The following is a 144179-nucleotide window of genomic DNA, read 5'->3' on the forward strand; positions in this document are numbered from 1 at the left end:
TTCATTTGATTTTTCATTAATTCGTAAACCACTTCGTGGAGAAGAAGGGGGATGTGTCTAGAACAGTAACTATATGCCAGGGATTTTCACATACTTATCTCCAAATCACTATAATGACATTATGAGATGAGCACTATTATTCTAAATTTATAAATAAGGAAAACAAGACTCAAAGTGCTTTAGCAGGCATGTGAGACACTCAAGTGTAAGCTCTTTTCCTCCTCCTCATGCCATATACTCAGGTTTCTGGAGAAACAACTGGAGAAACCCTTGAACCAAGGGGGAGTACAATCTGCCAGAATCAAAGGTCAGAGTTATATCAAACCCTGTATTGAGGAAATCCTGAGGAACACAAATAAACTTGTCAAATTTTATCTGGAGAACCAGGGAAATAACTGCTTCCCACTAGGTTTAGGATTAGGGAACAGAAACATTCCCAGAAGGGATAGAGCCCACATGGTAGTTATAGTTGTGGGGTAAGGAAATAGAGGCTACAGGATTTATAACTGGGAATCAGAAACATTAGAAAATTCGAAATCAGGCGAAACTCACTCTAGTGGGAAACACATTGGAGAGGACACATTTGGATCTTAAGTATAGCATGTGCGTGGCCCTACACGTTCGGTTCAGTTCAGTTACATTAAATGTGCTGGGTACTGTAACAGGTGCTAGGAATACAAAGGAACAAATGGTTCCTGCCTTCAAGACACTGGCATGGGGAAGTCAGTTGATAGAAATAGGAGACAGAGTGCTGGGGAGTCTTTTCTAGAAGGTTTCTGAAAACCTATAGTGATCCCAGAAGTGGCCTAGAAGGGTAATCTATGGGTTATTAAGAGCAGGCAGGCCAAAGTTTCTCTCTTTACCTAAAACTGGGATTGATGATCAGTAGTCTTGTCCACCTAGCACCTACGTATGAGCAGCAGGATATATGTTGCCCCCTGCTTAGGCCCTACTCAAAGAAAAATAATTAACAAAGTAAATTTAAATATGGCTTTAGGTGACTGAATTAGAGGCCTTATTGCTTTTATGTTCAATGCTTAGAACAAGGATTAAAACTTCTACTTCCTTTTCCAGTATTCCAATTGACAGTTATGCATTCATGAAACCTACCAATGGGCCAGTCATTTAGTGAGCATTTAATACATTATTGAACAAATGAACAAAGCAGTTATGAGCCACTGTGTGAAGTGCTATCAAAAATACAAAGATATACTTTGAAGATGTAAACATTTATGAGAAGAAATTAAGACATGAAATAATCAGCAAACAAGCTAAGATGTCTGTGAGTTAGGAAAAAGGGAGATTAGCAAGGGCTAGGGCAGACAGCACCTATCAAGAGACTGAAGAGAAAGAAACAGAGAAGGAAAAGTGTTGATCAAGAGACCTGTATTCTCGTTCTTTCAGAAACTAGCTATGTCACCCTGTATTGAACATTTCCCCCTTGTATTCCTTCCTTTTCTCACTTTTACAATGAGGAAACTTTCAGTGATCTCTGAAGACCTTTCCAACTCTTAATTTTTATGTTTCTATTTCTAGATGGGGGACTCCCTCCTTTTTAAAGGACATACATTTAATTCATGTGGTTAAAAAAAAAAAACAAAAAAAAAAAAAAAAAAACACCACCACCACAATTATCAATTGGTACATTGAAAAGTTCTGCTCCCATCACCGTCCAATGGGCTAACCTTTATGGGTAACCACTTTTATTACAATCTCAGGGATCCTTTGATGGTTTTCAAAATACAAACACATATTTATATCTTCTCCCTTTATTAAAAGGCAGCACACTAAACACACTTTCAGCACTTTCCTTTTTAAACTTAATGATATATTAAGCTGGAGATGTTTCCTTATCAGTACTTATAATTTTTTTCCCCTGTAGATGGACTATACATTGAATGTATTTCTCCAAAATTCATGTTGAAACCTAATCCCCAAATTATAGGCATTTGGAGGAGGGTCCTCTGAGAGGTGTTTAGGTTATGAGGGCAGATTAGCGCCCTTATTGAGGCACTAATATCTAGCATATGTCAGTCTCCTTACCACTCTTCTTTGCCAGGGTTTTCTGGCTATTTTTGCATGTATATTTTTCCCATATGAGCTTTATAATCAGCTTGGATGGCTCCCCTTCTCTCATTTCCTTTGCTCCTCAAGAACCCTTATTAGTATTTTGACATGTTAAATATAGAAACAATATTGTTATGATGTTGAATTTCTTAGCCAAGAACAAAGCATGGTTTCTATTTGTTACTACTCTTGTGACCTAAAAGATAGTGTTAAAATTTAAAGGTAGAATTTGAATTTGTTCATGTTTGCTAGATTTGGAGAGGCAGAAAATTAGAGTGAATACATTTTTTTGGAGGGAGAATAATCTATGAGGCACATACGATTATTGGTAGTTTGGGGGCAGCAAAGAGACTAACTTGGTAAGAGGAGGGAAAAGAAGCTAACAGTGCCTGCTATGTTTCAGGAACAATGCTACGGATTTTTCACATTCTATCATACTTGACTGCAGAGCTGCCCAAACCTAGGGCTGGATGGGGCCAGATCAAGGATGAGCCTAGAGGTCCACCAGATACTCTGTAGGGTAATGCTCAGAGGAGTATCAAGATGAAAGCAGTATTTGAGGACAATTGCAGCGGCAGTGAGACAGAATAGTCTGGGAATGGAAAGGAAAAGTTAAATTCAGAGGGCAGCAAGACTCAGTAATCTGAAAGAAAAGTGACAAAGCCTTACTTAGGGTGAAGTCCTTGCTGTGGAGATAAATGTATAAATACAAAGGAGATTTCTTATCAGGGAGAACAAGCAAGTTCAACTGAAGAATTAAAGTATGGCTTTGCAGATGCCAATGCAGCCCAGACACAGTCAACTCCACTGTGTTCTTTGACACTGCTGTCTATGGTGAGCCCTTGGGCCAGCTCTCCATTGAGCTGTTTGCAGACAAAGTTTCAAAGACAGCATAAAACTTTCATGCTCTGAGCACTGAAGACAAAGGATTTGGTTATAAAGTTTCCTGTTTTCATAGAACTATCCTGGGGCCTATGTGCCAGGGTGGTGACTTCATACACCATAGTGGCCCTGGTGGCAAGTTCACCTGGGAGAAATTTGATGTTTCATCCTGAAGCATATGGATCCTTGCATCTTGTCCATGGTAAATGCTGGACCCAACAAAAACAGTGCCCGGATTTTCATGTATGCTGCCGAGACCAAGTGGCTGGATGGCAAATGTGGTCTTTGGCTAAGTGGGAGGGGGAATGAATATTGTGGATGCCATGGACTGCTTGGGTCCAGGAATGGCAGGACCACCAAGAAGTTCACTATTGCTGTCAACAACACCAACAAATTTGACTTCTGTTTTACCTTGACCTCCAGCTCATTCCTTCTGAGCTCAAGAGAACACCTTGCCACCCTCACCTGGCTCACTATAACCTATAATCTTTGTGCTCTCACTGAAGTTCTTTGGCTCCATATTTTTCTTATTCTCCTCCAAGTCCAGCTGAATTGCAGCATTAGGTTTATGATGATGAAAGGAAAACTAAAGAAAAATGAAGACTGTTTTGAGCCTGGACTATTGGAGAAAAGTGGTACCTTGGTAAAGATAAAGAAGTTGGGGAGAGGAAAGCAAAACAATTTCATCTGAAGAGCTTAAAGGGAAGTGGGATACTCAAGTTCCTTCTAGGTCCTGTATGTAAGCAAAGTGCATGCAGTTGGCAAAAGGACAAACCAGTTTTTAGCACAAAAATCTAAATTTAACCCAAAACTTTGGGTTTCACCATTTTAGTAAATAATATATTACCCCACGTATTGTTGCCTACTGCCAAGGAGAGTTGGGTTAGCAAAGGGGAAAAGGCAACTTTCAGCTTTCCATCTTAATGAAAGCCTTCTCAAAGGGCAGAAGCCATACCAGAAGCATTTTGAAGTTTATGCCCTTAAGTACCCTGTAGGTATTCTCTTGCTCAAACTTAAAGCTCTCTATTTCTCATTTCCTGGGTTTTTTTTTTTTTTCCCTCTTCGGGATCAAGTATTAAACTTGTTTTAATATATAATCAAATGTGATATAACTTCACTAATAATCCTTTTTTGCTTCACCAAAGAATATCTCCAGACAAAAGTGTGGAGTTTGTGCTGTTATTAACTCTTCATTTTATCTTTCCTTGGCCTGGAGATGCAGGAATCCAGGGGCAAGGCAAGTGTACCAAGGAGCTTCAAGTCTATCCCATATGACCCACTCTGCAGTCTAGTCAGTGAGGAATTGTTTTAAGCATAGTTGAGTCTAGACTTACCAAAGTATGGTGCTTCTTATTTGGAGGGAGAGATGGGTGAGGGGGAATAAAAATACCCAATCCCATGTAAGGCCTCAATGAATAGATCCTTTTCTTAGATTCAAGTCTTGCTTTAACCAATAGCGCTTATAAAATCTGGGTGGAGATTTGTGAAGCTCTGCCACACTATACATAAGCATTTTTAAAGTTCCATTGTTATGACCAGCTTAGGAGTAGGGAGAAGTCCCAAGCCTCCTTATATTACAAACGTGGCAGGTCTTTGGGAAGAGAAAGAAAGGACTGGCTGCTCAGTGTTAGTTGGGCGATATTTCTACTTTGCACTTACTCCATTTCCTGAGCTGCACTGGTATGGCTTTTAATTGAGGGGATGTAGTCGACAGAGTAGAGTGGGCTGCAGGAGGAAGGACACGGTTAAGTGTGTCAGGTTAAGTGTGCCCACCCCACCCCTCCACTTTTCTGAGATATAACTGCCATGTAAGATTGTGTAAGTTTAAGGTGTACAATATGGTTTGATATACATACATACTGAGAAATGATTACAATAAGGACAGTTAACAAACACATCCATCATCCTACATTTTTTTTGTGGTGAGAACTTTTAAGATGTACTCTTTTAGTAACTTTTAAGAATACAGTAGTTATAGTCACTATGCTGTATATTAGATCACCAGAACTTGTTCATCTTATAACTAGAAGTTTGTGCCCTTTGACAACCTTCCCCCATTCCCCTGCCTTCTCCCCACCCCAACCCTGGCAACCATAAATCTGTTTCTATACGGTTGATGAAAAAAAAAAAATCTTTTCTTCTTTTAAGTAGGCTCCACACCCAATGTGGGGCTTAAACTCATGACCCTGAGATCAAGAGTCACATGCTCTATTGACTGAGCCATCCAACCGCTCCTGAGGTTGTTTTTTTTAGATTTGATATATGTGAGGTCATACAGTATTTGCTTTTTTCTGAGTTATTTTACTTAGTGTAATATCCTTAAGGTTAGCATAAAGCCATCAAGGTTGAGCTCTTAATTTATGTTCTGAAAGTAAGATGAGAGGACCAGTTCCGTATCTTGAACAGTAACCAACACAAATACACGTAATAATGGTCAAAAGAATTCTTGGAGAACCAAAGCTTGGTGAGTTAGGTCTAGAATTTTATCAATTCAGTTTTCATGGTTTCCTTAAGGTATAGTACACCTTTAACTCTTGTCTTGGGACCGTAGTTGACTTAACAGGAAAGGAGAGGACAACGAGACCTCCAAAATCTTTCACATTTTCACACGTGAGTTTGTTTACCTGTTGTGCCAGACTTTCACTCCTGAAAGAAAAAACAGCATGGAAGAAAGGGTAGTTGGTCATGTCTGAAAAGCAGTATGGCATAGTAGAAATAAAACATGGATCTTGGGAGGCAGACCAACTGGGGGAAAAAAATCTGAATTCTATTTTCTACCTGTGTATCACTTATCTAGAGTCTGTATTTTCTCCTTTGTAAAATGGGGATAGCACCTACTTTTGCAGAGATTAAATGAGGAAATTTACTTGAATACATTTAATAGTTGCTAAATAAATGCGTGGTAAATTTAGTTCAATGTGTACTAATGCCCAGCATTTTCATTTGTACGCTTGGTAAGACATTTAAGTTGAAAATTCTTTGTATGTTAATTTCAGCGGTTATCAGAATCACCCAGAATAGAAGGTAAGAAAATGAAAGCATAATTGTAGTCACTAGTTATACACAATCAAAAATTATTTTAATCTTTTTAGTATAGAACATATAAAGAAAAAAATACATAAAGAACCCTCACATATCCATCATCCAGCTTCTTAATTATCATCCTCTGTTTCCTTGATATTGCCAAAAATTTATACCCTGTTGCCACTCCAGATTATTCTGAAACAAATCCTAGATAAAATATTATTTCCTCTTCAATTTCAACAGCTCTCTAAAAGATTCTTGTTTAGGGGCACCTGGGTGGCTCATTCAGTTGTGTCTGACTTTTGGCTTCACGAGTTCAAGCCCCACATAGAGCTCTCTGCTGTCAGCACAGAGCCCGCTTCAGATTTCAGTCCCAATCTCTCTCTGCCCCTCCCCTGCTCACACTCTCTCTCAAAAATTAACATTAAAACTTTTTAAAAAGAGATTGTTTAAAAAACTTAATCATAACAAAACATCGTAACTCAACAAAAGTAGTAGGATTCCTTGGTACCATCAAATATCCAATCACCAGTGTGCAAGACACATAGCCCATTTAGTTAATGAATTTATAACTGCATTTATATACCTCTTTTTTTTATGTTTATTTATTTTTAGAGAAAGAGAGTGGGAGCACAGGAGAGGCAGAGAGAGAATCCTAAGCAGGCTCCATGCTCAGCACGGAGCCTGATGTGGGGCTTGATCTCACAACCAAGATCATGACCTGAGTAGAAATCAGGAGTCTCAGGCTTAACCAACCACCCATGCACTCCTATAGCTCAATTCAAGAAAGAGAAAGACTCCAAATTCCAAGCCATTCCTGAGATGCAAATTAAAATTTAGGGGTATTAAATTGAAAGACCTCCCAATAGTCACTTGCCATGCGTGAAGATGTAATCATTTCCAAATTGTGCAGGAAACACAAACAATACGTTGGTTGTAAATGTGAAGAAAGACACTATTAATAGTTATGACAACTTGTTTTAATGGACTTTTATGAATCTGTGGAAAACCAGAAATACTTTGTCTTACTCAAGTCGAGCTGCCATAACAAAGTACTCTAGGCTGGGTGGTTTAAACAGCAGAAATTTGTTCCTCACAGTTCTAGAGGCTGGGAAGTCCAAGATCAAGGTGCTGGCTAATTTGGTGAGAGTTCTCTTCCTGGCTTGCAGATGGCTTCCTCATTGTGTCCTCACATGGCCTTTCCTCTTGCCCAAGCTGAGAGATCTCTCTTGCTCTTCTTCCTCTTCTTATAAGGTTACTACTAATCCCATCATGAGAATTCCACTCTCAGGATTGAACTGAACCCTAATTACCTCCCAAAGGCATTATCTCCAAATACTATCACATTAGGGGTTAGAGGTCATGGATTTTGGGGGGACACATTCAGTCCATAACACACCTACACATTTATAAAATGACTACCAAATTTAAGTCAGTAAGCTAGAATGCCACATCTAACTCCTTTTCTCTCCCTAAATTATTCTGGTTCTAAGAAACTGAGATCATCATTCCTGGAAATTTTTCTTTCTGCCCTAATATAATCCCCAGTGCAGGTGGAACCCAGAGCCTAATATCCCTACTTTCTCTCTCCATGTGCCACCTCAGTACCAAGGCAAAATTAAGTAAAAGTCCTTTTTTAGCTCCTATCAGGGGAATTTTTTCATGAAATGAACAATTTTTCCTCTCTTCCTAGGTTCTCTGTAATTCAAACAAAAGCTGAAGGATCTTTTTAAATCCTGCTAAACTTGCAAATTTGCCAAAAAAAAAAAAAAAAAAGTGTAGATGGGGCTGCTTGTAGTCATCCTTGGCCCTTCTCCAGGTTTGCTGGCTGCTATGACTGCATAAGCAACCATGTTTTTACTAGCTGTGGGTGTAGCTGCAGGAGCTGCAGCAAAGAATTTCTGTATCCTAAAGAAATTCTGAAAATCAAACCCCATCTCTCTCAATTTAACCAAATGATTTTGTTGTTGATCCTGAAAATATTAGGTAGGACTTGAAATAATCTGTCCTTCAAAAGTTGGCAGGGAAAAATCCAAAACTTTGCTCCCACTCTAACCTATTGACAATGCTGTGGAGAAACATCCGGTACATGGAGGACAACATGGCTGAACCTATCAAGATTAAAAATACATACATGCCCTTTTGCAGAGCAATTCCTCTGAGAACGGAGATGAGATGTACTTAAATATACAAGAAGGTATGTGTACAAAGATATTCGTCCAAGCATTAATTAGAATATAACAATTTAGAAACTCTATGTCTCTCAATTGGATGATGACTGTTTAAATAATCTGCAGGGGTAAGAAAAATATGTATCTTATGTATTCATATGAAAAAGATGTCTTGAGTGCAAAGTGTAGAAAAATATATATGGCAGCCTCCCTTTTACATAAAAATTGGGAATAATATTCTTTCTTACATGTATAGGCATGAAGAAATTCTGGAAAAATAAAAAAAGTAAGAGCAGAGGTTATTCTGAGGGTGGGAATTGTATGAATGAAAGACAGTGAAGATGTTTAAAAAGTATTCTGCACCAGTGGATGGATTCAAATAATTTTTAAAATCATTTGAAACCATAACCAACAATTATTAAATGCCCACTGCCTTAAAATATAGTGAGAAAATAAGGTTTCCCAAATGTAAAATATATAAAATATAAGGTTGAGTGAAGTGGCTGCTCCTAACCTGTTCCTGGAAATCAAAGTTCTTGGTGCTTCTGGGGAATGCTGAGATCATTGATTTTACCAAAGGATGTCACTTACTTACTGGAGGTCTTGTCTACAACTCAGAAACGGGTTAGATAAAGACAGAAGACCTCATGCTTCTGCAATCAATTTAAAATTCTTCAGTAGTCTGCCAAAAATGCACATTATTCTTCTGTAAATCTAAAAACGTGCAGGGAGAAACCAGTAATTGTATTGTGGTAGAACATCTTTCTCTTACTTTTCTCTAATGTTAAAATGCTACCCTAAGAGTAAATAAGGTTTTAGTAAACCTAGTAGGGGAAAGCCTTCCTTATTGATTATAGATTACTCAATTTTGAGTAGATATTGCTGCTTTCCAAAAGGCATGTGTTCACCACCAGTCTTAATTATCTTTCATTGCAAGTTTTAGTGACCTTGGCTTACAAAGCCATCTTGATCTTTTCCCTAAGAATTTCAGGTGACCAAAATGCACAATACCAGTGAACGCTATTAAATAACATTCCAATGTTTCCCAATGTGAATTACCCATACCACAAGCGATACTCATGGTTCTAGGTAGTATACGAACAAAGCAGCAAACAACGTCATATCATATAGTGAGTTATTATTGTTTCTTGTTCAAGCACTTGGCTGGAAAGAGTGTTTAGCTAGGTCTTAATAATTGACTTTGTTTTCATTATATTAATTTTTAGATATATAATTTCTGTTTTAGAGAGAGGGTGCAAGTGAGCGAGGGCAGAGAGAGAGGAAGAAAGAGAAATGGGGCTCACCCTAAGCAGTGCTCTTGTTCACCTGATGTGGGACTTGAACTCATGAACCATGAGATCATGACCTGAGCTGAAGTCAGATGCTTAACTGACTGAGCCACACAGGTACCCTAGACATTTTTTCTTATTGCCAGAGATCTGGGGCACAAATGATTGTCTGGATTATCCACGCTCATTGAAGCACAACAAACAGAAGTGCAGGTGCTGTTACATAAGTTTCAGGTCACAAATCACAAAAATCCAAATGTCTTTTCTCAGGGCCTAACTTTCCTTGACTCAAATTCACCCCATGGGCTTCTTAAAACACTTAGCTATCCAGGAATTGTATAGTGCACCATATAAACTGGAGTCAAACTGGTTCTCAATGCTACTTATTTTTGCTGTGAGTCCATAGTCAATCTACCAAATAAGGACAAATTGGCTACCTTGGAATCTGAGAGGAATAAATGATAACACACGTAGAGCAAACGGTATGCAGGTTAAATGCTGATTTCCCCTCCTCTTTACTTCTCTTTTTTCTATATTGTCTCCAAATGATCTCATTCACTCCCATAGCTTCAATTACTACCTTGATGTGAATAACTTCTAATTTTCTGCTAGCAATACTGAATTTGTTTTCAGAGTACAAAACCTGAAGTTAGGAGACACGCCCAGGTCACATGCCTAGAGTGGTTAGAGTCTAGGTTAGAAACCAGTTAAGACTTGAACTTGGGGCTCCTCACTCCAACTGCCATGGTCTTTCACCTTCCCATATTGCCTCAAGTTCTGCGGTAGTTTTTGCATCTGTCTCTCTCTCTTTTTTTTTTTTAACCACTGCCTCTCCCATAATTCAGCCCTAACTTATCTTTCACGTTTATAATGTACAGATGAAAAGACTGGCTCAGTCAGTGAAGTGATAGTTGGTAATGTGTATCTCAGAATTGCCCACAAAAGTTTTTTTCCCTACTTGTTAATTCCAACAAAATTAAAAAATTTTTTTTAATGTTTATTTTTGAGAGACAGAGAGGGAGTGTGAGCAGGGGAGGGGCAGAGAGACAGAAAGGGAGACACATCTAAAGCAGGCTCTAGGCTCTGCACGGTCAGCACAGATCCCGATGTGGGACTTGAACTCACTGTTAGATCATGACCTGAGCTGAAGTCAGACGTTCAACCGACTGAACCACCCAAGCACTCCTCCCAACAAATTTTTTAAAACCATGATATATATATATATATATATATATATATATATATATATACACACACACACACATATATATACATATATATATATATATAATACACATACTGAGAAGTCACCAACCCCCGAACCTACAGCACAATGAATCACAAAGTGAATACCCACGTAACCAGCACTTAGGTCAAGAAACCAAATGTTGCCAGCACCCCAGAAGCTCCCTTGTGCCCTCCTCCCAAATATTACTGCCTTACCCAAAGCATACTATTTCCTTTCTTTTTATAGTTTTTACTACCTAAACATAAATCCTTAAATCTAGTTTGGTTTTTGAACTTTCCAAAGTGGCTATATCAATATACATTCCAACTAGCAATGTACAGTTTCAGTTGTTCCAATTCTTGGCCACATTTGGCATTTACTGTAGTGTCTATTGTAGCCATTATTGTGAATGTGCAGCAGTATTTCATTGTGGTTTTAATTTGCATTTCCCTGATTGTAAAAGTTGGGTGCCTTTACATGTTTATTGGCCATTTAGATACCCTCTTTGGTAAATTGTTCAAGTCTTTTACCCCCTTTACTATTGGGTTGTCTTTTTTTTTTTTTTTTTTAAGTATTTATTAATTTTGAGAGAGAGTGAGCACGAGCAGGGGAGAGGGGCAAAGGGAGAGAATCTCAAGCAGGCTCCATGCTGTCAGTGTAGAACCCGATGCAGGCCTCGATCTCACAAACCGTGAGATTCTGACCTGGGCCAAAATCAAGAGTTGGACGCTTAACTGACGGAGCCATCCAGGTGCCCTGGGCTTTTTTTTTATTGATTTGTGGAAAACTATAAATTCTAAATAGGAGCAAAGCAGACACTTTTCTACTGTTGAACACATTTGTCTGGTGGCATTAGAATACCACAAACTCCCCTTATTCTGGCCCAAATTCACTAATGAACTCTCTCGGAGGTAATGTAGTCAACTTCATGTACTATCGCTAAAACAAAACAGAATCATTGTGCTAGGGAATTTGCTAGAGACAATGGTTTTGAAATGAGACCTGTATTGGAATCCTGCCTAACATTTATCAGCTTTGTGACTTTAGGCAAGTTATTTAGACTATTTTGGCCTCTGTTACCTTACTGGAAAAATGGGGTTAATAATACCTTTTTAGTGTTGTTGTGAGGGTTAAATGTGACACAAGACAACATATATAACCGATTTTGCACAGTGGCTGGCAAACAGTAACATTTAATAAGTGGTAGCTATTATAAATTTGGGTTATTTCTTTGTAGCCTTACATTTCTCTATGGAGGGAGAAAATGAGCAGATAGATGTCCATTCCTTTCTTAGCTGCTATAGTTCTCACTATAAAGTTAAAAAAAAAAAGCATTTGTTTTAGGTAATCTGGGAATTTGGTTCTTGTGACTCTGTCTCAGTACCTCTAGAGCAGGGCTTCACAAATTACCTATGGTGCAGTGAAGATTAGGTAACTGTTGCACAACAAACTGAGGGACCATAAGAAGAAAAAATATGGGTAATCAAATTTGTGAATTTATATTAAACCTGGTCAACCAGGAGATGCAGAGGCTGATGGTGATGGCCCTGGAGCATGCTCAGGAGGCAGATGGTGCAGAACGAGAGTCTCCTTATCACCCTGTTCATATAGAAAAATGCCTAACAGTTGAAGTCATTCTGAAAACCCAATGAATCAAAGAGGTCTGCAAACAACAAACAGTACAGTGGGGGAGCATAACTATGTGGACAAGGGCCAAGTGACATGTGATCAAGTCAGTGCGCTTAAATCTGTGATTCAGAAGTGTGAAGATATGAAATAAAAAGAAAGGAGTTGGCTTTCACTGACACCTAGAAAAAAAGGCATTATTTAACAGTAATGTAAGAGAAAAAAAGATGATCTTAATGGCATAGAGGACACACAGTTTGCATATCTGGGGGAAAAAAACAAACCCAAAACCTCTCATCATCAAAAAAAAAAAAAAAAAAAAAAAAAAAAAAAATTTCTCTCTGGTGAAAGATCATAGGTACCTCTATTAAATATGAATTACTAGAAAAAGCTATTTAAACAAAGACATATAAAACAATGCAGATCCACAGACATAAAACTAGTCTTCAATTACTGTAAGTTCCCAAATTCTTATTCACTTTTTGTAAATGCCTTGTCTAGGAACAATAGCAGAGGGTTTGCAGACTGGCATTACCCTGTGGACCATACTTTGGTAGCACTGCTCTGGAGCACTGACAAAAATCAGACTTCTGAATCTGAAGGGCTGAAGTTAGAGCCTGGAAAGTGGGACTGAACTGAAGGGTTGCTCTTGTTCCTGAGTCACCAGCTAGACACCTACTGTTTTGTTTTTTTTTTTTCTTTTTTAAAGTTTGTTTATTTATTTATTTATTTATTTTGAGAGAGACCAAGACAGCACGAGTCAGAGAGGGGCAGAGAGAGGGAGAGAAAATCCCAAGTAGGCTCTGCACTGTAGAGCCTCACGTGGGGCTTAAACCCAGGAAACCCTGAGATCACCACCTGAACCAAAACCAACATTTGGGCGCTTAACTGACTGAGCCACACAGGCGCCCCCTACTGTTTTTTTCTAGCCTTAAGTACAACATTGAGTCACTCTAGCTCAAAAACCGTCTATTATTCCCCTTGTATCTAAGATAAAATCCCTATCCTTTAACATGGCATCCAAGGCCTTCCAGGCTGGTTCCACACAACTTTTTTACTCTGATTTTCCACTAGACTGCACTGTCCAATATAGTAGCTACTAGCCATGTGGCTATTGAGCACTTAAAATGTGACTAATTTAGGAATTAAAATTTTAATCTTTAATTTAAAATTAAATAATGAATGATACATAATTCAAATACTGCAATACTTTTAAGTATGTTCAGAATGACTGGGCATGTTAATCTACTTTTTCAACTGTAAATTTTATGGAATCAAGTATTGAGGTATGTTTAAACATAAAATACACACCAGATTTTGAACACATATTTAGTAATGAGAAAAAGACTGCAAAACATTTAAAAACATTTAATATTTTTAAATATTGATCACATATGAAATGATACTATTTTGACTATACTGGATTAAAATTAAATTAACATTAAAATTAACTGCAATGGTTTCTTTTTTAATGTGTCTGGCTACTATAAACTTACATATGTGGTTTTATATTTATATTGGACAGCGCTAGCCTAGATAATCATGCCCAAACCTAAGAATAACTCTGGATTCTTCCCGTTCCCTCACTCATGTCAACTCATTAGCAATACAGGTCAGGTCTAATCACCAAATATATCTTCAAATTATCCACCTTTTCTCTATTGCTACTAACCATGTTACTCCTTTCCTAAAACCCTTCAATGCCTTCTACTGCGCTTAAACTTACCAAGGCAGCCGACTGCTTCTACCATTCTTGCTTTCTAAACTTGTTACATTGGCCTCCTTGCTATGCACAACAAACTCTTTCTCACCTTAGGATTTTGCTCTGCTATTCCCTTTAGTCTCAAATACTGCCCTTAACTTATTCCCATTTAGGTCTTAGTTCAGAGAATACCTTCTCTTGATCAACCAAGAAGCTACTTCTTGATCAACCTCCAAAATTTTGCCTGTTCACTCCCCTAGAGAAACGCTTTATTCAAATACCCTTTTATTTTCTTAATGGAGCATATTATAAGATACTATCTTTCCTTTTGTAAAACTTATTTATGGTCTGTTCCTTGCACTAGCAACAGGAGCAGGAACCTTGTTGGTTTTGTTGCTGCTTAATCTATTCCAGTATTTACAACAGTGCCAGTTACAAAAGGGTGTTCATGAAACAACTTCAATGAATATCTAATTGCCTGCCAGACATATCTGCTTGGCTGTCTCACAAACACTTCAAATTCAACCAGGTCAAAACAGAACCTTATAACATGTTACTCTTCTTCCCTGTTTCTAATCTCAGTGAAGACAGGACCATCTTTCCAACTGCTTCCCAACACACCTGGGAGTCATCTTTGACATCTCCCTCTGTCATTCCCTTACCTGCTCAACTAAATCACCAAACTCTCAATAACTACTTTGGCCACACTCTTTACACTAGTTGTCACTATCTCAGTCCAAGGCATTACTCTCTCACATATTACTGTTTTTTCCAAACTGTTTTCCATGCCTCTGAGTTTTGCATAAGTCTGATCTGCCTACCATGCAAATCCATTTCTATGACACTTTTACTTAGCAGGTTCCTCTTTGCTCTCAAAAGCTAATCTCTGCACATACCACTCAAGGTCTTCACGATTAAACGTCTTCAAGAACATCTCTAGGCACTCCTAAAACAGCATTATCTTCTTTACTCAACACTCTCTTCAGTTTGTCTCCTAACTTTGCATGCATTGCTTCCTCTGCCTGGAAGACTCTTCCCCAATTCCTTATTAAAGCTAATTTACTCACCTCCCTCCCAGGTGAGTAAAGGATTTCTCCTGTATGGGATTTCGCAGTATTCAGCAGTTTACCCTCATTTACTACTGATGTTTCCTATTTACTTGTCTGCGCTCTATGGCAGATCAAGGAGGGCAAGGATTCCGTAACAATCATTAGTTCAACGTTTACTCAAATCAACTCAATGTTAAAGCATATGATATAAAAAACTTGACAAGTTTTTATCAACTGAAGCCTTGAAAACATTACATCAAAAGAAAACAATGTGGCTCCTATGCCACTTACTTTGCTTCTGTTTTAGGCAAAATGTTTTAATATGTTAAAGACTTACAAGCCTTTACCACGTCAATATCACAAAAGGATAACTGGAGATAAATTACTTATCTGAAGTAATCACAAAATCAAAAAGTAATATGGATTTCATTTAAGCTTGTAAACTCTCCTGGATTGAACTCTTGGCGCTGTCTCAGATATTACCAACTCCTAAATATAGGAAGCCAAAATTTGCACGTTAGCAACTTGGGAAAGCCACGTAGGAAAGTCATTCTTAAACTCATCTGTTAAAAACATACCGGTGTGTTGGATTTCTTAGCAAATCATCACAAGTAAATTAACTTCCAAAGACTTTTACTTTGTAAATTACAACCTCCAAATAAACTTTTGCTACTTTCTTAATAAAATACAACACAACAAAAATCTTGACATTCCAGCCACGGAAACACAGACCTCTACCTGCGAGGTGACAGTAATCCAAGGAAAATTAGCAAGCAATTATTTTAGGGTCTCTTAAGTACGAGACGCCTGTGACACCACCGGTATGTTAAACAAACAAACAAACAAAAAAAGGCTATAGAAATAAGTACGTCTTCGTCATGAACCTGACTGCTCAGTTTATGGAAGTGGAGAAGGACCATCCTTCGTTCCTCCTCTTGTACCTCAACCGCTACTCCTGTCCCAATCTGGCTAGTTGAATCTAGGGCCACTTTAAGTTAAATCCTAGCCTGCTGGCTGCTCTTCCGTCTCCCAGGACTCTGCTGGCGACTCTGGTTAACCTCGGAGTGGGGATTCCCCGTCTCGGCGGTCTTGTCAGAGAGAAAAGAAGGTAGGTACACGCACTTTAGTATCCCAACCGCCAGCCCCCGCAGAAAGAGGCGGGAAGACTCGGCCACCAGCCGGGCTGCTCCACCGCGCACATGGCCGGCCGCAGCTCCCACCCCCGTGCCGCGCAGGCGCCGGGCGAGCCGGGACTTGTGGTCGCCGAGAGCGGATCATTCCGCCGCTTTCTTTGTGTGGCTCGGGCTCCACAAATGGCATATTTCCCTTTCGACCGTTAAAAAGAAATATCAGACCTGTCGTCCCTTTCCTCCTGCTAGAATGGGGTCAGGGAGTGAGTGGGGGAGCGATCTGCGGCCAAAGGCAGGGGCGGAAAGGCTCAGGCGAGGGCTTGACAAGGGCCGGGTCCGGGAGGGATGCTGGGAGCTTTGACTCACTCGCACACCATGTGTCCCTCCGCGCGCAGCACGGGGGACTTTTCGGTGGGGATTTTGGGCGCCGACCAGACGCGGCATTTTCGGAAAATAGCGCCCTGTGCAGCTGAAGCGCTTTGTGTGTAGCGGGGCCGCGTCAGCCCGGCCGGGTACGAGGCGCCTCGGGTCCCCGCACCACCTCCTGCTGCTCCCCCGTCGCCGCTCCCGAAGCTTTTCCAGGTCAGTGCGGGTCTGTGTAGGGCCCTGTTACCACCGGATGTGGAAGTTGATCTCTTCGCTGGTAAAAAATAATTCCACTTCCCCCGGAACCCAGATCATCCCCGCGATTTCCTGTTTATTGCATTAAGGCGCCGGGTTTCCGGGGCTCCTGGCCCCGCTTATTCCGCGGGGGTCGGCGGGGTCGGCCTGGACGCCCGCTCCGCCCGCGCCGCAGCCGCGCTTTGTCCGCTGGGCACCCCGCTTCTGGGAGGGGCGGGCAGACATGGTGGCGGCCGCCGCCCCCTCCTCGGCCCCGGCGCGCCGCGGCCTCACAGCCGGCCGGATCCCGGCCGGCGGCCCCGGGGCGGGGATGGGGTCGAGCCGGGGCGGTGGGGGCTCTGCGGGCGCCGGGAGGCGGGCGGTTGGCGGCAGAGGAAGAGAGGCAGGCTGGCGCGGCCCGGCCGGGCCTCGGCGCCCGCCGCCCCGGGAACTGCCGGCCTCTTTGTCTCGGCCGCCTGGCGGCCCCGCCAGCCTACCCGGAGCGAGGAAGGGGCGGCGGGGGCGGCCGGTCCGGGGCGCCGTGTGCTGCGGGGCCTGCGGGACCGGGAGGCGCTCGGGCCGCCGCGGGAGCGGCCGGCCCGGACAGGGTTAACCAGAGGGCCGGGCCCAGCCCGCGCGGGGACGATCGCGGCTACTGCCACGACCTCGGGGACTCAAGTCCCTGAGGGGACAAAGCCCGCGGTTCTGGATGCTTGAGACTTCTGCTCTTGGGACTTGGCCGCCGGGCGGGTGCACTGCTTCGGAAAAGAAGTTGAGAATTTTGCCAGGTCATTTTTGCCTGGACACAGTGAAATCAGTGTGTATTTAGTGTGCTTCGTTGAAGCTGTGCTGCCGTGTTGAATCAGCGTGCGTAGCCTCAGGGGTGCATCGTGAAAACTGAAACCGAAGGAATTATAGAGGCCTGCTTTGTGTGTGTTTCCCCACTTTAAGCTTGTTTTCTGTACACATACTCTTGTTTTAAACCTGATTGGATTGTGGCGAGCAGACGTCTGCTCAAAGGACGGGTAGCGACCACAGTACTTTTGAAGGGGGCTTGGTAATGTGGAAGTATTTTAAGTACTCTCTCCGAAGACTGATTTGCTGTCTGGATTCAGGCAAGTTACTTTCTGAAGTACATTTTTTCCCCCCTGAAGTATAGTTTTTATCTGGAAAATGTTTTTGATGTAGTCCGTAAATAATCCTTGTAAAGTAATTTTCCATTCCAGAATTAAAGATGCGCTGTAATTATGCAGATGTTAGTAGTCGAAAATTCTTTTTGCAGATACTTTATTTCACTTGTAGGCCCACCCAGCTTGGTTTAAATGTGTTCGCAGTGACCCATAACGTCAGCCTTGACACTTCCACTTTCAGGGTCAGACTTTGAATTTAAGGAAATTAAAGATGGCTTTATGCGTTTTAAAAATTCTGTCTTTTTAAGTATTTCCCCCAAAATAACAGCAATAAAATTCCATTACATGTTAACACAAGTCACATATTGGCAAGAGTTGACATTGTTTTGCATTTCTGCAAGTCTTTTAAATGTCTGCTTTAATACAAGACAGCTAGATTTTTAAATCTGCATTCAGTCTGTTGTGGTATCACACCATGTAACTTCTGAAAACTCCCAGAACCCCACTGTATGCTTATCACTTTTTTTTTTAACTGAGAAATTTGTCATTTTTATTCTGTCACCATACATGTCAAATGAGTATATTAAACAAGATAAGTTTAAAAAATATGGTTAGGAAGATTGATTCCTATACTTTTGTCTTGGGTTCTAAGTTTTTTAATTTGGTATTTAGATATATAAACAGTATCAAGAGTAAAGTTTGCTTAATGTACATATCCTGGAGACTCAGGAAAATATTTTAAGTGACTAACCTTAATTTTTAGTTCCACATCTTAATCTATGGAAGTAAAATATAAATTCCATATTAGATGTACCTGTGAAAACTTGTGTGTAAATGTAATATTTGAAGAAGGGACACTGTCAAAGCACTGCAGGACCTCTCCATTTAAAAGGAATCCTGCAGTGAAACATTTGGTCAAACAATACTTTTGTAATGCAGATACATATATTTAGAGTTAAGTCTCCTAACTTAGAGTTTGAGTTCTCTGTCTCTTTCTCTCAATCGGGGTATTTTAGGTTGGGGGCCAGTTATGCTGTAAATGTGCGAAAATGTAAGGCCATACTTTGGTTTAATGGTTTTGAAATGAAGCTAAATTCATTTCCAGTTGTTTCTGTGAACTCTAGTTTGATTCTGTCAGGCTGTAGTTCTCTACTGTTCCATCAACAGGAAGCATCTGGTCATTCCTGACATAATTGTTTGAAAATGCCAGGTATATTTTTGATGTTTGCCATGCAAATGAAAATAAATATCAGATGGGATCTCCCCCTCACCCAGCATCTCTAAGATGTATTTATAATGGGCCTCATCTGTAGAATGGCCTTTTTTTTTTTTTTCCTTCCTCCTCTTGAGTACCTCATAAGTTAGGGACAGGTAAGGCAAACAAATCACGAATTCAGAATTCATATGAAATTTTGAATCATGAATTTATTTTGAGTGTGTATTTTTGAGGGTGCAGTGTCCCTTTGAAAGTAGCCTAAGTGTGGATGAATTCACTGATGGTCCATCTCCTCTCTGTCTTGTAAATATTAAAAAAAAAAAAAAAAAAAAAAAAGGAAATGAAACATTAAAGTTCAGGGTAACTTAGTTTTCTAGTATTTCTTTGGCCCCAGAGCTTTCCAACTAGTAGTCATTAATTTCTATAGCATTAACGTGTCTATCTTGGTATTAGACTTAACTTTTTTGAAGGTGTTATTCCATCATGCTCTCCAGACGGTCTGTGTACTAGTATTAAGGCCTGTATGTTTTCCCACCTTGTTCATAACAGTGTTTTGCACAGAGTAGATGTGTTGTTGCAATCAGCTGTCAGTTCAGTTGTTGATGGGCTAGTATACTTGAGTTTAGACTAAGTATGTCCATGATGGAAGTGTAGAGGCTAAAGCATGAAATGATTTCTCCACTGAAGGTGAATCCATATGCAGTCATTGATACATTAAGAAATGGGAGTCTAAAACTCTTTGTCCTGGTTCTCTTAATCTTTTAATGGGAATAATTGGAAAGGCTGGCAGTTAGAGCCCAAGGTGCTAGTGCACAAATAGAGAATGTGGAAAAGAGTCGGATCATTTTAACTGTATGTTTACCGTGAGTCAACACTATGGTATAATATTTTTTAAAGTAAATGTCATTTTGGAGTTGGTAGAACAACGTAGAAAGAGCAGGTGTTATCTCTGCTTTACTTGTATTGGTTGTATTATACCTGGGATATTGTGTCAGTTTTTTAGGTAGAATACTGTCACAATACGCGTAACCCTTGCATCAGTTCTCAGACTTCATATTACAATCACCTGGAGAGCAGAAACATGGAAGCCCAAGCTTAAGTAGGATAGGACCTGGGCCACTGTATTTTTTTCAAGTTCCCCAGGTGGTAGACACTCAAGTTTATAAACCAGTGAGCTATACAGCATATCCAGAGGACCTTGATCATGGAGGAAATGGACATGAGGAAAGGAGAAAAGGCTGAAAAATGCCGTTTGGCTCAAAGAAGAAAAAGAAGCTCATCTAAGAAATGATAGCTATCTGTAAATACTTAAAGGTCTATCACACAGAAAGATCAGATTTGATCTGCGTAGAAAGAACTAGGATCAGTGAGTAGTAGGAGGAGGCAGGTTTCAACATTCTTTCAAGAGAAATTTCCATGGAACAGTAAAAATATAATGGGTTGGTTTGGGTGGTAGGCTCTCTGCTTTCACTGATGATGTTCAGTTAGGGATTCTAGGGTGGAGGAATTAATATGCTGAATGAGGATTTGGGCTAGGCGTCCTAAAGTTTCCTACAAAGTTTTAAGTTTTTATGATACAGGTCTAGGTTTGCGGTACAGAAGTAGAAGAGCGAAAACTAATTGAGTGAAACAGCTGTTAAGTGGATCACAGTTTTCACCTTCTTGGATGAAGAGAAAGGAGTATTAAGTGAGAGAGCTATTTGATGAGGGCTTTAAACCCAGCTGTAATTTGGCAGACTCAAAGCCTTAAGAATGGTCATACCTTCTGACATGGGAATTTTCATTTAAGGGAATTTTTCTTGATGTAATAAGAATAAGGGTATGTGCAAAGATTTAGCTCTGAGCATACTAATTGCAGCACTGTTGATAGTAAAAGCTGTGTATTAACATTTGACCCCCCCCGTCCCACATTAATTATACGAAGTAGAAAATACCTTCATTTTTCAGAAGAGAAAACAGGCATAGAGAAGTGAGGTAGCTTGTCTAAAGGAGCAGAGTTAGTATGTGGTAGAGCCAGGACTTGGATCCAAGCAGTTTGATTCCAGAGTCAGTAACTCTTGATCACTGTACTGTAAAATTGTACACAACCTGAATGTTTAACAGTGATTGTTAGGGTACATATTCACAGTGGGGTACTGCCTAGCTATTAAAATATGATGTTAGAAGAAGGTAAAGTCTTGAAGAGATGTCTTGACATATGTTAAGTGAAAAAGTAGGTTTAAAAGCAATTCCATTTTGGTTAAAAAACAAATAATACACTTGATCCTTGAACCGTAGGGCTTTGAACTACTTGGGTCCACTTATACACAGGTTTTTGTTTGTGTTGTACAGTACTGTACTGTATTTTCTCATGATTTTCTTAATATTTTCTTTCCTATAGCTTGCTTTACTGTAAGAATACAGTATATAACATATACAAAATACGTATATTGACTGTTTATGTTATCCATAATTATGCTTCATGTCAGTAGTAGGCTATTAATAGTTTCTGGGGAGAGAAAAGTTATACTCAAGATTTTCAGCTGTGTGTGTGTATGGGGGGGGGGGTGTATGTGTGCCCCTAAGCCCTGCATTGTTCAAGGAAAAATTGTATTGACATCTGGAAGGGTATGTACCAAATTGTAATTGATTTTTTCTGAGTGTAGTTTTAAAAGTGATTATTTTCTTTTTGTTTATTCAGGTTTTCTGATTACTAAAATGAATACATGTTTTTGTGTATTTCTTGTAGTGAAAAGCATATTAAAATGTTGTATTTCAATAAAAAATTGAAGATGATTAGCATAAACTGAGGAGCCTGGGTTTTATACTGTGCAGTTTATGCAATTTGACTTAGGAATTGCACATAAATGGGACTTTGTAGGTTAATGAAGTCTTGTATTTTTTTAAGTTTGATTCTTTACTATTCTAATAGTAATACATTAATTGAATAGAGAAAACAATCACTGAATCCTACCATTCTATCATAATCAGTTCTCTATTTTGTGTTTTCTCCCTCTTACATGTAATATTTTAAATGTACTCATCCCAGTTTAGTCACTCTCTAGCTTTGTGACTTCAGACAATTTACTTAATCTCTTTGTGCCTCAGTTTGCCACTTTGTAAATCAGGGATGATTATAATACGTATGTCATGGTGGTTGGTAGGATTAAATGATTTACTGCATATAAAGTGATCAGAACAGTGTCTGACACATTTAATAGCTCAGCAAATGTTAGCCATTAGTATTATAGGATCATAGCCCACTAAAACCCTTGGGGTCTAATAGGTTTGGGAATTAAAAGAGTTTTTTGGATACAGGCAAGGTAATAATCTTTCAACAGAGTCCAGTCCTCTTCAGACATATTACTATTTCTGTAGCAAGATGTATGAACATTTTTACCAAATGGGGTAAAGGCTATAAATAGCTTCATGTCAGTTCAGGTAAGGTTTTACCATCAAAAGAGTTTTTGTATTTTGGAATTGCAGTTAAGGAACCCGTAGAATATTTATTCAGTTTTGAGTCCTATTTTAATATTAAAACATACACCTTTTCATGTTATTCTATAGCTTTATAATCCATGAATTTAAAAATTAAACAATTAAAAAGAAAACAAAATGTTCACGTTTATTTCCTTTGATGATAAAATATGCTAGATCTCCACCAATATTGTTGATTCTATTACATTGTGTAGAATCTTCTAGAAGAGACTAACCTCTAACCCAGTTACCTTTTTTCTGTTTTATACTTGAGGGATAAGACATTAATTTATTTATTTTTCTATTTTATTTATTTTGCTTTTTAATTCCAGTTAACATACAGTGTTATATTAGTTTCAGGTGTACAATATAGTAATTTAATAGTAACGTACATCACCCTATGTTCATTACATCAAGTGTACTCTTTAATCTCCATCACCTATTTTACCCATCACCCCCCCCCCCCCCCCCCGCGTTAACCATCAGATAGTTCTCTATAATTAAGAGTCTGTTTCTTGCTTTGACTTTCATTTTTCCCCCTTGTTTTGTTTCTTAAATTCCACATGTGAGTGAAATCATATGGTATTTGTCTTTCTCTGACTGATTTTGTTTAGCATTATACTCTCTAGCCATATGTTGTTGTAAATGGCAAGATTTCATTCTTTCTTGTGGCTGAATAATATTTCATCACGCATATATATTTGCATATATATATTTTGCATATATATGTGTGTGTATATATATATGTGTGTGTGTGTGTGTGTGTATATATATATATATATCACATCACATCTTTATCCATTTCATCAATCAGTGGACACTTGGGCTGCTTCCATACTTTGGCTATTGTAAATAATGCTGCTATAAACATAGGGGTGCATGTATTCCTTTGAATTAGTGTTTTTGTTTTCTTTGGGTAAATACCCAGGAGTGTGATTGTTGTAACTTGGTTTACTACAGTAGTAATTCTTTTAAAGGAGGTGAGTAGAGGCCGCTATGGTACTTTTCTTTTAATATGCCCTTCCATTCTGCAGCTGTGGATGGATATTTACCCCCTAAGTCATAATATTATTAATTGTAGAACTGTACACTGGAATTAGGTCATTTCCTCTTATAAAATTGGTTGTCCAGTCTTTGATTCCTGTACTCTTTTGTGTCTACAACACTTACCATGTATCTAAACAGAGGGAAAAAATTTAAACTGTGCCTTAGTCTGAGCTGCTATAATAAACACAGACTTGGTAGCTTATAAACAACAGAACTTTATTTCTCACAGTTCTGAAGACTGGGAGGTCCAAGATCAAGGTGCTAGCATGGTTGGGGTCTGGGGAGGACCCTTTTCCAGTTGCAGACTTGTCCATTGTATTCTCATGTGCTGGAAGGAGCAAGGGAGCTCTCTGGGTGCTTTTTTTAGAAGGACGTAAACTTTACTCATGATCCTTCCTCATGACCTAATCACCTCCCAAACATTCCACCTCCCTAATAGCATCACTTTGGCATATAAATTTGGGGGCGAGGGAGAGACACACAGGCATTCAGACCATAGCAGATGGTATGGTGTTTAAGTGAATGATCTGAAAAATTTCCCTTATACCCTGGCTTGTGTGAAGTCTTACATTTTGCCCCTGTGATTGTTCCACCTGTGTCTTCAGCCATTCCTTTCATACAGACTCTCAATTTCTCTGTCTTAGTTTATTCCTGTATGCATTAGATAATAGCCTGAACTTAACACCAGTCACTTCTTTCATATTTACCTGTTGTTAAATCTTTCCACTATCTCCTCTGTTTTTCTTCACAGTCACAGCATATTTATGGGGGAAGGTGGGTAATGACGATTTCTTGGCCACTGAATTTATGCTAAACAATTCCCAACGGGCCTTTGTTACTTGGCCATTGTTTTATTAATCTCACATTTTTCTGTTTTCTGGTGTGTCTTCTTTCTCTTTTTCAAAAGATAACATTGATTTGATTTCTACTTAATTGAAAAAGTGAATAGAGGGGTGCCTGGGTGGTTCATTTGGTTAGTGTCTGACTCTTGATTTCAGCTCAGGTCATGATCCTAGGGTTGTGGGAACGAGACCCCGCATTGGGCTCTACTGAGCCTGGAGCCTGCTTAAGGGTCTCTCTCTCTTCCCTGCCTCCCCTCCCACCCCATCCCTGCTTGTGCCCTCTCTCAGTCTCTCAAAAAAAAAAAAAAAAAAAATAGAGTACGAGCTTGCACATTTTTTTTTTCATTGTCACCATGATGAATCTATTCTTTCGTCTTATTTTGTGAACTGAATGGAAGTGAATTCTTTTTGCTTTTCTAGGAATCTTGCTTCCACACAACTTTTTGTCTTGGATCACTTTGATTGTTAAGTGCAGTGGTTGGGTAATAAATCTAAAAGTGATGGAAATTGCTCAGTTTTTCTTTGTAAGCTTTATCATCATCATACTTAAGTCTTAAAGTTGTTTATAATACATGTTTCTAATTTATTATTTATACCCATTAGTCAGCACAATTCTTTAGATTACTCTTTACTGGATCTCACTTTGTCCTGAGGCTCTGCTTTGCCTATTATTTCCCTTTCTAGCTTTAGAGTCTGTTCGTCCAATCTATCCTACATACGGCTGCCAGAATAATTTTCCTAAAACTTTTTTTGAACCCACTGCTATTAAACCTAAACAGTGGAGGAGAGAGCATGTGCTATTGGCCTTTGCACTCTGCATTGTGCCAAGCAAAGTGAATTGAACTTGTGCTGAATAAATGTTTGAATGGATCACCGTTTGCTCAAAACATTGAATGACTTCCAATTGTCTGCAGGATAAAGTCCAAACTCTGCTTTCTGGCTTTCAAACCTTTCACGTTGTGCATCTTCAACCTTACTTCAACCTTGTTTCCTCTGTAGTTTACCATGCTCAGGCACAATTCTGCATGTTCTTCCTTTTCCTTTTCCTTGATAGTCTTGTCAGAGCCTATTGACATGTTTGCTTTTAGCTGGGCCCTGTCCTAATCTTTGGTGGTATGGTAATAAAAACAGAAGACAGTCTCTGTTTTCTTGGAGCTGACATTCAGGATGAGAGGGGAGGAAAAGCACAGTAAATAAATTACCAGGTGGTAGTGAGTGGAATGAAAAGGAATAAAACTGGATAAGGGGTGAGAATGGTGGAAGGTGGTTGCTATTTTAGGTGGTCAGGGAAAGATCTCTTTGGGTGTCCTAGAACGAGGGAGTAAACCATGCAGTTATAGAAGTGAAGAGCTTTCTGGGCAGAAGAAACAACGTGTGCAAGACCCTGAGGTGGGAACATGTTTGGCTTGTTTGAATGATGAAGAAGACTTGTGTGCCTAGAGCAGAATGAGTAAGGAGGAGTGATAGATTAGAGAGGTAGTGGGGAGCTAGACTGTGCTCCAAACAAATGTCTTTCATTGAAGAGGCCTTCCTCAACTACATCACTTTGTTGATTTAAAGCTTCTCTGAACCTGTATAGCGACTATGGAAGTTGCTTTCCAATTATTTTTTTATTGTGACCCAGAGTAAAAAATGTATTTTGCATCAATAATCAATACATCAATAAATGTATTTTGCGTACATGTTGTGTGTGTTCTGTGTGCATATTTATGACTGGAACAACAATTTCATGAAACATGGCTTACTTTTACTGTATTTGCTATATGGTGATACTTTTAAAAATGTTGACTTTAACCTGCTAAATGATTTCACAGTCTGCTAAAGGGTCATGACCTACAGCTTGGAAAACAGTGATCTACGGTATAAGCCCACTTAAGAAAAAGAATCACAACCACTCTTATTATAATCCACATATCCTTTCAGGTTATGAAATATCTTCAGTTAAAGAACATGGTTTCAATTATTTTGTGTATGTGTTTTTAGTGTTTGTTGTACTGCTGAATAGAGAGGACTTGTTTAATTTGACAAATAGCTATTGAGTGGGATACTAGAAACTGCTGAATACTAAAATACACATAAGAATGAGATAAACGCTTCCTGACTTCCTAAGGCTTACAGGAGAGGAGAGCTTATAAACAAATCCTTGTAATAGAGTGGAATCCATATATTTATGGAAGTAGGTTCAGGGCACAATGAGAAAATAGAGAAATGATTAATTCTTTTTGCTGAGAAGGGCAACAGGAGCTTGTTGGAGGAGGTAATGTCTGAACTGAGTTTTGAAGAAAGAATATGAATACATGGTGAGTTAATTTGGGGTAAGGAGACTTCTTAGGTAAAATAACATATAAAGGAATGATGTCCCAAGACAGAATAGTATGTAGGGGTAATTATAGGTAACTGTATTATTGGAGTATAAATGCAAGTAGGAAGTGGTGAGTTGACGAAGCCACAGTGATGCACGGGCCAGATGCAGAAAAGTCTGAAATGCTTTGTAGGAAGTTGCTACATGGGAAGTAGAGATATCATCTCTCAGTAAGTCCAATACAGCCAGTTTTTCCCCAAGTGATGAAATATATTGCTGTTTCCTCAATTGTGCCCTAGTGGAAGTTGACCTACATTTATGGGTTATGTTGTACCAAATAAAGTTTTTTAAACATTAAATTTTCACCCATTGCAATGTTAAATTGACTCTATAAGAAGCATTTGAGAACAGAGACCCACTGAGGAGATGGGAGATTCCCATTTCAGGGTAATTCTGGGCTTTATGTTTATGAAGTGGAATGGTAGGTGGCCAACTATTTATTTTTCACTTCAAGTTAAATATACATATAATTAAAGTCTGTATTTGATAGGTGATTGGAATACATGACTGTATGTTTTAGGAAGATATTTTGATAAATTGAGCCAAACCCCAATTTAAGACTTTATGACAATGTCCAAAATACAGAAAGTTCAAATAAACTGGGAAGAATATTTGTAATGTATATAATAAACAAGAAATATATATATATAATGCACTCTTAAAAAGAAACAGTGACATAGAAAAACAAGGAATACAAACTGGCAGTTTCAGACGAAAAGACGTAAGTGGCCAATAAATATTTGGTAAGTTATGCAATCTCATTAGTAATATGAGAGCTACATATTAAAGTTAGGCAAAATTTTAAAAGCTTGCTAATACTAAAATTGACTATATTGTGAGGAAATAGTATTATATAAACTGTTGGGAATATAAGTTGGTTTGGGGATGTAAATTGATGTGGGCAATTTGTTAGTATCTATTAATTTAAAATGGTATTCCCAACAAGTCTATTGCCTGTTGTCTGCACTAGAGGAACACTATTATATGTGCATAAGGAGGCATATACAAGTTTGCTCATTGCAGCAGTTTATAATGATAAAAAATCTGGAAAAATAAAACTGGTCATAATAGTAAAATAACCAAGTAATTGGTATATTCATACTATGGGATAAAATGTCATTTGAAGAAATGAACACGGCATATACTGAGCGATAAGTTGTAGAACAGTATATATACTATGTTATTAAATATACACATAAGGAAAAAAACCAGAACAGTGCTGTATTTTGGAGGGGCGGGTAGGTATATATGCGTGTAAATGTGAAGAATATGGTCTGGTAAGGTAAATCCCGAACTGGTAGTAAAGTGCTTAACTCTTGGGTGATGGATAGAGGATTGGGTTTGGACAGTAGAAATAAGGAGGGAAATTGAAGGGAGTTTTTCAGTAATCTTTGGAACTTAAAAATTAGAATATAGTGTATATTTAAAAAATCATTAAAATAATGATCAGTTGACAATAGGATTGACAATAGTTGGGATGGAAGGAAACCAGTTAAAGGGGTACTTGATTTAACATAGGCATGAGAGGGGCACCTGGGTGGCTTAGTCCGATAAGCCTCTGACTTCGGCTTAGGTCATGATCTCACAGTTTGTTGGTTGGAGCCCCACATCAGGCTCTGTGCTGCCAGCTTAGAGCCTGGAGCCTGCTTTGGATTCTGTGTCTCCCTCTCTCTCTGCCTATCTCCTGCTCATACTCGGTCTCTCAAAAATGAATAAAGGTTAAAAAAATTTTTTTAAAGTAGGCATGAGAATGCAGTGGCAAAGACAGTGGAGAGAAGAGGACTAATTTATAAATGATGTGAAGGTAATTTCACAATGTGTATCAACATTACAATTGTATTTACTTTTGTCTCAATCCTACTTGAGGGAATTTATCCTACAGTTATATGAAATGAAGTGATATATTTACACAGTTCTTAGTTGCAGTGTTGTTTGTAATAGTGATAGTGTCCAGCCATAATAAACTAAGACCTATCCACACAACAGCATACTAAGCATCTGTACAAAAAATGAGGAAGCTGTCTATGGACTAATGGGAAAAGATCTCCTGGATGTGTTAAGTAAAAAAGCCAGTGGAGAACAGTGTATGTAGTAATGCTACCATTTGGTAATAATAGAAATAGTGGAAGGATACTCATGAAACTAGTAAAGGTGATTATTTGTGGCTGTGGGGAAGGGTAATAGTGTAAGTGCTTCCATTGAGACTTTCAATGCATACATTTCTGTGTTTGGATTTTTGAGCTATATAAAACTGTTGCCTATTTGAGAAAAAAGAAATTAAGAGAAAAAGAGATGTGAAGTAGACCCTATAGTCTTTGATGACCAATTGTATGTAGAGACATGAGGGAAGGAGGAAGTTAAGGGTAGCTCTCACATTTCTAATTCAGGGAGGTAAAAAAAGGTCATAGCAACATCAGGGAGTATAGGAGGAAGATTAGGGTTTGGCCTGTGCATGGGAAGTTCTGGACTTAATATCCAGATGAATCCTTACTACTTCTTAGTTTAGTGTTTGTGTATGTATTTGTGTGTGTAATTTATGTGCTTTAGATAAGGAACTTGAGCTTATTTTAAACATGAATATTAAATAATCATCAATAAATATTTTTTATCCTTAGATTACATTTCTGTTTTAGGTTTTATGGAGAACAGCTTTGTAATGACTTCATAATTTTACAGTTAAATAGGGACACTGGGATGCACAGATAGAATGTAGACAGAGAAATAGGGAATGTAGATCTGATAAATACAAAGCTTCTATGGGAATTAGGAATTTAATTTATTAGCATGGTTCTGATTTAATCACATCTTTTGGTATCAGAAATTCAAAGAAATAAACATAGCTTTGTATAAGGATGTGATCTTTAGGGTACCTGAGATTATACTGTAATATTTAAAACAATATTAAAACTGGTTTAGACAAGTTTATAGTAGAGCATGAAAGTTATTTTTTATATAGCATGCTTGGGAGTAAATGTATGTTATGTAAGACAAGGAAGTTTAACCCTAATGGAGAAAGGGAGTCACAACATTCTGGGTACTGCCTAAAACAAGTTCATGCTGTGTAATTTGGTATTTAAAATTTATTTGAATGAGTTATATTTCAGAATCTAATTTTGAGGCCCTAATTTATCCATACACCTTTTACCTGATTTCTGTTTGGCTAGAGTAAAAAAACAAGACAGGAGCACAGGTAAATCACATACATGCCAGGACTTGCAGATGAATGTAGTAAATCTTCTCTAGGTTTATGTTAATAAGGACTTGGGTGTGGAATAGCAGTACAATAGAGCTGCTAAGTAATTCTTACTTGAGATTTAAAAATTTAACCGTTTTATATCTGAAGAAAAGACATCTTTTAAAAATAAATAATGTTCTCTATATAATCCTGTAACACTTGGAGATGGTTTTGCTTTAGTGAGGGTGAAACTGTTCTGTCACCTCCAACCTATGCTTACTCCTTAACCCCTTGCCTTTCTCAGCACCACAGTCCTCTGGAGCTTTAGGAAACACAATTTGAGAAATGCTGGATTGGGGTGGGCTACAGTTTGGGCATGGATGGATTCTTACCTCGTATATGTTTGTTTGTTTGTTTTGTTTTTAGCACACAACACAAAATTTTATTCATAGAGTAAAAGTTAGGAATACATGAATAGATGTAAGATGTTCCTAGATGGTAAGTTTGAAGTTATAAATAAACCAATTCTTTGTACATTAATTCAGTATACATTTTTCTCTTAAGCCTCAAAGATCTCATCCACTCCTTTGGCTTTTAATGCCATTTTATATGCTGATGAGTCCCAAAAGTGTACTTATAGCTCTGACCTCTCTTTAAAAAAAAAAAAAAAAATGTTCATTTATTTTTGAGAGAGACCAAGTGCAAGTGGTGGAGGGGCAGAGAGAGGGCAAGGGCGGGGAGGCACAGAACCCTAAGCAGGCTCCAGGCTCTGAGCTGTCAGCACAGAGCCCAGTGTGGGGCTTGAACTCATTAACCACAAGATCATGACCTGAGCTGAAGTCAGATGTTCAATCACCTGAGCCACCCATGCGCCCCAATGACCATTCTTTTTGTACAGCCAAGTTGTCATTGGACGTTTTCACCCGGACGACTTACAAGCCAAAACTTAACTCTTATTTTTCCACCTAAAGCGGATCCTATTTCTAGAGTACCATCTCTATAAGTGGCACGTCTATCTACTCATTTTTTTAAAAACTTATTTAAATCCAAGTTAGCATATAGTGTAGTATTGGTTTCAGGGGTAGAATTTAGTGGTTCATCACTTAACATATAATACCCAGTGCTCATTCCAACAAGCGCCTTCCTTAATGACCATCACCCGTTAGCCCTCCCCCCCCACCTCCCCCCACCCCCCACAGCAACCCTCAGTTTGTTCTCTGTATTTAAGAGTCTTATGATTTGCCTCCCCGTTTTTATCTTATTTTTCCTTTCTTTCCTCGATGTTCATGTTTTGTTTAACTTCCACATATGAGTGAAATCATATATTTGTCTTTCTCTGACTTATTTCACATAGCATAATACACTCTAGTTCCATCCACGTTGTTGCAAATGCCAAGATTTCATTCTTTTCAATTGCTGAGTAATATTCCAGTGTGTGTATATGCACGTGCGCATACACACACACACACACACACACACACACACACACTAGAATGTTACTTGGCGATCAAAAAGAATGAAATCTTGCCATTTGCAATGCACACACATCTTTATCCATTCATCTGTCAATGGACCTTTGGGCTCTTTAAATAATTTGACTATTGTTGATAGTGATAGTTAAATAATTTGACTATTGTTGACAATGTTATAAACATTGGGGTGCATGTGCCTCTGCACATCAGCATTTTTGTATCCTTTGCATAAATACCTAGTAGTGCAGTTGCTGGGTTGTAGAGTATTTCTATTTTTAATTCTTTTGATGAACCTCCATATTGTTTTCCAGAGTGGCTGCATAAGTTTGCATTCCCACCAACAGTGCATAAGTTCTTTTTCTGCATCCTCACCAACATCTGTTGTTTCCTGAGTTGTTAATTGTAGCCATTCTGACAGGTGTGAGGTGGTATCTCGTTGTGGTTTTGATTCGTATTTCCCGGATGATGAGTGATGATGAGCATCTTTTCATGTCTGTTAGCCCTCTGGATGTCTTCTTTGGAAAAATGTTTATTCATGTCTTATGCCCATTTCTTCACTGGATTATTTGTTTTTTGTATTTTGAGTGTGATGAGTTTTTTATAAATTTTGGATACTCTTTATCCAATATGTTATCTGCAAATATCTTCTCCCATTCCATCCATTGCCTTTTAGTTTTGTTGATTGTTTCCTTTGCTGTGCAGAAGCTTTTCATCTTGCTGAGGTCCCAGTAGTTCCATTTTTGCTTTTATTTCCCTTGCCTCCAGAGACTGGTCTAGTAAGAACTTGCTGTGGCTGAAGTCAAAGAGGTTGCTGCCTGTTTTCTCCTGTAGGATTTTGATGGTTTCCTGTCTCATATTTATAGGTCTTTCATCCATTTTGAATTTATTTTTGTGTGTGGTATAAGAAAGTGGTTCAGTTTCATTCTTCTGCATGTTGGTGTCCAGTTTTCCCAGCACCATTTTCTGAAGAGACTGTCTTTTTTCCATTGGATATTCTTTCCTGCTTTGTTGAAGATTAGTTGGCCATTACATTTGTGGGTCCATTTCTGGGTTCTGTATTTCTCATATAACTTTGATGTGTCCAGTTGAGTGAAAGGATGGTAATATCCCAGTATATAGAAATTAAGCATTAGTGGTTCTCAATCAAGTATATTTTACCTCCAGGGGACATTCAGCAATGTGTAGAGACTTTTTTTTTGATGTCATAAAATGGGGGACAGGGTGGTGTTACTGGCATCTGATGGGTAGAGACCAGGGATGCTGCTAAATGTCATACAATGCATAGAAAAATCTGTGACAAAGTCACAGTATGTCAGTAGTACTGAGAGAAATCCTTGGTTAGTTGAATACCACCTATGTATGTAACACTGTTACACAAAGTACTTATGGGTGCAAATGGCACTAAAAGAAAACCTTGTCTATATCCACAAGAACCTTATAACCTAGCTAAAGCATCTTAAACTTAGTAAGTTTGTGGCCAAACTCTTAAAAATATTTTTTAATGTAAATTTATTTTTGAGAGAGTAAGAGAGAGAGAGACAGAGACAGAGCGCAAGCAGGGGAGGGGAAGAGAGAGAGGGAGACACAGAATCTGAAGTAGGCTCCGGGCTCTGAGCTGTCACACAGAGCCTGACGCAGAGCTCAAACTCAGGATCTGTGAGATCATGACCTGAGCTGAAGACAGACGCTTAACCAACTGAGCCGCTAAGGCGCCCCAGGAAATACTCTTTATCTGTGCTGTCCAGTATTATAGTCTTAAGCCACATAGGGCCATTGAACACTTGAAATGTGGCTAGTGTGATTGAGGTACTGAAGTTTGTTTGTTTGTTTGTTTGTTTGTTTGTTTGTTTGTTTTGAGAGAGAGAGAGGAAATGTGAATGGGGGAGAGGCAGAGGGGGACAGAGGATCCAAATCCGGCTTTGCGCTGACAGCCGCAAGCCCGATGGAGGGCTTGTGCTCATCAACGGTGAGATCATGACCTGAGCTGAAGTCAGAGGCTCAACTGATGGAGCCACCCAGGTTCCCCAGGGTACTGAAGTGTGTGTTTGTTTGTTTGTTTTGAAAGAGAGCATGAGCAGGGGAAGGGCGGAGAGAGAGGGAGAGAGAATCTCAAGCAGGCTCTACGCACTCAGTGCAGAGCTGATGTGGGGCTTGAACTCACAAACTGTGAGGTCATGACCTGAGCCAAAATCAAGAGTTGGACTCAACGTGCTGAGGCACGCAGGCACCCCTGAAGTTTTAATTAAATAGCCATATGCATCATAGTAGTGCAGTTCTATAGGACATACTTGGGCAGAATGAAATTGATACCACATGGCAGGAAAGAAACGTATGAAGGGCTGAAAAGTAAAGTGACACATACTTGGAAAATAAAAATGAATCTTAACTGCATAAAACAGTGAGACCGTCTAATGGATTAAAAGACAAGGCAATAGCAGAAGGGGAATAAAGGGTTCTAGGTTCTGAGGTCTTTGTATTATATAGAAGGAGGGTCAGTTTTAAAAATATCCTTTGTATGGGAAACTTTAAATATGTAAAAGCAAAGGAGAGTATAATGAAACCTCCATGTATTTATGTATTCATTGGCCAATGATGATCAACTCAAGACTAAAATGGTTTCTTACATATTCCTCTTTGTTTTATTTTATTATTTTATTTTATTTTTTTATTTTATTTTGAGAGAGCAAGCTTACTAGTGGGTGGGGGGAGAGAGAGAGAGGAAATCCCAAGCAGGCTCCTCACCATCAGTGTGGAGCCCAATGTGGGGCTTGAACCCACAAACAATGAGACCATGCCCTGAGCAAAAACCAAGAATTGGACGCTTACCTGACTGAGCCACCCGGTTGTCTCCCTCATTATTTTAAAAGTGATCCCAAGTATCACATTATTTAATCTATAAATATATTGTTTTTATCTCTAAAAATATATAAACTTAAACTATAATACAATTATCCAGAAAAATATAAACATAATTCCTTAATATCATTACGTATTTAGGCAGTGTTAACATTTCCTCCATCTCCAAAATGATGTTTTTTCTTTTCTTTTTTAGAGAGAGTGAGCTTGAGTTGGGGGAGGGTAGAAGGAGGGAGGGAGAGAGAGAGAGAAAGAGAGAGAGTATGAATCTCAAGCAGGCTCCACACCCAGTGCAGATCCCAATGATTATGACCTGAGCTAAATCAAGAGTCAGACATTTAGCCAACTAAGCCTCCCAGGCTCCCCACAACTGCTGATGGTTTTGTTTTTTTATTATTTATTTATTTATTTATTTATTTATTTGTTTATTTAACGTTTATTTATTTTGGAGACAGAGAGAGACAGGGCATGAATGGGGGAGGGTCAGAGAGAGGGAGACACAGAATCCGAAACAGGCTCCGGGCTCCGAGCCGTCAGCACAGGGGCCCGATGCGGGGCTCGAACTCACGGACGGCGAGATCGTGACCTGAGCCGAAGTTGGCGCTCAACCGACTGAGCCACCCAGGCGCCCCTGGTTTTGTTTTTTTAATGCAACATTCACATTTATTGAAATATCTTATGGAACAAAAAAGGGGAGTACTGAACATCTAACAACTGGAAACTTTCTCAGGTATTTCTTTATCCAAAATGATTTTTTTTTTTTTTTTACCAACTTAATTTTTTCGGTCATAATAATTTTTTTAGGTCAGTTTTAGGTTCACAGCAAACTTGAGGGGAAAGTATTTTCCATACACCATCTGCCCCCATATATTGCATAACCTCCCCCATTATCAGTATCCCCACCAGAGTGGTACATTTGTTACAATTGATGAACCTACACTGACACATCATTGTCACCCAAAGTCCATAGTTTACATTATGATTCATACTAATGTTGTATGTTCTATGCATTTGGGCAAATGTATAATGACATGTGTTCATCATCATGGTACCATACTGAGTATTTTTACTGCTCCATAAAAAAAAGATTTTAAAAATTTACATTTAGTTTCTTCAAATTGTAATCCAAACAGGGTCCACACATTGCCATTGACTGATGCTTGCTTAGGTCTTTATTTATTTTTTTAATGTTTATTTCTTTAAAAAAATTTTTTTTTAACATTTATTTTTGAGATAGATCTTGAGCAGGGGAGGGGCAGAGAGAGAGAGGAAGTCACAGACTCAGCAGCGGGCTCCAGGTTCTATGCTGTCAGCACAGAGCCCGATGCAGGGCTCGAACTCATGGACTGCAAGATCATGACCTGAGCCGAAGTTGGACGCCCAACTGACTGAGCCACCCAGGCGCCCCTTTAATGTTTTATTACTGAGAGAGTGCAAGCGGGACAGAGGATTAGAAGCAGGCTCCTAGCATACAGCAGAGAGCCTGATGTCGGGCTCAAGTGCAGGAACCGCATGATCTGAGCTGAAGTCAAGAGTCAGACTCTTAACCGACTGAGCCGTTTAGGTGCCCCTGCTTAGGTCTTTTAAAGCAAGATTTTGGTTAACTCTAGACTTTTAATGCATGGTATAATTCTTAGGGAACCACTGCAAGAACAAAAATAGAGGCTGTAACTTCCAAATCAGTAGAAGAAATAGATAAAATGTTAAAAAAGAATCAGTCCAAAAGAAGACAGAGAAAAGAAACTGAACAGGTAACAAATGGAGAGAGCACAAAATTAGATGTTAGATTTAAACCTAGGTATATAATATTAAAGGTAAAAAGTAAATAATTGCACAGGTATCTTCCTAGCCTAAGGCATCATCAGCTGTTGCCTCCAATAATTTCCTACGTAGTATTCCCGCCTCAATTCTTGCCTCCCTCTATGTACTACCCATATAATAACAGGAGTAGTTTTTAAAAAATATAAATCAGCTCTTTTCTGCCATCTTTCTGTGCCACCGTAATGATGCACATAAATGTCTTGGCAGATTCTCTCAAGAGTATTAACAATGCCAAAAAGAGAGGCAAACACCAGGTTCTTATCAGGCCATGCTCCAAAGTCATAGCTGTGATGATGAGGCATGGTTATGCTGGCGATTTTGAAATCATTGATGATCACAGAGCTGGGAAAATTGTTGGGAACTTCATGGGCAGGTTAAACTGTGGAGTGATCAGCCCCAGATTTGATGGGCAACTCAAAGATGTAGAAAAATGGCAGAATAATCTCCTGTCTAGCCAATTTGCTTTCATTGTACTAACCTCAGCTGGCATCATGGACCATGAAGAAGGAAGACGAAACACACCGGAGGGAATATCCTGGGATTTTTTTCTAGGGATATAATACATATGTGCAAATAAAATGCCTCAATGGACCATATATATATACATACATACGCATGCATATAAATCATATCATAACACTCTCCTGTTGAAAACATTCCAACAACTTCCTGGTAAATTCAGTGAAGTCCGTACTTAGTAGTGCCTATAACACCCTACATGATGTGGTCCATTTCTGTCTCTGTGACTGCATATCCTGCTATCATTTTTCACTCAAGCTTAGGGCCCTTAAACTTGCTGTGCCATCTCCCTGGATCACCAGGAGCAGTCAGAATTCTTAGTTCTTAAAAAAAAGCAGCTTAGTTCTAAAAACCAGAAACCACCTCTGGTTAATTGAGCAGAAAAGGAATTTGTCACCGGAAGAAACCACCACTGTCAATGGAATCTGCTTCCATTCTTGCCATAATGGATTCTATATACTTGCTGCTTTTTTATGCATTTATTTCCTAAGTTATAGTCCATCCTGGACGCTTCTTTATTGGAGTGGAGGTCATGTAACTGCATCCTAGCTGCGTGGAAAGCTGGAAAAGCAAATATTTAGCTTCACTAGTAGGTAGAAGTTTCTGGCTTCTTTCAGGACTCATCAGAAGGGAATTCCTTGGACATATGAAGATGTTTTGATGCTGAGCCAAGAGTGACCTGTCCTTTATGATGCTTTTCTCTGGAATCCTTCCTTGCTTTGCTTCCTCCCTTAATTCACATTTCTACTCAAATGTCCTCTCCTCGAAGAGGCCTTTCCTTAGACTTTGTCTAAGATGGTGATTTCCCATCTCTAATCCAGTATTTTCTCTTTTCTTATTCTGCCTTACATTTTCTTCATAGTACCACTGTTACTGATTGATTAATTGCTAGCCTCTTCCCCAGGAACACAAGCTCCATGAGGGTAGGGACTTGTTTTTGTTTACCTTTCTGTTGGCACATATATGCTTAGTAAACATTTGTTTAATGAGTGAAGGGAAAACATAGAGAATGCTATAAATACCTGAGAAAATTTAAAGGGAAGGATTATTGAGGAATTAGCTCATTTAAGGAAGGTTTATTGGAGGGTTGCTTGGGTAGCTCAGTTGGTTGAGCATCTGACTTCGACTTTGGCTCAGGTCATGATCTCGCAGTTTTGAGTTGAGCCCCACATTGGGCTCTGTGCTGACAGTTCGGAGCCTGGAGCCTGCTTCAGATTCTGTGTCTCCCTCTCTCTCTGTCCCTTCCCGGCTCATTCTCCCACCTTCTCTCAAGAATAAATGAACATTAAAAAAATTTTAAAAGAAAGTTTATTGGAGAAGAGAAATTTTTGAAATGGGCTTTGGAAGATTTGGAGAGAAGGAAGGTAGCTATCTAAAATGGGCAAGTAGCATGAGGGAAGGCATTGGGTATGGAGTAAGGTGGACACGTATCGAATAAGAATTGTTTAGAATCTGATGGCTATCAGGGTCCTTTATGAGGTGGGAATTGAGAAAAGTGGACAAGGTGAAGGTGTGAGGTTACAGCAGGTGATAGAGGGCCTTGAACTAATAATAAGGTGGTCTTTTACTTGCTAGAGAGTAAAAGATGACTAGTGTTTTTTTTTTTTTTTAATTAAAAATAAACTGTGGTATTTTCACATAGTATTATGCAGGTGTAAAATAGAATGAGGTAAATGTCTGGAGAATTTTCTGGGAAATATATTAAGTGGAAAAAAAAAGCTAAGTGCAGAACAGTGTATGTAGTATACTCTCTTGGTATATGAAGTGTGTGTGTGCGAGTAAGAATATATATACTAATTTGTTTATGTTTCAAAAAGAAAAACTGAAAAGCCAAACCAGAAATTAATAAAATGGTTACCTTGGGGTGGGGAAGAGGGAGGGAGAGGGAATGATGTGAAGGAAATAGGAATGGAAGTGAGATTCCTGTTTAGTTTTGACTTTTGAATTATGTAAATATTTTACACATTCAAAATTTACAATTAAATGAAAATAAAAACAATCTCTAAAATTGGGCACAAACTTAAAAAAATGAACCTATTGTATATCAAAATAGTTCTTTAAATACATGGAGAAAAACACACTCTCAAGTGACTTTTGAGCTCTATATCAAATGGCATATATGCTAAGGACAAAAAGAACTGCAGAGAAATCTTAAACCTCATTCATTTTATTGCTAGTTGTAATGTTGATGTTTTTATTCTGATACCATTGGATACATGTTTAGGTTAAAGCCAATAAATAAGATTGTATGCTTATATGTTAGAAGTCAGTAGAAATACAAAATCAAAGGAGCTAGGCAAAAAAGGATGTTTATAATGTTGAACTTGAATTATAAATGTCAGTATGAATTCAGGATTTAAAATATGTATATTTCTTTATTTTTAAATTTTTTAAAATGTTTATTCATTTTTGAGAGACATAGAGAGATAGAGCATGAATGGAGGAGAGGCAGAGAGAGAGGGAGACACAGAATCTGAAGGAGGATCCAGGCTGTGAGTTGTCAGCACAGAGTCTGACATGGGGCTCGAACTCACCAACCATGAGATCATGACCTGAGCCAGTCAGACGTTTGACTGAGCCACCCAGGCACCCCAAAATATCCATATTTCTTAATTCCATCCATATGTATATTTCTTTCTTAGATGTGTCCTCTGAAAGGATCTTGAAAGTGCATCACTTTCGTAGATAATAAGTACTTGTATTACCTCAGTTTTGTTCTTTAAATACTTTATTGAAGAAATGACTGGTTCCAGGACTGAGGCAGGGAACGTACATAGTGAACCTAGGACAATTTGTGCCAGAAGCAAGAAACCTTTCAAAGACACAAGAAAAGCCTACCTGAAGAGGCTCTTTTTGGCCAAAATTGAGACAATTTGAACATAAAAAAGAATAAGGAGAATAATTTGAAACAATATATAATAAAAAAAACAAATGGAGATGGCTATTACCTATTCTTTACTCTGAAGATTGGTAATTTAACAATTGAATTGTCTTTTTTGGTAGAAATTTGCATGGTGCCAAAGTAACACTCCACAGAATACTAGTTGGTCTCAAAACAATAAAACTTTACAGTGGAAGGATCAGGCTTATTACCAGCTTTGTTATTAATCTTGGCATCACTAACAATGAGCCAAAAAATATGTGCATCCTGATGTGATTCAATATCAAATAGACTGCATCAACTGAAGTATTTTTTTAATGTTTATTTATTTATTTTGAGAGAGAGAGAGAGCAGTGGAGGGCAGAGAGGGAGAGAGAGGGAGAGGGAGAGAGAGAGAGAGAGAGAGAGAGAGAGAGAGAGAGAGAGAGAGAGAGGGAATCTCAAGCACATTCTGCACTGTCTGCACAGAACCTGACATGGGGCTCGATCCCACTAATCATGAGATCATGAACTCAGCTGAAATCAAGAATTGGATGCTTGACCGGCTAAACCACCCAGGCACACCTGAGGTAATTTTGTAGAACATTTAAAATCTGAATTTAGTCGGACTTTTCAGACTTTCAGTTTATAAGTAATATGGGAGATGAAAGAAATTAAACACCACCTTAGATGAAGCAATGAGAAAAATACAGAATGTCAGATATAGATGAACTGGCCATTTAATGTCATAGGAGAGGAAAACAAGGGTGGGGGGGGGGTGGGGCGGGGAGGAGGAAACTGTCCGAGCATATAATTAATCTAGAGATATAACAACCAAATGCAGTATGTGCCAGCTGTAAAGTACATTTTTTTTAGAAAGGAGTAGGATGAAGCAAGATGGCCAACTTTTAATTTAGAATGTGGGTGATGGGCATATGGGTGTGTGTGTTTGTGTATATACACACATATATTCATTTATATGCATACATATACACTTTTCTATATTTAAAAGATTTCATAATAAAAACTTAAAAATATTTTTCTGTTTATGGACACTTAAGTTGTTTGTAGTTTCTTTTTCTTCAATTACAAATAATGTTTCTGTAAACGTTCCTATACATGCTTCCTTTCCTTGTGTACATGTTAAGGAGATACGGCAACTTTCTAGTAGTGGAATTCTGGATCAGGGTAGACGTACCTTCAACTCTGCTAAATACTGATAATTTGTTCTTCAAATGGTTGTATTGGTGAGGTTTTTAGACAAGAGAATTATGAAATGTATGTCTTCCCTATTAGATGATGAATTCTTTGAGGGTAGGTACCACGTAGAGACTCATATAGAAATGTTTGAGTTGAACGAAATTGTATTTTAGTGGGACGAACTGTATTTTAGCAGGATGAGAAATTAGGATTAGGTCAGCTAAGAGGGTATTGTGATGTTTAAGGTATGAGGCAGTGAGTGTGTAAGACTGGAGGTAGTAGAGAGGAAGGGATGAATATTAGAAATCTTGGAGAGAAAGGATTGAAGTATATGTGCTTTTATTGTCAGGTAGGATATTGATGATTCACTGTTGTGACTTCTAATACCCAGTAGTTTGTTGGCTTCACTTTATAGTAAAACAGGTAAGTTATGCTTCCCTATTAACTCAAAACCATCTACTGACCTAGTTCTAGTAGAGTTCTAGCCTTTTCTTCATCCTCTGCTTGCACTCTTCTTAAGCCTCAGTCTTTTCCTGGGATAAAGATATTGATTTAAAAGAGACTAGTAGTTGAATGGGGTAAAGGGGCAGTGGGTTGCAAAGATGGAAGAATTTATGTAGTAATATGGGTAGAATTTGTGGGTAGCTTCATCCCCAAGTCAGTTTGTGAAGTCTTCCTAGGACAGAGGATATCTTCCTGTAGTTTTTAAGGGGAAAGTTTATCCAGTGTTATAACAGAGGTAATTAATCAGATGTAGTTTTTTCTAAGAGAATGTCCTATATCTTGTTTTAAAATGTTGCAACTTTTTGTAAATTGTAAAGTTGGTGCCTTCAAGAAGTTTTGATTAATGGTTCTAGAATAGCTTTGTCCAACAGAAATATAATGTGAGGAGCATATTTAAAATTTTAGAGCAGCCACATTAAAAAAAATGAAATTAATTTGAATAATATATTACATTTAATCCCATATATCCAAAATATTACCATTTTAACATGTAATTGATATGTTATTAATGAGATATTTTGCATTCTTTTTTGGTACTAAGTCTTCAGAATCTGTTGTGTTATACTTATAGCACAGTTCCATTTGGAGTAGCTACATTTCAGTGCCCACTATAATTATGGCTAGTGGCTACTGTATTGGACAGCTCAGTTCTAGAACATACTCAGTTGAAACGTTTGAACTCAGTTGGGTGCTGATTTGACCCACTGTCATTGAGGGTGGCCATGAGCTGATCTTGCTTCATAGACCTGTTGCTGGTTATTAGATAAGTTCTGGCTTCCTGTCCAAATCTTCCTGTCCAAGAGTGATTTTGAGGGTCCCAGACAAAGCCATTATCCAGATTTACTGATTATATTCACACTTTTCCCTTTTGCCTCGGAAAACCTAGAACTGACCTTGGACTGTTTCGAAACAAATCTGTCAATTTGAGTTGCTGCCAATAAAAAGAATATTCAGGCGGGTTCTAATCTCATTCATTTGTAAGGATTTTAGTTACAAGGCTGACAGGAATTCAGCAAGCATTTTATTGATTGTGGTATTTCTTAGAATTTGTGACACTGTCAGCCTTGTTTGCATTTTTAAAGTCAAACGTTATGACTCTTGGTTATCTGAGGTATTTCTGGAGTTTCTACTGTGTGCTAAATGTTTATTCAATGAATGTTTTTGAGCATTTACCATACTTTAGGCACAGTGACAACTTGTAGCCAAGTAAACAGGCACATTTAGTGTGGTCTGATAAATGCTATGATAGAAACTTCATATGCTAGGAGAAAACAAGGAAGGGCACTTCAGTTAATTTTGGGGCATCAGGAATGGCTTCTCTGAGGAGATAAGCTGAACTCTGAAGGACAGGTAGGAATAAATATGGCAATAGTGGGTGTGGAGAAGAGAAGATTCTTCCTGGCAGAGGGAATATTTTTTATAGATATCCAACAGTGAGAAAAAGAACCAAGTACAACATTTTTCCTGTAATACAGAATTCAGTGTGAGAGGTAGTGAGTAGTGTATATGGGATGGTGGCAACAGATCCCAAATGTGAAAGGCCTGGACTCTTATGGCAGAGTTTGACATTTTGTTGTTGTTGTTGTTGAGAGAGCACTCTTGCGCACACACAAACTGGGGAGGTGCAGAGAGAATCTCAAGCAGGCTCTGAGCTGTCGGCACAGAGCCCAATGTGGACCTCGATCTCACGAATCATGAGATCATGACCGGAGCCAAAACCGAGTCCAATGCTTAACTGACTGAGCCACCTAGGTGCCCCAGAGAGTTTGACTTTAACTGAGTTAACTGAGGAAGAACGTGATTTCATTTAAGGATGACTAAGAAGTTTGGTATTAGAATGGAGAATAAATTAGAGGAAGACAAGACTGAGGCATAGACACTAATTTAGAGGTGTCCTAGGAGAGAAAGGATGGAGATGAGCAAAGATTGAGGCAGAGAGACAAGACTGTCAACATATATTTATTGAAGGCCTACTTTCTAGCATTGGAAAGAGGTAGAAGAATTTAAGAGACATTTAGGAGGTAAAAGTGGCAGGTCTTAATGATTGATTGGAATTGAAATGGGTAGAAGAAAGGGGTCAAGGACGATTCCAAAGTTTCTGATCTACATAACAAGCCACTACTTGGACAGATTGACTTTTTTTTTTTAATTTTTTTTTAAATGTTTTATTTACTTTTGAGAGAGAGAGGGGGAGAGAGAGAATGAGCGGGGGAGGGGCAGGGAGAGAGGGAGAATCCATGAAGCAGGCTCCAGGCTCTGAGCTGTCAGCACAGAGCCCAACATGGGGCTCAAACCTGTGAACCACAAGATCGTGACCGGGGCCGAAGTCAGATACTTAACTGACTGAGCCACCCGGGCACCCCAGCTTGATTTTTAAAGTACCTTCGAATCTATAGGTGGAGGCATCTATCCAGTTGAACATTTGAGTCTAGTGCTTGGACAGAGTCTAGGACTGAAGATAGATTTGGAAGTCATCAGGTAATCTTGGCTAAGAAAGATAAACTTTCTAGAGGAGAGAATGTAGAGAATGAAAAAGAGGGCTGAAAAATGACACACTGAGAAACTGCCAATATTTAAGGGGAAGAGAAAAGGGATCCAGTTGAAAGACACATAAGCTACCATCCTTGCCTCTAAGCATTTTATAATTTAAGTGAGACACATAAAAATGAATCATTTGGTGACCAGTGCAAGTCAGAGTCTAATTTGATGCCAACTTTTATTGTTCCACCTCTTGTATTTTATGTGAAATGAAGTTAAGTGTATAAAGGAAGTGGTTAGTATTTAGGCCAGGGAGTAGCATTGGTAGTGCATGCATTCAGTGGGGACATCTAGCCTGTGGTCACTAGAAGGACTCAGATGATGGTATATTGCATAGTATGTGTATTGCCTGTGTTGTGAATGTGGACTCTGGAGCCATTCAGCCTTGGTTATTCTCCACTAGCAGTATGACCTTGGGCATGTAACTTTCTATGACTCATTTTTCTCAGCAATACAATGATGATGATGATAATTCTGACTTGAAGGTATTGTGAAATTATATGAGTTAGTATGTGTAAATTCTTAGACTGTGTCTGGCACAATCTGTCTTGTTGTTTTCTCTCTCTATATGTACATACACATACATGGATGGCTGTGTTATACTTTACTATGTTACACCCACTATATGTGTATATGTAGTATTATATACATGTTAGGAATTATCATCATTTAATAAATGGCGTGTCTGATGAGGGCTCATGATTTGGACAGGATAGGTAGGCACCAGAGAAGAAATGTTCCCTCTATGAAACTTAATGTAAACATACATGGTTTTTAAACAGGCTTTCACTGGTAAAGTGGGTGAAAAAATGGTATGAGAATCCCCTTTCCTTCTGATTCCCAGTTGGAAGCAAAGAATGCCCTTTTAATAGAAGGCTTTAAAGATGTTAAAGCCTTTGTGTGTAATGTTATCCCTGTGTGGTAGTGGGATTTCCTCAGGCCATATTTTCTCAAGAAAAGTTATTCTGGAAGGAAGTTTTTCATCAGCTTTGTGAGTATGAGTTCACTGGATCCTTGGCTTTAACTTTGGGAAAATCTAGATCTGGAATCAAAGTTCTGGCTTTGGGGATTGGGAACCTTGTGGAGCAGCAGTCATTATTTTATACTGATAGTGGGAGTGTAAATTGGCATAATCTTTTGGTGATAATTTGGTAGTGTCTATCACAATTAAAATGTGAATGTAGGGGCACATGGGTGGCTCAGTTGGTTATGCATCCGATTTCAGCTCAGGTCATGATCTCACATTTCGTGAGTTTGAGCCCTGCGTGGGGCTCTGTGCTAACAGCTTGGGGCCTGGAGCCTGCTTTGGGTTCTGTGTCTCCCGTTCTCTCTGCCCCTTCCCCACTCATGCTCTGTCTCTCTGTCTGTCTGTCTCTCTCTCAAAAATAAAGATTACAATAATTTAAAAAAAAAATTTTTTTTTTTTTTGAATGCTTATTTATTTTTGAGACAGAGAGGGACAGAGCATGAACAGGGGAGGGGCAGAGAGAGAGGGAGACACAGAATCTGAAGCAGGCTCCAGGCTCTGAGCTGTCAGCACAGAGCCCGACACGGGGCTCGAACTCACGGAGTGTGAGATCATGACCTGAGCCGAAGTCGGACGCTTAACTGACTGAGCCACCCAGGCGACCCTACGATAATTTTTTTAATGTGATGTTAAAAATGTAGCAATTATACTTCTTTTGTAAAACATTTTTTAAAGATTATTTTTTTATTTTAGAGAGAGAGAGAGAGAGCATGAGTGGGGGAGAGGGGCAGAGGGAGAGAAAGAGAAAGAGCGAGAATCCCAAGCAGGCTCCATGCTTTGCACTCAGCAAGGTGCCTGATGTGGGGCCCAATCCTATAACTGTGAGATCTTGACCTGAGCTGAAACCAAGAGTTGGACACTCAACCAACTGAGCCACCCACGCGGTCCTGGCAAAATTATGCTTTCTAGAATAGTTTTCATAAAAGTGCTAACCCAAGTGTATGGGTTTGTTACAGCACTATTTGTAAAGATGAAAAATGAAAATGGATTGAATAATTAATGTATTCATATTCCATATATTTGTTTCTTATTTCTGTAGTGTAATAGTTTCCTATTTCCTGTAACAAATTACCATAAACTTAGTGCCTTAAAACGACACAAATTTATTATTTTACAGTTATGGAAGTCTGAAGACTCAGAATTAAGATTTTAGCAGGGTTGTGTTCCTTCTGGAGGCTCCAGGGGAGAATCTGTTTTCTTTCCTTTTCTAGTTTTTAAAGACTGCCTGCATTTCTTGGCTGGTGCAGCACCCCCCTCCCACCATCTTCAAGGCTAGTACCTATAGCAGCCTCAAATCTCTGTCTCTCTTCTCTCTCTTCTCTGCAACCTTCTCTTTGATCCTGACCCTCCAACCTTCCTCGTATAAGGACTCTTCTGATTGCATTAGGCCCATCTAGATAATCCAGGATCTTCCTATATCAAGATCTTTAATTTAATCATACCCGGAAAGTCCTTTTTGCCATGTAAGCTAACAGCTAACATTCACAGATTCTGGGAATTAAGATCTAGACATCTTTGTGGGGAGCATTATTCAGCCTACCACCCTTCGTAAAACTGTGCAGCCAGTAAAAAGAATGTTTTTATCTGTGTGCACTTAGATGTCACTGATAAAACAAGAGGATCCCTGTTAAGTGGAAAGAAGCAAGTTGCAAAACCATGTAGTATGATCCCTTTTTATGTTTTTTGTTTGTTTAAAAAGAAGTCTTGTGCCTATGTGTGTTTCTGTAGGCATAGAAAAGATCTGGAAGGCTACACACTAAACATTTAAATTGTTGTAACTTTTGGGGAATAAGACCACAGGGAAGTGTGGGGATGACTTTGAATTTGAATGTTACATTTTTAATATACAGTGAAAATGTATTTATTACAATTTTTATGAAAGTATACATGTACATAGTTGAAAAAGTAAAAAATACAAGGTTTTATAGTGAAAACAAAAAACCACACACAAACAGAAAACAATAACCCTGAGTCCCTTGTGTTATTCCTTCTCACCCCAGAACCCTCCTTCCCAGAGGTATCCATTCTTTCTTTTCGCTTTTTCCCCCTAGTATTTCCCTCCATATTTCTAAATAACAAGCTTATGCTATTAATTGATTTTTCTGTTTTAGGTATCTTTGACTTCCTACTTATGAAGATGAAGCTTTGGCTATCTTAAACCAAACCACCTCTAAGCATATTTTTCCTCACTCTTCATCTTCTTAATAGAAGTGCACCAAAAATTTTCCTGGATTAGTGTTCAATGGTTATTATAATCCTGGAACTACCATTTTTTACTAACCCATGCCATATTGGGATTACATTTTCTTTCTTCTATAGGTTTTTGTTTTCTTCCCTCTGAAAAACAAATTGTGTAGTTTTTTCTTTTGCCTTACTTTTCTTGTATCCGTCATTAACCCATCTCAAATTCCCCACAGGAAATCTCATTCTTTTCCTGGCAGTCTTACTAGCTTATCTTTTCCTTGAAGACCTTCTTCTGGAACCTCTGTCCTCTGGCTCCAGTCTGGATTTACTTTCCGGGTCTCTGGTCCAGCACATCTTGGGGTCTCCTTTACCATTATCTTGAGGATCCTCTTCACCCTATTTATGTTAGATCCCTTATTTCCTTGATTCTTGTTTCTGGTTTACTCCTGGTCTTGGAGGACTATGTCTTCTAGTGGCTTTCTGAAATAAGGGTCTGTGGGAGATGATTTTTCTTTAGATGTTTTATGTTTGAAAGTGTCATTTTATTTTTAAGTTAAAAAAAAAGTAAAAAAAAACACAAAACACTCTACAAAATGGGAAAGGGAGAAAAATCCAAATATACCAGAGTTCATATGATTAGTTTTCTTCAAAGGAATTCCACAGAGAAAGACTTAAAGGGCATGTTCTTTTATATCCCAGCAGATTCCCAGTGTTCTCTAATTTAGAACGCAAGAGTTAAGAAATACGGGTCTTCTCTTTAGACTAAAACTAGTGCTCTTTGGTAAATCCTTTAACTTTTTGTTTGTCTCCTTTGCAAAATGGAGACCATGACTATTGTGGTAAGGCTATTTAGTTACCTGAGACAATGTAGATAAAGATTTAGCAAGATGCCAGGTGCTACTTTTATCATCAGTATTATTTTCTTATGAGAATGTAGGGAACTAAATTCTCATGCCCAAGGATATTTTCCTACATATAGTTATACACATGACTGTAATTACTTAATTTTACTTAGAGTCACATTTTACATGCTTTAACTGTTGCATATTATTTATAAGTAATAGTCTTAAATGACTATAGTACTGTGTTAAGAGGTGTCTTTATTTTTTAGACATACATACTGAAATATTACAGATAAAATGGTATGATGTCTGACATTTGCTCCAAAATAATATGTGTGCGTGGGAAATAGGCTGGCCATAAATTGATAATATTGAAGCTAGTTGATGGCTATTCATTATACTATTGTGTCTATTCTTGTATTTGCTCAAAATTTCCCATAATAAAAAGTAAAAAAAATAAACGCTTGCAATATTCCATTATGATCTATCTTAATTTCTTTAACTATTGATTGTAGTAAGGCATTCCAGTTTTTATCTATTTTAAATAACATTATTATTAATATATTTATGTTTCAGATAGTTTCCTTGTGTTAGGTTCATGAGTGGGATTATTTGGTCAAAGAGTATGATCATTTTCATACACAGTACTAAATTGCTTGGACGAAAAACTTTAGAAAAATTTTATTGGATTTATAATTGTTTTCATTGGGCATAGGTGTGATATTGTAAATTTACTCTGAAGTTTTTAATTAGGCAGTCAAGGTTTATTATTAAGTATATTGTGATGGGATTTTATTTTCTAAGTGCTTTCATATTCTTTTTTAATGCTAGTAACAGTTCACATGGAGCTATTACTTTACAGTTTCATAGAGTTTTCACATCCAGTAGATGTTTTAATCCTCAAAATATCTCTATGAGCTATGAATTACAGAAATTTAAAACAAAATAGACTTTAAGCTTTAACAATGGAGTTAGTAATTCCTATTACCACTAGATGGCTCTCTCAGCATGTAGTTTTGAGCAAAAAGTAACTAGTAGACATTTTGAAGTTCTTTTATAGATCTTATTAAAATTCATATTATTAAAGTTAAAAAAAATTATGGTTTGTATTGGATTGTGATCAACTTTTTCAGAAGTAGTAAAAAAAACTAAGGATGGAATTTATTGCAATGGGTTTTTAGATTACGTTTCTTTTTGAGAGGAAAGGGGTATTAACCTGGATGGCATTCAGTACCATACATACAGTGTATTTTCAGAAAGTATATTTAACATTAATTAAAATTTACTGAATTGAATTATGCTTCTTTATTTGCTTGGGGGAAAGTTATTTGCCATACCAAAAAAGCAGCATTTGTTGCTAGGTCCTTAAATGATTTTATGTAAATTTAACACTCTATCTGTGGGGATTTAATAGATAAATAATGAACAAAGTAAATTGAGGGGGCTCTCTGGAGCTATGGCCCCTCAGTCAGTTTGTTGTCTTAATGTATTTGAGATCCTCTGAAGGTTAGAATTACTCTGTGATGTGTGTGTTTCACCTCAGGTGAGAATCAGAAATGAAATTGCTACATTTTGGTATTGTCATTGTTTTAAGTTTTACTAATTGTCTACAAAAAAATTAAGAGTGCCTTTGAGTTTGGTCTTACTTGATCTCCTATGTATTTTCTTCCAATGATTTTCCAATCTTATTTAGATCCATTGCTGTCTTTCTATAAAAAAATGTTTTGTATTGTGCCTTTTGCTAACTTGAAGTGAAAATTATGGTTAATATTACATATCTACATAATTTCAACAGGTCATTATAATACCTAATTATAATGAAGAAATGGAAGGAAAGCAATTTATAATAAAATGTATATTTCAGTATGTAAATACTCAGGCAGACTACTCTAGATGAGACAAGAAGTTGTCAAATGCTTGCCCCATAGAGTCATTTGTAGAGTCACTATGAATGATAGCTGTGAAAGCTGATTGATAGTGTTTTATATTGGTGATTCCAGATAACCAAGTGGCATTGACATGGGTGATGTGATTTTCCAAAATAGTGAACAATTCTTAGTAAAGTTCTGAACAAAACAGATTTATTGTATGGTTGCCTTCTGAGAAATTTGGGATACATTAACAACTATGGAAAAATACATTTTGTTTACATATTAAGTTCTAGTCTTAGGTATATTCATTGGAGCCTTTGGAAGCCACCCAGAACATGTGACAATTCTTTGCCATACTGAATTGTTTCCTGCATTGCTAGACTTCTAATATCCCTGACACTTGCCCATTAAATGGTAGTAGAGCTTTCACCTTACTGTGTCCTGCATCAGTCCCCAAAATGCCTTCACATATATCCAAAGGGCCCTCTAGGTGGCAGTGCTGCTACCATTTTGAGACCTAATGGTTTTAGAGTATCCAGCTACATATATCTACTATATGGCTATGTTGCTCATGGAATTTTATTTTATTAAAAAATTTTTAACGTTTATTTATTTCTGAAAGAGAGCGAGAAAGAGAGAGAGAATGCGAGTGGGGGAGAGCAGCAGAGCAAGGGAGACACAGAATTTGAAGCAGGCTCCAGGCTCCGAGATGTTAGCACAGAGCCAGATGTGAGGCTTGAACTTACGAACTGTGAGATCATGACCTGAACCGAAGTCGGGGGCTTAACCAACTGAGCCACCCAGGTGCCCCAGTCGTGGGATCTTAAAACTACAATAACTTAAGTATCCTGAGTCCTTAAATATGTCATGTTTTGAATAACTAAGACAACTACAGAATTATGAATTATGGGAGAAGTTGATTCATTCAAACGCATCACTGTTTCATTGTAATTCTTGTAAGCAGATCGGTAAGTTTACTACTTTAAGTACCCAATACCAGCATTTTTATTTTTTCCACTTTTCCTGTTTAGTAAGTCAGTAGTATATAACTTTCTTTAATGTCCGCATTTAGTTAGTTGATAGTCATACAATGTAATTTGTCCCTTAAAGAAATCTTTTTATTTTTTTTAATGTTTATTTATTTTGAGAGAGAGAACACCATGCATGTGTGAGTAGAGGAGGAGGAGGAAAGAGGGAGGGAGGGAGAGAGAGAGAGAAAGAAAGAGAGAGAGAATCCCAGGCAGGTTCTGTGCTGTCAGTGCAGAGCCTGATGCTGGGCTGGATCTCATGAACCCATGAGATCATGACCTGAGCCAAAATCAAGAGTCTGATGCTCAACTGACTGAGTCACTGAGGCATCACAAAAAACCCACTTTTGATTTAGGAAGATAATATAGTAACATTATAGAAACTTTGTAAAATAAAAGCAAAATTTCCCGTAAGCGTATCACTGACATATTCTCCAGTGTTTTGTTCTCTGTGTGTATATTTTGACATTCAAAAATTAGTTTTGTATCTTTTAACTTAATGTGGCATAACTTTTTAATGTTATTATGTAACTTCCAACTATATTTTAAGCTACTGCATATTCTCAGATTCCACAATTTTCCTACTTTGTTCACATGATAAAAATGTAATAATATGTATGTAGATCTATTTGTATATATGTGTATTGATAGATCTGTTTCAGTATATTATTTTTTCTCAGAAGTAGGATCATTTATTAAGTCATTAAACTTGAACATTTTGGTAACTTTTATGTATTGCCAAATTGACATTCTAAAAAAGCTGATCCTGGGGCACCTGGGTGGCTCAGTCAATTAAATGTCTGACTTCGGCTCAGGTCATGATCTCGCAGTTCAAGAGTTCAAGCCCCACATTGGGCTCTGTGCTGACAGCTCAGAGCCTGGAGCCTGCTTCGGATTGTGTGTCTCCCTCTCTCTCTGCCCCTCCCCCTCTTGCGCTCTGTCTCTGTCTCTCAAAAATAAATAAACATTAAAAAAATTTTAAATCTGATCCCTTTATACTGCTATCAACATTATGTCACTATATATGGAAGTGAGAGTCTCAACTCATTCTTGACTGCATCAGAAATTACTTTTATTTACATTTATTTGACTGTTATGACACTGAACATTTTTTATGCTTATGAATTATTTGTTTTCTCTTTTGGAAAATATATGGTCATGTCCTTTGATTGTTGTTATGTTGGGTTCATGGTGTTTTTTTTTTTTTCCCCTTTTCATTTTGAATCAGACCAAAATTTTGTGTAATTAAAACATTGATGTTTCTTACATTCATTTTTATGGCAAACTTTCCTTTGCTGTATTTTATTTTATTTTATTTTATTTTATTTTATTTTATTTTATTTTATTTTATTTTATTTTATTATTTTATTTTATTTTAATTTTTTAGTACATTGAGGTTTCATTATCTACCCATAGAAAATAATATGTGATATCAAAGAAAGGGGTGGAGAGTCAAGAAATCAGGTTCTGGAGGGAGATATTTATAATATTGTATCTGACAAAGAACTCATATTCAGAATGTATGTTATGAATGCTTACAAACATTAAGAAAAAGGCAGACAACCCAGCTTCCAAAAATGAGAAAAATCCCTATACCCAGATGTCTAAGTCATCTGGAAGTGTGCATGCTGAATGAATTCAAACTGATTTTATATTACCTGTGTAGACATACTCAAAAGGGTATATTTTGGGTGAAGATTTATTTCATTATAAAACCACATTTATATTAAGTTTTGGTGATACAAGTGGAGTCACTGTGTTAGTGTGGCCAGTTTAGATTTTACTGTAGTTTTTTGGAAGAGAGGTCAGTTTCTTTTTGCCTTACCCTGCCTTTTGTAGGAAATGATTGCAGGTTCTTTGCTTATTGAGTGTAATGTAAATTTTTACTATCCACCTGCTACATATTTCCTGGGAAGAATCCTTCATAAGAGATCAGTAATCTCTTTAGATCATAGTGTCTTTAACAGGATTAATTTGTATCTTGGGTTCCAGTGACTCCATTGAGGTATGAGAGAATGGGAAGAAAACAGAAAGGAAATCAGAAATTCAGGGGTGAAACTGTAACACACAAAAAAGCATGCAAAAACCCCCACATCAAACACATAAATTCATGTGATTGTTTTTCTTCTTCACCATGGAATATATTCTAAATTATTTTTATCCTTATAAATTGAATAATTATAAGAAGTTCTTTCCTGCCTTGTGACAAATACCTGTTTTGGACATGTTCATCTCACTTAATCATTGTGCAAGCCTCCCAGCATTAGTACCTGTTTCTGCTTACTCCTTCTGTGTTTGGTTATTCTCATGTTGTAGAATCTACTAAAAAATACAGTAATGTAAGCATAAATCTGTTCTTTCAAGGGACGTCTTTTAATCAATCTTTTTACATTCCCTAACATCTCTTCTAATTATGTAATGAAGTCTGTCCTTCCTGGTATAAATAACCTCTCTAAGCTCTGTCAACTCCCTTCTCGCGTAAGTATGTACATATGTACGTACATACATATATACATACATACATAGTCCTCTACCCTCCTTCTTGAATAATACCTCTTCATACAAGATTAGAATACACTAATCAACCTGACATCCCCTTCTTAGAACTTCTTTCCCCTTGACTACTGAATTCTCAAAGGGTATTCACTTATTGAGGCAAATTCATAACACGGGCACATTTTTCCCCGTGGAAATCTCAGGGATTCAGTATCTTCCCTTCCTCCCAGGCCTCAAACCCTACCTGTTTGCCTTTCCTCAAGGATACTATATAATATCATTGAATAGCTTTCCAGTTGAATAGTCTTTCTGAATTTGGGACCTTTTTTCTCCTCAAAACTATCATCTCTTGAATTTGAGCATCTCTGATACATTCAAATCTTTCTTCACTTGTGTACCCTTTCATGATCGTTCCCTAACATATATTTCAGTATTTCTTATTCAAGAAGATACACTCCCCACTTACCTCCACACCCCCACTCCCACACACTTTTACAACTCTGGCCTGTGACATTAGTGTTTTCAGGTATCTTGAATACAAGATATGAAGTATACTTAACTTTCTAGGTTCTTAGTGAGACATGTAGTCTTTTGATAATACTGTTCAACTTTCTTTTCAGCATTTTCTTTGAATGTGAATTGTGTCCTTTTCTGGAAGAACTTGAATGTATATTGACTGTGCAATCATTCAAAGTATTATTTTTACGTTCTGAGTACATCTACTGATTTACCATTGCAAAAAGCTGTTATGATATATTTATTTTAATTTTCATCAACTACAGAGGACAGTATCTTGTACCTTATTTCTGTTTACTTTTATGAAAAACTATTGCTGCAACTACTCCAGTGAAAACAGTTTCTTTTCACTCCTAAATATTAGACAAGCCTTCTCTGCTGCTTACCTCATCTGTGTTTACTAGCTATATTTGGAGAATTCAAACTAATTTTATTATGCTAGGTAAAAACTTAATGAAAAAGGGAATATCTGTTCCAAAAATTCAAATATAAATTGCTTTTGTGTGATCTGTAGTTGCAGATTAACCATTTCACAAACTTTTAGAGGGATATTTGAGAATTGGTATTAACAAAGATACAAGAAAAATAATCATGTCATAATGTATGAAGAGAGATGTTAAATTCATCTTTGTTTTGTTTAGATGTCCCTGGTAGATTTGGGGAAGAAGCTTTTAGAAGCGGCTCGAGCAGGTCAAGATGATGAAGTTCGTATTTTGATGGCAAATGGAGCTCCTTTTACTACAGACTGGGTAAAGAATGATTTTAATGTTGTACTCTTTTTTTTTTTCTTTCTTCTTCTGTTTAGTTTTTTCAGATAAAGTCAGTATTGTATTTATATACAACAAAAATTTTTTTTTGCAAATTTGTAGTTTTAGAATTATAGCTGACTTTTAAAGGAAATGATTTGTATCTTTATGTCATGTATATATGACAACCTTATCTAGATATTCTGTCTACAAAAGGGTTTTTCTTTTAAACCATGGAGTTCAATATTTTAGGGTGAATATAAAATGCAGCGCTTGGAATTTAATTTAAAGCTGATAAATGGCACAGGTAGAATTTATAATTCAGAAAATAACAGATAAAGATTGAGGTTAAGGTGATAATTGCTCCTAAAAAGGAAATATATTCATATTTCAATTGATACTTGTAAAACTATTGCAAACATGATCAAAGAGGAAGAAAGGAATGGGAACATGTTCCTAGTAACTACAGAAGGCAATTGTGAGGAAGATAAAAACCATAATTGTACTTAATTCCTGGGGTAAGTCAAAAGAGATGGTCTTGGGAGTGTGAAGGGTTAGGAATCTGGATTAACCTGCCTAACTGGGAACAACTAAAAATTCTAGATTTTTGATTTTGTTGTTTCTGGTATACTTGTCCTATGCTCTTTTTTGTTTTTCATTAAAAACAAAAAATTTTTTATTATGGAATATTTCAAGTATCTATCAACCCTGCATACCCTTCAGCCAGCTTCAAAAATTACCAAATATACCAAAAAATGATGAATCTTGTTTCCTCTATAACTTCATCCACTTTTTGTTCTGTATTATTTTAAAGCAAATTCTATGAAATATTTTATTTCATCCATAAATATTTCAGCATTTGTCTTTCTAAAAGATAAAGCGTTTTTTGATTAACTGTTTAAAAAAATCTTCTTTACTGCACTAATGAGTTAGAAAGAAAATAAGGAATTATTAACTTGCAAAACTAAGCAAACAACCAGAATCCAGAGAATTTTGACCCTAAGAATATTTGCTGAACTCAGTGAATTTGCCTGTTGTTTGCCCACCTCACTGGCATGGGTTACTGGAGACAGAGACCTGAGACTGCTCATAGAAGCCTCCTAAGAAATCCTCTCCTCATAATTCTGGAATCCCAAAGAGATGCACCTTCTGTGTAAGAGTAAACCAGAAATGCCCTTTCCCTCTTCCTACCTACTTCTGTCCCTGCCCTTGCTTGCCCTGTTGTTAGGGCACTACAAGGAAAATGAACTGACTTGAAACAAGTCACCAAATGGAAAGAAAAAAAATTATTGATGAGGATTTGGAGTCACAAGCCATCCCTGGACACATTTGTCACCTGAACTCATAAATTCTTGTGCATTCTGAAAAACTGTACACTGAAAAATGAATTTAAAATAGTCTTTGGATTGAGGTTACCCCAGGTTCCTGGAAGAAGCAAATTAATATTCTTCCCGGGGGACCTGCCTTCATCACAGTACCCACAAATGAAATTTCAAGGAAAATGAACAGTCAAAAATGACTAAATGCACAAGGACACAAAGCAACTTGGAAAATAACTCACTGGAACAACTAGCACCAGAGCAGATTGACAAGGATTTTAAGTTTATTTATTTATTTATTTTGAGAGAGAGAGAGAGAGAGAGAGAGAGAGAGAGCGAGCATGCACCCATGTGAGCAGGAGGGGGGCAGAGAGAGAGAGGAAGAGAAAGAATCCCAAGCAGGCTCTGTGCTGTTAGCTTGGAGCCTGATGCAGGGCTCTATCTCACGAACTGTGAGATCATGACCTGAGCTTTATTTGTTTCTTTATTTTTATTTAAAATAATTTTTTAATGTTTATTTTGAGAGAGAGAGAGAGAGACAGAGAGACAGAGAGAGAGACAGAGTAGGAGTGAAGGAGAGGCAGAGAGAGAGGAAGACACAGAATCTGAAACAGGCTTCAAGCTCCAAGCTGTCAGCACAGAGCCTGACGTGGGGCTTGAACCGACAAACCGTGAGATCATGATCTGAGTTGAAGTCAGGTAGTTAACCAACTGAGCCACCCAGGTGCCCCTCTAGATAAGATTTTAATAGATTAGGAACAGCTAAAGAGAAAGTTAATAAACTGAAAGGTATGAAAAAAAATCCAGAATACAGAAAAATAGAAAATTTAAGATCTCAGAAGTCATGAAGGCTGGTATGCGAAAGTCTAATGTATCTAATAAAAAATCCACAAGGATAGTGAGAAGAGCGATGAAATAATTTTAAGAGATAATGGGTGGGATTTTTTCCAGAACTGGTGAAAGAGAGCAGCTCAGATTCAAGTAGCCCAGCTAATCTATAGGAGGAACAATTAAAAAATCTATATCTAAACATATCATAGTGATACTATAGTGTATCAAGACAAAAGGATCTTAGAAAAAAAATTTTTTAATGTTTATTTTTGAGGGAGATAGAGTGGGTGCATGCATGGGAGTAGGGGAGGAGCAGAGAGAAAGGGAGAGAGAATACCAAGCAAGCTCCACACTGTCAGCGTGGAGCCTGATGTGGGACTCGAACCCACGAACTGTCAGATCATGACCTGAGCTGAAATCAAGAGTCAGATTCAACCAACTGAGGCACCCAGGCACCCCCAGACAAAAGGATCTTAACAAGGGTTAGTATCAATAACACATAATGAATTCCCATGACAGCAATAAAAAAGACACACAAGGCAAAGAAGACTGGGCAAATGACTTGTTATGGTCAAATGAAAGAGAAAGTTCAAATGACCAATAAATGTGAAAAGATGCTCAACTACATTAATAATTGGGCAAATGCAAAGTAAAATCATGAAATGCTATTGCATATCTACCAGATTTGCCAAAAAAAGCTTAGCAGTCTCAGACATTGGTGAGGATATGTGTAAATTGCTATAAACATTGTGGAGGAGTTTGGCAGTTCCTAGTAAATTTGAACATGTACATGATCTATGAGGCAACAATTGAACTTACAAGAATACTTCCCAAATTGGGGTACCCGGGTGACTCAGTCAGTTGAGCGCCTGACTCTTGATTTCAGCTCAAGTCATGATCCCAGGATTGAGGGATTGAGCCCCACGTCTGGATTCACACTGAATCCTGCTTGGGATTCTCTTTCCCTCTCTGCCCCTGTACCCACTCGTGTGCATGCTCTCTCTCTCTTTCTAAAAATAAAAATAAAAAAAGAATGTTCCCCAAAGAAACTCTTGAATAGTGCTTGCCATGGAAAGTGCTTTAACAGAAATCTTACTTGCTATCATTATAGTAGTGATCTTAACAAATTTCATGTTCTAGTGAACTATCTTGGTTCTTTGGAACATCAGTGCCTTTGGTAATCAGAGTTAATAGGGACTTTCTATGCCTCTAAATGTGTGTAACTTAATTCTGACTTTCACCTATTAAAGTATATGCCTCTGATAAGGTTCTTCCTAACTTACATTTTACTACTTCCCCTGCATACTGTGAATTTAATGTTATTATAGTGGCTATACCACATGCAAGAGTTTCAGGAGAACTGGGCTCTGTTTTGGGTCTGTCCTGACTCACCTTTGGCAAGTATACCTCAGCAGGTTTTTCCCTTGAAAAATGATTATATGAACTTCTTTAAAAAGATCACTGAGTTGCTTTAATAAATTTATTTTTTTAAGTGCTTCAAAAACAATTTAATGCAAAATCTACACTATTATATTTATTTGATATGAATTTCATAGATGAAAATTAGTTTTGTGTGACTGATATGGGGAAAACATTCCAGTACTTAGAAAAATTTCTCAAACCCTAATTATCTCTAATTTATGATGCAATTAATTTTGTTCATGCTATTTATCTGTTAAATAAAAAAGCAAGTTTGAATTAAATAAAATACTGACTTTTCTTCCTCATTGAGAAATGTATGGGAATTCCTCTAGGACTAATATGTGGTAAGCATAAATTATTTTCTTGAGTTTTGAGTTACTCTGTAAACAGATAATATAATCTGTTTGCTATGTAAACAGAAAATATAAACTAGAAGGTAGTAATAGAAGTGTGTTAAAAAACGGTTATAGGGGAGCCTGGGTGGCTCGGTCAGTTAAGTGCCTGACTTTGGCTCAGGTCATGATCTTGTGGTCCGTGAGTTCGAGCCCTGTGTTGGGCTCTGTGCTGGCAGCTCAGAGCCTGGAGCCTGCTTCGGATTCTGTGTTTCCCTCTCTCTTTGCCCCTCCCCTGCTCACACTCTCTCTCTCTCTCTCTCTCACTTGCTCTCTCTCAAAAATAAATATAAAAAAAAAAAAAAACAAACCACAATTATAAATGTGGATTTTTTTTTCTTGCGGTATAGCTGGGAACCTCTCCACTTCATCTGGCAGCACAGTATGGGCATTACTCCACCACAGAAGTACTACTCCGAGCTGGTGTAAGTAGGGATGCGAGAACCAAAGTGGACCGAACGCCATTACATATGGCAGCTTCTGAGGGCCATGCCAGCATAGTAGAGGTTTTACTTAAGGTATGTGTTTTCTTTTTGCACTTTGCTTTTGAAAGTCAGCCTTCAAAGGATTTATGGTTTTGTAAGAGGGAGAAGGGAACTAGTTTTATTAAATATCTACTTTTTTTTTTCTATGTTACCTCATTTTTTTTGTATGTAATTCCATCAAATGAAAATTATCTTAAAGCTTTCTTTGTGGGAGAAGAAGAACTTCCTCTAGGTATGTTCTTAGTTAAGTCAGACAGTTGATTTCTGAGACCTTGGTTTCCATTATGATGAGGGACTATGGCTTTGTCTTACTTGACACAGTTAAAATATGGAAGGAAACATAAGGCTTGGATGATTAACAAATAAATAATACAAATAAGGATTTTTATTATAGCCTTTAGATCAACTTACCCAAAAGACATACAATGTGTAAGCCACAAATGTGAACACATGTAATTCTAGATTTTCTATTACCTACATTAAAAAAGTAAAAACTAATTTTAATATTATATTTTATTCAACCTCATATATATAAATATTGTCATTTCAACATGAAGTCAATGTAAAAATTGTTAATGAGATATTTTACATCCTTTTTTTTTGGTGTTAAGTCTTTGAATTCCAGTGTGTGTTTACATACTTAGTACATTTCGATTGGGACTAGCCATATTTCATATGCTTAACCACATGTGTGTAGTGGCTGCCACATTGGACAGTACATCCCTGATAGCTCCTTTTTTATTTATATAAAGGATATATTTTATTTTATTTATATATAAATATATATATTTTATATTTATATATTATATATATATTTTATACATATATTATATATATTTTATTTATATAAAAGGATAGCTCCTTTTATTATTTATATTATACTGGTTTTGAAAGCAGAGGCTATCTCTGTATAAATAAGGGAGTAGAATTAAAGAGGGTTTTGGAGGAGTGCTCATAGCAGTCCTTCACTTCTTATGCCATTTTATGTCATGATGCTCACCTCCGGGTGAGTGAAAAAATCATTGCTGCACTCTTAAGAAATTAGAAGGAAAACAGTTGGCAAAGTTAGCATGATAGAAAACTGATTAAGTGACAGATGTGTGGAGATTTGTGGAACATACAGATTATTCAACACAAAAAATAGCCGATCATGTTAGTAGCACATTATTGCTTTAAAGCATAGTGGCTAGTATTTTCCTATTTGAAATTCTTTATATTTCATATTGTAGAAATATCTTATTTTGCAATATATTTATAGCATGGTGCTGATGTTAATGCAAAGGACATGTTGAAGATGACAGCTCTGCACTGGGCCACAGAACACAATCATCAAGAGGTGGTGGAACTTTTAATCAAATATGGTGCTGATGTACACACGCAAAGTAAATTTTGTAAAACTGCGTTTGATATTTCAATAGACAACGGGAATGAAGATTTGGCAGAGATATTACAGGTAACCTTTGGCTTTAATTTGAGAAAATAAAAGGATCTCTGTCTTGGGGTGATTTGAGCTATTTAGCTTCTAGCTTTTCATTTTGGATTTCGTTATTTTGGACAGTCCTTTCCTCTTTCACTTACTCTTTGTTCATTGCTATTCATTTTTCTGAGACCATAGTCTTTACATGTAACATTAGAAGATTAAATAAGGTGATTACTTTCTGTGTTTTTAAGTTCCTGAATTCCCCTTCTAGACATTTTATTATATTAATTATTTTTGTTGCATATTTGGATACAATGTGGTTTTTCAAAATATGTTAAACTTCCACTAAAAATTTCCTTTAGCAACTATAACATTGCCCTCTGAGTAATTGATGCAGTCTTTATAATTTTGATTGGTTTCTTTTATTTTTCATCATCCTCAAAAAAAAATCTGTTTATGAGCCTAGTTACTTATGGCTTTTGGGCAAGGTTTTTTTTTTTTTTTTTCATGTTTATTTTTGAAAGAGAGATTGAGAGAGAGAGAGAGAGAGAGACCAAGCACAAATGGGGGAGGAGCAGAGAGAAGGAGACACAGAATCTGAAGCAGGCTTCAGGCTCTGAGCTGTCAGCACAGAACCCGACGTGGGGCTCGAACTCAACTTTTGAGAGCACAACCAGAGCTAAAGTTGGGTGCTTACCCGACTGAGCCACCCAGGCGCCCTGAGACAGGTTTTTTAAATAACCAGTATTGCCTCTCTTTTTTTTAGCTACACAACATTGATGTAAATTATCTTTACTCACAACCTCTTGCCTATCTTCTTGTTCTCCTTCCCAGTAGAACTTTTCTTTAAGACACTTCTGACTCTACTGAAAAGATGTTATATGTTCAGGAAGATGGATTTTGTGGTGCCTCTTGGAATTCTTTTACTCCTAGGAGTGCAATTTGGGGGCCAGGGTTGAAGATAGAAAAGAATTAATTGGGGAGGACATGCTTTATTTATTTATTTTTTTCCCTTCAAATTTTTAGTTAAATTATATTTAGTTAACATCCAGTGCAATATTGGTTTCAGGAGTAGAATTCAATGATTCATTCACTTACGTAAAACACCCAGTGCACATCATAACAAGTGCCCTGCAAAGGACATGCTTTGTATGTATAGTGTTATATATTGCTGAATATAGTAGAGGAAATAATTTAAGTAATATAATTTCTATAGCCACAGGGCAGCAAAATATCCAACTGTGTTCTATGAAAGCCTTTCAGATATTCTTTTCTCATGGGATTTTACTGCTTTACCTAATAGGGAATTAGGATGTAAATTCCTGTCTCTGATTTACCACTACGCTCTCAGTAGACTGTATACAAAGATTTTCATTTGTATTATAGGATTCTTCTTAAATTTTAGAATTTCCTTTGTGTTTGTACTGCATTGAGAATCTGTGCCCTATGTTCTGGTTGTAATTCTGAAAACACTGTGTTGATTTGGCCCCTAGATTGCTATGCAGAACCAAATCAACACAAACCCTGAGAGTCCTGACACTGTGACGATACATGCTGCCACACCACAGTTTATCATCGGACCTGGAGGGGTGGTGAACCTAACAGGTCTGGTATCTTCAGAAAATTCATCCAAGGCAACAGGTATTGAGATGCATATAGGATAGCTGTTGGGATTTTATGCTTTAGTAGGTGTTCCTCCTTTTATGAAAGGACTGTTGGAGAATGAGGGTAAGATTATATCAGTCACTTGGTTTTCTTTTGTATTGGCAAAAAAAGATTTTTATGAGACAATATCAAGAAAGATGATATTGCAAAATGAGCTACAATATTATCTTTCAAAAACTAATGCTATCAAAGCTTGTTTTTCACAAAACTATTATCCAAGCTTCATTTAAGAATTGAATAAAGCAAAATAGAATATCAGAAAAATGCAGAATTAAGCTCCTTTAAAATTAAAAAAATTTTAAATCTATTTTCTCTTTTCTCGTAGATGAAACAGGTGTATCAGCTGTTCAGTTTGGAAACTCCTCCACATCAGTATTAGCTACGTTAGCTGCCTTAGCTGAAGCATCTGCTCCATTGTCCAATTCTTCAGAAACTCCAGGTTAGAAAAACAAGTCAAATGCGTACATTAAAAGGTTGGAGACTCAAATATTTACAAGGCTAGGAAGATAATATAAAGGGCTAAAGTGAGCAGATTTCAGATTATGGCCATGTGAAGGCAGGGGGCCAGGGTAGGGGGGTATAATTTGTTGTCATTCATTATTTAAATTAGTGTGTTTTCAAATTGTGATCAATAATAAAAATAACAACAACAGGTCATTGAATGCTTACTGTGTATGCTGTGCACCATGGTAAATGTTTTACTTATGATCTCATTGAATCCTCACCCAAAAGCTTGAAGGTCTTCATTACTGGATTTGACTCATTATGGTGTTCTGATTGAAAAGTGTATTTTTTTCAGGCGGAAAAATGTACCTACCTCTCTCTTCTCTCTCTCTCTTTTTTTACTAACTAGTGCTAATAAACATTTATCTATTCTCCAGTTTCAGCATCATAATCAGTGTTTGAATCTACGCTTTTTTATTTGGGAGTCTTAAGATTTTTCAGAATCCCTGTTGATATGCTGCTTTTATAGCCTATACCTAGATCTCCTTAGCATCTTTGTCATTGCATAAGCATAGCAAAGAACATTAATTTCATTGGTGGTTTCTATTTGGTTAAACTTTAAATGTTTTGTCTTAAAGTATATATCTCTGAAAATTAAGCAGGTATTCTTGAAGGTCATCTGAAATTTCGACACTTAGATATTTGGCTCCATGAGTTAGTCATACCAACTTCTCTAACTTCTACTTTTGAAAATGTTATATATGGTCTAGTCTGAGAGATTAGGAATTTCAGTTGACTTTTATTGCATGTGGCATACAATCTTCTGAGCGCAGTAGTTTTTCATTTTAATGCTACATCATAGTGGAATCTTTCTGAAGATATTTTAAGAGCTTGAATTAAGTTAAAGTTCAGGTGAGTACATTGCCACCAGTGTAAATAACTCAGCTGAGGTGTGAAATCAGATAAAGAAATATCTTCTCACCACTCAATTTCTACATGCTCAGGCTAATTATTTCTTGACTGTTCAATTTCTTTTAACATCAATTGTCAGACTCATCTCGATTTTAGGAAATGTTTATGTGTACTTTTTTTCAAGGACATCCTAGTTAGGATCTGGGAAATAAAGTAGTGCTTGTATTTTATATATGATGAAACTGAGATTCATGAGATTAAATAATTTTGCCCTAAACAGCATGGTCATTAAGTGGTAAAAAAGTTCTGTGCTCAGGGTCTGATTGATTCCCAAGTTGTATGTATGTCTGTGACAACTATAATATACTGCAGTTTTTTGGTATCAGTGGACTTGTCTCTTCTAGAATGTGTATAATTTGGCTTGTGATAGGAATAACTATTTCTGTGATTATCATTTTGTCTTATATCAAACAAAAGCATCACCATTCTTGCTTTTACTCCTGAGCTGTGTCTGTTGAAGCAGAGGAGTGTTTTGCTCCTCTGTCCTTCTTTAATGGATGGGGATTTAGGGATTTAGGTAGATAAGAACTCCATTCCAGTTCATTCCATTTTGGAAATTATTCCAAAATGAAGATACAAAAAAGTGAAAAGGTTTTCTTTTGGAGGTTGCAGCTGCCTTTTGCCCCATGAAGAAAACCACCGCCATGTAGTATGCTGTATTTATTAATAAGCAGAGGCAGCTATATTATCCTGTCTTTCTACCAAAGCTTACAGGCCACTCTTATAGGTATTTTTTATTAAAAAAATCAAAACTTCAGGCAACTCACATCCTCACTCCCTCTTTCTCTCTGCTTTAAAACAAAACAAAAATGTACAAACAATAAAAATTCATGGAGGGATAGATCATGTTTTGTGATGGACACTGAAAACTGTTTTTGTGCTCAAATTTCCACTTGTTGTTTATAAACAGCCATTCATTTTTAATGAGAAAATATTTATTCATGCATTGAACAGGTTTTTGTTGAACATCTCTTTTGACCTCATTACTCTGCTTGGTGCTAGAGAGAAAATGGTAAACAATCAGATACAATCCCAACCTTTATGGAACATGTAGTCTTTTGGTAGAACAAGATATTAATCAGATAAAATAACTGTCATTAGTGGTACATACAAAGAATGCAGGATTTTAACCTAGTCTGGTGGGCCAGAGAATCTTCCTAGAAGGAGATATTTAAACTAGAGATTAAGTAGGAATTAGTAAGCAAACATTGGGGGAAGAGTATTTGAGGAAGAGGACATATGTAAAGCTTTTGAGGCAGGAAAGAGCTTGTAAGGGGACTTCAGAGGCCAGTGTGGCTAAGCCCGGCAAATGGGAGAGTAACTCCTGGTGGTTGAAAGTAAGATTATAAAGGACTTTTGGGACACATAGATGGCTCAATTGGTTAAGCATCTGACTCTTGATTTCGGCCTAGGTCATGGTCTCACTGTTTGTGGGTTCGAGCCCTGCGTCGGGCTCTGTGGTGACAACATGGAGCCTGCTTGGGATTCTTTTTCTCCTTCTCTCTCTGCCCCTTCCTCCTCTCCATGCTGCATGCTCTCTTTCTCTCTCTCTTTTTCTCTAAGAATGGATCAATAAACTTAAAAAAAATAAATAAAGGACCTTTAAAGTGATTATTACTTTGGCACACTCTGAAAGGAAGTTCAGTTAGGAGTCTAATGCAGTCAGCTGGGGAAGAGATAATGGTAGCATGGGTTAGGATTTGGCAAAGAGATAAGAAGCAAATAGATTTGAGAATTATTTGGGATGTAGAATTGGAAGTTTTGATTGGTTGGATGTAGGCCTTACAGCTGTAGTGTAGTTTGTCTGGTCCTTTTAAAATAAACTCTTTCATGAAACACTAATTTTTGGCTGTAACGTGAGGTCCTATATTGATTTTGCTTTGCTTAGCCTTATTCTTTTTTGCAGCCCAACTACATAATCTCTTGATTAAATAGACATCTATGACCACCCTTCTTTTTTTCTTTAGAGCAACTTCTGTTCATTTTTATTAAGATGTTTTTCTAGAGGTATAATGCACCTGGTGGCTCTTTTCTTCCTTTCTCCTAAGAGTGAAATTTGAATCAGGTCCCCTTTGCACATTGTTTTTTTGCTGTTCCTAAACTAGATCTGTAAAAGTGAATTAATTGGCTTTAAGGGATAAGTTACTGGACTTTATAAGATTGTTTTGGTTTTGCTTTTTTGTTTTTAATTTCAGGTTCAATTGTAAGCACAATACCTTTGAAATGTTTTTAGTGAGCATAAGTTTCTAGTGTTGAAATATTTATATGTAGAATTTTCAATCCCTAGAACATCTTAAAAGTGGGTTTTTCTCTGTCTTATTAGGCTTTTATGGTGTTATAATTAAGAAGTTTTGTTGAACAAGAGATCTCAGATATTTTCAAAGATGCTGCAGGTTATCTAGGCTCTCTTTGTATATAACAATCTGACTTTTGATTTAGACCAGTAAATAGTACACTAATTTTTTTTATCCTTTAGAGGTGTTTTAACATTTAGAGGTGTGTGTATGTATGTATTTATTTTTTTAGATGTATTTATTTTTGGGAGAGTGTAAGTGGAGGAGGGGCAGAGGTGGGGGGTGGGGAGACAGAGGATCTGAAGTGGGTTCTGCACTGACAGCAGAGAGCCAGATGTGGGGCTTAAAGTCACAAACCGTGAGATCATGACCTGAGCCAAGGTCAGATGCTCAACCAACTGAGCCACCCAGGTGCCCCTGTATGTATTTTAATTAACACTCTTAAAGTTTTTAGGGTTTCTCTTTTATTCTTACATGTTTCAACATTTCACTATTGTGTTGTTCATAGGGTTTCTGAGGGACACTTTGTCTTCTTATGTAATTGGTTTTCTTATAATTTTTTCTTAAATTCCTTACTATAGTACAACTTAAAAAAGAAAACTTTTCAGATGAAAGGGAGGAACTCTATTATTTTAATGACAGTCATTGCGAATAGTGCAAAGATGAAAGTTCTTGAATTGTGCCTTGATTGTGTGTGATCTCAGAAATTTCTTAGAGATGATTACGCTTTAAAGCATTTACTACTTGTAGTTAGCATTCAACCAGAGTGAACATTTCTTTTTCATATGGATATATTTTTTTAAAAAATCAAAGCAATAGTTAATGTGTTTGAAAACCTTAGTAGTTGTTCTTTTGAATATATTACTGTGGCCTACATTTCATTTTATAATTCTCTTCCTGAAATTTTCTTAAGTGCTTGGTGATAAAGCCTAATTATAGTTTAAGAGAAACAAAAATGAGAGAACTCAAAACATAAAGGTTTTTTGTGTTTTCAGTATTATCTTCTGCAGTTTGTATCGTGACCCTTGATTACCAAGTAACAGAGTAACAGGGTGGCAGCCAAGTCTGTCACCCTGCCATGAGTACATCTTTGAAAACTGGGGTCCCAATAACTTACCTTGCCTTTTCTAAAAAAGGAGCTCATTGATAACCCATGATGTTCTACTGGGAGTTGGTAGCAACTTAGCATGTTTTAGAGCAACTCTGCATCTGAATGGTAGGTAACACGACTTCAGGAGAGAATGGTTTTATTTAATTACTCTTTTTATAAAGTGTTGCCTCAAATAATACATGAAAAAACCCTGTATCGTTAAGGAATAGTTTTTATGTGATTTCTCTTTTCAGAATTAGTTATGTTAGAACAGTTTTTAGGTTGACAGTTTTCAAACCCATAGAAAAATTGGGGGATAAACTTTGTATCTTTCACCTGTACTCACCAACTGTTAAAATCTTGCCACACCTGCATGTGTACACACACACACACACACACACACACACACACACACACACACTTTTATTTTACCACATTATCTGAAAGTAGGCTGCAGATATCATGACACTTCACCTTTAAATACTTCATCATATATCTCCCAAGAACAAGGATAGCCTGCTACATATTCATAGCTCCATTATATTTCCTAAAAACATCAACATTAATGTAGTAACATTATCTGACATGCGGTCCACATTCAAGTTTTCTCAGTTGTCCCCAAAATGTCCTTTGTAAGTATTTGTTTATTTTCCTCCAGGATCCAAAGTTCACATATTGTATTTGGTTGTTGTGTCTCTTTATTCTCCCCAAACCTAGGACAGTCCTGCTGCCTCCCTTTTCTTTCTTTTTTTTTTTTTTAATGTTTGTTTATTTTTGAGAGAGAGAGACAGAGACAGAACGCTAGTGGGACAGGGGCAGAGAGATAAGGAGACACAGAATCTGAAGTAGGTTCCAGGCTCTGAGCTGTCAGCACAGAGCTCGACTTGGGACTCGAAATTACTAACCACAAGTTCATGACCTGAACAACCACCTGAGCCAGCCAGGTGCCCCTCCATTTTCTTTTTGACATTGAAATCCTTGTAGAGTCTATGCCCATTGTCTGGAAGATCATTCACATTCCGGATTCATTTGTTTCTTAATAAGTAGATGCAGGTCAAACATTTCCAGGAAGAACACAAGTGATATTTTGTAATCTCCCATTGCATCATGTCAGGAGGTACATGTCAGGCCATCCTGATAATGACCACTTGGTGAGAGTGGTTACTGCCAGGTCCTTATAGGCACATTTTCCTCTTACTAATCTTCGGTGTGATACTTTGAGAACATATGAATATCTTGTTTCTCAGAACATTTCAGTGGTTTTAACATCCGTTAGTGACCCTTGCTTGAGTCAATTATTACATTGGAGGTTACAATGATAATTTTTCTTGTTTTGTTAATTCGATGTCATTCTTCTATCAAGATATTTCTTCTTTCTCCCTTTCTCTCCTTTTTCATGAAGGAGAAACGGATTTTTAAAGATTCATTGTGTTGTAATCCATTAGTGTCATTTTTCCTTTTGATGCTTCTCTATTGAAATGTAATATGCATACAGAAAAGTGCATATATCATAAGTTTACAGTTTATTGAATTATCTCAAAGTGACTACTCCTGTGTAATCACTGTTTAGTTCAAAAATGGGAAGTACACAATATATATTTTTTGTTTTTTAAATAATATATTTTATTTAACCCAAAATATCCAAAATATTTCTATAAGAAATCAATAAAAATTATTAGTAAGATATATTACTTTCTTTTTTTCATACTGCCTTTGAGATTCAGTGTGAATTTCATACTAACAGTAGCATCTCACTTCGGACCACCACATTTCAGTTGCTTGATAGCCACATAATGTGAATCGTTACTCTTTTTGCATAGTATAGCCTTAGCCTTAGGTTTGTCAGAGCTTTTTGAGCAACTCTTAGAATCTATAAAGACTGATCCAGGAGCGCCTGGGTGGCTCAGTCAGTTAAGTGTCCGACTTCAGCTCAGGTCATGATCTCACAGTTTGTGGGTTTGAGCCCCGTGTCAGGCGCTGTGCTGACAGGTCAGAGCCTGGAGCCTGCTTCTGATTCTGTGTCTCCCTCTCTCTGCCCCTCCCCTACTCGTGCTCCTGTTTCTCTCTCTCTCTCAAAAATAAATCAACATTTAAAAAAAAAAGTAAAAAAAAAAAAAGACTGATCCAAACTGTGTTATTGAGTTTTAAAACAGTATTACCTATTTTTTTTATTATTGAGGTAATAACTGGGATATAACTTTATAAATGCTGCAAGTGTACAACATTATAGTTCAACATCTGTAAACACCACAGAGTGATCACTGCCAAAAGGCTAGTTACCACCCATCACTATAAAACTGACCCCCTTTACCCATTTTGCTGTGCCCCAATCTATTTCCCCTCTGGGGATCATCAGTCTTAAAGTAGTATTGTATATTTTGATGAACTTAAAATACCATGTAGGAGAAGGGAGGGGAAAATTCTTTTCTACCCCTTAGGGTCTTCCAGCTGGAGTAAGAATTAAATTTATATGAGAACGATTAAAAGGAGAAAAAAACCCAAAGTTTTATTACATGCCCGCAGTGGCTCCGTAAGGAAATCGAGACCTAAAAAAGTGAGCACGGCAGGCAGTTTTCCCTCTCTCACACCACCTTTCCCTCGTTGTGGCAGTAGGATGGTGCTGCACACCCCACAGACCTGGGGATGTGGCCTGCTGGCCTGGCTGGTGCACCCTACACACTGGTCCAGTGCAGTAATCCAGAAGGCCACACAGCACAAAATCCAAAGCAGGGGAGGAGTGTGGGCTTGGCCGCTCAGACTTCAAAGCCAGAACCCTGGGTTCTACTCCAGGTTCGTGGTGGATTGTACCAATTATTGTGGCCACAGGTAGGGACTTGTAAGGTCAGTGTGGGACTCAACATGTCTAACATGCTCCAGTGGTAAAGGAAATTTTCAACTTTTAATGTATGTAGTGCCTCTTCCTAGACTGTCAAGGAAGCTATACTTTAACATTTGCTGATGTCAAAATGACTGAGAAAAATCTCAAATCATGGGCTCTATTTCTGCCTCAATCACACATTGTACATCTGCTTCATTAAAAAACAATAACCAAAAAGGAGCATTCCAAGCATAAAGGAAAAAAAAACAATCCCCTTGGATCCCATAAGATTAAAGTCACAGAGCCTTGCATGTATGAAAAACATAAGATAAAGTCTGTAGCTTTATGGAGTATCCTTCCTTATGATAAATATATATAACCCTTCATCAAATATTCCTTTCCTGGAAAATTCTCTTCTTAAGATTGTGTACCAGGCAGTTGTCCTAATTTGGGCTCTGCTCTTTTCTCATTTAACTTTAATTCTTATTTTTTTCATGTTTCAAGTTTTAATTTAAATTCTAGTTAGTTACCAGATAGTGTAATGCTGGTTTGAGGAGTGGAATTTAGTGATTCATCACTTACATACAACACCCAATGCTCATCATAAGTGCCCTTCTTATTACCCATCCCCCCATCTAGCCCATCCCCCACCCACCTCTCTCCGGCAACCCTCAGTTTGATCCTTCAAGTTAGGAGTCTCTTATGGTTTGCCTCCCTCTCTTTTTTTTTTGTTTTTTCCTTCCCCTATGTTCATCTGTTGTTTCTTAAATTCCACAGTATATATTTTGCATCTGATTTATATCACTGAGCATGGTTTTTGTCATATTTATCCATGTTTTGCATTTAGTCATTTTAATTGCTGTGTAGTATTCCAGTGCATGAATCTACCACAGTCTTTTTATCCATTCTGCTTTTGATGGATATCTGGTTGGTTTCAAGTTTTTGACTATTGTGAGTAAAGCTGCTATGAATGTTCCTGTGTATGTTGTTTGGGATCAGTAGTTGGGCATAGGATTACCTGTGGGAAAGGATTTTGGCAGCATTAACTTGTGATTTCTTTACCCAAGCAAGGCCAGGGGTGCTGCTTTCAGATGTCAGAATCCTCTCTGAGCCTCTATTAAGAACATAGTGTTGGATTTTACTTATATAAATGTTAACGTATTGTATTATTTACTGTCATGCAGTACTAGATCTGTAGGCCATTGCTACCAAGGCAACCCTTGCTCACACAATCCAGAAAGGGAATAATGCTTATTCTGTTTACTTGAAAAATACAAATTTCCATGTTTCTTTGAATATGGAAATGCATATCATCTCATACGTAAACGTAAATGGAGTATAACCACATACAAAATTCTCTTTTGGATTGTAGAATTTTATTAAGCAAGCATAACCTTTGTTATATCTGTGACCTCAGAGGATTTTATAAATTTTGTGCCTCATATAACTAAATGAAGAGATATTACTTATTTAAATATACATATGCATAGTCAGAACTCATTTAGTTATAAATTGTGGGGCTTGTAGTCTGTTGTTAATATAGGTATGCACAGCACCACTGGAGACTGCCTTTAAGAAAAACCATGTAACAGTGTTTCTGTGTAAGAGAACAGGGAAAGCCAAAGTAGCAAAGAAAAATAAACTTCTATCTGTACTTTTGTATATGCTCACTGATCTTTACATATATATTTTGTTCCAGTAGTGGCTACGGAGGAGGTAGTTACCGCAGAATCTGTGGATGGTGCAATTCAGCAAGTAGTTAGCTCGGGGGGCCAGCAAGTCATCACAATAGTTACAGATGGCATCCAGCTTGGAAACTTGCACTCCATCCCAACCAGTGGGATAGGTCAGCCCATCATTGTGACCATGCCAGATGGACAGCAAGGTTGGTAGTAGACATTTGCCTAAAGTTTGAGTTTATTCTCAAGGCTCGGGAAATTGTGATATGTTTTTCAAAGCATTTATTTTTGCCTTAAAGTATATTTTTGCAACCTTTTGCAGTAGACTTGATTGGTTAATTTTTTCTGCTTTTTAGGCTACTATTGAAATTAGCTTGCTTTCTCTGAGTATATAAGAGGTGGAAAGAGGAACTGGCTCCAAAGTATTCCCGTTGGAAAAAGAGCTTAAATAAATAGTTCAGAATATGCTTTGGACAATAATTTCTTATGTCATTTATTGCAATTCACATATCATACCATGTAAGAAAAGGCTCCTTACAAAGAAGTTGGACTTAGGACATGTAGTAGGAATGTGGTGGCCACTTTTAGCATCTTTGTTTGTAATTTCCCATTTTTTCCCCTTGGAAACCTCTGAGAGTAGTAAGATTCAACAAAAGCCCCGACTACATTTTCAGGGACGCTAAAAGGCTGAGAAAACCACAAATTCCATATTTTAAATGCTGCCAAAAACATCTAAGACCATTAGAGCCATGGAAACTCACAGAGGTGCATCAAGAAAAGAAAAGGGATTGAGCTCAGGCATTAGCATAAATATACACTCCCAGCAAGACAGGGCTCAGTCTGTGTAGGAGGTGCCATAAGCAGGGCTGAGGCAGAGGAGTGCATGAATGCTGAAGGAAGCAGAAAGAGAAGGTTCAGAAAATTCCTATCTGAGCAAGCATTGCCATGTACCCAGCATCCCCTCCCCAATACATACAAAAACATGTGTGCACACGCATAACCTTTTAGACAATGATTAGGATTGCACAGACTGTGCTCATTCATGGTCAGTGAAGGAATTAGGGAAGGGAAAGGCTGGAGCTAGAAGTTCTCCTAAACCAGGTTTGGTTTAGAGTGACAGAGGAAGTATAGCACTGTAGAGCCACCACGTCTCAGGAAAAAAGTTTGTCACTGTAACAGAAGAGGAAACCATTGACTTGTGAAGCCTGCAGAGATCTTTCCAATTCTGCAGAAATCTGTTGATGGCTCATCCAAGATACTTTCACAAAGCTTCACAGAACTAATTCTAATTATATAGAAATAAGAAAACTTTCACAGTATTTGCTTATATCGAGCAGATATAGTGTTTCTAAAACCTGACATTATAGAGACTAATCTCATCCCATGAACAAATGGAAGAAATGTCATGTTTTGGGATAGGAAGATTCACTGTCATAAAGCTCTCCATTCTTCCTGAGTTAATTTATAAATGTAGGGTGATATGGAAAAAAAAAAAAAAAAAGGACTATTTTAGTTTGCTCCGGCTGCCATACCAAATTACCACAGACTGAGCGACTCAGCAAAAGTTTATCTTCTCACAACGCTAGAGGTTTGAAGTCCAAGATCAAGGTTTGGCAAATTTGGTTTCTTCTGAGGCCTTTCTCCTTGGCTTGCAGATGGCCGCCTTCTCACTGTGTCCTCATGTGGTCAGCCCTCCTTCTGTGTGTTGTCTGTACCTTAATCTCTGCTTCTTAAAAGGACACCAGTCCTATTGGATTAAGGCCTACCCACATGACCTCATTTTACCTGATTTACCTCTTTGAAGGCCCAGTCTCCAAATACAGTCATATGGTGAGGTACTGGGGTTTAGGACTTAAGCATTTGAATTTTGAGGAGGACACAATTCATCCCATAACAGAGACTAACAGGTTTTTTTCCTGGAACTGGCCAGATAGATTCTGAAGTTTATATTAGTGGGAGGAGGAGGGAAGAAGAATAAGAAAACTTTGGGAAAGAAGAGCAATGAGAAGAGCTTACTAAATATTAAAATAAATTTTTAAAGCCCCCATAATTTAAAAATGTGTAACTGACATATGAATATATACGGACTATGCAGACAGTCCAATGAAGCAGATACAAGGCTCTCGATTCTTCTTGAGTTAATTTATAAGTGTAATGTGATATGAGTTAAAAGAAATAAAACACTTAAATCTCAATATCTCTAATGTTTTAAATTACAGTGTACTAAATTAATATTTTACTTTTTTTCATTTCTGTTTGCATTTGTAAATGACAGAATTTTTAATATTTTGACAAAAAACTTCAAAGACTCTAAAACAATTGTGATTTCCCCCATTGATTATCAAAATTGCGTGGTTCCAGCTCACAGTCATTTCTATGGTCCCACACTGCTTGCTATGCAAAGCAAGGACAGCTTCTCTCTCTCTCTCTGTGTATTTACATATGTATAAAAAATACTAAAAATTAGGGACAAAGTCCAACAACCTAAAAGAAAAACAGGCAAAGTTTATAAACAGACAATGTTCATAATGATGTGTCCACACATTGGAATATTATGCAGCTAAATAAAAGAAAGCTCTGTGTATACTGACGAAAGATAACCTAGATACATGGCATGAAAAAAGCAAAGGCAGAGCAATGTATCTATTATATGTGCATTTGAATGTATGGTACCTTTTGTATAAGAAAGAAAAATGAGAATGTATATTCATGTTTTTGTATAAATTAACACAACAATAATAAATCAATAAAAGTGATTATCTGTTAGGCTTATTAAACATTTTTTTGATTTTCAGCCATACAATGAATATGTTATCTGTAAAATTAAAAAAAAATAAGTAGGTGTGTTAAACAACAAGTTCATTAAAAATGCACCACAAAGGCAGATATGGATATCCTCATAGAAAGCAAATCAGTGCTTTGAAAATAGTATTTTGGAACATACTTATTTTAGAGGAGTTATGTCAACAATGTCACAGATAGTTTTATTTCTACTAAACCTATCTGAAAATGAATTAATGTATACATTTTTTTCATTTCAGTGTTAACAGTACCAGCAACCGACATTGCTGAAGAAACTGTTATAAGCGAAGAACCACCAGCTAAGAGACAATGTATCGAAATAATTGAAAACCGGGTGGAATCTGCAGAAATAGAAGTAAGGAGTCTTTTACCCGGTGTGTTTTGCTGCAGTCATCCAAAATAAACTCAATTTGCTTTTCTTTATTTTTAATTTCCTTTTGGTCTTTTATATTTATTACTGACAGTGTTGTCTTGATACAGAATGAAAGTACATAGTATTATTTTGTCTAGTTATTTGCTAATACATATAGCAAGCCCTCAATAAATAAATATTGAATGAATGAATGAATGAGTGAAGAATTTGTTTATAACAAAGTCTGTCATCTTGATAACATTGGAATGTCTTTGGTTCTTGCACTTCATCCTTTATTTTCTTTTATATTTACATACATCATTCTCACAAGTCACTAAAGGAAATGTCACTGTGTATTGATGAAAAACATTCTTTTCTTTCAAAAGTGAAATTCAAAGGCCTATTTGGGCTGGAGGATCCTTTTTAAGAAGGTTGATGTTTGTTGACTAGGTTATTTTAAATTTTTTTTTTTCAACGTTTTTTATTTATTTTTGGGACAGAGAGAGACAGAGCATGAACGGGGGAGGGGCAGAGAGAGAGGGAGACACAGAATCGGAAACAGGCTCCAGGCTCCGAGCCATCAGCCCAGAGCCTGACGCGGGGCTCGAACTCACGGACCGCGAGATCGTGACCTGGCTGAAGTCGGACGCTTAACCGACTGCGCCACCCAGGCGCCCCTTGACTAGGTTATTTTTAAAAAGCCATAGGTAACTGCTTATTTCACTGTTAAGTTCTTTAAAAAGGAATTTAAATTTGAGCTAGCTGTTGAAAGGATTCAGTCTTTCTCCTTCTAGTTTGGAAGTACAACCAAAAACCATAGATGCCTCCCGGGTTTTTTTCTTGCATGACTGTAAATAAAACTGTGTCCCTTGAATTTGATATTAACTCATATAAAGTGTAAGTAGAGTTATTCTGGAATAACTTTGAAAGATCAACTGCAGTGTAAAGAACATTGGACTTGAAATTAAATGCGTTAGATTTGAATTACACCTCTTGCCCCTATTAGCTTGGAGGCACATTATCTTACCTTTCTGAGTTTCAGTCTTATTTTCGCTCATATGAGAGTTTTGGGTAATGGTATCTGTATTTTGGACATTTTATCAGAATTGAAGAAGTCAGCATACTCATTATACTCATATTTGTAATATCTGGTATATGTAAGTAGTAAGTGTTGCCGAATATCTTAAATATTGTTGGTGAATAGGAATTCTGAAGGTTCTTATCCATAGAAAAGAGGATTATTTTATTTTGAAGGGGGCACTCAGGATTTTATTTATTTTTAATATTACTGTTTTAAAAATGTTTATTATTAAAAAATTTTTTTTTAATATTTATTTTTAGAGAGAGAGAGGGAGACAGAGTGTGAGCAGGGGAGAGGCAGAGAGAGGGAGAGAGAGAGAGAGAAAGAGGAACAGAATCTGAAGCAGACACTCAACTGACTGAGCCACCCATGTGCCCCAAAAATGTTTTTTTTATTTTGAGAGACTTAGAGAGAATGAGTTGGGAAGAGGCAGAAAGAGAGGGAGAGAGAGAATCCCAAGCAGGCTCTGAGCTGTCAGAGGAGAGTCTGATGCTGGGCTCAATTTCACAAACTGTGAGATCATGACCTGAGTCGAAATCAAGAGTTGGACACTCAACCGACTAAGCCACCCAGGCGTCCCTCAGGATTTTACTTTATTACTGTTTTTTAAAAGTAGTCTCCATATTCAATGTGGGCTTGAACTCACAACCCTGAGATCAGAGGTCACATACTGTACCAACTGAGCCAGCCAGGTGCCCTGAAAAGAGAATTTTTTAAAAAGTCACTAAAAGGCAACGTGATTCTGACTGAGGACAACTAGAATATTTCTTTGCTCCAGTGCATCTAAGTGTAATGCTGATACATCTTTAACCACAGTCACAAAGGACATATTATTGAGTTAAAAAGAATCTGATTCATACTTTAACCAGAATGTTTTGTAACAGTATGACTTTAATTATCGAGGGTAAATTGCTTTGTTTCTTCAAAATTTAAAATGATATTCAGTACATGGACGTTCTTACAAACAGTTTATTCCATTGAACAGTATTAGTATACTTATTTTGTAATCTTTTAAATATGTTTTTTTTGATGTTGACTATCATTTCTGGCACATAAGGTTAAAAAGTTTTGTCATGTACTTTGCTTTAACTAATAAAACATTTTTTAAATTCTTTGAATTTTATTGAACATAAACTTACTGAATTCAACAAATCATGTGTTTAAAACAGTGAATGTGCAGCCTGTGCCTTTATTCACCTAATAACCAATGAGAGTTGCTGTTTTCTTCAAGGTTCAGCCTGATTCCCCTCTTATGGTCTTTCAGAGACCAGGGAGAATAATTTCAAATAACAGGAAAGTATGAATTGAGGTATAGAAATTAACTGGAACCAAGGAGATAGAACTTCAGGGAGATGGAGTTTTAGCTTGGTATAAAGAAGTGGGTTTTTGTTGTTGTTGTTTGTTGTGTTTTGTTTTTAGTAATTAGAGCTGTCTGGTAATGGAAACCTCATTCTCCATCACCAGAAATGTTAATGCCAACATTGCATGATCTCTCTAGAGCTATTACAGAGAGACCTTGAAGTATGTGGTCAGTATAGGTGGTAGAGGTGGGCTGAGGATATAGAATGAAGAGTGGCCTCCATTGTTTTCATCAAACCAGGCACTCATTTCCTTATAATACCTGGAGTTGTTCTTTTGAACTTATTTTCTTAAATGACCAATGGAGTTGTCTTGGGGGCAGACTTTTATACTCTAAGTAACAGCTTAGCCTTTAACCGGAAAAGTTTCTCACAAGCAGTGGTTCTCATCTGGGACGTTTTTGACCCCAGAGGACACTTGGCAATGTCTGGAGACATTTAGGGTTGTCACAACTAGGTTGGCCACTGACATGTAGGGGGTAGAGGCAGGACATGTTGCTAAACATCCTACAATGCACAGGACAGCCTCCATAGTAAAGAATCATCTGGTTCAAAATTATCCATGCTGAGATTGAGGATCTCTGCTCTACAGCAATTAAAAATTATGGGCGCCTGCGTGGCTCAGCTGGTTAAGCATCTGACTTGGGCTCAGGTCATGATTTCATGGTTTGTGAGTTTGAGCCCGGTTTCGGGCTCCCTGCTGTCAGCATGGAGCCTGCTTTGGATTCTCTCTCTGCCCTCTCCTGTTCTTGCGTGCATACTCTCTTTCTCTCAAAATAAACAAACATTTAAAAAAATTAACTCATTATACAGAATCTAACATATTTGGGGTTTCTCTGTATGTTTGTGTCCACAACTACCAGAGTGACTGTTTATAAGTCAAGTGCTAAGAATTTACAATTTCCCAACTAACGTTGGAGAGGTTTATTAATAATCTCTACAAAATTAGCTTAAATTGTAGGAAATGTATTGTAAATGGTGAAGCTTTTATATTTGCATTATAGCAATAAAGGAAATGAAATAGGTTTGTTTTTTGAAAGGGAGGTCTGAATAAGACACCAAATTGCAATAATGTATATCATATCATCCCCTCCATACTACTGCATTAAAGGTATTTTTGGGGAGAGGTGTGATATTTGTGAATTTCTTCCATAAATAAACATTAGGCTATTCTGAGTTGAAATTAAAACTATTCTTTTGTAATGTGGGAGGGAGGAAATATAATTAGTGCATTAGAAATAACAGATCCTTCTATTATTTAGTTGTGTGAATTCAGGAAATACCTTTACCTTTTCATTGCTATGGAGGTTAGAGATGAATATGTTTATTAGCAAGTTTTTTTTTATTTTTAATGAAATATTTGTGTCTTGTAACCAGTGATAGACTGGGATCCTTAGTGTTCTTTTAAAATTTGATTTCTGTAAACTTTACACAGTGTTTTATTTGATGCAGTTTTTTCAATCTCTTTTCCTTTATTGATATTCTTTTGATCCACCACAGTTTAAGATTTCCTGCAGTCTCTCTTTTTGGTAAGTTTTTTCTCTAGGGCTGGGGTAGGCAAAGTTTTTTTTTCTGTGAAGGGCCTGATAGTGAATATTTTTGGCTTTATGGGCTTTATAGTCTGTGCTTCACCACTTATCTTTGCCATCGTAGTGGGAAAGCAGCCACGGACACTTTGGAAATGAATAGATATTTCAGTAAAACTTTGTTTATAAAAACAGGCTCATATGTGGCTCATGGCACTTGGAAAATTGATGTTTATACACAAGGAAACAGGCAGCTCACACACCCTGCCCAGTTTCTTTCTTTTTAAGCAAATATTTAATGGTTAAGAATATGGGTATATTTTATCATTTTCTGATTGTGTTATCTTGATCAAGTTGTTTAACCTTATAAGGCTTGATTTCCCCATCAGTAACTAGGTGGAAAATAACAGCGGAAAATAACAGCACCTACGTTATCAGATGGTTACAAAGTATAATGAGAATGCATGTAAAAGACTAGGACGATGATGGGCATGTGATAAATGCTCAGTAAATGTTAGCTGCTATTAAAATTATCTTCTAAAATACATATAGAAGTAGAAGATAAATGAGTAGAATGATTTTTTTTGCTCTATAATAGCTAAGGTAAAATAAATTTGAATATTAGAAAATTAAAAATAAAATGGTTATGAGATCATTGCTACCAGCTGAAGCAGAATTCAAGAACTTTGTTTGAAAATAAAAAAGCAAACTCAAGTCTTTGCCCTATTAATCCATTGCCTGGGTTTGGAGTTGTAGTGTAAGAGAAATAGCTTCTCTATTGCAACCAAACTGTGACTATTATCCGAATTTACTTTTTTGGAATTCTTCCATATTATACTGTTAAAGGAAAAATACTTGAGTATTACATATTAATAGACTAAGGTATATTTATTTACACATGTCAAAGTCCTTTTTATTGTGCTTTTATTGCAAAAGGTCAAAGCCATAGCCTTGGCATTTCTATTTATTCAAATTTTTTTTTGTAATGTTTATTTTTGACAGAGAGAGACAGAGCATGAGTGGGGGAGGGGCAGAGAGAGAGGGAGACACAGAATTCAAAGCAGGCTCCAGGCTTTGAGCTGTCAGCACAGAGCCCGACGTGAGGCTTGAACTCACAGACTGTGAGATCATGACCTGAGCTGAAGTCGGACACTCAACCGACTGAGCCACCCAGGCACCTGGCATTTCTATTTATTTTTAAAGAGTTTTTTAAATGTTTATTATTTTTGAGATTGAGAGAGAGAGAGAGAGAGAGAGAGAGAGAGAGAGATGGAGAGATGGAGTGTGAGCAAGGGAGGGGCAGAGAGAGAGAGGGAGACACAGAATCTGAAGCAGACTCCGGGCTCTGAGCTGTCAGCACAGAGCCTGATGCAGGGCTCAAACTCAAACCGCAATATTATGACCTGAGCTGAAGTCAGACGCTCAACTGACTGAGCCACCCAGGTGCCCCTTGGCATTTCTATTTAAATATAAATCTCGAATGTCAGTGTGATGCATTGTTCATGTGTGAAACAACCAAATTACTGTTTACATTAAGGAAGTGTCTTGCATATAATATATGTTCAATAAACATTTAACAAATAAATTTGGAAACAAAGGATCTCTTTGAGTAAAGTAAGAAGTGATATTTTCCACTTTTTAAGAGATTTTTATTTGCTTTGAAAAGTGAGATGGCAAAAAGTTTTCCTAAATACCTACACTCCTGAGAACTAAAAAATGGAAACACTTAAAAAAAACTTTAATAATGTTAACTGCTTTCAGTCTTGAGGATTAAGTGTAGCGCAATGACCTTTACCTTTCAGACTTTACAGATATAGTTAAGAAATGCAGTGTAAATGAATCTTTTATTTGGCCTAGTAGACAGAAGGGAGCTGTCTTTTCATTTATATTAAGGTACATTTTACTAATTGAATAAAAACAAACTGTACTTACTGTTAGACTACCTCGCTTAATTTGCTTTCATCTTCCGAAGTAATTGTGAATCCCTTGCTGTTTCTAAATGTTAATGAATAGCTAGTATTAGAAGATACCTTAGAGTTAGAGAATCTGTCCCAATATTTCCTACCAATAATTCAAAACTTTGGTTACCAAAGGATTTTATTTCTTAACACATGTCAAAAATTTTTTTTAAATTTTAATGTTTATTTATTTTTGAGAGAGACAGAGCATGAGCAGGGGAGGGGCAGAGAGAGAGAGACAGAGACACAGAATCCAAAGTAGGCTTCAGGCTCTGAGCTGTCAGCACAGAGCCTGATGTGGGGTTCAAACTCACAAGCTGGGAGATCATGACCTGAGCTGAAGTCGGACACTTAACTGACTGAGCCACCCAGGTACCCTAACACATGTAAAATTTTAAAACACTTATGCACGACCATGAGTGCTCCTGCCAGTGGTGGGGGTCTAGTTCCTGGAGAAGCAGCACCCCTCTCCCACCTTTTTCATTGGCGTGCTCAAAGTTCTTCATAGTTCACTGCCAAGGTAGTGGTGTTGATTTCTTGCCCGAGGCTTGACTCTTGGGTGTCCTTTCTGACTTGTTCCTACTCTGCCATTTTGCCTGGAGGAAGGGTAAGAAAAGGGTAAGAAAAAGGTAGCAGGGAAGGGGGTGGGCATTTGTTAAATGGAGATGAAGGGTGCATGTGTTTCTTGTACGTTTTGTGTAAATGGAAGCCTACTTGTATAATCTATCATTCCTACATTTGGTGGACCCAGGGGAAAAAATACATGTTGGACTTCATTCCCAGTATGAGGAAGGGAATGGGATCAAAGGAAGGAGTATTAAATATGCTCCTCCTTGGAGACCATGTATGACTAGTGAAGGGGAGGGAATCTTTTGGTGTTCACAATGGACAGGAGTCAAAGGGGCAGTGGAAGAGACCCTCATACTGCCCTCTCCCCCAGTAGGTTGCTGACCCTCACCTCCGGTTCCCTCTGGTCAAGTGTCTTGTCCAGTATGAACCTGGCATTTCTTAGATTAATAATAGTCCTACCCTCGGCCTTCATCCCACTGAGAGGTCCTACCCTCTGTGATGAGGTTGTGTATGGGCCTGTGCAGGTTGAGCTTTTGTCCATGCGCATACTAGAGGCATGAGAAAGGAGTCTTTGAAATGCTTTCCCTTAGGCAACTGAATAGGGGCAGAGTGAGGAGGAGAAAGAATATCATTTTCATTGGGCTAGATTTGTGTTTAGCATTTAGAATTGAATGCATGTATTTTATATTTGGACAATTTAATGAATCACCATAGAGAAGTTAGTATTTTATTGGTTTGTAAAAATGGTATAATTTAGGAAAAACTAATCTAGACCAGCACCCCTTGATTTTAGAGATGAGGAGTCTTGCTTGTTACCATAGAGGAAGATAGTTTCAAAAGCAGTAACATTAGAATCTTGTAAACTCAACTGTGTTACGAGGGAAAAGCTATGTCCTCTCTGAATACCATTTTGCTCATCTGTAAAATGGGCATAATCTTTATCCTAGAGGCTTGTTATTGGAAATCGCCTTGTTTAGTCACATAATAGGTGCTCAGTAAATATTAACTGTTATAGTTTATTGTACCTTTACATAGAAACATCACAGAGGTGTGAAGAGGTATATTTCTGTCTTAAAGCTTCATTAGTTTTTGTAGTATATATAAAAGTACAGGTACACGGTCTGGGTTCATTATGTGAATCTTATTTTTAAGCGGAGTAATTTCTTGAGGTCAGAAACTAATCTGTATCAGCGTGGAGCACAGGATTAGGGGCTTTAATTACTAATGAATTGACTGAAAAGGCAAGATGCCTAGGAAATGTCAATAGGTGGTGACTACATCTAGCTACTACAGATTTTTCTATTTGAAGGATGCATGCTTGTATATGTTCCTAATGTATTTGTGCAAAAATTGAAAAAACAAACACCTTTTTTTTTAATTAGGAGAGAGAAGCTCTTCAGAAACAGCTGGATGAAGCAAATCGGGAAGCACAAAAATATCGACAGCAGCTTCTAAAGAAAGAACAGGAAGCAGAGGCCTACAGACAAAAATTAGAAGCTATGACTCGCCTTCAGACTAATAAAGAAGCTGTTTAATTGAAATGAACATGTAGTTTGGATTTACTTTTGGTTAAGAAAGAACCCAGTCTTGAACTGTACATAAAAGGTGCAGTCGCAGGAAGCGAGGAGAACAGAAGAGACTACGGATTGATGACTGGACTTAAGCCACGAGCTTTGAATTCTTGTAACATAAAACTTTAGAAGTTGTGAGATGTATTTAAAACTGAATTCTGTAAATAGTTTTTGTTTTTTTACAGTTCCAAATGAGTTATAAAGATTGTTGAAGAGATCCAAAAACACAATAAGCCACTGTTTTTGTGAATTCTTTTTGATTTTAGTATGAACCTTAATTTCTCAGAAACAGAACAGTTTTAAGGGTGATCATTGTTGATTAGACCAAATGTTATGTAATAATTATGTGGTGGACTGATGCTGGAATTACTCCTGTAGGTATAAACTTCTATCTGAAGAGAAGATTTCTCCCAGGAAATCTTTGTACAGCTTTAAGTTGTCTCAGATTCTCTGAAAACATTTTTTAGAAAGCAAATTTTTATATTTGTTCAATTTCAGCTATACCCAAGTAGATTTACATGTATATGAAGCAAATATTTTTTAAACTTTCTGTTTGTACATATTCTGCATGTTTTATAATTTCAAAATGCATCACTTGCGTATTTTTCCCATAAAGATGATGAAAGTTACTAGGAGAAAAAAAAATCCTTTTATTTAGTAGGTCATTGAGAGTGAGTAAGCTAGCAGCTGGTTTTATTGGAATGACAATGTTCTTAGAAGGAGCAGCTTACAAGAAAACTTGAATTTGCAAACTGCAAAATCTATGCTTTTTTGAAAATTTCATAGTGGGGACGTGAAACTGTATTCTGTGCCTTCCATCATGATTTCCACATGAAAGCACTTTAAGGCACTGGATTTTAAGATAATGTTTTTGGGATACTCAAAGCATATGGGTTTCTGAAGTATTTCATGGACTCATTTCTCCCCAGGAAATTATTCTTATGGAAAAAAAAATTGCTTTGTATGTAGAATAAGAACTTTTTGTACTAGTGATGCTATAGATATGTCTAACATAACTTTTACTTTTCCCTGTGAAAGCCGTATGTCTGTGCTGTGACTTGCTCTCATCACAATATTGTTGAATTCCACAGTGTATGGACATTAAACTCTGACATACTGTTCATTCTTTTTTTGTAAAACATAACTTCAAGCTCTTTTTTTCTTGCTTTATTTTTTAATGTTTTATTGCTTTATGAAAATGTTTAACCCTAATACCCTCCTAGATTACCTATCTGTATAAAGAAGCAATTACCCTTAAAACTGTACTCTGGCCTACTTTTCTATTTTACAATTAAATATCTTTTCCACATATGTTTAGTGTAGACTGATATTTTAACCCCACATTAAAAATTTTGTTCTGTATCTTATAGCTATATTCCACCAGAATGAAAATATTATATATTCTTCACACTGTGTCTTATAAATCCTGGAGGTAATTTCTTGGGAATTTGTTAGTTCTCTCACTGGAGTTATTATAGTTATTAAGGTAATAAAAGGATCTGTGAACTATCGGCCTGATAGTTGCTGTTTGGAAACTTAGAAAGGTTTGAGAACTCCAAATAGAAGAGAAAAAACCTTTTCAGTTTTCCACTAAATTTAACATATGTTTTAAATGATCTACACCTATAGATTTAACAAATGCTCGGCCATATTTTCAATAGCATGAAGCTACTTTTTCTATGTTTTTTTTTTTTTTTTAATGACTTTAATGCATTTATGGCTTTGTTAAGCAGGGTGCCTTTGACATATGCAATATTGGAGTGGAGAAGGACCACTATGTACACCCCAGGGTGCAAACCACTGTAGACTTTGCTTCCAGACCAGATTGGCCCCAAAGAGCCTTGAGACAGTGTTGGAAATCAACTCCTGAAAGCTAATTTAATATGTTTTTTGACTTCTAGTCTCCTGTTGTGCTAGAGACTTGACCTGGGACAAGAAGGAATTTTGATTTATAATAACATTTGACATAGATGGGGGAAAACAATTGGTACTTAAAAGGAGTAAGTCTATGATAGTATCAGGTTAATACTCAGATGTCTTTGGGAGAAGTTCACTTTTTTCAGAGTGTTCCATTGACCTTGTATAATTCCTCAGTCATCTATATCTGATTCAGTGTGCTGTGAAATCAATAGTTAGGCAAGAATGTGTAACAAATTAAAAAAAAATTTTTTTTTCTTTTTAGCTTGTTTTCAGTTGAGCTGAAAAAGCTTTGCATTCTCATTCTGTGTTTTGAGCAGAGGATTAAAGGAACTGACAGAATAAAATAATATAAAAGTTTTCAGGAATCCATACTTAATGTGTTTCCACTACCTAATGATGGATTTGCAGTTAAAGGTCATTTGGTTACCATATCAATGTGTGAACAAACACCTTTTAGAGCAGCCTTACTCCAGGGTTCTGTGAGAGAATCAAGCCCTAGTGCCCTAAGTATTGGGCCTAATGAATTAATATCTTTTAATGAATTAGTTTCTTCCTTGTGCATCTAGAATAGTACTGGCTATGTACTATCTAGACACTGAGCTCATTTGATGTCTTAATTGCTTCATTACTTGGTTCAGATTTAATACTTCCCTGTGTCCAGTCACTGGAATTTGAGGATTACAAATCTAAGTTGGGTCTGTGATGCTTTAAGAAAGCATCCTCTGGCAAGTAGTATCTGCGGGGACCGTGCTTCTCAACTAACTTTCATTTATTGTTACCTATTTTATTTATATCCTAATCGCTTCTGTAAGGGCTTGTGATGTCATTTGTTTTAATTTGCTTTAGAAAAAGTTTTCTTACGTCAATCTTTCATGCCATGAATGGCAGAGTAGTACTCCGTTCTTTTACTTTGACGCTGGATTGCTCTATTTCTTTGTGGTGCTGGAGGGCTGGGAGTTGGGGAGTTTTCTCCTGTGACATTCAAAAGAACAAAGTTAAATGGAAGAGGGAATAAATGTGAAATCCCATGCCATTTTTGTTTATGACCAAAAGATATGTGTATAAATATTTTTATCCAAAGCATATTGCTAATGAAAATCTATGCCAGCATATTTTTCTTCAACATGATTGTTTATGATGTTATTTATTGAACATTAGAAGAAACCATTGCCTATAACAGGAATTGGTGAGTTGATAGACCTATTCATGGATGCTTTGTGCTAATATGACTGATCTTTTTTTTCTGTTTACTCTATACATAGCGTCTTCCTGATAAAATCTATAGTTTTCTTTGTGCTTTAATACCTGAAAGACCTTGAGGACTAACTCAAAATATACCAAGAAGAAAAACCTTTTCAGATAAAATCACAAAACAATTGAAGGAACCTTTGTGGATGAGCTCCATATGGAACCCATATGGGTGGGTTCCCAAGGCATTAGCACTCAGGCTTATATAGCAAATAGAAAAAAAACCTTTTCTATTCACCTAGCTTCTATTGAGTAAATAACTCCTCCAGCATGTCAGATCAACTTAGGAATGAACTAACAGATTTGTTATTTCATTAAGTAATATTTACTGTACTTGGACTTCATTATAGATAGCTAGTTTGTTGTAGTTGTGAATGATGTTTGCTATTTGCTTTCTCTGTGTTAGGTGAGAACATCTCAGTGCACATGGATTCAGTTTGACGTAAGCTCCCTGAATTCATTCTTAGATTACTCTGTGGAACCCATGATGGAAAATGCAGTATTATCACTGGAAATATGCTTCTGGTTCCAAATCAAAATTGCGATATCAATACTTTTGTGACTTGTTAAAACTATTTTCCAAGGGTAGAGATATACAGATAAGTGGTCTTAATAGTTTTTGATCATTTTGATACCCTGAGCACCTTCAAAAATATTTCAGTTTAAGAATAATCAAATATGAATGAATATAGTTTGGGTATAAATCATTGAGGACTCTTCACTTTTAGATAAAGGCTATAACTTCCAAAAAACTACAATTTGCTTCCTGGAAAAATTTTGACGTCTCTGTGATTCTGTCCATTATGCTTTATTAATTGTTTATGTAGTTTTTTCATTTGAATAGCTTAGATCTCATGTGCACAGTTGATATGTAATATGTTTTCTAGATTACTTAAATATCTTTGATCTTTTCTGTAAGAAAATTATTTTCTTATATATTTTTTGTGTGTCAGGTAAAAGTAAAGCATTTATTTTTGTATTACCATTTTTTCATAATTACTCCTGATTTGCCATTAAGAAAGCTTAGGGGCGCCTGGATGGCTCAGTTGGTTAAGCATCTGACTCTCGCTTTTGGCTCAGGTCATGATCTCACGGTTCGTGAGATGGAGCCCCAAGTCGGGCTCTGTGCTGACCATGTGGATCCTGCTTGAGATCTCTCTCTCTCTCTCTCTCTCTCTCTCTCTCTCTGCCTCTCCCCTGCTCATGTATGTGCTCTCTCTCTCAAAAGAAATAAACATTTTTTAAAAAGCTCATACTTAGTGAACCTAGTCTCTTTTTTAAAAAAATTGTTGGTTTGCCAAAGTACTGACTACTTACAAACATTTCTGCTCAGTATCAGAGACTTTTGACATCAAACCCTGAAGCATATTGTTAAGTGTGTTTACTATCTTTGTTAGGTATAATTCAATACTCATTAGTTCTGTTGTTGGTTTAATGAAAACTAAAAAACATGGAGAAGGGCACAAAACAACAATATAGCAAACATTCATGTACCTACTACCCAAGTTTAATAAATCTTAAGTTTATCTTGTTTGTTTCAAATCTTTTTAGAGACAGAATGTTCTAGATGTAGTTGAAGTCAGTTTGTTTCCCTTCCTCATCCCATTCTCCACCCCCACCAAAAGGCAGCCACTTCCTTGAGGTTGAGATGTTTCAGTCTACCCACATTTTCTTGCTTTTACTACACACTGGATTTTGTAAATACTTGGTAGAGTTTTGTGTGGTTTTTAAACTTTAGTAAAGCTGTCATTCTATACATATGTCATTCTGCATTTCGATTTTTTCAATTCATCAGAATTTTATTTCATTTTTTTTATTTAAAAATTTTTTTTTAACATTTATTTATTTTTGAGACAGAGAGAGCATGAACAGGGGAAGGTCGGAGAAAGAGGGAGACACAGAATCCGAAACAGGCTCCAGGCTCCAAGCTGTCAGCACAGAGCCCGATGCGGGGCTCGAACCCATAGACTGCGAGATCATGACCTGAGCTGAAGTCGGACGCTTAACCGACTGAGCCATCCAGGCGCCCCTTCATTTTATTTTTTAAAGTTTAATTTTGAGAGAGACATAGCATGAGCAGGGGAGGGGCAGCGAGAAAGGGAGAGAAAGAATCCCAAGCAGGCTCCACCCTGTCAGTACAGAGCCCAATGCGGGGCTCAAACTCACAAAACCATGACATCATGACCTGAGCCAAAACCAAGAGCCAGACGCTTAACTGACTGAGCCACCCAGGTGCTACAATTCATCAGAATTTTAGACATTTATTCATATTGATACTTGAATACTTTTTCATTTTGACTATTATATAAAATTAAGTAAAAATACACCATAATTGATTTATTTTTTGTTCTATGTATAGATATGTCACTTCCAACTTTTTGCCATTACAGATAGTACTCTGTGAACTATGCGCTAACATGTGCTAAGTTTCCCCAGAAGGTGGAATTGTTAGTCTAGGGTGGTCAATTTTACCAATATTGTCAAATTCCTTTCTAAGGTGGCTGTGAATAGTGAAAAGTGATGAGAATTCTCATTTTCCCACATCTCACCAACACATGATACTGTCACACTTTAATATTTTTACCAACCCTCATTGGTATAAAATTGTTCTCAATATTTGCAGTTTCCTATTATGAGTGAGGCTGAACATTTTCATCCTGTTCTTTCTTGTTCATTAGTGTTTATTCTTCTTTGAATTGCCAGGTCATGGCTGAATTTTTAATTGGGTAGTTTTTCAAATTGCTTTGTTGTAGCTTAATATTTTTCTGGAAACTGATCCTTTGTTGGTTGTATGAGTTGCAAATATCTTCTCCCAGTGTCTGATTTTTTTTTTTTAAGTTTATCTTGAGAGAGAGCAAAGCACACATGTGCAAGAAGGTGAGAAGTAGAGAGAGAAGGACAGAGAGAATCCCAAGCAGACTCCACGTTGTTAGTGCAGAGCCTGAGGCAGGATTGGAACCATGAGATCATGACCTGAGCCCAAATCAAGAGTGGATGCTTAAACGACTGTGCCCCCCAGATGTCCCTAGTGTCCAATTGTTTAAAAAATTTGCTTATATTGTCTCAATTAGTACATATTTACTATATGCGATTCTCAATGCCACCAGGCTGAGGGAGATGCCCAAGTTTCATATGAGTCTAACACTCAAGTGTATAATTAAAGGTGGGATGAAATTTTAATTTATAATTTGATCCTTCTCATTTTAGTTCAACATGATTTCCTTTTTATAATGTATGCAGTAAGGAACAGATTTGGTTTTTACTTGTATCATTTTTAAGAGATGTAATATATTACCTAAGATAATTTTTTTTCAATTCTTGCTCTAACTTTTGATATATTTATTTATATTTGTATATTTTATAAAAGTCTATTTCAAGTTATATTTGAAAGGACAATGAGTGTTTGGATTATTGCACATCATGTTTAATAAAGTTTTGGGGAGCATTTAACAGTCTCCAAAAATTAGAATTTCACTAGCCTCCTGCTCCTCGAGGTCTGGTGTCTTAAGAGTTGCAGATAACATGGGGTGCCTGGGTGGCTTAAGCATCCAACTTCGGCCAGGTCATGATTTCATGGTTCATGAGTTTGGACTCTGTGCATCGGGCTCTGTGCTAACAGCTCAGAGCCTGGAACCTGCTTCAGATTCTGTGTCTCCCTCTCTCCCTCCCCTACTCATGCTCTGTCTCTCTCTCTCAAATTAATGTTATTTAATGAATAAACATTAAAAAGATTAAAAGAGAATCTCAGATAACAACATTGAGAGAGACATCTTGCTGTGATGGAAAGAACATGAGTATTGGACAGATAGTGCTGTGTTCGAATTTTGACTCCTTCAGTTATTATTGTGTGTAATTTTAGCAAAACATTTTAATTACCTTGAGACTCAATCTCTCAAAGATGAGCTAGAAGATGGCTTTCATAAGGTTGTTATGAAGACTGAATCAAATAGTATGCATAAAAGCCACAAGGCATAATGGTTAGTACTTAGTAAGCATTTGTTAATTATATTTTGAGGAAATACGTAGAAGGGGCAGAACTCTATTGAAAGTATGTAAAGGGCACTCGTTCTAGCCCTACACTCTCCCTTTGGACAAACAGGTATGATTTTCTGCTCTCCTAGGGCAGTATTCTATCCACTCTATCCTTATGCTACTTTCCCAAGTGAGCTCTTAAGCCTGATTGATTACTCTTGGCACAGCTGGCTCCTCCCTGAACGAAGATGGACTTGCTTTTCCTCCCCACCATGTAACCTCTTATAGACTGACCCTGGCTCACATCTGTACCCAGTGCATATTTTGGGGGCAAAATACCATTGCTATGGGCACAAAAATCTTTCAATATGTGGTGGAAAATGAAATAAATTCCTCAGTTCTAAGCAACTCTTGAATGACATAGCTCCCCTCTCTCAAGTCCTAATAAATCCTTCTGTTTCCACTAAATCTTGTTTCATTGGTAACAATAGCCCAAACTTCATTTCCAGTTCACATATTCCCCATTAATCAGGCAAGCATAATATATCTTTGGGAGTTTCTCAGTGAAGTTGGAGTTCCAGGCTCTTATTTCTGTTATTGCCTGGCTTTAAGGAACACCCCACTAATTTCTTAATTCAGTTATAAGCAGGAAGGATAGACCAGACGTGGAAGACTTTACATCTCATTTTTTTTCCTAAGCATTCAAAACAGCTAATTTCATAAAAATAAAGAATTGTTGCTAGAACTTTTATTTAATCTGTTCACATCTCCAAAAACAGAGGGAACAGAGCTCATTATCCCCATGTGTGGAGAGATGGGGAAACTGATACAATCTTTTTGGAGGGTATTTTGTAAATGGATCAAAACTCTTTCACCCAGAAGTTCTACTTTGAGGAATATATTTTAGGGAAATATCTAAGGTGGCAGAATTAGCCTATCTCATTCTTACTAACAACAAAACACGACAAAAAACTTACTTGTCCAAATGCAGGATTGGTTGAAGGTTGCAGTATATGCAATAATTGCAATATATAGAATACTCTGCAACCATTAACATGTTAAACAGATTCTTCTTCTGGAGTACAGTATAATTAAATTTTTAAAAAGTTTATGCACATGTGTATGTACATGTCTACAGGTGAGGTGTGTGTGATGTGTCTATAGAGAGGAAATCATGGCGGTGGGGGGGGGGGGTTGTTACACAGTAAGTATGAGTGTGGTAGGTGAGGTAAGGTGGGGAGAGAAAGTAGGCATATGAAGAGAGATGAATGGGGAATAAAATATGAGCGCTCCAAATAGAAAAATATTTGGAAGGCTACATGACATTAAGAAATCATAAGGAAGAGGGGCACCTGGGTGGCTCAGTTGATGGAGCATCTGATTCTTGATTTTTGGCTAGGTCATGATCCCGGGGTCATGGGACCAAGCCCTGTGTCGGGCTCCACACTGAGCATGGAGCCTGCTTAGGATTATCTCTTTCTCTCTCTGCTCCTCTCCCCCGCTCATGTGCACGCTTTCTCTAAAAACGGACAGGGAAGGAAGGGAAGAAAAGGGGAGAGGGGGAGAGGAAGGACAGGAGTCGGCTAGGTATCTGACCTTTACTTTCGCTCAGGTCATGATCTCACAGTTCATGAATTTGAGCCCCGTGTCGGGCTCTGTGCTGACAGCTCAGAGCCTGGAGCCTGCTTTGGATTCTTTGTCTCTCTCTCTGCCCTCCCTTGCTCATGCTCTTTCTCTCTCTCAAAAATAAATAAGATATTAAAAAAAAATAAGGAAGAGAAAATACATTTATGGTCCTGTACCATATTTATTGGAAAAAAAAAAAACAAAACATCCACGTAAAGTGGACCCATGTAGTTCAAACTCAAGCTGTTCAAGGGTCAAGGGTAGAAGATGAGTAAGTTCTGGGGATCTAGTGTACAGGTGATCGCAGTTAACATACTGGATTGTATACTTGTAAGCTGCTATGAGAGGACAGCGTTCATGTTCTCATATAACAACAAAACGTAACAGTGTGAGGTGACGGATGGGTTTATTAGCCTTGCTGTCGTAATCATTTCACAATATGTACATGTATCAAATCATCACATTGCACACCTTAAACTTACACAATGTTATATGTCAGTTATATTTATGAAGCTGGGAAAAAAAGAGGTGATAGGAATTGAAATAATAATAAACGTGCCTCTATTTCGTACCAAAACCGGTGACAGTACTAACAATTACACAGGACTTGCCTGTGCCAGGTAAGCCCTTTCCAGATATCAGTCATGTCTAACATGACTTCCCCTTATTCAGGCCTCCAAACATGCAACCCAGGAAATTGCTGTATGCAAGAATTGCTCTAATTTCTTTTTCCGCAACATCACACTCAAACTAAATCTTTGCATTTTTTCTATCATCATTTTGAAAGATATGTACAAAAATCAAACTACAAGAATGCTCACTGCTGCATAACTTATAGCAGTAAAATACTTGGAACCACCTAAATGCTCAAAATAGGGATTGGCTAAATAGATTTTGGCTATTAAAAAAGATGTTGCTGAAGAATATCATTGATAGCAAAAGATATTCTATATAAATATGTATTTGAGTAAATAGGTTTACAAAACATGACACATTTGGTATATCCAGTCTGGTACGCTAACTTATGGGTATAAAACAGTAATCACTTTTTTTTTTTTCAAAATCATATACATACATGGATAGTTTGACACCCAGGTTAAAAAATAGATTCCCAAACTTCCAGAAGAAATATCCCTGCCCACCTCAACTATATACTTCTCTCTGAGTTTTCTGACTTTGTGATGACCATTTCCTTGCTTTTTCTATATATTTTTAGCACATGTATGTCACCTCTAAGTAATAGTTTTATTTATTTCTGAATTTTATTTAAGTGGAACCATTCTTTAGTAATTTGCTGACTTGACTCAGCATCATGTTGGAGATTTATCCGTGTTGTTGCTTACGCCTCTGACTCAATTTCATTGCTGTGTGGTATTGCTCTCTGTATGATACCTGCAATGTGTCCATTCTAAGATTTTAGGTTATTTCCAGCATTTGGCTATTACAAACATGCTACGATGAACAATTCTTGTGCCTATTACTGCACATATAAATTTTAATGCCCGCATTCAAATGGTTTACATCCCCATCTGTAACCACACCCCCAACCTCTATCCCCACCCCACCCCAAATCCAGTCTTTCACCTGACTTTCTTCTCTCCACTCCCTGCAAGTACACATGTTTTTGGAAAAGAGTATGCTCTAGTTTCATATTCCATAAATCTGTGCTGGTTATCACTTACCTCCTGCTGGCTGCGAAGTGCTGACCTCAGCTAACCTGCTATCTGCTGCTTTAGATGACATTCTGGGGCCAGGTTTTTCTTCTTATAGGCGGTTCTCCTCTCTTGCTCTCTATAGCCCTTCTCCGTTTCCCACCACACAGCTAAACCCAAGCTGTACCTTGTACAACAATATTTTTCTGGAGGCTTGGGGTTTTGGAAGAGAAGCATTATGTAGGGAGACAGGGAGACAGAGCAGGGTGGGGGTCGGGTGGGGTGGTGGAGTAGGGGGGCAGGGAGACAGAGAGAGAAATGGAGAGACAAGGGATACAGAGACAGACACACACACACACACAGAAAACTTCTCATTGCTACCAGATGTGGCCCCTGTTGTATTGAAACTTACCAGGGAGTCCCATGGCTGTGCCCATATTTCTGGTCCCAGCCATCCAGTGCCAGGGGCTGATCTACCTCCCCACATTGGGAGCATGTCCCTTGAGCAAGCCAACAACCTCTGCAGACCCATGTTCATCCCCCTCTAGTCTAAAACCTACCTCCCTAGATCCTAATTTCCTTTCTTCAGGAGAATTTCCACTGCATCCAAGGGTAGCCCCACCTTCTACCCCCAGGAGTGGGTTTGCTTCCTCCAGGGAAATTTCATAATAGTTCAGTATCTTCAGATTTCCCAAAGTTTGGTTGCTCAGTCTCCAAAAACCCTGAGGGAGGCATAGCCAGGGTCATATTGAAGTGAGCTGGCCCCAGGCCAGTCCGGGTTCTTTCCTGTCTTTCCCTCCAGTGTGAGGTAGAATGGAGTGTGCTTCTGTCCTCTCTTGCCTGCAATCCCCAGAGACCTCCACTCCACACTCCCTGCAGACCACCGGTGACTCTTTGAATGTGAACACATTCAAGAGCAAATTGGCTATGTCTGTGCTTCTGGAGGTCTAAATCCAGACACAGGGGGGATTTATTTTTCTGAGACAATCGACAGACTTCTTCCATTGGAGGCTGACTTTTTGCAACCTTTCCCACTTTTACTCAGAAAACATTCAAATTCATTTCTGAAGGTCTTTATTGTTCTTGTGTGAAACTAAATGGCACATTTGAGTAATCATGTAACAAAGGATTGAGCTGTGGGAAGCCAATTCAACCTCCAGCTTCTAGAAATAACAGTTCTTGTCCTTGTCCCTGCCCTTCTTCCCATTCTCTACTCTCCACCTCCAACCAGGATTTTAAAATTTTCCATTCAACTGATATTTATAGGCACCTACTTTGTGCAAGTTGACAGGTGCTGGGATGGTGAACAAAGCCGTATGGGCCTCCCTCTTGTGGAATGGATAGAACTGAAGATGTGGAGAGAGCCATTAAAGAAATCTTTAATTGAATATTATACTAAGTGGTGTTAAGGGGAGAAAAAAGGGAAAGGAAAGGATGACAATAGTAGGAATGGTGATGTAAAATTTAGATGGAGGAAGTCAAGAAAAAAACCGAGGAGAGATTTTTAAGCTGAATTTCGAGTTGCGCCTTTTAGACAACAGAGTCCTTGAAGTTGGAAATAAATTGACCTATTTGAGACGGTGAAAGCAGATCCTGGAGGCTGTGGCAAAGTGAGCAGGGTGTGTGTGTGTGGAGGGGGTAGGGATGGAAGGGGAAGGGATGGAGGGGAGAAGGGGTCAGTCTATGCAAGCCCTTGAAAGCCTTTTTAAGAAAGTTAGATTTTATTATAATTATAATATTAAAAATTATTTGATTCAATTTTGTTTTTATTTTTAAAAATGTTTATTTTTGAGAGGGGGGAGGAGCAGGGAGAGAGGAGGGACAGAGGATCTCTGCACTGACAGCAGAGAGCCTGATGCGGGGCTCAAACTCAGGAACTGTGAGCTCATGACCTGAGCTGAAGTCAGATGCTTAACAGACTGAGCCACCAAGCTGCCCCATGATTCAATTTTAATAGGTAGTAAGTGATCATTAAATAAGTAAATAAGAAAATTTAATATAAATAAATAAATATCCTATTCTAGGTAACTACCATTATTAGTGGCTTACTAATATTCCAGTAGATTTTCTGGGGACATAAAAACAAATACATGCTGCATTCTCATTTTCTCCCTGTTTCTTTACACAAAAGGCACACGCTGTTCAGCATCTTGGTATTTTCCTTAATGTTCCTTGGAGCTGTACAAAAGTAAAGTTCAACTGAGTAAAGTTTAAAGATCTGTCTGGCTTTATTGAACAATTCATGAATTGGACAGCATCCCTTCTGGCAAAGAGATAGGAGCTCTGAGGAACTCTACAAAACGAAACTTTTATAGGCAAAAGGCAGTGGAATAAGGACAGTATACTGGCAAAAAGTGAATTGGTTGTGGCAAGGTCACCTTCCTTTAAGGGTATGGCAGGGGTCTGCCACATAGATTACCTGACTAGTGCTAAGTGAGCACTGTCATTCTACATCGACTGGTTTAAGATCCCATTCCTCAGAGGCTGAAACCGTAATTAAATTTGGTGTTAAGTCTCATTTTGTGATGTGCAGCTTAGCATTAGGGACTCTAATTTGGGCCTGTTGTCTCTTTTTTAACAGATTGTGCTCATTCTTTTGTGTGGTGTGTTGTGTGCTTGTGCTATGATTTATTTAGTCTCCTAGCCACAGATATTTGGGTTGTTACCAGTCTTTTTTTATTATATACCATGCTGCAGAGAAAAACCCGGTGTTCTTGTCCTGTCACACCAGTCCAAACATATCCAAAAGTGGAATAGCTGGGTCAAAAGGCAGGTACAGTTGCAGTTTGGGTAGGTGCTTCTAGAATGCCATGCCAAGGCGTTTGCTTGAGAACACTTGTTTCCCTACAGCCTCACATGCAGAATGTATGATCAAACTGGTCTTTTGCTAATCCATTAAGTAAAACTTGATAGTTCAGTGTAGATTTAAGTTGATTTTCTCAGTTATGGGTTTTATATTTCCCTTTCTGCTCATTTCTCTGACTATTCTTTGTCCGATTTTTTATTAGGGTGATGGTCTTTTTCTTCATGCCCTTGTACTGTGTGTTGTAAATATTTTTTTTCTCGGTTTATCATTATCTTTTGACTTTCCTTCTGTGTAGGTGTGCATGTATGTGTATGTGTGCATGTGTGCACATATGTTAATGTGATTAAATTCATGATTTTGGATTTTGCGCCATAGTTATAATATATTCTTCACTTTAAGGTTGCTGAGCAAAGCTCCTAAATTTCCTCCGTGGAATTTTCATCTTTATTTTTTTTATTTTATTTTTTTTTATTTTTATTTTTTTTAAATTTTTTCTAATGTTTATTTATTTTTGAGACAGAGAGAGACAGAGCATGAACAGGGGAGGAGCAGAGAGAGAGGGAGACACAGAATCTGAAACAGGCTCCAGGCTCTGAGCTGTCAGCACAGAGCCCGACGTGGGGCTTGAACTCACGGACCGTGAGATCGTGACCTGAGCTGAAGTCGGACGCTTAACCGACCGAGCCACCCAGGCGCCCCTTCATCTTTATTTTTTTAACAGCTTTATTGAGGTATGATTGACAGATGAAAAATTGCTCCATATTTAATGCATATAATCTGATGAGTTGGACATATGCATACATCTGTGAAACTATTATCTTAATTATGGTGATGGTTTCATGTAATTGTATGCTTTTATTTTTAAAATTTAAAAATTTGATTTAAAAATATTATCTAAGTTCTGGGTGTGAGGAATACAACTTACTTTTTTCCAGATGGTTATCCTTGTTCCAGCACTATTTATTAAGTAGTTCATCTTTTTCCCTTTGATCTGAGATGCCATTTTTATTATATGCTAAGTTCCTGTATATATTTGAATTTACTTGTATTTTTGTTTTTTAATTTAAATTTTAGTTTGTTAACATACAGTGCAATATTGGTTTCAGGAGTAGAATTCAGTGATTCATCACTTACATTCAACACCCAGTGCTCATCACAACAAGTGCCCTCCTTAGTACCTATCACTCATCTGGCCCATTTCCCACCCACTGCCCTCTATCAACCCTCATTTCGTTCTCTATGTTAAGAGTCTCTTGTGGTTTGTTTCCCTCTCTCCTCTTCTCCTACCTTCCCATATGTTCATCTGTTTCATTTCTTAAATTCCTCATATGAGTAAAATCATATGATATTTGTCTTTCTCTGATTGACTTATTTCACTTAGCATAATACATTCTAGCTCCATCCATGTTGTTAAAAATGGCAAGATTTCATTCTTTTTGATGGCTGAGTAATATTCCAGTGTGTGTGTGGTGTGTGTGTGTGTGTGTGTATCTTCTTTATTCATTCATCAGTCTATGGTCATTTGAGCTCTCTCCATAGTTTGGCTATTGTTGATAATGCTGCTATAAACATTGGGGTGCATGTACACCTTCAAATTTGTATTTTTGTATCCTTTGGGTAAATACCTACTAGTGCAATTGCTGGGTTGTACAGCAGTTCTATTTTTAACTTTTTAAGGAACCTCTATACTATTCTCCAGAGTGGCCACACCAGTTTGCATTCCCACTAACAGTGCAAGAGGGTTACATTTTCTCTGCATCCTTGCCAACACCTGTTGCTTCCTGAGTTGTTAATTTTAACCATTTTGACAGGTGTATCTCGTGTGGTTTTGATTTGTATTTCCCTAATAATGAGTGATGTTGAGCATCTTTTCATGTGTCTATTAGCCATCTGGATGTCTTCTTTGGAAAAGCGTCTATTCATGTTTTCTGCCCATTTCTTAACTGGGTTTTTTTTTTGGGGGGGGGGTGTTGAGTTTGATAAGTTCTTTATAGATTTTGGATACTAGCCCTTTTATCAGATATGTCATTTGCAAATATTTTCTCCCATTCTGTCAGTTGCCTTTTGGTTTGTTAATTATTTCCTTGGGTGTTCAGGAGGTATTTGTCTTGATAAAGTTCCAATAGTTAGTGTTTGCTTTTGTTTCCCTTGCCTTTGGTGATGTGTCTGGTAAGAACTTGCTGTGGCTAAGGTCAAAGAGGTTGCTGCCTGTGTTCTCCTCTAGGATTTTGATGGTTTCCTGTCTCACATTTAGGTCTTTCATCCATTTTGAATTTATTTTTTTAAATTTTTATTTATTTTTGAGAAAGAGAGAGAGAGAGAGAGAGAGAGAGAGAAAGAACATGAGTGGGAGAGGGGAAGAGAGAGAGGGAGAGAGAATCTAAAGTAGGCTCCATGTTGTCAGTGCAGAGCCTGATATGAGGCTTGAACTCACGAACCGTGAGATCATGACCTGAGCCAAAATCAAGAGTTGGACGCTTAACTGACTGAGCCACCCAGGAGCTCCTGAATTTATTTTTGTATATGGTGTAAGAAAGTAATCCAGTTTCATTCTTCCACATGTTGCTGTTCAGTTTTCCCAACACCATTTGTTGAAGAGACTGTCTTTTCTCCACTGGATATTCTTTGCTGCTTTGCCAAATACTATATGACCATATAGTTGTGGGTCCATTTCTGGGTTTTCTATTCTGTTCCACTGATCTATGTGTCTGTTTTTGGGCCAGTTACATACTAGCTTGATGACTTTTAATATAGTTGAAATCTGGAATTGTAATACCTCCAGTTTTGTTTTTTATTTTCAGGATTACTTTGGCTATTGGGTGTCTTTTGTGGTTCCATACAAGTTTTAGGATTATTTGTTTTAGCTCTGTGAAGAATGCTGGTGGTATTTGGGTAGGGATTGCATTACATGTGTAGATTGCTTTGGGTAATATAGACATTTTGACAATGTCTGTTCTTCCAATCCATGAGCATGGAATATTTTTCCATTTCTTTGTGTCTTCTTCAATTTCTTTCATAAGTGTTCTATAGTTTTTAGAGTACAGATCTTTTACCTTAACAGATGAATTCAGAACATTTCATCTTAATGCAGCAGAATACACATTCTTCTTGAGTGCACATGGGACATTCTCCAGAATAGAGCACATACTGGGTCACAAATCAGCCCTCAATAAGTACAAAAAGGTTGAGATCAGACAATACATATCTTTGGATCAGAACACCATGAGACTTGAAGTCAACTACAAGAAAAAATTTGGAAAGCCCTCAAATACATGGAGGTTAAAGAATATCCTACTAAAGAATGAATGAGTTTGGGGCACCTGGGTGGCTCAGTCAGTTAGTCTCAGTCATGATCTCACCGTTCATGGGTTTGAGTCCCATGTTGGGCTCTCTGCTGTCAGCACAGAGTCTGTTTAGGATCTTCTGTATTCTCCCCCTCTCTCTGCCCTATGTTTGTGTTTTCTCACTCCCTCTCTCTCAAAAATAAATAAATATTAAAAAAGAAATAATGAATGGGTTTACCAGGAAATTAAAGAAGAAATAAAAAAATACATGGAAACAAATGAAAATGAAAACAGGGCAGTCTAGAACCTTTGGGATGCAGCAAAGGCAGTTCTAAGAAAGAGGTATAGTGTATTGAAATTCAGGCCCATCTTAAGAAGCAAGAAAGGTCCCAAATGCACAACCTAACCTACACCTAAAGGAGCTAGATAAGGAAGAGCAAATAAAGCCTAAAGCCAGCAGAAAAAGGGAATTAATAAAGACTAGAGCAGAAATAAATGATATGGAAAAAAAAAACAATAGAATGGATCAATGAAACTAAGAGCTGGTTCTTTGAAAGAATTAACAAAATTGATAAACCCTTAGCAAGACTTAACAAAAAGAAAAGAGAAAGGACCCAAATAGGGAAACTCACTAGTGAAAGAGGAGAGATAACAACTAACACTACATAAATATAAACAATTATCAGAGAATACTATGAAAAATTATATGCCAACAAACTGGGCATTCTGTAATAAATGGACAAATTCCTAGAAACTCACAAACTATCAAAATTGGAATAGGAAGAAATAGAAATTTGAATAGACCCAGAGCCAGCAAAGAAGTTGAATCAGTAATCAAAAATCTCCCAACAAATGAGTCCTGGGCCAGATGGCTTCCCAGGGGAATTCTACCAGACATTCAAAGAAGAATTAATATCTATTCTTCTCAAATTTTTCCAAAAAATAGAAATGTAAAGGAAGCTTCCAAACTCATTCTACAAAGCCAGAATTACCTTAATCCCAAAACCAGATGAAGACCTCACTAAAAAGGAGAATTACAGGCCAATATCCCTGGTGAATGTGGATGCAAATATTCTCAACAAGATACTAGCAAATTGAATTCAACAGTACATTAAAATAATTATTCACCATGATCAAGTAGGATTTATTCCTGGGCTGCAGGTCTGGTTCAATATTCACAAATCAATCAACGTGATATACCACATAATAAAAGAAAGGATAAGAACTATATGATCCTCTCAATAGATGCAGAAAAAACATTTGACAAAATATAGCATCCGTTCTTGATAAAAACCCTCAACAAAGTAGGTATAGATGGAACACACCTCAACATCATAAAGGTCATATAGAAAAGACTCACAGCTAATACCATCCTCAATGGGGAAAAACTGAGAACCTTTCCCTTATGGTCAGGAACAAGATAAAGATGTTCATTCTCACCATTACTATTTAACATAGCACTGGAAGTCAGCCTCAGCAATCAGAAAACAAAAAGAAATAAAGGCATACAAATCAGCAAGGAAGAAGTCAAACTTTTACTATGACATGATACTCTATGTAGAAAACCCAAAAGACTCCACCAAATAAAAAAATTGCTAGAACTAATATATAAACTTAGCAAAATCACAGGGTATAAAATGAACATGCAGAAATCTGTTGCATTTCTATACACAGAAATGCAGCAGAAAAAGAAATCAAGGAATCTATCCCATTTGTAATTGCACCCAAAACAATAAGATACCTAGGAATAAACCTAACTAAAAAGGTGACTTTGTTTTTCCTTTGGTCTGTTCATATATCAGTTTCTCATTCTTTTAATTCTTGAGGATTCATAATATATTTTAATACCTTCTTGGTAGGAAAGAGAATCTTCTAGTTCCTTTTTTTTTTTTTTTTTTTACTTTACAGTTTTCCTTACAATCCTAGTTTATTTGTTTTTCCTTTGAACTGTAAAACTAGCTACTGAATTCCAAAACAGAATACCCAAAATTCTTGCTGGGGTTTTCACTGGGATTGTGTTAAATTTATAAATTAACTTAGGAAAAATGATATCTTTGTGATGGTGAGTCTTACTCTCTGAGAATGTGGTATGTCTTTCCATTTATACAGGTGTTTTACATTGTTTAGTGGCAATTTTTTAAAAAAAGTTTATTATGTTCTAGGACTTAATAGTCAAGATTAAAAGATTTGGTAAGAAATTGAAAAGTGTAAAAAAAGAACCAAATGAAAATTTTACAACTGAAAAAAAGTTCTTAACATATTAAGAAATCAATAACCACGTTTATTATCATATTAGATACATCTGAAGACAGAACTCGAAGATAGGTCACAAAACATTTCAAACTGAAACTCTGAGAGACGAGAAGATGGAAAATAAAGAAAAGACTATATATATATATATATATATATATATATATATATATATATAACATATATATTATATGTAATTTATATAACTTATATAAAATACATAACACACACATAAATACTATATATATTATATTTATGAGATAAGGTAAAAAATTTTAACATAGCATAACTGGAGTTGCAGAAGAATAGAAGAGAGATAATGGAGCAGAAGTAACACTTGAAGAGAAAATAAACTGAAACTTAAAAAAATTGTTTTTAATGTTTATTTATTTATTTATTTATTTATTTAGAAAGCATGCAAGCAGGGGAGGGGCAGAGAGAGAGGGAGAAGGAGAATCCCAAGCAGGCTCAGCGCCATCAGCCCAGAGCCTGATGTGGGGCTTGATCCCCCAAACTGTGAGATCGTGACCTGAGCCAAAGTCAAGAGTTGGACACTAAATCAACTGAGCCACTCAGGCACCCCTAAACTGAAACTTTTCTATTTAAAATACTGAACTTGGTGGTTGGTACTTTTTATGTGCTCAATAAACGTCGGCTATTATCACTGTCAATATTATTTTTCTACCCCTGGTCCTATAAAAGATTTATACTATTGGTCATATCACTGGAGTCCAAATCCACTAGACCATTTTTCCTCAAAGACCTTATGCTCCTCAGGCATACTTATTCTCCTCATCTGTTTTTTTAAATTTTTAATCAACAGCTTTTTTGAGCTGTTCCCATACTATAAAATTCCCCATTTAAAATGAATAATTCAATGTTTTTAGCATATTTGCAGAGTTGTGCAACCATCAAAATAATCAATTTTACAACATTTTTATCACCCCTTCCCCCTAAAAAACCCTATCCCCCGTAGCTGTCAACTTCGAACTCCTTCTCCCCTGCCCCAGCCCCTGGTAACCAGTAAGCTACTTTCTGTCTCTATAGATCTGACTCTTCTGGACATTTCATATAAATACAATATATGGTCCTTTGTGACTGGCTTCTTTCACTTAGCATGTTTTCAAGGCTCATCCATGTTGTAGCATGTATCAGTACTTCATTCCTTTTTATTGTGAAATAATACTTGTATGGACATACCACGTTTTATTTATCTATTCATCTGTTGATGGACATTTGGGTTGTTTCCATTTTTTGGCAATTATGAATAATGCTGCTATGAACATTCATGTATAAATTTTTGTGTGGACATAAATTTTCATTTTTCTTAACTGTATACCCCCTAGTGGAATTGGTGATTCATAAAGGAATTTTATGTGTAGGTTTTTGAAGAACCACCTGTTTTCCAAAATGGCTACATTATTTTTACATTACCACCAGCAATATATGAGGGCTCCAATTGCTCCACACCCTCACCAACATCTGTTATTATCTGTCTTTTTTCCTTCTTTTTCAAGTACCCTCTACATCCAAAATGGGGCTTGAACTCACCACCCTGAGATCAAGAGTCACATGCTCTACTGACTGAGCAAGCCAGGAGTCCCATCGGTCTTTTTGATTATAGCCATCTTAGTAGGTGTAAATTTTTCAGTAGCAATTAACAAAAAAAAAAACCTTATTATTTCAAAATAATTATAAATTCAGAAGAAGTTGCACAAATAGTACAGAGTCCATGAATCATTCTGTTACCAGTTTCTCCCAATGGAAAACATCTTACAAAACTTTAGTAAAACGTGAAAACTAGGGAATTGACATCAGTACAATACTATTAATTAGGTCTGATTCAGATTTCACCAGATTTAAGATGCACTCTGTTATGAACTGCATGTTTCTGTCCCCCAGCCAAATTCATCATGTTGAAGTCCAACACCCAAAGTGATAGTATTAGGAGAAAATTAGGTTTAGGTAACTTTCTGAAGGTGGAGCCTTCCTAATGGGATTAGTGTCTTATAAGAAGAGGAAGATACTAGTGCTCTCTTTCTCTATCATGTGAAGATACAGCAAGAGTGCAGCCATCTGCAAACCAGGGAGAGGGTTCTCATCAGACACAGAGTCGGCTGACACCATGCAAAGGGATTTGTCAAGGAGACAGTTGGATAAAAGATTTTGGAGCTCAGAAACTGGGAGGGCCTCATGGTATAAATTTGATGCGAGCTTTAAACCTGTATGCGTGCCAACGTCCACAGCCTGATTGGAGGGGACAGACAGCACAGAGGTAGATGGGAGAGCAGGACAAGCCATTTCCTGGAAGCCCAGAGAGACTGTGCGCCTCAAGGACAAGGAAGTAGTATCTGTCTAATACCATCGAGAGGACAAGAAAGATGAAGACAGGAAACAAAACAAAACAAAACAAGTCTATTCTATTTGGCAATTTTTTTTTAATGTTTATTCATTTTTTGAGAGAGAGAGAGAGAGAGAGAGAAACATGAGCGGGGGAGGGGCAGAGACAGAGGGAGACACAGAATCCGAAGCAGGCAGGCTCCAGACTGAGCTGTCGGCACAGAGCCCAACGCCGGACTGGAACTCACCAACTCACAGAACCGTGAGATCACGACCCCAGCCGAGGTCCGACGCTTAACTGACAGGCGCCCCTATGTGGCAATTTCGCAGCATTTGATCACCTTTCAATCTTTACCTCTCCACAGAAATCTTTAGGAAATGGCAAAAGATTTATGCTATCTGAAGAGAAACCAGAGGGTCATTCTGATCACTTTTCCCTCAGAAGTAAGCTCGGAGAGAGGCGCTGTTCTCCTCGCGGCAGAGGCGGCCTGCCCTTTCACACACACACGTGCAGATGCACGCACCCTGTCAAGTGCTAAAAGCCATGAAGTCTGGGTGAGGCTTCCATTTCTTTTCTTTTTGCCTCTCTGTGTTTTCTCATCTGCAACGGTAAGTGTGTTATGTGGCAATTTTAAAAGCCCATCGCGTGAGATGATAATATATATCTGCGTGTCCCCAAGCGCCCTGCGGCCGGCCGGCCGGCCTTTCTGAGGGGTGCCGGTTCCTCCCTGCCCGCTGCTGACAGAGAAGCAGTAGCGGGAGGAATAACGGATAACTTGTGCGGCTTATTCTGCCTCCCCTCGGCTTTGTTGCTGTGCTGTGTCCCAGGCGGGGGCTCTGTGGTCGGAATGGAGGGGCGGAAAGAACTGACGGGGACTGACGCGAGGGCCTGGGTTGCTAAGTGGCCTGTTTAATCTAGAAGCGCCTTTTATCCTGGATCTCTTGACCAGCCCTGGGGGGAGGAGGGGTGGAGTTAATCAGGGCTAGAGGAAGGGCCTCTGAAGGGTGGAGCCAAGGTGGAAGAAAGAACACTTTAAATAAAGGGCCCACACTGGCTGCCCAGGAGCCCATCCTCCACCTCCTCCGTGTCTGTCTGTGAGAAGGAGTCGCGGCCGGCCCGCAGCCCGAGGGACACGATGGAGCCCGAGGAGTACAGGCAGAGAGGTGAGCGACGGGCACCCTGATGCCGTGCAGCAGCTGGTGCTGGTGGTCCGCCCTTAGGTTTTGGGGGTGTCATTTGACTGGAGCATCAGACTTGCCCTCTGCGAGCTGGCTTCCGCGCAGCTTTTTCCTGAGGAAAGAATGCAGGATGGGAAATTAAAACTTTTCTCAACCTGGCTTTCCCCCTGCCCCTCACACGCCTGGTCTCCTCTCCGTCCACTCTCCCGTGTGTCGCGCTTTTCTGGTCCAGGGTCCCACAGACACAGGGTTCGGATTCCTGATCCGCAAAAGGGGAAAAGAATTCATATTCTGCAGTGGCAACAAAAATTTCCCCCAATATTCTGTCGTCGCTGCAAAAGCCTTTCTTTATATTCGTTTCTCTCTGCGTGGATGTGTCAGCACTGTTCTTTCATGTAGTCCCTCATTTCCAAAATGTTTAGTGAGCAGCTACTCTGTCTGGAGCCCTTGTGTGGTGAGAAGGAAGCCATGGTTAACCCGTTTTCAGGCGTGGCTGGCTAAGGGGAGCAGTGGACAGCTGCTAACCATTTTTCTCTCCGTAGCTTTTTCTGTCCTCATCCCCGCTGGTAGGTTATATCGTCTAAAATGTGTTTGCTGTAAGCTGTTGTCCCATGTGAAATGCAACTTTTCCTCTCTCTCCTCCACCCAGACGTAACTCACCTCAGCCTCTACCTGTCTGCCCGCGCTGGCTTACTCCATCCATTCCCAAAAGTCATCAGCAGGTTCCCGTAGACATGTATCCTGTGCAGAGAACACAAATACATCTCTGCCCGCCCCTGGACAAGTGGCGGGCAAGGTCTAGTGCTCTCAGAGCTCTGCTGGGGTGCCACTACAGTCACAAGAGGCATCAGCTGTGGGAGGTTTGGAGGAGAGCACAAAGGGAAGAGAGGAGGGTGTCGAAATCCCACTTTGTCTCCTTCACAGTTTTTTCTGGAGCTGGTCCTGCACATGAGAATTTTTGCAGAGCTGGTGCAGAGACAAGAAATAGGGATCCCTCTCCTTTTCTCTGTTTTATTTTTTTCAGGGAGAGAAAAGCTTAAGGAGTACTAAGGAGGAATTTTAGATATTGAGAGAGACAGAGGGAGGGAGACAGACACAGAAAGGGAGAGAAGCAGAGAGAGAGAGAGAGACTTAGAGCAAGAGACAGAGGCACTGTCTGGGAGAAAAAGGAAATAATTTACAGTGGCTCCAGAGTATTTGAGTTGACTCTTTTTCTTCCTTATTTATTTGTTCATATGTTTGACAATTTTTTTTTTTTTTTGAGTATCTAAGAAATGCCCCAGGCATTGAGGTATTGGTGCAAACAGAGGGAGAGAAGTTGAGTGATTAAGACATGGTTTTGCATTTCCCCAAGACTTCAGGCTAGTGCCCCGTTCTCAGTCTGGGTGTGGTTGTACTTTCAGGATTCCCTGAACCACAGAAATTATATACCATATTTTTTGTGTGTGCAAGCTCACCGTTTTCATCAGATTCTCAAAGAAGCCCATGAGTCCAAAAGTGAGGAATTACTGGTCCAATGGGAATAGTGAGCAAGCAGATTTTTCAGCTTGGATCAGAACATGGCATAGGAATTTAGGGTGTGTGTGTGTGTGTGTGTGTGTGTGTGTGTGTGTGTGTAACAATTTTTGGATAGAAAGAGCCACAGAGTTTCTACTAAACCTGCAAGGTAGTGAATTAATTAGATGTTCTGTTTTTGAGAAGAAAAGAAAGGTAGGAGAGACAATCAAGATTGGTATAGATAATGGAAGAGGGAGGAAAAAGAAATATTTTACTTCAGTGCTAGAGTTTTACACTTCAAGATTTTCCGTCTTCTTCATTTGTTCACTCACACACTCCCACCACCATTCATTCATCCCCTTACTTATTTTTTCACTCTTTTTAAAAATTATTATTTTAAGTAATCTCCACACCTGATGTGGGGCTTGAACCCACCACCCCAAGATCAGAAGTCACACACTGTGCTGACTGAGCCAGCCAGGCGCCCCACCCTCACTTATTTTCTTAAATTCTGAAGACAAGGCTGATGCTGGGGATCAGACCCTCTCCCCATCAGCCCATGAACCCATCTCCGTCTTCACCAAGTCTGTTGGCTGTGAGCCAAGGGGGTCAGGCATGAATTGGCCGGGCCCAGTCGGGGGACATGAGGCTGGTTTCTACTCCCCCCTTGTAGGAAAAGAGATGGTGGATTACATCTGCCAGTACCTGAGCACCGTGCGGGAGCGGCGGGTGACTCCAGACGTGCGTCCTGGTTACTTGCGAGCCCAGCTGCCTGACAGTGCTCCCGAGGAACCTGACAGCTGGGACAGCATCTTTGGGGATATTGAGCGAATCATCATGCCTGGGGTGAGATATAGTCGCCACAAAGATGATTCTGGGTTTTAGAGCAGAGGAGGTGGCGGGGGCGGGGGGGGGGGGGGGGAGTAGGCCTGAAGAGAGGCCTGCCTTGGATAAGCCTGGGATGCCTGCCCCTTGTACACCAACATACAAGCCTGACCTGTGGGCTGTAGAGGGCCAGGACTGTGACCGAAATTAGGTTTCTGATGCGAGGGCTGACCTGTATGCTGGGTAGGAGGCTGACACCCCAGGGCCTGGCCTGACAGATGTGTGGAAATCTAATCGGATGAGATGAGAATGAAAATTGGGTCTGAGGGGAAAGGCTGATGTGGATAGCATGACAGAGAGAGGAGGCTGGAGACAGTCCCTGAAGCCCCAGCTGGGAGAGCCAGGGACTCTCCTACAGAATGCTGTGACTCACTGAAGGGAGGGAAGGAGGCCCAGAATACACCTTCAGAGGGCACCCTGTCAGGGAGGGAGGCCCAGGATGCTGAGTGAGGCTGGAACCGTGTCGTTCCCTACCAAGGGGGATCTCGTGATTGAGGTGCTTTTCAAGAGTAGGAAGGAGCTTTCCAGTGACAAAGAGCACAGGCTGGTGACAGCACTGGCAGGGCCAGGAAACAGACAGAGGCTGGCTGGTGCTTGAGCTGGAGCCCGCCTCTGTGGGTTGTGAGCCATCCCTGGCCACCAGGGGCGAGGAGCCGTGCCAAGGTGCTTGTGTTAAGGTGTACCAGTCCCCCTCCCACAGAAGGGCTGCCTATACTGAGCTCCGTGCCACATGCCAGACACTGGATGAGCCCCATTACAGCCTAGCCTGTTTTATCCCACAGTGATCCTACAATCCCTGTTTTAGAAATGAGGAAACTGAGGCTCAGGGATATTCATTGTTTTCTCAAAGTTACAGAATTCGTGGCTGGCAGATCCAAGATTTTAGCCGAGGGCAGTCGTAGTCCAAAAGCTCTGCTCTTTCTCCTGTACTAGTATCCCTACTAGTGTGTGACAGAGTGCTCCAGCCTGAGCCTGCGCACCCAGGCACTGCCTTTCAGCAGCACCCCAACAAGCGGCTGTCCTCACTCTGCCTGCTGGGGACACTGATGTCCTGAACCACACGTGTCTTGTCTCTTCCTTCCTTCCTTCCTTCCTTCCTTCCTTCCTTCCTTCCTTCCTTTCATGTTTGTTTATTTTTGAGAGGGAGAAAGAGAGAGTGCAGGAGGAGGGGCAAAGAGATTGGGAGACAGAGGATCTGAAGTGGCCTGGCTCTGGACTGTCAGCATAGAACCTGGTGTGGGGCTCAAACTCAACGAACCATGAGATCATGACCTGACCCGAAGTTGTACGTTTAACAGACTGACCCACCCAGGGGCCCCTGAACCACATGTGTCTAGAGACTTTCTGAGGCTGACTTGAGATTTACAACCATCATCCTCTAAGAGATTTAGATGTGACAGAAATGTGCCTGGAGGCAGGGATGCTAAATTATTTAAACTCAGAATAAGTGTCTACAAACGTATTGGTTGGCAAGTTTGTACAAAGCCAAATACACAGCTCTGTCTGACCACTCAGCCTATTTCATAAGCATCTTTTGAAAATTTCCCTATCGTAAAGCTTTACCAAGGAAGCTAGCTCCCCGATAAGATTATCTCATGGATTTCATTCTGTAAAGTGTAATCTCCTGAGGGGCCAACTGTAGTTTCGTAGTGAGACTGAGAGCAACTGTCAGAAGAGGCGGAAGTGAGCTGATTTGTTTGATTGCAATTCCAGCAGTTGCTGGGGGTGTGTGGTCAAAGAGACTCACTTCTGGACCCAGAGGTCTGCCTGTTTTTGATAAGTGTTCCTCTAGCCTATCTTATCATATTTATCTTGCAAGGACAGATAATTGGCTTTTGATAGGGCGAGGGGATGGAAGCCCTTCTCTGGGGTTTCCAAAATACCGTCACTAAGGACACTGATAATGAGGGCCCCGTCTTCCATCTAATCTCACAGGCAGTACCAGCCTCTGAGAGATGGCGTGAAAGCAGTTGGCCCTTTGCTTTCTCATTCTGACCAGCCCCTCGTTGAAGACTGGATTGATTTTTCTCTCCATGCCGCGACACAAACAATAACTGTCCTTCTGCTTTAGAAAAACTTCCTCTACTAGGGGCGCCTGGGTGGCTCGGTTGGTTAAGCGTCCAACTCCTGATTTTCGCTCAGGTCAGGATCTCACGGTTTGTGGGTTTGAGCCCTGTGTTGGGCTCTGTGCCAACAGCATGGAGCCTGCTAGGGATTCTCTCTGTCTCTCCCTCTCTCTCTGCTCCTTCACAGCTTGAGCGCATGCTTGTGTGCTCTCTCTCAAAATAAGTAAATAAACATTAAAAAAAAAAAAAAAAGAAAGAAAGGAAAACCTCTTCTCTTCATATGGGAGAGAAAGCAGCACAGTGGGAGAAGGCAGGACACCATCCTGCTTAGGAGCTTGGGCTGTGGGGTTAGACAGCCTTGGATTTCTGTCTTGGCACAGTTATCTGTGTCTGTGAGGTGGGTGTGATCATGTGGATGCTGCTTCGCACTAGCCAGCCCTCATTCTCATCTGTAAAACAGGGGTGATGGTAGAATTTACCTCATAGGGGTTTTGTGAGGATTAAACAAGATAAAGCATGGAAAGGGGGAGATATTGTTAGGTAGAACACATTTTGTCTGGCAAAAATCGGAGGAAGAGGTCTGATTATCTGAGTCAAGTCAGGATAAATGATGTGTCTATTACCGTATGACTGACTTACCATGAACATTAGTGCTTTTCATTTGGCAAATTCCTTCCTAGACCAATCCACATGATAGCCCCAGGAAACAAGATTTATTTTATGATGAGAAACTGAGGTCAAGAAAGGTGTAGAGGACTATCTTGTTTTTATGGGGTCTGAATCACATATAAATTTTGAGATCCCCTGTAAGAAAATAAAATTAAGTGTGGTTCTTGGAAAAGACCCATGCAAACATGGGGCCATGGAGCTTAAGCTCCTTAGCTTCACAATAAACCTACAAACTCACACAGCTGGTTAGGGACTACGGAAAGACTGAAACCTGTGTCCTTGGACTTTAATCGTATGCTTCTCCTACCACCTGCACTGTCTAGGACACTACCCTTGCTAGTGAGGGATAAAAAGAATTTGTGCATACCAAATAGCTCGATGATACACTAAGATGTTGACTAATGAGTTCTCAGTAGGGTGGAACATCTATCTAGAATGAGAATGTTCCATGGGTTCAGGGAAAGGATCAAAGGGGGCTGGGAAACTGGGGAAGGGTTTGTGGAGGAAATGGGTATTCAGTACCTTTCGAAGAATTAATAGGTTTTGGAAGGTTCTGTCAGTAGGGGAAGTGTCTTCCTGTCAGGGGACACAGTATTGCTCAAAAACATGAAATGAAAAGGGCATGTTCATAAAACAGGGAGATGAAGTCAGATTAGATAATCAATGAGTCTAATGTGGGGCCCTGTCTTTCCACCTGGCTCCTGCTTCCATCTGGTTCTTCGACCTGATTGTGGGCTCAGGGGTTAACTTGGAGGTGGGGGTCCCATGCCCTTGGGCTGGCACTTCCCCTGCCCTTTTGTCTCCTTTCACCATCCCCACTGGGAAGCTAAGGACAGCTTTGAATCTCTGCATCCTGATCCTCTGCAGGAGCTGTGTGCCCAGGGAGCTCAGCGTCCATAGAACAAAGGGTGTTTTTTTTTTTTTGTTTTTTTGTTTTTTTTTTCACAAGAAACTGGATGAGGCAGGTAGCCTATTCTTCTGGAGCTCATAGTCTCCTCTTCCTCTTTATTACCGGGCAGGGTGGCATGGGGGACAAGCACTGGAGACTAATGTGCACACTATCCAGAATCCACAACCCTAATTACTATACCTGTTTTCATTTTGCATACTCCCTTCTGGTCTTTGCACAAATGCTCCACTGAGGAAGCAGCTTAGACTATGAGGAATATGGGTGGCAAGAACACCATGAGTCTGTTTTATTTTTACGGAGTTGTGTCATTTACTGGACTGTCTTAAAAGTGTCAGCCCATCTCTAGAGTGGGTGCTTCCCCTTTCCAGAGAGGGTGTCTGGTAGAGGAAAGCCTCCCAGATGAGCCTCCTGGTGCCACACATGTATGTGCTCTGCCTCCAGGTGGTACACTGGCAGAGCCCCCACATGCACGCCTACTACCCGGCTCTTACCTCGTGGCCATCACTGCTGGGAGACATGCTGGCCGATGCCATCAACTGCTTGGGATTCACCTGGGTGAGTAACGATGGCAGTAGCTCTAACCAGTGGCAACTGGCAGAAAGTGACATCCTGAGGCAGACATGTTTTGTCCTGATCTCTGAAGTGGGTTCCGAGTTAAATGTTAACAATGGCTACATTCTTTGGTCTTAAGCTCTATATAAATTACCTCATCTTATCCTTTAACCCTGTGGAATCATGAATAGTGACCCATTTTGTAGATGAAGAAATTGAGGCTTAAGTAACTTATCTCCCCAAGCTCACACAGCTCATAGAGGCAGAGATGAGATTTGGACCGAGATCCGGTTATTCCCACGGTTTGTGATCCTAACTAAGCACTTTGGTGCCTGTGGGTACAACTTTCCCTGTGTTCTTGTCTTTGAGGGGTGAGGGATATAGCCTCAGACTTCCCTTAATAACCCCCTAAGCACCAAACAGCTTTAAACTATGCCAGAAGCCTCCTAGAACAGCTTTATATTTTAAGCCTGAAGGGTGTGTTGTGGGGAGGGAAGGCTGAGAGGAGTGAGGGGGGAGTGTTGATGTCTTTTCCAGGAAGGAGTGCTTTCTTTCTTAGTCCTAAAACTTGTCCCTGGCCTTCAGAAAGCCGCTTGGCTGGATATTTGGGAGACTAGGGAGGCCAAATGGAAGCAATCATTTTTAGGGCTGTTTCTCCATAGAGCTTTGGAGTTAGAAAAGACTCCACTTCACTGAGGGTGGCATCAATCCAAAGCCCTACATTCTCTTCCCTTTTTGGTTTGGTAAAGGATGAGGTGGGAATGGGGCCCAGGGACTGACATTGACCCCTTCTCCAGGGGGAAGATAGGTCAGGTTCTCACTGGTAGTGCAGGGACCCGGGGAGGGCCAGGGCAGAGACAGATGTGTTTCTGGGGCCGGTGTGGAGTTGCATTTGGTGTCCTGGAGCTGTCTGGATGAAGTTGCTTTCCCTCTTTCAGGCTTCCAGCCCTGCATGCACGGAGCTGGAGATGAACGTCATGGACTGGCTGGCAAAAATGCTGGGACTCCCAGAGCACTTCCTGCATCACCAACCTGGCAGTCAGGGAGGCGGCGTCTTGCAGGTGCCTCCATTGGCAAAGCTCCTCCCAGCTTGAGGGCTGAGTAGTGAAAGATCAGCTGAACCCTTGCCCAGGCAATTCTCCTGTTCTCCATGGAGGTTCCCCTATGTCATCTACTGCCCTACTATCGCTGCCACCGCTCTTGCCTTTACCATCATCACTGTCCTGATTGCCGCCAGTATCACTGATGCCACCACTGTCATGGCTGCCACCTCCGCCACTAACACTGCTGCCGCCTCCACACTTCCTTTCATTTTCCTTTGAAAAAGATTGAGAAATCAACACATTACCACATTTCCAGTATTGCTTGATTCAGGTTTCCTAGTTTATGAACTGACAACTCCCCTTCCTTGTCTTATTTAACATCTTATGGCCAATGGACAAAATAAAAAAAAAAAAGGCAAGTAGAAACTTCTTTCCCTCCCTCCTGGGTCCAGGAGACCCTTGGTAGTAAGAAAAATTAATGACATAAATCGATTTATCTTATCATATAACCCTATCATTTGGATATCTGTCGATGATAGTTCCTCAAATATTTCTTTTTTTGTCAAGAGCAATCAGCATAATGGAGCTTGCTGAGTGCCTCCCACAGACTGTGCACATTGCTAGGTTCTTTTGCATCTATAAACCTTGGATATTCAGGAGGGCTTGGTTCTGAGACCTTTAAGAACCCTCAGATTCTTTTTTCTTTAAAGCTATTTTTTAATGTTTATTTATTTTGAGAGAGAGAGAGAGAGAGAGAGAGAGAGAGAGAGAGAGATTGACTGACAGAGAACATGAGCAGGGGAGGGTCAGAGGGAGAGGGAGAGAGAGAATCCCAGGCAGGTACCACAATATCAATGCAGAGCCCGATGCAGGGCTTGAACTCACGAACCATGAGGTCATGACCTGAGCTAAAATCAAGAGTCAGACACTGAAACGACTGAGCCACCCAGATGCCCCGAGAATTCTCAGATTCTTAAATTCCACTGTAGTATGTAATTTTCCTGCTTTTATATTCTATAAGATAGAGATGATAATAATAATTAATAATAATAACAATAATGTTTTCCTCACAGAGTGGATATGGACATTCAATGAGCTCTTCTTTAAAATAAAACCAGCCATGGTGCCCTGAGCTGAGAACCAGAAAGGTTGCTGGGCTCATTTGCTAGCTAAGTGACTCCCTCTCTCTCTCCAGTCTTGCAGCAAGATTAAAATCCTCACAAGGAAGACAAATTACTGCATGTTGTGGACCTTCTGTATTGTTTGCAAAAATAGTTACAGCTTCAGGTATTCTATCTGGGAGACATGCTAAATGTCTGCTGTACACGATCTTGCTTTTCATTTAATTATCTCAAGAACTCCATAGGTAAATACTATCATCGCGAATTTTTGAGATAAGAGCCCTGAAACTCAGAGAGATTAAAAACTTGTCCCACTTGCTCAGCTGATAAGTAGAAGAGTGAGGATTTGACCCCCCGCCTGTCTAAATACAAACTCTGCTTTCTCCTGTATTCATCAAGTGTGAACTTGATTCTGTCCTGTAACATCTCTGAGCATTGCTATCCTCATCTGTAGACAGGAGTCACAATAACCTCAGAGAGGTTTTATGAGGAGCCGAAGGGACCACAGAAAGCTTTGTAAACTACGAATAGCAATGTAGACGGAAGGTGGCATTATTATTAGTATTACTATTCTGCTGACTTCCTTGTTGCAGAGTAATTTCCAGTTACTGAATATCTAATGGGATCTGATCTCTACCACTCCCCATGACACTGTCTGCCAGGCTTTTTAACAAGGAGCTATCAGATGTCGGTCACCTCAAGATTTCAAGAAGCAAAGGCACCAAAGACTGAGTGAATGATGAGAAACCAAGATTTCTGTAAGGTTGCTGAGGGGGCCCACAGGATTCTCATAATTGTGTGGCCAGAATGAAATCTTATTCAACCCTCATTTGGATGATCAATCCTCCCACTCTGGGAGGCAGCCAGAGGGATGCTTTCCATTTTATAAATGGAAAAGAATCTTCCAGAGAGGCAATGTTAACCCAAGGTCACGAGAGCCATTGGCAACAGAATCAAGGCTGAAGTGACTAGCCTCTCACATAGGCCAGGACCTCTCTCTCTGGATTATGCCTTTAGAAACAAACTGTTGCCATTCCTAAGAAACTGAAAGTTCTTTATGTTCAGCAAGTTTTAAGTGGGGAGCAAACATATCTGTAAGCAAATTTGTACCTAGCTGAGGCCGAACATTCTCCTGTTGGTCTCTGTGGCCTCTGAATAAAGAGGTTGGTATTAGGTGAAAATGTGCTTTCATTACCTCCCTAGAAAATGAGAGGAGAGGGAGGTGTCCCAGGAGTGCACAAGGTGTTGTGAAGGGAGAATGTGGAATAGGCCTGAGAGTCAGGAGGAAGGACAGCCCCTTTGGCAGGAGCCCCTTCTTAGGAATGGCTATCACACACACACACACACACACACACACACACACACACACACCCCCCACCACCACCACCACCACACCACACCTAGAAGCCTGGGGAATATGCCTAGAGAACTCAAGGAGAGGCTGCCACTGGTAATCCTTTTTCCACTACAGAGCACAGTCAGTGAGTCCACCTTGATTGCCTTGCTGGCAGCAAGGAAGAACAAAATCCTAGAAATGAAAGCTTCTGAACCTGGGGCAGACGAGTCCTCCCTGAACGCCCGGCTCATTGCCTATGCCTCTGACCAGGTGAGTTGCCCAATACAGGCCAAACCTTGGGGTTAGGGCTTGGCTTCTGGAGTTTTAGCTCTTGAGTAATTTTTTTCTAGACATGAGTATGCTGGAGCTCAGGGCAGTGAAGGCCTTGGAGGTAATCTCCAGGAACCGAAGGGGAAGACACACAAATGTTAGTTTTGATTTCTTTAGTCTGGCTTCAGCAGTATGTTTTTTGGCGGGGGGACAGGGGGCTGCTCATCCCAGGATGACACTGCTAACAGGTGTCCATGGTCCTAGGCTCACTCATCAGTAGAAAAAGCTGGTTTGATTTCTCTTGTGAAGATGAAATTTCTGCCTGTGGATGACAACTTCTCACTCCGAGGGGAAGCTCTTCAGAAAGCCATCAAAGAGGACAAGGAGAGGGGCTTGGTGCCTGTCTTTGTAAGTCAGAATGTGTTCTAAGCTTAGAATTTTAGAACCTGGAGGTGAGGAAGGAGTATGGGCAGAATTCAGGCAAGTAACCTGCTGCAAAGAAAAACAGAGATGTTGTCAAATACAATGTTTTACAAATTATGAGTTATTGTTTGTTGGTGTGTTAGGAAATAAATTCTGTGGATCATAACCCGCAAAAGAAAAAATAAGTAGAATAGAGACTATCTGTAGCCAGAGTATGTATTGTTTGGTGAGACTTTTATTTCAAATACACACATATATATGTACTAGATTGCTTTATAAAATATATTTCTCACTGTGGGTCTTGGTAAAGTGTAATGTGAAATACATACTGTTGAGGTGGGATGGGTGGGGTAGAGAATACCTGTGGTTAGAATCTTTGTTTCAGGCCAAATGTGTCACACAAGCCCACCCTCCCACGTTAACTTCCTTTATTTTCCTTCAGGTGTGTGCAACGCTGGGGACCACAGGGGTCTGTGCATTTGACTGCCTGTCAGAGCTCGGCCCCATCTGTAAGTGTCTGCCCTGTCTGGCTAGGAAAACAAGTAATGAACTTCAGAATGTTCCCTAGAGCAAGAACCCAAAACTAGCTCTGTGGAATGATCCTCCTTGGTCATTGCAGAGAGAGTAAGAAGAGCCACCACAGCTCACAAATGCCTTCTCCTAGGCAGTCAGGTCACAGCTTTTCCCAGTGGTGGGCGAGGGGTTAGAGAGCCGCCCCTCGACCCCTGCCCTGCATCCTGTCAGGAGACAACACTGGGAGGTCTCCAGGTTTTCTTGCCCTCTCAGTTGTATGCTGAAATCTACTCAAAGTAAACTATATGCAAAACCCAGGGTAAATGAGGCACAGTGAAATATTTTCTCTTCTAGGCTAAGGAAAGGAAAATGGTAGGCTAGGGGAAGCCATAGGAGAAGATAAAGGCAGAGAAGAGACCCAAAGCAGATTGTTTAAAGTCCCCAAGCAAGAAATCCACTAGGAAAGAGAGACGTCCCCTCTCTAAAGTTGGTGTTAGATGCGTTAACATTTGGGCTGGTGGGAAGTTAGTTTCTGTGCCAGGAACTTCTAGGTTGATGCCAAGAAGATGTCAACCCTCTGGCCAGTTAGAAAGAAAGGCCAGGTATGGCTCTGTGGACTTTCCCTTTCGGAGGCTCCACTCCCATTGATGTGCCCCCCTGCTCCCATCTCCACATCCTCCAGCCATAGTGAACCATCCCTTCTTCTCTTCTTTTGAAGCCCACCAGCCACTGCACAGGGAGAGAGATGCCTTTGAGCTGGCTGGTGGCAACCCCTACTCCCACCCCCAGTCCTGCCTCCCAGCCGGGTGACATTTGCTTCTCCAGGTGCCAGTGAGGGGCTGTGGCTCCACATCGATGCTGCCTACGCAGGCACTGCCTTCCTGTGCCCCGAGTTCCGGGGGTTTCTGAAGGGCATCGAGTATGCCGATTCCTTCACCTTTAATCCTTCCAAGTGGATGATGGTGCACTTTGACTGTACTGGGTTCTGGTGAGTGTGACAGCCAAGCTTCTAGCCCATGGGCAAGCCTTCCTTCCTCTGCAGAGGCCTCAGCCACTAATCCCATTTGGAAACCCACAGGGTCAAGGACAAGTACAAGCTGCAGCAGACCTTCAGCGTGAACCCCATCTACCTCAGGCATGCCAACTCGGGCATGGCCACTGACTTCATGGTGAGTGGCCAGGAATGGTGGCCTCTGAGATGGAAACTGGCTGCACCTGGCCCCAGAGGGTCTTTTTTATGTTGGCTCCTATCTGAAATTAGCACACTGTGAGCCCATCCCCTAATATACTGCTGTATGCCTTTGGTTTCTAAGTATATGCAATGAAACCCAGAAAATTGTTAAAAAGCCTAGAAAATGAGACCAACCTCTGAGGCAGTATGCACATTTCTTGAGTATGTGTGGCATTCCTTAATTCCCAGAAATGTCTTTTCTATCATGAGTGGATCAGTTCCCTTCTGTCTCCATCTTGGATAATCTTTTCTGCCCAGCATCGGGGAAGGGTGGAGAGTTTCCTTGGGTAGGGAAAGAGGATCCTTGCTTAAATCGTTTTTATCTCTTGTCCCCTCAGAGAAAAGGTGGGAGGCTCCATGGGAGGTGATGGGGCACAGGGACCAAACTTCTTGAGCTTCTGGACGCCTCTGAGCAGTCCTGGCCATCCCAACTTGCTCGGTCTCTTGAACCTGCCCACAGTTTCAGCCTGTACTGACTCTTGTGGAAACAATCTTTTCAGATTTACTCCTCAGTTTGAAGACAAGCCTTTCCTTTAATTGTAGGGAAGACAGAGATGTAAACCAGTTATATATCCGTGGCCAACGGGAGGCAGCAGAGCAGAGAGAGATGAGCTTGGTTTGAAATGCCATGCCAGCAGTGGGCCTTTGAGAAACTTAACGGCCCTCTCTGAGCTGTGGCTTCCTCATCTGTAAAAAGGGCACACTGGCACGGATTTGATATGGTATCATGAGGCTGAAATGGGAATGTACATGTAGATCACTTAACACAGTACTGGGAACGTGCCAAATGCTCAATAAACGGTAGGGCTAATATTCCTAAAAACTCTTAAGCTGTAGAGATTTGCTATAGCAAAATGGTTAAGCATTTAGGTGCTAAAGGGTGATGGCCTGTGTTCCTCCTTATTCCTCCTTGTTCCTCCATTTGTTAACTTGTGTGGCCTTAGTCAAATGACTTAACTTCTCTCTCTGGGTTTCCTTATCTGTAAAATGAGGATGATGATAATATTGGCTTCTTAGGCTTGTTGTGAGGATTAAATGAATTAATGCAGTGAGGCGGAGAGAGCAATGCCTGATGTCTGTGAGATTTAGTTTGTAAAGAGATGGTTCTGTCTTGTCTCCTTGGGCAGCTGAGATGTCTTGCCCATTTAGTCCTAAATTAATAGCTCTGTCATCTCTTGATTTTTATTGGTTATTCTCCTTCAGGCCAGTTTACACTTCCTTTAGATTTTTGAGACTGTTGATTGCCATTGCAGGTAGTAAGCTTACAGACCCTGTAGAAGTTGATAAAAATAGACAAATAATGGTTCTTTCATCTCCATTGCCCTGTCTGGTAGGTTTTCAGAAAATTTTAATTAACAAATTTTTTTTTTCCCCCAGCATCCTAAGGGGCAGGTATCTTTAAGGGTAATTCTAAGTTGTTTCTTTCTTGAGTGTGAAATGGTGCCCATCCTCCTATAAGTGAATTTGGATCATAATTGTAGAGTATTATCTTACCTCGGCCCACTTTGGATCTCGTGTTACTTTTTTTGTTTTGTTTTGTCTGTTTGTTCACACCAGTATCTCAAGATGTTCCTGTGGTTCATTCCCATCAGTTTGGAGATTTAATGGTGCTCTCTCTCTTCCAGATAACTTATAAAAATATTGAATTAAACTTTTCTTAGCACTGGTTATTTATATTTCTTAGCCTTATTATTTATATTTCTACATCCAGAAGGTACTGCTGTATCCTTTTCCTTCCCCCACCTCTAATTGTATGGATTTAATTTTCAAGTCTCAAAGAAAGTCCTAGAAAATTGAAGCTTCTGTTTGTTGTGATCCTGGGAGTCTTCACTGCTGTTCTGACCCAAACTCCTTTTCACTCAGGTTGCTGTAGCTTTAAATTGAAGGCCAGCCATGTTTGAGATAAGCCAGAAACAGAGCACCTTCCTGGGAGAGAAGACTTAGGGACTTCATCCTTAGGCCCTGGCACCACCTAAAATTAGGGCTAGATTTTCTGACATCCAGCTCCCACTAGTGGATGGGGCATTATCTTCCTTTGGCAGGGGAGACCTGCAAAACCTTGCAAGGACACAGAGGAGGCTTGGGGATGTCTCGAGTTCAAGAAGATCCATGTCATTCTTTGTAAGTCCAAATTTCCTGCTCTAACAGAAAATATCAGCTAGAACCACCCTGCTGGGTCAGCATGGATTGGGTTTGGGATAATGGCCAGAGGAAAAACCAGGTATACGAAAGAGTATGAAGAAATAAAAAATAATCTCTGCCTCTCATTAAAAATTATTATTATTATTATTTTAATATTTATTTATTTTTGAGAGACAGAACGTGAATGGGGGAGAGGTAGAGAGGGAGACACACAGAATCCAAAGCTCTGTCAGCACAGAGCCCAACGCAGGTCTCGAACCCAAGAACTGGGAGATCATGACCTGAGCCGAAGTTGGATGCTCAACCAATGGAGACATCTAGGCGCCCCTCTGCCTCTCATTTTAATTTGCTGGTGAGATAAAGCAGTCAATTGGCCATAACAATTTGAGAAACCATATTTTTAGAGAAGGCTCCTATTATCCATTCATTATTCTCCTAGAGTGTTCATCTAACAAGGGGTAGAGTTGACTGCTTTCTCTGTCACAGAAATTTTGTCCCGTGTCCAGGTTTTGATTTGATGCCCTTTTCTGGTGAATGAGTCCCCAAGCCAGTCCTCACCACTAGAATGTTTTGCTTAAAAAACAAAAGGCTTAGTATTTGATGTAGGAGAACCTTGTCCATCAACAAAGGGGGAATGTCCCCAAAGGGAGCGTGCCGGGTCAGGAAATAAGGGTGAACGGTGAAGGTGAGTACAGTTTTGAGGATTTGGCAATCCTGTGGATGAGTAGATAAATACTCAGTGGGACAAATATTTATTTTTAGTCAACAGAAATTATGGTGAAGTATTCGGACATTTACTTTCTGACCATCGGAGGAAGAGGTCATTAGAAACCACCTTACTCATCAGGTTAACTTCCATTGTTTTCCAAACCCATTGGTCTGTTTTCAGATCTGCGAAATCAGTTTGAAATTGGTTTGGTAATGTTTAGATCTATGGTGCCCCCCGAACCTTGAACTTTGAGCTCTGTTGAATTGGTCACCAGGAACAAAGGGTCAATTTTGGTTAAACAGAGGCCGAGATGTGGATGTTCATTTCAAATCTGAAAGCTGGAGTGATGCCTCTTGTGGGCACAGGGGTGTCACAGGATGAAGTCAGGACAAGACAGAGAGGTTAAATACTGATTATCTTGGTCCTAGGCAGAAATCCTGCTGTGATTTGTAGCTCATGTTTTTATCATCTAAAAAGCCAACACTTGCTGACAACTTCCTGCGAGGCTCTTTGCATTGGTTCTTTTCCTGCCTTCGGAAGTGCTGTCCATTCTCTGTCTCACCAGGAGCCAGTGAGGCAGCAATGCCCAAGGTCACAGATAGTAACTGGCAGAGCTGGAGGAGAAACCCAGGTCTGTGGGGCTCTTGCATCCCAGCTCTTGACCACTATACTTTACATTTTACAGGGGGGAATAGAAATAGAACTTTATTCTCTGCACTTCAAGAAACTTAGGTTCTTTTAGAGAAAACATGTATTGCCCCTATCTTGAATTTCAGCCTGAGATGAAATGTTTAAAGCAGCGTTTGAAGCAAAATGCCTTCTCCTTTGTTCAGGGCCATGGGCTTGGTTTCCACTTGTCCTGCTCTTGGACAAGGGTAACTACTGGCCGCCTTCACCATGACTTGGTCACATGACAGGGCAGCCTTGGGATAATTTGCCTTAGCTTCTCCTTAGCAACAGCTTTGGGAGTCATGGTGACACTTTCTGTCCCTGGAGGTCTGGGCAGGCAGGGGATGATAAAGCTGAGGAGTGCATGAGGGAGCAGTGCCCTTGCCTCTAACCATGAGCACTGTGTTCCTTTGTTCTAGCACTGGCAGATCCCCCTGAGCCGGCGGTTTCGCTCTATTAAACTCTGGTTCGTGATTCGGTCCTTTGGGGTGAAGAATCTTCAAGCACACGTCAGACATGTATGTAGTCTTGCTATGTGTCCTCATGGGGAGGAAGGCTGGTTTCTGCCCAGAGGACCTGTGGTGTTGGCTCAGGTGTCTGAGCCTGTTCTTGGACTCCTGGGACTTGATTATTTAGGGTAGCCATTTCTTTGTTAGTTAGAGGGACACTGAGCAGAACATGACACCAAGGGCTATCTGCTGTCTGTCCCCTTGAATAAGTGTCTCATTATTCCTTCTGCTATCATCAAGCACCTGGGAGTGATGCTCCCAGTGCCTGGTTTGCAGAGAGAGAAAGAGAAAATAAATCACAGGGCAGCTAGTGTGTCTACGGTAGGAGTATATCCTTTTAAGAATTTTCCGATTATCACAGCAGTCTGAAAATTTGAGTCCCTATTGTGGTTACACCTGAGACATGACTCTTCTGGCTGTGAGAGGTAGACCTACCAAGTCTGGAACAAACATCTCTGCATCGTGTCAGTAGGTATTTACTGAAAGTCTATTTGGTACAATTTATTTTGACTCAATTCGACAACAGCAACAAAAAAATCATTGCGCTAGAAACAAGACCCAGAGGTGAGACAGGCATTGTCTCTCTGTCATATTCTTCATAAAAGGGGTGGGACTTCACTGAGAACTTTGGCCAGCAGTGTTTTTCTCTCATTTCTCTGAGTGCCTATGAGTAAGACAAAGCCATTGGTAAAAGCCATGGCATTAGATAAATCCAAAGACATTGTCCTTTATTACTCTGTCCACCTACCTTTCCTTTAGGAATTCTGTCTTCATTAAGTAAACACAAAACCAAATAAGATGTTTGAAGCAGTAACAAAGACTGGCTTACTGTTGGTAATTTTACATTTGTAATAAACGTCAAGGTATTTGTCAACTGGACATTTATCAATGAGTGACTGTCACCTAGGATATTGAGGGATGTTAGGCACTTTGTACTCTAAATCCTCAGACCCATGATTGGAGGTAGTGGCTGAGGAATGAAGACGGTGGAGGTTACAAGGCATCAGGAAAACTCTTAGGACTGGGTATTCAATGTGTAGGTGCTGGTCAACTCCCCTGTTGCTCCTCTTACAAGTCAAAGCTCTGAATTCCCATCAGCTCCCCCACACTCCTAGGCCTGGCTTTCAAGGACCTGGTTATCAGCCTTTATTTTAGCTCAGGCTTCTCAATGACCCATTTCAGCTGTATCCTCAGCCTGCCTCTGCACCTTCACCTTCACTTTGCCCTCCTGGATTGCTCTCTCTCCTCCGTATGTTATTAATGGTTTAGGTTCCATTTCTCCCAGGAGCTTTCCTGACTATTCCATCTGTCCCAGTCACTGCTTCCTTGTCATTCCTAAGATCACCTATTCAAGCGCACTTACAAAACTGGGCTCAAAGATTACCAATGTCCCACAACAGTAAGAGGTGGAACTAAAACAGAGTTGTTTGATGTGAGTTAATTTTATTTCTTCAACTTGACTGTGCTCACAATTATGACTTGCATAGCATCTTAAATTTTAAAAATACCTTATAGTGTTTTATTAGATTCTTACAACAATGCTTGGGGTGGTCACCCAGACTGGCCCCATACTGCCCTGCTCAAGAGTGGAAGGCCTTCTCTCTTCACAATTTTGGGCTATCTTCTACTATGTGAGCTCTTGAAGGTTATAGAAAACCAAGTTGTATATCCCTCTGTAATACAGTAATGCTTTAGAAAATGGAATCTGGGTTTGGTGTTTTAGTTTTACCTACTATTTGGTGATCTTAGACAATTAAACTTTCTGTGTTTGGCTTTCTAATTTATAAAATGGGAAATGGTAATACCTCTCTCAGTGGTTTATGGTGATGATTAAATGAGATAATACATATACAGACCTTATTTATAGTACAGGGCCTAATGCTCAGCTAACAGTCGATGAATATTTTTTTCTTCCCTTCCTCCTCCTTCTCCTACTTCCTCTTCCTTCTCTCCCTTCCTCCTCCATTTCCCCCTTCTTCTAATGACAACAGATCATTGTCATCATCATCATCATCATCACCAATCATTTACTGTCACCTAGAATTGGGATTAGTAAACTTTTTCTGTAAAAGACAGACACTAAATATTTTTGGCCTTGTAGGCCATACTATTTCTGTTGCAACTACTCAACTCTGCCATTTTAGCCCAAAAGCCACCATAGACAATACATAAACAAAGGGGCATGGCTATGTTTCAGCAAAACTTTATTTACAAAAACAGGTTGGGGGATGCTGTATTTGGCCTGGGACTATAGTTTGCCCACCCTTGACCTAGAGTGGTTCAGGACACTGGGAGCAGCAGTTTTTTTATTCGTCCATAAAGGTGGTTTCTGGTGGCAGGGATGCTGTGTGGTTTCCCTTTTCCCTTGGCCCCTGTTTCTACCTTGTTGCAAACAGCTTATGTTGTAGGAAGCAGCAGAGCATGGTGGGAGGAGCATGTGCTTGGTGACCAGGAGACCTGCATTCTGCCACTTGTACCTTGGGGAAGTCACTTTCTCTCAGCCCCTCCTAGGAAAATGAAGAGGTTGGACAAAGATGACTTCTGGGTCTCTTTACTCAAAAGTGTCAGCTTCATGGTCCTTACCTAGCCTGACTCTAGGTCTGTTACCTGAGATGTCTTAATGGTACTCATGTAGAGTTAAGAAACATTTACTTGGAAAGATCAAAATTGGTAGGGCAGGTGGGTGGAAGTTGGCCTGGAGGGGAAGGAGATGGGAGAATCCTGGCGAAATTAGAACATGAATTGCAAAAGTATAAAATAGTTAGAAAACATTTAGAAGGGTGCCTTCTCTTAGAGCTTTAGGACTTGAAAATGAAAAGTTCTTGGGCAGTGATTGGAGACCATTTTAAATAGACTACACAGTGGTCTCTCCCAGAAAGAAAGGGGTCTGGATGAGGTTTGCAGCAACTTGCTTCAACATCGTCAAACATGTGCTTAGCTGAATTTTTTGAGTTCTCTTGAAATCAAGTATCAAGTCCGAAAACCAGGTGATTCAATGAGAACCAGGTGATAGCAATTACTTAGCAAATATTTTATTGAGATCCTTCCGGATGCTTGAAGAAATTTTTTTAAAATGAAAGAAAAGTTAAGACCTGCCTTTGTTTGGTTAATAATCCTAGGTTAAAAAAAAAAGGAAACTTAAAAAAAAATGACATAAACTTCAATGAAAGGTTAATATGGTACAAAGCTTTCCATTTTTTTTATTGTGGTAAAATATACCTAACATAAAAATTTCACTTTAACCATTTTTAAGTGTACAATTCAGTAACATTAAGTACACACACAATGTGTGCAACCATCATTACTATTTCTAGAACTTCTTCCATCATCTCAAATAGAAATTCTATACTTGATAAACTGGTTCAGTTTTCTGTGACGTATGTGGGGAGGATATGTAAAAATATGTACCCTGTGTAATATAAAAAAAAAAAGAGGGGGAAATGAAATAGCATTTGAGGTATAAGATTTGAAAAGGTTTGAGAGGTGAGGGAAAGATGTAGGCTTAGGGTGAGGGCACAGCTGTTGACAGCCCCATGGTGCCTCTACATACCGTAAAAACAAGGATGTCTTCCTTTGGGCAGATACAGCTAGTACACGAGGTACGTGGCTGGGAATGCAGAGAATAGGTTGGGTTTTTGCCCTCGCTTGCTGCCTCAACCAGTCAAAAAGCTGTGAAACCAAGATATGAGGCCAGATTGCATTGATGCCTTCTTGTTCTGGGGGCGAGTTGAAAAAGAGCCCTCAGAAGTGATTTCTTGAGATGAATCTGATGTGACAAGTAATAGGGAGCCATTGGAGGTTTTCTAGCTTGGACTATGAACAAAATCAAATGGAGAAGAAACTCAGGCAGAAGACTTTCAGAACTCTTCAGTTCAAAGGTGTCACTGGTGTAAACCCATTTAGCAGAATGAAAGTTTATGCGGAACTGTCCCTTGTCTGATTATTAAACTCTGTTCTCTACTTATACTTCTAGGGAACTGAAATGGCAAAATATTTTGAATCTCTGGTCAGAAATGACCCTTTCTTTGAAATTCCTGCCAAGAGGCACCTTGGCCTGGTGGTTTTTCGTCTAAAGGTAATGCCATCTTCTATGGCTTATGATTAATAAGCTGGTTAATTAATTGGCTGGTTAGCCTCTTGGAAATATAAATGCTGGGCTTCTGGGGATGCTTATTGGGGATGTAATATAGATTTCACTTCTCTGTATTTTTCAAACAGGGTCCTAATTGTCTCACAGAAAGTGTATTAAAGGAATTAGCTAGAGATGGTCGTCTCTTCCTCATTCCGGCCACTATCCAGGACAAACTGATTATTCGTTTCACTGTGACATCCCAGTTCACCACCAGAGATGACATCCTGAGAGACTGGAATCTCATTCGAGATGCTGCCACTCTTATCATGAGTCAGCACTGTACTTCCCAACCTAGCCCTCAGGTTGGGAACCTCATCTGCCAAACCATGGGACCCAGAGCCTTGGCCAATGGGATGTCCCTTCAGTCTGTCAATGGGGCCGGATATGACCCAGCCCAGGCCAGGAAGATCATCAAGCAGCCTCAGCATGTGGAAGCCAGTCCTGTGAGAAAGGAAGACAGCTGCCATCTTGAAACCCCGCTGGACCCACTTGACGACGACTGCTTTTCAGAAGAGGCCCCGGATGTCACCAAGCACAAGCTGTCCTCCTTCCTGTTCAATTATTTGTCCGTGCAAAATAAGAAGAGGGCAGTGCGTTCCTTCAGTTGCAACAGCATGCCTGTCAGTGCTCAGAAGCCACTGCCCACAGATGGCTCTGTGAAGGGCTCTTCTAGGGCCAGAATCTTCTCTAGGTTTCCAGAAGAAATGATGATGCTAAAGAAAAGTGCCTTCAAAAAACTAATCAAGTTTTACAGTGTCCCCAGCTTTCCCGAATGCAGTTCTCAGTGTGGGCTCCAGTTGCCCTGTTGCCCTCTGCAGGCAATGGTTTAGATCAGGGTTTTCGGCCAGAACCCAAGAATGTGTTTCAGGGAGTCTCTGCACTCCTCAAAATTGTGTGCTGAATTTGTGTGCTTATTATGTGTATGTGCATTCTTCTTAACAGAGCCTATAATTTTATCAGATTCGCACAGAGTTTCATGACCCACAACAGGATACAAATGGGGAGTTTAAGCCAGCATGGTACAGAATGTTCTAGCAGTCTGGTCAGAGAGAAAGGACCCAAGGTAGTGTACTGACAGGCAGCTTCTGTGGTTCAGCTTGTGATATGAAATATAACATAGAAATAAATTGTACTTGTCTTTAGAAAAAGTATCCTGTGTGACTTAATTGACCATTGAAACATTGATTAGTTAATAAGAGATTATCCTGGAGCCTAAATGCATGTACTTAATGGATTCTACTTTGCAGGATGCTAAAGATTTGGATTTAACTGTGAAAAAATGACTTTGGAGGAGCCCTTGGTATGAAGAAGGCAGGCAGTTTTAGTCAGGCACTGTGACTTCCAGTTGACAAATGAGGAAACTAAGGCTCTGGGTCACAAAAGCTTATAAGTGGGGAAAGCCAGGTCTCCTTGTCTTCAATAATGCCCATGCCATTTCCACCATACTGTGCTGTTCAGGCTTGTACTTGATCAGAAGCTCCCAGTCTAGCAGGCCCCCGGTCCTTCAGTACATTTAAATGTTCCCTCTGTAGGTTTGGAATTTGTACATTTTCTCTTCTTCTGGACGCTGTGGTCAAATAAAAGTTGTGCTCACAGGCAACCTGACTATGGTTAATTTATATGCCAAGAACCATTTTCTTTCCATACGAGATAGCTCTGAAATTGGTTATTTTAACAGCATAAATGGTAAACAAACAAAGCTGGATACTAGTTAAAGTGGTAAGGACAGATTTTAATCAGTAATATGCTATTGCAATAGGGAAAAGAGTCCAAGATAAACTGGACTCAACTTTGATTTATACAGAGGTGACTGGGCATTTTAAAGGGAGAATGAGGGGTAGAGAAGGAGGCAAGTAGGGACTTGGTAGAGTCAGGGAACTGAAAAATGACAAAAGGCAAGAAGACAGCATTGGTTCATGTGAAATCCATCTGGGTTTGTTAACTGGTATGCATTGAAGTTAGACTCCTACCCTCCCACAGAGGCTGGGAGACAGAGGCCCATCTTGGCCTTGTGGCCAAGGTCGACAAGATGGCTTGGAGGAACCTGGCAGGAGTCTGGTCAAGGAGATAGTCTTTGTCAAGAGCGCAGTTTCATGTTGACATTTCCTTCCAGTGATCATTCTAGTCAGCTTTCCTTGAAGGTCTGACCTGACTTCCTAAATAGAGGCTTGGAAAACTCTATCACGCTAGTGCTCATCTCATCTCTTGGTCCAGAGCAGGCACCCACTAAATGCCTATTGAGTGGATGTGCAAATGAGTAACACATTAACAAATCATCTATTAGGTAGATCACTGCACTTGGTTAATCTTAATCATTTTTATAGTGATTCTCATTAGCTTCCATTTCAGATGCTGACATTTCTTAGTTTTATCCCCAAATTATTTGGGAGTCTATAGCATCCTATCTATGCACTGACTACGTTTCCAAACAATACATTTAAAATCAGACCTGTTGAATGATTTACACAGATATCAGCTTATATTTTTTAAAAATATCCATTTGTACCTGATGATTTGTGCAGGTATGTCTACAGCCACAATTTGTGACCCTTTTAAAAGAGAAAAATTAGTATTTAAAATTGATGATCTGTCATGGGCTTACTTTTATGCACACACATGTGAACCCAGGTATTGAGGATATTGTGCTGGTGTCTCTATCCGCCAGAGTGGACCTGTGGTTCCTGGCCAGAATCACAGAAGTTTGGAGAAAGTGGAGGCTGAGGAAGCCATCAGGCTGTGAGAGAGAGTTTCTGAGTTTCTAACTGGAAAATGTAAAATGTGGCTTAAAGGTGGTCAGGCTCCAGTAGGCTCTGGTTACAGGCACACTAATGTTCTGGCTAACAGTGTAAGTGCTGGTGTCTCATCTGAGAACATGCCCTTTGAGATGACCTCTGCTTACCACCAGATCCACTGTAACACGATCACAAGTGACACAACTGCACAATGTGATACTTCCGAAAACAGAAGTCATGCTCTTTCCCATCACTTGGGTTCAATTCTCGCTGGGAGATCAATATAGCGAAGGCAGAGATACTTAGAATTTTGCAAACATTCTTAAGTGCTAACTCATAAACAATGTTCTAAATTATTGGCAAAATTCGCAAAGACACAAGGGTATCCAGAGTTTTCCTGAGGCCATGCTCAAGTCCCTTATACATATTAAGCACTCAGAAATGGTCATCATTGGGCATAATGAGTGGGGGCAGGGATTCTGGTCATGACTCTTCTTGGTAGTCACTTGAAAGAATGAGAGTTTAAAAAATACTTCTAGTACTGTGTGGGGGGTGAGAGCGGCAATCTCTCCTGTATCTATCATTAAGGATCCCTAGATATGTTTTCCCGGGGTCTTATGGGGATTACATTGAGGGAGAATTGGGGCCCCTTGCCAGCTCCTGGTCATCGGAGGATGTCCTTTAGGGAAGGAAACTCCACTTCTTTTAAGGAGGCTGGGGTAAACTTGGATTATACTTCCTTGACATGGACCTAGTGACCATGACATTCCTGTTTCCTAGGAAAAACTCTAGTAAACATGTCTTGATTGCTGCTACTGAGGACCTATTCCTGAAACTGTCTGTAGCTAACACATGCAGAGGTTAAGGAGTTCTGTTGAGGAAGGGAGCCAGCTGAGTGTAAGAAGAAACAGCCTGTCTGAAGGAGCTCCGTGAAGTTCCCAAACCCACCTGCATCATGTCAAAGGGCCCTGGGTCCTTAAATAAACAGGCTGTTTGATAGGAGACTGGGTGTGGAGTGAAACCAGCTCAGGTTTGAGGAGTATGTGGGACTGGGGGTACTCACTGGAGATCTGGGACTTATCTGGTCCACACATCCATTTTGTTGGGTGCATGGAAGTCTTATAAAATTTGAAACTTCACAAATTTAAAAGACTGGGAGATTCACATGAATATCTGGGTTTCTGTTTTCTAAATAATCAGATCTTGGAAGTACCTAAACTGTATTCCCACATGACAATAATCAGCCAACTGAAGCTAAGTAGTACCCTCACGTTTGCCACATTCATTTGTGACCTGTTTCTCTCGTCCACATTACTCATGTGATTCCTGAAGACACTCGAGCCTACAAGCCTTGATGGAGTTAAAAAATATCTACTGACACCTTCTATATATAGAATTCTGATGCTGTTGACTTAGGCTCCTTCAAAAACTATAGTTGGCATTCTCACCTGCTAGACAACGCAATTTGTAGACAGTGGCCCAGATATGAGGGGAGAGTTGGCTTCACAGTAGAGCTGGACTGTTCATTGGTGTTCATTGGAGTTCATTGGTGTTGCATCCCCCTCACCTTTCAATTTCTTGCCTTTTTTTTTTTTTAAACCTAGGATGCCATTATCATTATGAGTAGGACACCTATGAAAAGATGCCAATGAGGCTCTTAGGCTCAGGATTTGCATTTAGAGTAAAGTCAGGAAAGAGACAATGCCATCTCATATGTTAGCATTCATCTATTTTATTACATATTTAAAAAATAATGCACCCTCTAACAAGCTTAGTCTGCAAATACAAACAGTAGGTGCAAACTGAAAACTAATCATCTCTAAATATTTTCACGTGCAATGGCTCGGGTATAATTTTTAAAAGTCTCCCATTATTGGAATGCATAAAAAATGGCATGTTACAATCTTCAATCAAATTAAGGTTGGATTATATCAAGTGGTTGCACTAGGTCCTTTTAATTTCTTTCTGGAAATATGAGTTATCCTCCTAGGAATATTCAGAGTTTCAGAGTTTTATCATTTATGGCATTGTAAATGTCCTCAGTCATAGGCACATACATTTCTGCTTTGTCATCCAAGAAATATAAGGCATCTTTGATGACTGCAGGATTAAAGCCCTCCTCCACGAGGGTCACTTTGCGGTGTTTAAAAGTTCCAGTGATCTCAATGGTGTCCTGGAAAACATCAAACAATCCACACTGTTGCAGTGTTTTGTGGACAGATTAGGGTTCGGGCAAACGGCAGAGGGTGGGGTGTCTGGTAGCTCTGGCTCCTGAGAGAGGTTGGGGAAGCTAGTTCAATACCTCCTGTTTACAGAAGCTCCACTAGGGGGCCCTTTGTGCAGGTAGCTTTTCATTCCTCTGAGGCTTTAAGATCACCTGTGGGGAGGGAGGGGCTGTGGAGGGTGAAATGCAGAGCAGAGCAGAGCAGAGCAGAGCCTAGGTGGCTTAGTCCGTTAAGTGTCCGACTCTTGATTTTGGCTCGGATCATCATCTCATGGTTCATGAGTTTGAGCCCCACATCTGGCTTTGCACTGCAGGCATGGAGCCTGCTTGGGATTCTCTCCCTCTACCCCTCCCCTGTAGGGCAGTCTGTTGCTTAGTGAGCTTCTGGTTTTACTAAAATATCCTGATTTAGGGTGGGGTGAGGTTAGGGATCATCTACACACAGACCACTCTATTTTCTCAGCCTGTTTGTCCACTAGGCTGAAGCTTTTTTCCTTCAATTGATAGGTGATGGATGATCTGAGCGTATTTCAATTTTCACGTCTCTCCACCATCTCATTATAAACGTCCATGCTTTATGAACATCAACAGAAATAACACACAACTTCCACAATAGCTGGTAGCCTAACATTTCTTTTCTCAAGTCTTCAGCTACAGAATCATATTGCTCAGAGTCCAAAAGTGAGAGAATGTTAGGCTAACATGGATTAATGTGTGCGAAAAAACACATCCCTCTAGTGGTGATAGTTAAACATTTGACAGCTCCAACTGGCTAATGCTTCCCAACTAAGTTTCACACCGTAGGAAGGTGTAGAGCTTCAGTGGATTTTTCCATCCTTTAAAACTGGAAACATTTTAAGTATCTGTCATACTTCATCAAACCATAGACTTTGTGAGTTATTTGCTAATACTACTGCTGAATGATCTGGTCTGTCATTTTAGGGAAAAGGGGATCAGGATTTGGCTTCTGCGAGCTCTATTTTCTGATACTTCTGCTTCCTTGTGGAGCTTCCTGGCAAGGGTAGTGACAATCTGGCCAATATGGTCACCATGGTAGAAGGGAGTTGTTCCCTAAGACGCAGCGGTCTCCAAGAGATAGAGGATAATTGAACTCAACAACAAGAAGTCTCACCTGTATTCTTAGAAACTGGGGCCTTGCATAACTGGGCAGGTAATCAACAACATGGTTAAAGAGTTTTTTTCCATCAAATTCGTGGTTTTCCTTCATTTTGACAGAGGCCATGCCAATTCGACCCTCATGACCTAGAAATAAAGAGAAAAAATTAGACGTGTTATACTATTTATGATGTTTTCCTAGTTCAAAGTGGGCTGAGAACATTGACATGGGTTTCTTTTGGATAGTCGGAATTTTTATTTCAGGTATATGTGGAAGTTATTCTAAAGTGACTATAACAACAATAACAAGAGCTATACGCTGATTAAATCTTCATTATATGCCAGACCCTATACTAAGTGTGTTTTATGGACTATTTCATTCAACCCTCACAACAACCTTCTGAAAAGGTATAAATATTATCTCCATTTTACAGATGAAAATACTAAGGCTTAAAGATATAGTACGAGACTTGTTCAAGTTCACACAGCAAACAATAGACAAAGTTGGAAACCAGACTGAGGCAATCAACAGTCATCCTTCTCAGCAGCCTAAATGAAAACACCAGAGTAGAAAACAGGCCCTACTGGTGGCCGAGGGAATTTTTTTTTTTTTTTTTTTTTTTTTTTTTGGACTCCAGTGAGAAGTCCTTGTTCCACAGTCATGAACAATTGGGCTCGGGTTGTTCTTTAGGGTGTAGTGTCAGGTCTGTTGTGCATCCAGACACAAATACCACCTTTGAGATTTTGCCTTTCTGCATTTCAGAGAAGCTGGGGGTCCGGGGAGTGAATGGAGGTGCAAAGGCAAGCGGCTGTGGGCCCTCCCATTGATGAGCTATATTCCCCAAGGCTGTGTCTCCACAGAGACCAGGATCCAGCAGCTCCTTCCTGTCTGGGCAGCAAGGTAAGTGGGGAGGAGTTAAGCACAATTACTACACTGTTTTCTTGTAAAGACAGCAATAATTAGGTATTAGTACATCTTTTGCCTGATCCAGCAGACTGGGTGGGAGTTGAGATCCACTGAGATCCACTTTGCTGAACTACCTAGCTGTAATCAGAGAGGGGAAGGGGCCGCCTTGTGCCCTTTGTCACCAGGGCCCCAGCTTTTGAAACCTCTCCCATGGTGATTGTATGTTTACCTGTGGCTCCAAAGAAGGCAGGAAACAAGAGGAAACATTAAGAGAAAGGAAATGCACGCCTCTACGATTTGCCTCATATCTGAAGGAGGGAGACAGGGCACAGGACCCTCTTTCTCTAGGGGTCCCTGGTAGCTTGCTCAAAAGCAACCATCTTAGGAATCTCAAATGTCTCCAATAAGCTTCTTTTCCAATCAAGGCAGAGGCTGATGCAACAGAAATCTTCAGCACTGACTGGCTCCTTGCCTCTTGCTCTGACAGAGACAATGCCCAACTGAGAGACGAATAGGCCTATTGAGTCTCAGATCTCTGCCCCAGTTCCCAGGGGTTGGTTTGGGGCTAGTTTAGCTCCAGGGGGAAGGTTCCAGTTTACAACTGTTCTGGCCAGAGTTTCTCTAGCACTGCACTGTCCAGTATGGTAGCCACTGGTTTCATTTGGCTATCAAAATTAATTCTAAAAACACAAACTAGGGGCGCCTGGGTGGCTCAGTCGGTTAAGCGTCCGACTTCAGCTCAGGTCACGATCTCGCGGTCCGTGAGTTTGAGCCCCGCGTCGGGCTCTGGGCTGATGGCTCAGAGCCTGGAGCCTGCTTCTGATTCTGTGTCTCCCTCTCTCTCTGCCCCTCCCCCGTTCATGCTCTGTCTTTCTCTGTCTCAAAAATAAACGTTAAAAAAAAAATTATAAAAACACAAACTAAAAAAAAGTTCAATTCCTCAGTTGTACTAGCCACAATTTCAAGTCCTTAATAGCCATGTAGTGGTTATTGGCTACCATAGCAGAGAGTGCACATATAGAACATTTGCATCACTGCAGAAAGTTCTGTTGAGAACAAAAAGTTCTAGAGAGTAGTTGGGAAGTTCTGGTGTGACATCTAATAACAGTCAACTGGGCTTACACTTTGGTGTACCTTCCTGGTCCAAAGCTGAGATCTGTGAAGGCCTTGCTGAGCCCTTTGATACTGAAATTCACCCTGGTAGATTGCCTTCTAGATAGACCTGCCACATTTCTGGGCTGCAGCAAGGCTGGCCGTGTGCCTGTCAGGCCAGCCAGCGGCTGGCATGGCATTGAGAATCACAGAATCTAAAAGCTGAGAGACACTTCTCAGTTTATCTTTAATCTTTTTTTTTTTCCATCTTATTTGAGAGAGAGAGAGAGAGAGAGAGCGAGCAAGCAGGGGAGGGGCAGAGGGAGAGAGAGAGAGACTCTCAAGCAGGCTCCATGCTCAGTGCAGACCCTGACTTGGGGCTCCATCCCAGGACCCTGAGATCATGAGCTGAGCCAAAATCCAGAGTTGGATGCTCAACTGACTGAGCCACCAAGGTGCCCCTATCTCTAATATTTCAATGCAGCAAGAATTCTCACAGGATCTTGAGTGGACATCCAGCCTCTCTACAGGCCCCAGCTGGTGGGCCATTCCCCACCTCAGGAGATAGACTTTTGTGTTGTTAATCTCTCTGGTTATAGGAGACATCTCAGGCTAAAATTTGCTCCCTGGTCATTTCAATCCCTTGGCTCTCGTTCTGCTCGCTGTGGGTATGGCAAGCACACCTGCTCCTTGTTCTACTTTGACTGCCTTCCAACCATGTGAAAACCATTACTCTCCTCTTCTTTTTGTTCTAGATCGGTGACTCCCAAACCTTACTGGTTGTTAGAGTCACCTGGGGACTAAAACAAGACATGAAGTGTCTGAGTCCCAAACCCCAGAGGTTCTGATCCATTAGATCTAGGCTTTAAACACTCTCCCAGACTGAATCACTGTACTCTACACCTGAGACTAATATTGCACTGCAGGTTAATTAATTTGAATTTCAATAACTTAAAAAAAATGAAAGTTTCCCAGATGATTCTGATGATTGGTCAGACGAAGCTTCAGTGCTTCTCAAAATTTAGTATCTTTTAAAAATTTGTGGTAACACACACATAGCATAAAATTCATCATCTTAACCATTTTAAAGTGCCCAATTCAGTGGTATTTGATACATTCACAATGTTGTGTAACTATCACCAGTATCTAGTTCTAGAACATTTTCATCACCCCCAAGTCAAACTTCATTGCTTTTAAGAATCACTGGAGGTCTTGTTAAAACACAGGTCCCTGGGCCCCACCCCAGAGATTCTGATTCAGTAAGGGTTGGGGTTGGCCTGAGAAATCATGTTGTTTCACAAGCTCCCCAGTGGTGCTGGGCCAGGGGCCCCACTCTGAAGAGCAGTGGACTCGATCCTTCCAATCCATTCCCCCAGATTCTCTCACCTTCTCATACACATTCTTTTGTGTTGCTACCTAAATCCAGCATTTAGAGGTGCACACAACACGCCAGGTGGGGTCTGTGAGAGCCCAGCGCAGCGTGATTACTGACAACCTTGCCATGGGCTTTCGTGTTAATTCAGCCCACGTTCCAACATGAGCAGCATGCACTCAGGTCACGCTCTGTGACCTGAGATGTGGCTGCACTTCTATCATATCATTGTCGTAGGGCTGGAGAGGAACAGGGAAGAGAAAATCTCAAATATTCTTAAAAAAAAAAAAAAAAAAAAGACAGCACAAAGTCATGTGAAACCACCACAGCTTAGGAAAGAGAGACTCTTGGATTTCTATTTTGAATATAGGTGAGAATCCCAAATACTGAGTTCTGGGGGAATACTAATATCCCTAGCACCTTAGAGTTGGACAGTGACTTGGAAGTTTTAATCCTCTCTCATCTATATAATTAAAACGATTTCTTCCAATGACAGCACTCATGTATACATCTGGTAGGTGTATGTTTAGTGTTTACATAATTGAAGCGAATGAGTTCTCTTAACAATCTCAACGTCAGGGCTGATATTACCCCTAATTTTAGTGATTTGCCTGAAGTCAAACAGCCCCAGGTACTGGAGCCAAGGACCCGAAGTCAGACCTCAGCTCTCCCCACTCTGCTGGCAGAGGCAGATCTGCAGATGAAGGCTTGGTGACACCACTCTGTGTGATGATTCTGAAACTCACTGGGGTGAGCTGGGGTCAAGGATCTGTTTTAAAAGAAGTCTGGACAAAGGCAGCTCCTTTTCAGTTTTTTCTCCTAGCAAATATACTTGCTGTTACTTGTGATACTCGGTTCTGAGGCCAAGATACCATTTCCCAGCTATCAAGCCTGACACGTCTTTTCTCGAGGCATGCCAAATGTAGCATGGGACCCTGCATCTTGCAGAGATCTGGCTTGCCTGAGAGCCCAAGAACAGCTGGGGAGCTGAGCCACAGAGGAAGGCCAAGTTCAGATGTGCTGAGTTGGCTAATTTATAATGGAATATAAACCAGACATCAGCCCCTTACTCCCAGGTGGCTGAAAGAGACTGGTTCTCCAGCAGGGAGGCAAAAGTGATGACAAACTTTGCCATGGGGTTAAAATGATGTTCAGTTACTGTATAAGTTTACTCAGAGACTTATGTGTACCTGGCACAGACACTCCATAAACGTTTACTTCCTGGACAAAATCAACCAGTCCTACGATATCAGCGACTTCAGTGGTGGCCACATTTTCCCCTTTCCAGCTGGAAGAAAAGGTAAGGTTAGCAGAGGTTACTGGTGGTCCCTGGCCCACGGTTCCATGGCAGAGCACGCATCTCTTCTAGGCCCTGCAAGGTGTCTGCATTTGTTTTCCCATCTCTGCTCTCAAATCCCCTGGAACTTAGTCACAGGAGAGGCATTTTGCTTGAGAAACAAAAGACAAAGGCATAGACAAAGGCATTTAAATAATAAAATGTGGAATTCCAATCTCACCACATGAAACACGATACAAAGAATGTGCTAATGTTGAAATACAGGTTTGGCCTAAGAAAGGTACTGGAAATCAAGAACAAATATCAATAACTTTTTGTTGTGTTTAGGTCTCCCACTTTTCTCACTCACTAACTTTGGTTGGTTTCATACCTGTATTTCAGGGTCTCATGGCAATGAGAAAGCTTTGAGTAGCAAATAAAATACCATGCTTTATTTACAGGGAGATTATAACGTTAGTGCCCAACCTACACTCGTCTACTTAATAAGGCTTTAAAATTTGTCTACATTTAAAAATTCTTTAGATCTCCTGGAAGTATCTTTTTAGTAACATGAAGGTTGCATAAAATCATGGTATGGATCCTGAGTCATGGAATACTCCAAAGACGGAAGGAACACTCTGGATCATTGGGACCTTCATTTCATGGGTGAAAAAGATTACCAGCCTTGACAGCACAGCTGGCCAGGAGTAGGGGTGAGCCTAGGAGCTCAGGTCTCCTCATTTGTATTCTTGCTCTGCCTACTACAGCCAGACAACTTCCATACCTTCCGCATGCATTCATGCAAAAGTATTTATGTGTGTCAAGCACTGTGCTAGGTGCTGGGGAGTGAACCAGCAGACACAAGGCCTGGCCTCAGGGAGCTTGCACAGGAGGGAAGTTGATTAAACCAAAGTGTCATGAGAGGACCATGAGAGAAGCTGGAGGACCATGCTGTTGTTGGGAATTAGTTTCATGGTCTTATTATAATGACTTTCAAATTTCATGGTGCTGACTTGGGTTTCTGTGGGAATGGTTAGGGATGGAGAGTGGGAGGGAGGTGAATAGTAGATTTCAGAACCCCTCACTTCCTCTTTGGCTAGATCAGCTCCGTATTAGCTTGCATTTGATTTTATCTGAAGAAAAGCCCCATGACTGGAAATAGTGTGAAACCCTGGGCTCTCCTAGGGGTGACTGGTAACAACTGAGGATAAATGAGAGAAACTGGATACACTGTTAGTTAGGCTCCAAAAATCAGGCACAGGTTTTCTGCCTATTTCTCAACTGGTATTGCTCAACCAACTTATTTGTGCGTTGCAGGAGTGACACTTGTAGGAAGAGTGACACTTCCTGTGGTTTGCTCCTTACTTTCTAGGAATATAGAAGTTTGGATGGACATGCCAAAGAGATAGAGGGAAATGGGGCACTGCAGCCAAAGTGGAATGCAGTTCCAATTTAGGAGTAAGCCAAATTGTGCATGTGTTTGTTTTTGACTCAATAACTCAAAGAAACCAACCGGAAAGTATCTCCAACTCTGTCATGAAAGTAGATGAAATTTTCATGGTCAATCACTAAGAGATCTCCACTATTGAAATAGAGGTCTCCTTTCTTAAAGACATCTCTCAGTTTTTTCTTTTCCGTCTGAGTACTTCCTCCAGCGTAGCCACTAAAGGGTGTGAGTTGTGTGATTCTGCAAATAAGGAGTCCAACTTCACCTAAGACAGAAGAAAGTAAATTGTTATTTTATGTGATAGCAGTAGGCACATTTTATTACTAACATTCTCATAAAACTGTTGCCATACACTCAAAAATGGACATCTTAAAACATGGCCCCTAAATCGACAAATATCATTTTTTAACCTTACAGAGGCTAGTACTAAACCTGTCTTCAACAATGAAAAAATTAAAGACTTTCTTTGTAATTAAAATACACTCAGAAAAATGTAATGCAATGTTATTCAAGTTGCATTTTCAGTTACCCCTCTCCCCTCCTCCTTTTTTAAAGTAGGCTCAACACTCAGTGTGGAATTCATGACATTGAGATCAAGACCTTACCTGAGATCAAGAGTCGACTGAGCCTCCCAGGTACCCCTTCAGTTACCTTTATTATAAATCATTTAAAAAGCTGATAAAACATTGATTTCATTTTCTATGTATGGTAGCAATATTTACATGCTTATCATTTCAATAATTTGCATATATTAGTAGGAATCAGTTTCTGAACTTACAAATGGAAGATACTTTCTCCTTTACCTCAATTTTTAATTTTCCACAACCTAAGACAACTCACAAGTGAGATATCCCCATCATTCCATCTTAATTTTATAGCATTTCCAAGACATAAACTTATAAAATTTTCTTTCAATCTGTTGTGATTGACTATATGCATAGATTTTCCAAATACTAGATCTTGAACTTTCATATATATTTTTTAGTAAAGTTGATATTAAATTCTCTGAAAAGCAACTGTGTTCAAAATAATTTTTATCCCACTTTACAGAAAATATGTTTATCCCTCATCTAAGCCTAAGTCCTGCCAATGGACATTGTTCCAGTTATTAAATTAGTCCTGGGCTGAAATTAGCATATAAGGTTTTTTTCCAAACTACTCCCAGATTTTAAAATTTGTGATAGGGGTGCCTGGGTGGCTCAGTTGGTTAAGTGTCTGACTCTTGATTTCAGCTCAGGTCATGATCCCAGGCTCGTGGGATCGAGCCCCGTGTCATGGGATTGAGCCCTGCGTTGGGGCAGAGCCTGTTTGGGATTCTCTCTCTCCCTCTCTCTCTGCCCCTCCCTTGCTTGCACTCCTCCCCCTCCCAAATAAATAAACTTAAAAAAAAGATAAAAAAATGAACAGGGGGTTTTGAAACAGGTAGGGTATGTCTGAATTCAGATATATGGTAGAGTGGGAGCGACAGAGGTCATGAGAATTTTCAGTTAGCAACTTTGCATTTTTCACTCCTGGAGAGAAATGTTAAAAAATGCCCAGCTTTGGAGAAAAATAACACAATGATAAGAAGTGGTGAATGCTAAAGAACAAAAACCAAAGAAACCAAAAACTGAACTAACCAAACAAAACTGTTGCCATACAATCCATTGGCAACAAGCTAGCTGAAGGAAGTGTCACTATCCATGCACGTGCACGTGTATGTCCATATACATCCTATACATACATATAGACCATACACACAAAGTACAGTATCCCATGTGGCCACACACTTGTAATTCTAAAAATGCTAGTATTTTATGGAATAATGATTTACACACATACTTGGACAAATGCACAGTAGTCTAAGCTTGAAGGTAGACCTTGTAAAGCTAACTATAGCTTTGCAACCATGATTACATATCCCTTTCCTCAAAACACTTACCTCATAATTAAGAAGTTAAGCTAGGTTTCAAAGTATAATTATGTTACATGTAGTGGTAAATTAGTATCTTTTGGAATTTCTGTAACTATTTCTGAGGGTACTTAAAATAAACCTCTTTTATCCCCCCACTCTAAAAATTTTTTTACCATATATTCATTTTAGCAATGATATGCTAGTTCTTAACAGTTACTTGATCAAGTTAAGAAAGGGCACAGGTTAGCTGAGCAAAAATCTACTGTACCTTTGGGAACTCGGATGCAATATCCATTTCCATCTCGGACAGGTTCATCTTTCTCCACATCATATTTAATCAGCTCATAAGTTACGACTTTCTAGCAAAATTAACACATATCATTTTAAATACAAATTCCTTCACAATTTTTCCTTTTTATTGTGGTACAGCATATGTGAAGTACAAAAAGTACATTATCTTTAGTGTCCAGCTTGATAAAATTACATATGGACACATCCATGTAACTACCACCCAGACCAAGAAATAAAACATTTCTAGTACTGTAAAAACTTTCCCTTTGCCCCCTTTCTTTCAAGGTAAACACTATTCTGACTTACCACCGTCAATTAGTCTTAAAAAAATTTTTTTTTAATGTGTACTTATTTTGAGAGAAAGAGAGATAGAGAGTGAGTAGGGGAGGGGTAGAGAGCTGTCAACACAGAGCCAGATATGGTGCTTGAACTCATGAACTGCGAGATCATGACCTGAGCCAAAGTCAGATGCTTAACTGACTGAGCCATCCAGGTACCCCACCATCAATTAGTCTTACACTTGAAATAAATGAAATAAGAAATGAAATATATGCCTTTGTGCTGCTGCTTTCACTGAACATAATATCTGTTACTCATCTAGCCATGTTAATGTTTTTTTTCAGTGGTTTATTTTTTATTGCCATGGAATTTTCCTTGCAGGAATATGCCATAATTGATCTATCCTTCTGTTAACTGGCATCTGGACTGTTTCTAGTTTTAGACTATTAAAAATGATGCTGTTATGAACACTCTCAATACATGTGTTTTGGTGTACATATCACAATGGATTTTAAAAATCCTATATGCCGCTGTTAGATGATTCATGTTTCCATCTGTTCTCCAATATATTTAAGGTTCAATGGTATAATTGTTTCATGCCTATGGCTATAAAATTATTAAAACTCTATTATATTTTACATATACATATTTTACATATTTCAATGGCATAAGAATTTAAATGTATGTAGTGCAGTAAGAGTAATCAGTATATTATTTTCTCAACTCTACTAATACTCTCTACTATTACTTTCCCTACTAAATATGACAGGATTTAGAAGTAATGATTAGCCATGATTATTGTGTCCATTTCAAATTTTATATTTAATAGTAGCAAATAACCATTACAAGGCAAGTAGCATTCATAGTCAACAAATGGAGGGCTTGTTTATTTGCAAGAGTATAAAAAATTTGGGGCTGGTAACCAATGTTTCTTTCCACATCAGTTGCAGGGGCATCTTCTTCCCTTTCTGCTTCAGTTAAAAAATAACTCCTTGTTTTTTGTTTTGTTTTGTTTTGCTTTTATTTTTTGAGAGAGAGAGAGAGAGTGCAAGCCAGGGAGAAGGGCAGAGGGAGAGGCAGAGAGACACACACACACACACACACAGAGAGAGAGAGAGAGAGAGAGAGAGAGAGAGAGAGAGAGAGAATCTTAAGCAGGCTCCATCCTCATCACAGAGCCTGAGGTGGGGCTCAATCCCATGACCCTGGGATCATAACCTGAGCCAAAATCAAGAGCTGGGTGGGTGCTCAATCAACTGAGACACCCAGGCACCCCTCTTCTTCTTTTAAGTAGAAAAACTGACAATAAAACATGGCAGTCCATGGATGAGGAGCAAAGATATATATATATATATTTTTTTTTTTTTTTTTTTTTTTTTTTTTTTGGGAAGAACTATTAATACGTAGCACTGACTTCTAAGGTCCTTAGGTTCGGTTTAAAACAAAAGTTTCCTTGAAACTATCTTCTTGAGGGTCAATAGTAACAACATAGATACCTTGCACCGTGTCTCAACTCAACTTTCTGCCCTTTCTTGTTCTGAACTACATTAGACTTGGGTCTCCAGCGTCTGGGCTTGATACAAGTAGAACTGAAGCTAACTAGAAAAGACTGACTTTATCAGCAGTGGTTCCAGTGGGGAGTAGAAATTGATTCTTAGTCTGTAGCAGCACTGCCCAGTAGAGTTTCTGTGATGATGGAAATGTTCTACATCTGTACTGCTCAACATGGTAGTCACTAAACACAGGTGGCTACTGAGCACTTGAAACATGGCTAGTGTGTGTGAAGAACTGAATTGAAAATTCCATTTACATAATTTAAATTTAAATGGCCACACATAGCTAGTGGCTGCCGCACTGTATGGTACAGATGTGGAGGGCAGTGGAGGGACCTGCATGGCACAGGTGTGGCTGTCAATGTCAGAGAGGTTCCCCAGGCTTGAGAATGCCTCGTGATAAGGCCCGGATGTGAGGAACAGGATGGTAATATCACTATAGCTAACAATTATTCAAGGCTTTATATGACAGGCCTTGGGCTATGTCCTCTAAGAAATTTTTTCAGAAGTTATTTAATTTAATTCTTTCAATAACCTTTTCCCCTTATGCTAAACACTGAGTTTGGGCCAGGCACTAGGCCCTACATTTTCTCTTTTTTATTTCTGTTTTCCAAACAATGAAATTGAGGCCTAAGGAACATAAATGACTCGCCCAAGGTCACTCAGGATGCAAGGTGCTGAAATTTTATCTCTTGGGGCAGCTCTCTCATGCACATGCATTGCTATCCTTTGTACTCTGCCCATCAGTCCCTGGGGACACATTGCCTGGGAGCTGTGGTGTATCTGTTCACGGCCAGCTGGGCAGGAAGGGCCGCCAGAGGTGTAATGACAACAGCGATGGCTCACGCATGTGGAGGCTCAGCATCTGCTGAATGTTGCTGGAATTCTGAAAAAAGAGGGGGTCACCTGGAAGACTTCTCAAAAGCAAAAGAAAAAAAAATGCAAAGAGACTGTCTAGAGACCCTAGGCCAGAAGTGACTGTGAGGGAAGAGAGACTGCCATGTAGCTGGCTTACGCATAAGAGATAACCGGTGGAGTTTGCAGGCAAATACAAATGTTCATAAGATCCTAGAACTGGAGTGCATTCCAGTTCTCTCGAAGGTCTACATAGCAGTTCCTCAGCCCTGGCTTTTGGAAAACACTGATGCCTGGGTCCTGCCTCAGAACTACTAAATCCAAAGCTCAGAGGGTGACACCCTGCACCTGCATACATGAAAAACTCCCCAGGTAACTGTGATTTCACAGTGTGTGGTAAACTTATGGAACTGGCAACCTTCTGGAGTTTGGTCACATATGTGTATAAATGGCATCAGGAAGACTTCACGTAAGTTGCAGATAGCAAAGGTGTAATAGGTTGTTATTAAGAGAAATTAAGATTTTTAGGGGCGCCTGGGTGGCTCAGTCAGTTAAGTGTCCAGTTCTTGACTTTGGCTCAGGTCACTATCTCCCAGCTCATGAGTTTGAGCCCCACATTGGGCTCTGCGCTCACAGCATGCAAATCCTGCTTGAGATTCTCTCTCTCCCTCTCTCTTTGTCCCTCCCCCACTCATGTGCCCTGTTTCTCTCTCTCTCACAATGAAAGGATAAACTGAAAAAAATTTTTGAAAATAAAAAGAGAAATTAAGATTTTAAAATTAAAGGGTCCTGTCACTTTGTGCTCACTGTCATAGAGAATGAGCAAATCCTCTCTCTTGGTTACATGGATTGGCCATGGCTCTGATGCAGTAAGAAATAATGTCATCATGATATCTCTTAAGACGTGTCTGCATTGGGGCACCTAGGTGGCTCAGTCAGTTAAGTGTCCAGCTCTTGGTTTCAGCTCATGTCATGATCTCATGATTTCGTGAGCTTAAGTGCTTTGTTGGGCTCTGTGCTGGCAGGGCTGAGCCTGCTTGGGATTCTCTCTCTCCCTCTCTCTCTGCCCCTCCCCACTCATGCTGTCTCTGTCTCTCTCAAAATAAATAAGTAAACTTAAAAAAAAAGTCTCTGCATTCTGAAAACTGGCTACATATAGTCTCATATTTCAGTGTACTTACTTTCTGTAGGTAGTTTACTCTCCCAACAGCACCAATTTTTCTCGTATAATTCATAAAGCCAATATTGCCTTCAGTGGAAGCGTAGAACTCATAAATGCTAATGTCCCCAAATCTCCTGATGAATTCCCTCCACACATCTCCTCGCAAGCCATTTCCCATTGCCATTCTCACTTTATGGACACGATCATTTGGTTTCTGTGGTAGGAGGAGGAGAGACCAAATTGAAACCTCTCTGAAGCCCGTACTTATACACTAGTGATTGCCTTCATGTTTCTACATATTCATGTTGGTTAGGAATTCACCTTTGTGCACATCTTTTCTGTTACTCACACACATAACACCTCCTCCCCGCCAACACATGCAGTTTAAGCCGCCGGCTGGAACTCTGACTTAATAACCAGAAGAATTGGCTTTTTTCATTTTGATTTTTAAGAGGCAAGGTGAGATAATTTGATAGAACTAAGTAATGTCAACATTTAAT

At 39.2% G+C, this 144179-nt stretch overlaps 3 protein-coding genes, 1 long non-coding RNA gene, 1 other non-coding gene and 1 pseudogene across 16 annotated transcripts in view; 3 read left to right on the forward strand and 3 right to left on the reverse strand.

The window, feature by feature from the left end:
- Positions 1–5410: 5410 nt before the first annotated feature.
- Positions 5411–16577, reverse strand: LOC132669127 (uncharacterized). 2 transcript variants are annotated; one of them, XR_013556276.2, is made up of 3 exons: positions 16161–16577; positions 11905–11971; positions 5411–5595 (listed from the first exon to the last, which is right to left on the reverse strand). It is a non-coding gene; the product is annotated as an uncharacterized LOC132669127 (long non-coding RNA). The 2 variants fall into 2 exon arrangements; XR_009606016.3 differs by having other exon boundaries at positions 11905–16577.
- A 12-nt stretch (positions 16578–16589) lies between these two features.
- Positions 16590–83836, forward strand: GABPB1 (GA binding protein transcription factor subunit beta 1). Of its 8 annotated transcripts, none has more exons than XM_060618545.3 (9): positions 16590–16750; positions 54372–54479; positions 58791–58958; positions 60184–60378; positions 61839–61986; positions 62336–62449; positions 71328–71513; positions 74349–74464; positions 82337–83836. In XM_060618545.3, exons 2-9 carry the CDS (start codon positions 54372–54374, stop codon positions 82487–82489), a joined length of 1188 nt encoding a protein of 395 aa, XP_060474528.1. In that variant the 5' UTR covers positions 16590–16750; the 3' UTR covers positions 82490–83836. The 8 variants fall into 8 exon arrangements, 7 of the variants coding, with proteins under 7 accessions (XP_060474528.1, XP_060474526.2, XP_060474527.2 ...); XR_009606013.3 differs by lacking the exons at positions 16590–16750; positions 82337–83836 and adding exons at positions 16791–16811; positions 75148–75724 and having other exon boundaries at positions 74349–74911; XM_060618543.3 differs by lacking the exon at positions 16590–16750 and adding an exon at positions 16791–16811.
- Positions 34568–37931, forward strand: LOC144616591 (small ribosomal subunit protein uS8 pseudogene; annotated as a pseudogene).
- Positions 83837–103793: 19957 nt separating the features above from the next.
- Positions 103794–127079, forward strand: HDC (histidine decarboxylase). Of its 4 annotated transcripts, none has more exons than XM_060618550.3 (12): positions 103794–104236; positions 106973–107145; positions 111271–111384; positions 112320–112442; positions 115017–115151; positions 115416–115559; positions 116017–116083; positions 116913–117075; positions 117166–117256; positions 121258–121356; positions 125321–125422; positions 125566–127079. In XM_060618550.3, the coding sequence occupies exons 1-12, from the start codon at positions 104002–104004 to the stop codon at positions 126307–126309; spliced, it is 2190 nt and encodes a 729-aa protein (XP_060474533.2). In that variant the 5' UTR covers positions 103794–104001; the 3' UTR covers positions 126310–127079. The 4 variants fall into 4 exon arrangements, with proteins under 4 accessions (XP_060474533.2, XP_060474534.2, XP_060474535.1 ...); XM_060618552.3 differs by lacking the exon at positions 103794–104236 and adding an exon at positions 104297–104787; XM_060618551.3 differs by lacking the exon at positions 121258–121356.
- Positions 103927–104042, reverse strand: LOC132670470 (U5 spliceosomal RNA). The gene has a single exon (XR_009606708.1). It is a non-coding gene; the product is annotated as a U5 spliceosomal RNA (small nuclear RNA).
- Positions 127080–129921: 2842 nt separating the features above from the next.
- Positions 129922–144179, reverse strand: part of SLC27A2 (solute carrier family 27 member 2) — a 43859-nt gene continuing 29601 nt past the window's right edge. Inside the window, exons 5-10 of the mRNA XM_060618557.3 lie at positions 143699–143893; positions 139808–139898; positions 137712–137910; positions 136113–136210; positions 131568–131698; positions 129922–130384 (exon numbers count right to left, since the gene is read on the reverse strand). Coding sequence (XP_060474540.3) covers positions 130208–130384; positions 131568–131698; positions 136113–136210; positions 137712–137910; positions 139808–139898; positions 143699–143893 — 891 coding nt within the window. The 3' untranslated portion in view covers positions 129922–130207. The remainder of the gene's footprint in view (positions 130385–131567; positions 131699–136112; positions 136211–137711; positions 137911–139807; positions 139899–143698; positions 143894–144179) is intronic.

Source organism: Panthera onca, chromosome B3, assembly GCF_046562875.1.
Source record: "Panthera onca isolate mPanOnc1 chromosome B3, mPanOnc1 haplotype 2, whole genome shotgun sequence".
In the NCBI taxonomy this organism is placed as follows: domain Eukaryota; kingdom Metazoa; phylum Chordata; class Mammalia; order Carnivora; family Felidae; genus Panthera; species Panthera onca.

What these genes read in the sequence shown, in the direction of transcription:
- GABPB1 (XM_060618545.3), top strand. Translation starts at nt 54,372, where the DNA reads ATGTCCCTGGTAGATTTGGGGAAGAAGCTTTTAGAAGCGGCTCGAGCA. An exon ending in CTCCTTTTACTACAGACTGG is followed by an intron (nt 54,480 to 58,790) that starts GTAAAGAATGAT and finishes CTTGCGGTATAG; the next exon opens with CTGGGAACCTCTCCACTTCA. An exon ending in TGGAATCTGCAGAAATAGAA is followed by an intron (nt 74,465 to 82,336) that starts GTAAGGAGTCTT and finishes TTTTTTAATTAG; the next exon opens with GAGAGAGAAGCTCTTCAGAA.
- HDC (XM_060618550.3), top strand. Translation starts at nt 104,002, where the DNA reads ATGGCAAAAGATTTATGCTATCTGAAGAGAAACCAGAGGGTCATTCTG. An exon ending in GGGGCTTGGTGCCTGTCTTT is followed by an intron (nt 115,560 to 116,016) that starts GTAAGTCAGAAT and finishes ATTTTCCTTCAG; the next exon opens with GTGTGTGCAACGCTGGGGAC. An exon ending in GTCAGAGCTCGGCCCCATCT is followed by an intron (nt 116,084 to 116,912) that starts GTAAGTGTCTGC and finishes TTGCTTCTCCAG; the next exon opens with GTGCCAGTGAGGGGCTGTGG.